This window comes from Peromyscus californicus, unplaced genomic scaffold, assembly GCF_007827085.1.
Source record: "Peromyscus californicus insignis strain IS unplaced genomic scaffold, ASM782708v3 Scaffold_11__1_contigs__length_118956290, whole genome shotgun sequence".
Classification (NCBI taxonomy): domain Eukaryota; kingdom Metazoa; phylum Chordata; class Mammalia; order Rodentia; family Cricetidae; genus Peromyscus; species Peromyscus californicus.
Window position 1 is genome coordinate 49007133 of NW_026294402.1, and position 141789 is coordinate 49148921.

General features: G+C 48.2%; 4 protein-coding genes and 1 long non-coding RNA gene across 10 annotated transcripts in view; 2 read left to right on the forward strand and 3 right to left on the reverse strand.

The window, feature by feature from the left end:
• The first annotated feature begins 213 nt into the window (after window positions 1-213).
• Idh3a (isocitrate dehydrogenase (NAD(+)) 3 catalytic subunit alpha) lies at window positions 214-20581 on the forward strand. Of its 3 annotated transcripts, none has more exons than XM_052760668.1 (11): window positions 214-292; window positions 5308-5370; window positions 8441-8524; window positions 11096-11210; window positions 12094-12281; window positions 12982-13115; window positions 14566-14668; window positions 14770-14834; window positions 15776-15860; window positions 17356-17508; window positions 19148-20581. In XM_052760668.1, exons 1-11 carry the CDS (start codon window positions 218-220, stop codon window positions 19229-19231), a joined length of 1149 nt encoding a protein of 382 aa, XP_052616628.1. In that variant the 5' UTR covers window positions 214-217; the 3' UTR covers window positions 19232-20581. The 3 variants fall into 3 exon arrangements, with proteins under 3 accessions (XP_052616628.1, XP_052616635.1, XP_052616641.1); XM_052760675.1 differs by having other exon boundaries at window positions 218-292; window positions 5308-5346; XM_052760681.1 differs by lacking the exon at window positions 5308-5370 and having other exon boundaries at window positions 251-292.
• Window positions 20582-20820: 239 nt separating this feature from the next.
• Acsbg1 (acyl-CoA synthetase bubblegum family member 1) lies at window positions 20821-83824 on the reverse strand. Of its 2 annotated transcripts, none has more exons than XM_052760656.1 (14): window positions 83580-83824; window positions 67192-67286; window positions 52914-53134; window positions 52419-52507; window positions 52036-52156; window positions 38806-38886; window positions 38566-38715; window positions 38098-38274; window positions 33235-33416; window positions 31825-32055; window positions 30260-30477; window positions 25395-25516; window positions 24675-24921; window positions 20821-21392 (listed from the first exon to the last, which is right to left on the reverse strand). In XM_052760656.1, exons 1-14 carry the CDS (start codon window positions 83822-83824, stop codon window positions 21307-21309), a joined length of 2265 nt encoding a protein of 754 aa, XP_052616616.1. In that variant the 3' UTR covers window positions 20821-21306. The 2 variants fall into 2 exon arrangements, with proteins under 2 accessions (XP_052616616.1, XP_052616605.1); XM_052760645.1 differs by having other exon boundaries at window positions 25395-25534; window positions 83580-83821.
• A 30385-nt stretch (window positions 83825-114209) lies between these two features.
• LOC128124448 (uncharacterized) lies at window positions 114210-118361 on the reverse strand. The gene is made up of 2 exons (XR_008222860.1): window positions 117928-118361; window positions 114210-117419 (listed from the first exon to the last, which is right to left on the reverse strand). It is a non-coding gene; the product is annotated as an uncharacterized LOC128124448 (long non-coding RNA).
• On the forward strand, window positions 117395-136774 carry Dnaja4 (DnaJ heat shock protein family (Hsp40) member A4). Its single transcript, XM_052760696.1, has 8 exons — window positions 117395-118008; window positions 118356-118494; window positions 126122-126302; window positions 128927-129031; window positions 129729-129956; window positions 130885-131115; window positions 134686-134786; window positions 134879-136774. The coding sequence occupies exons 1-8, from the start codon at window positions 117512-117514 to the stop codon at window positions 135092-135094; spliced, it is 1698 nt and encodes a 565-aa protein (XP_052616656.1). The 5' UTR covers window positions 117395-117511; the 3' UTR covers window positions 135095-136774.
• An 828-nt stretch (window positions 136775-137602) lies between these two features.
• The window catches only part of Skic8 (SKI8 subunit of superkiller complex), a 15912-nt gene continuing 11725 nt past the window's right edge, over window positions 137603-141789 (reverse strand). For all 3 annotated transcript variants that reach the window (XM_052760707.1, XM_052760714.1, XM_052760720.1), the window contains exons 9-11: window positions 140644-140736; window positions 139557-139635; window positions 137603-137886 (exon numbers count right to left, since the gene is read on the reverse strand). In XM_052760707.1, the coding sequence (XP_052616667.1) occupies window positions 137797-137886; window positions 139557-139635; window positions 140644-140736 (262 nt within the window). In that variant the 3' untranslated portion in view covers window positions 137603-137796. The remainder of the gene's footprint in view (window positions 137887-139556; window positions 139636-140643; window positions 140737-141789) is intronic.

A 141789-nucleotide genomic window follows, 5' to 3' on the forward strand; every position in this document is an offset into this window, starting at 1 on the left:
AGCAGGGGGTGGGGGGGAGGCTTCCGGGTCGCAGCTGGGCCCGCTCCGCGCGTCATCGACCGATGAAGGCAGTGATTGGCCAGCTGGTGGCAGCGGTGCAGAGAAGGGTCGGGGTTGTAGGGGAGAGCGACGCGAGGATCCGAGCTAGGGGCGGGGCCTCGCGGGGCCTCGGGGTGGGGCCGTGCGGGGCGGGCTTCGGGGGCGCCGGCTTACGCGCATGCGCCCTGGCGTTGCCGCTGTCGCCGCGGTGAGGGAAGTGGACGCGATGGCTGGGTCCGCGTGGGTGTCCAAGGTGAGCGCCACAGGGCAGCAAACACGCGGGCGGGCCGCGGGGGCAGACTGTGATCCCTCCTCATGCCTGGCGGAGGCGAGCGCCCGGGGCTGGTGGAGGCGGCGCACGGCCCGCGGGCAGAGTTTCGGGGAGTGTGGCCAGCACGCCGAGCCTGGCTAGCCCCGAGCCGGGACAGCCGCGCCCTCGGCGGGGACGGCGTCAAGGTCAAGGCGGCCGGCTCTGCTCCGGGTGTCCCTACCAGACTCCTCCAGGACTGGAGCACAGGTCTCGCGCGGAGCCCCGGAAGGTCACGGAGTGGCCGCCCAGGCCCGGCGGCCCTGTTACCTGCCGGTCTCAGGGCAGCCCTGCGGCACGGCCCAGGTCGCCCCTCCCGGGTCCCTCAGCCTTTGCCCCGGTAGCTATTTCCCCTTCAGAGGACACCGGGCATCGTGCTCTTTGGAATTACACTCTGAACACTCAAAGAGAGGGAGACCGCGGCATCGTCCACTCACGTCCCGATGTTGGGAACCCTGCGATCTGGCGCTCTAGCTCGCTTTGATAGCCCAGGTACCAGAGGGGAAGGCACTTGAGGTTACATATGCAATCTTTTGGTTTCCCGGTGGAGCTGACCTGTCCCCAAAGACAAACTTACTCAAGGTCATACAGGATGTCATTGTCATCTGGGAGAGAAACCCAAGTATTTTGATTTTCATTTCCCTTCTGCCTGTCCAGTGGCCAAGGTCACTTATGGATATAGTACTGACCAGGCCTTAGGTCAGCTGGTGCTATAGTGAGTGGTTTCCTAGAAATCTGCTATAAGCAGTGCAAATTTTTTTCTATAAAACTTGGTATTGCTCCCCCCTTTCTTGTAAGTTTAAAGAGAAGTTCAGAGATACACTATTATTGACTGATAATTCAAGTTAGGGGTCTTAGTTTTAAATCCTGACAATGCCATTGACCAGCTGTGTGCCCTGAGTAAATTAGTTAATGTCGGTGAACCCACTTGTAAGATGTCTTGTGTCACAGAGTTGTGTGTGCATGAGAGCACCTAGCCCATGCAGGACAGGAAACCCTGGGGCTTTCTTAGCTATCAATGTAGCTATCTTGGCAATTGTCAAGCAGACAGTGCTTCTTGGACATCAGTAACTAGTCTACCTTGTCATTTTCCTCAGACCCCCATTTGCTTGAGATGCTATTTGGTCACATTTCCTTTTAAAGGTGTAGCAGCAAGTCCATCCTTTAAAGTCCGGGCTTCCACTCAGTCCCCGACCCACCGTTAGTAGGTACAGTCAGCCATCAGGAGAAGGATAAAGAAAGCTACCCTGCTGAAGAGTGTGCTGGAAATTGGTTTTGCCTTTAGCTCTGCAAAACAAACTCAGAAGAGCTCAGAAGTTATTGACTGTAGGGTCAGAAGATGTTCCCTCGGGACATGATTTTCCTGTGTGACCTTTGGCAGAGTGGCCCAGCCTTTGGGTCAGTCTCTCTCTAGGGATTAGGGCCTCGGAAGGGGCTACTGAGGCTAACGCAGGGGCATCTGGGGTTTCCATCAGGATGGCTCCTTTACTGGATTTCCATTTAAGGCTTCTGTTTTGGTCTCAACTAGTCCAGCTGAGACTGTAGCTAAGGCTGACCTTGAACTCCTGATCTTCCTCCTACCTCCCAAGGGTTGGGATTCTAGGTGTGAGCCACCACACCCATTTTCCATTTAAGGTTTTATTTCTTAGGTCATTGGCAGATCGAAGATTTCCCACGAAGAAAATGAGGGTTTTAAAGGCTTTTCAGGCTCCAAAGACTATGAAGAGCCAGTTTCTCACCCTACTTCCCACGCGATATCTCTTGTTTTTAGGTTGGAATATGAAGGTAAAAAGGAAGTGAGGAGCCACAGGCAGGGTTCAGGTGGTATAGGGCCTGAAATCAAGTTCAGGAAGCCAAGGCTAGCCCTCTCACCTGAAAACTCATCTCCTTAGGTTTTATAGAGGAAAATGACACCCAAGTATATTATAAAGTAAAGGACAGTGTGTGTGCTAAAAATTTATGTAAAGTTCTATTTGAATGGACTTTGTCAATGTGTTATTCTGTCCAAGATCATAGAGGAGCGATGGAAACATGGGAAATACTGCTTGTTAGAAGGAAGTCATTACAGGCATGGAAGCTGGGCCGGGAACCCTCAGCTACACATAGGATTGAGAGTGGCCGGGCTTGTTTGAGAAGGGATTTACTGAGTATAACTGTGAGGCAGGAAGTGTACCAGGCAGTGTAGATACAGGAGCAGATAAAGCCTAATGTGGCCTGCATGTCTGGGCATATTTGTTTGTTTATTGCTGTGGTGTTGGGGGCTTAGCCTGGTGCCAGGGAGGCACTCTACCACTGAGCCACAGCCTCAGCACCTTTCTTTCCCTCCGTTTTTAATTTTACAGTCAGGTCTCAGTAAATTACCCAGGCTGTCCTTAAACTCACTCTGTAGCCCAGCCCAGGCTGGCAGGCCTTGAACCTTCAGTCCTCCTGAGTACCTGGGCTTACAAACTCCAGCCATGAGGCCTGGTAAAAATAAGACAGGGTGTAACAAATGTCTCTTTGCTCATGTATCTAACCTGAAAAAGTTACATTAAATTTTTTTAGCAGATTTGAGTGACTTTGGTCTGTGTACTCAATTATTGGTGTTGATTTTATTGTAATAAAGCTTTGTACCATTTCTGAAGGAGTGAGCTATTCATTAGTGTATCATTTGAAAGCTTTTTCTCTTCCTTTTTTTGGTTTTTCGAGACAGGGTTTCTCTGTGTAGCTTTGGAGCCTGTCCTGGGACTCACTCTGTAGCCCAGGCTGGCCTCGAACTCACAGAGATCCACCTGCCTCTGCCTCCCAAGAGCTGGGATTAAAGGTGTGCGCCACCAACGCCCGGCTCTTGAAAGCTTTTTCTTTGAGACAGGGTCTCACTATGTGGCCTAGCACTTACTGTCTAGACCAGGCTAACCTCCAAACTCAGAGAAATCCACCTACCTCTGCTCCCCAAGTGCTAGCATTAAAGGTATACACCATGACACTTGGCTAGAGTTTGAAATATCTTTTAAAATGTGTACATATGCTATTGGTTATTAGAAAAAATGTATTAATATTAATGTCTTAGAGTAGTAGGATTGTTAGAATGACTTTTGTTTTCCTTTTTTAAAATATCTTTCTGTAGTCTCAGAAAAATTAACAAACAACACAAGTAGAAGTTATTGCCTGGACTACTAGAAGATCTAAATAATTACAATCTGCTGCTGTGTGGCCTTGACATCAAATAGTGCTGAGTCAACTAGCTTAGGTTTAGCACAAGCTGTTATGATATTCTCAGAAGTGTTGGTCTATGACTGACACAGAAGACCTGCTTGCTTTAGTTCCCCTTTGGGCAGTACTGGGGCTGGTACATGCTAGGCAGGTGTTTCTGCCTCTGAACTATGTTCCCAGCCCTCCTTATTTTTTGAGAGAGGGTCTTGCTGAGTTCTCTTTGCTGGTCTTGAGGAGTCCCTGGAGTCCAGACAGGTTTTGAGCTTGGAACCTCCTGCCTCAGTTTACTGAGTAGCTGGGATCACAAAGTCTGTTCCATGAGGCCAGGCAAGATTGTTCCTAATTTGCTGATTGGATATTCGCGAGATGGCTCAGTGGTTAAGAGCACTGGTTGCTTTTCCAGAGGACCTGGGTTCCATTTCCAACGTGGTGGCTCACAACCATCTATAACTCTAGTTCCAGAAGATCTAACTCCCTCTCTGGCCTCCCTGGGCACCAGGTACACATGTGCAGACAAAATACCCATATACATAAAATTCTATAATAATACTTTTTAATAAGAACTCAGTAATTTGCTGATTGGTCACTTTGATCTTAGACAAATCCCTGGTCTCTGCCCCTCTATTCTACAGAATAAGTTCAGAGAGGAGTCATGCTCTGGGTTTCTTAAGGACCCTGCTGGCTTTAAATCTGGTGGTAATTTTCTTAGAGCATATGGCATCCTCTGGTGGTCAAGAGCATTAACCAAACTAACCACAACATTAGAGAGAAACTAAGGTTTGAGGCAAAAAAGTATAGTTCCATTCTGTCTTCAAAACCTTTTGACAATTTACACTTAAAATCTCAGACCTCCAAAAAGTTCAATGCTGAGACATGTGTGTGTGTGTCTGTGTCTCAGTCTGTAAAGTGCTTTGTGTGTGTGTGTGTGTGTGTGTGTGTGTGTGTGTGTGTCTCAGTCTGTAAAGTGCTTTGTGTGTGTGTGTGTGTGTGTGTGTGTGTGTGTGTGTGTGTGTGTGTGAGAGAGAGAGAGAGAGAGAGAGAGAGAGAGAGAGAGAGAGAGAGAGAGAGAGAGAGAGAGAGTCTGTAAAGTGCTCGTCCTGCAAGCATGATGACTGAGTTCAGATTTCCTGCACCTACATTAAAAAGACTGGGTGGTGACAGGCCATGTTTTGTAGATACTCATGGGAAACCTGCCCTTTCGTGAACAGAAATGGAGGAGGAGTGGATGGGGGGGGGATGAGGAGGAGGGGTTTGGATAGAGGAGGGAGGGAGGGAGAACTTATGGCAAGGATGTAAAATAAATAAATTAAAAAAAAAAGGCTGAGTGGTGGCACGTGACTGTAATTCTAGCATTAAGGAGGCTGAGACAGGAGGATCCCTGTAGCTCACTGGCCAGTTCTTCCTGAATTGGTGAGCTACAGGTTTGGTGAGCTCACTCTTCTCAAAAACTAAGAGAAGGACACTTGTGGGCCTCTGACTTTCACATGCATGCACACACGTGCACATACACACTGATATATCACACATGCACGCACAAACCCCCCAAAGAAAGAAAAAGTACAGACTTCAGTTCTACAGTTTTAAGTCAGCCACATTGAGCTAATGGTAGTTGAGAAAAATATTCCTGAAAAGTCTCCAAGTTTAAAGTAATAATAAAAAGAAAAAGAATCAAGTTCTTCCAGCTCCCCCAAAGAAAACTATCAGAAATGACTTGTCTCATGTGTTTGTGTTTTAATTCTGTGCATGACATTTCTGTTGTGTTAATGTAGGTCTCTCGGCTGCTGGGTGCATTCCACAATACAAAACAGGTGACGAGAGGCTTTGCTGGTGGTGTGAGTATAATTATGTCTTTTTATTTTTCCTTTTAGAAGTTTCTCAAGAAAGATGCTCAAATATGTTTATTATTTAGCATTCCATCCTCATTTATTTAACACTAAAGGGAATTGGCCACACTTCTAATGTATATTGAAATTATTGGCTGATAATTACACAAATCTCTTGTCATTTTCCTATTTAGTCTGTTACATCTGGCTATGTAAGCCTGTCCCATTAATATCTTCAAGGAGCCATGATAAAAATAGATGTTACCCCGAGGCTGTCACTCTATTTTGTAATCTCATTAGTGTCTTAAGACACTTAGGGTTTTGTTTTTTCAGAAACAAGTGCAAGTTGAGAGAGAATTGTTGAGAAGCTTCAAAAATCTGCTTTGCATTTTTGTTTTCTGTGCTTCCCTGAAAACAGTGGATTGGTCACCAACTGTGGGTGCCTTGTGCGTCTGTGGGCCTACAGGCCTTCACTTCCGTATGCAGTCTGTAGACCCCTGCTAGTGGGTCACCTAGTGCCCATTAAATCTGCTGCTTTTGGAACTCCTGGCTTTAGAGTTCTGTGCTTGAAAAGCTGATGCCACATTTTTGGAGCATTCCAAGACTGTGTATCAGTGACTTCCTATTTATTCTTTTTTTCCCCTTTCGTAGACTCTGATTTGAATTTTGTAATCCCTTCATTCCTGTACTCCCACATTTTATGCCGTAAGGAATTGAGGAGACTGTTTGTATCTGTACTGGAGAGGAAAAGTAGCTTCTCGGATGACGTCACGTGTGGGAGAACAGGAATAAGGAGTCTTTGACCCTGCTTATGCCCGAAATGCAGATAGGAGCTAGAACAGCTGAATGCATGCACAAGGCCAGTGCAAAGCCCAAACTAGAGCAAATCCTAGCATGGAAGGGGTGTTGGGCACAAAACCTACCTCTAGCTGTGGAGTGATTGGCAGTTATTAGCTGCTGGGAGACAGAGAGTCAGTCTTCTCTGATTAGATTATAGGCCCTGGTCAGATGACCATGCTCACTGAAGTCCACGAATCCTAGAATATTCGAGCAATACAAATTGGCCTTGATGGGTGAAAAAGAAGACAAAGGACACAAAGTTGGATGGGTGGGGAAGGCAGGGGTAGATCTGGGAGATTGGGGGAGGGAGATGAATATGATCAAAACACATTGTATGGAATTCTCAAAGGACCGGTACAAATTTTTAAAAATATAGAATAAGGCTTTCATTTCAAGTTCAAGAATAACCAAGCCAACATTTCAAAGCCATTCTGAAACTGGACTTGATGGTATGGGTCTGTGATCTCAGCCACTCAGGAGGCTGAGGCAGGAGGGTCAAAAAAAGTGCAGGGCCTGCTGGGCTCCAGAGAGAGTGGAAAGCCGGCTGGGGAAACACGAAACCTGTCTCAGAATACAAAACAAGAAGGGCTGGGGAGGTAGCTGTGCGGAGCGTTTGCCTAGCATACACATGACCCTGAATTCCACCCTCAACACCAAAGTGAACAGAAGAAGAAAGAAACCAGCACACCTGGAAATGGGTGAGACGATTACGGTTCTCTGCTGTTATTTAGTCTTTAGGCTACTGATTTTTAAAAATATATTAGCCTGGTTGATGAGGTTATTTTCAAAAGATTAAGAGGATATATTAATTAAAAAAAAAAGATTGATTCAGCTGTATGTAAAACTGGAGAAATAATTAGTCAACCTGTCCAGATATCATTGTAAGGCAGAGGACAAGGGAAAGTTGAATTAGTGATTAAAAAATGAATTTATGATTTAAAACATACATAATATTTTCATTAATTCTTTGAGAATGTCATACACGTGTACAGTGTATTTTATCATATTTGTCTCAGTCTTCCCCCTTAATTAGTGATTTTTTATAAAAATATGTGGTTGAAGCAAGTACAGCATGTAGCTAGAGTTTTCCTGCCTGGCCCACAATCAGGACAAATCTCTGACACCCGCCAGTCCCACAGCCATTCAGACCCGACCAAGTAAACATAGAGACTTATATTGGTTACAAACTGTATGGCCGTGGCAGGCTTCTTGCTAACTTTTCTTACAGCTTAAATTAATCCATTTCCATTAATCTATACCTTGACACATGGCTCGTGGCTTACCGGCATCTTCACATGCTGTTTGTCATCATGGCGGCTGGCAGTGTCTCTCTGACTCAGCCTTCCACTTCCCAGCTCTATTCTCCTCCTTGTCCCGCCTATACTTCCTGCCTGGCCACGGGCCAATCAGTGATTTATTTATTGACCAATCAGCAACACATTTGACATACAGACCATCCCACAGCAACAGCAAGTAAAATGCAGTTCCCAGTGAGGGTCTGAATGGGTGTCTAACCCTCTCATCTCTCCTGACACGTCTCACTCACTGTTCGAGATGCCCGCTCACTGTTGTCCAGAGCATTTTGATGAATGTAACCGATGTTACCCCGAAGACACCCTCACTGTCATTCTAACTGGGCCTTGCGGGTCCAATCATGGTCTTGGTTGCTGATGACATCCCAAGCTCACTTAGACCACATGAAGGAGCCAGTTTTATCGAGGAACTAAGAAGAGTGGAAGCCCTCTAGAGATGGAGTCTGATTTTCTTGTGGGGTTCACACAGACGTCTGAAATTCTGTTGGCGTTTCCCGAGGCCCTCCCAGGAGTCCACTGGCCGGACAGCTGGGGCTTTCGTGCAGACCCCACGGCAGTGAGGGAGCAATGCCGAAATGTTTTGCTCTCTTGGGATTTACAGACTTGAGTTAGTTAGAGTTGAAGTTTGTCTGAAAAGCAATACAAGTCAGGAAGAGTACTTGGTGGTTTCTTGTTGTCTGATTGAAGAGCATCGTTTGCGTTGCTGTTTAAGTTGCAAGCTCTGGAGAGCAGAGACATGGAGCATCGTGGAGCCGGTTTCTCTCCACTGTGGTGATCGCAGCGGGAGGTCTGTCTGTTTCTTTCGAGCATTTAGGTCTTTCCAACATACCCGGGAAAGTGAGTTTCTCTGTGAGTGATACTCTCTTTAAAAAAAAATTTGAAAATCAATTCTTACTGTTTTCTTCGATGATTTTTTTCCTACTCAGGTTCAGACCGTAACTTTAATTCCAGGAGATGGAATTGGCCCAGAAATCTCGGCCTCAGTTATGAAGATTTTTGATGCTGCAAAAGTAAGTGTTTTTAAAAATCCTCTTAAAGATACTCCACAGAGACCATTTCAGCCGAGGTGAATTGTTCTAAGTTTCTATATGGTTTGTGGGGTTTGTTGTTAATAATCTCCACAGATTTTCTACTTGAAAAAAAAATCAGGGCTGGTGAGATGGCTCAGCCTGATGCCCTGTGTTCAGTCACCAGCTCCACGTGGGGAGAGAGAAAAACCTACTCTCTAAGATTGTCCTCTGACTGCCACCTCTACTGTGGCACGCACCCCCCACACACATAGGAACATACATATGTGCACCCAAATGAATGAATGAATGAATAACATTTTAAACATGAGTGTGGTTGTCCAGGCCTTAATCCCAGCATTTGGGAGGCAGAGACAGCAAATCTCTTAGTTCAAGGCCAGCCAGTGCTACCTAGTGAAACCATCTCCAAAAAGCCAAGGTGGTTGTTTTATTTACTTACCTTTTTTAAGATTTATTCTGTTTTGTACATAAGAGTGTTTTGTCTGCATGTATGTATGTGTACCACATGCATGCCTGGTGTGTGTGGAGGCCAGGAGAGGATGCCGGGTCCCCAGAATTGAAGTTACAGATGGTTGTGAGCCATCATGTGACTATAGGAAGTTAACTCTGGGTCCTCTGCAAGAGCAACAAGTGATCTAAGCCCCGAACCATCTATCCAGCCCTGGTTACCTTGGAGACAGAGTCTTGCTCTGAAGCCTAGACTGGTTTAGAACTCAGTGTGCAGCCCAGGCTGGCCTTGAGTCTGCAGTGGTCCTCTTGGCTCTGCCTCCTGAGAGCTGGATGATTGTCGCTTTGATGATACATGTCTCAGCACTGTCTGCTGCTGCCATTATGGATGGCTAAAACTACCACACTGGCATCCATTATTTATTATGTAATCATTTTTTGAAAGAAGCTTTTTCATGTATTACAGTTTTGGTGTGTTAGAGATTAAACTTGGCTCTGCACATGCTAAGTGTTCATCCTTATCACTGAGTTATGCCCCTAGCTCCTTGAGAGAATTAATTTTTTTTCTGTTGTGGTATTGTCATCAAGAATGGGATATTATTATTCCTGCAGCCCAGCTTTCAATTCAGGGAGGTATCTTAAAACATTTTTGTTTGGGGGATTTAGGACATTTGGACTGTAACATCGGTTTTTATTGTTTTTACAACTGCCGAGTGTAAAACAACAGCGATGAGTTAGAAAATGAAACAGTCATTGAAATTTTAGGAACTCTTTTTTTCCTATGTGAGTTTCTAATGGAAATTCCTGAGATGAGATAACACTTGTACGCACTCTCCTTGCGAACAGGGTCCACATCTTTTTCTGTACTTGTCTGTCCAGTTCTATGCAGACAGTGTGTGTGCTGGCTGTCAGATGTCAGTTCTCATCTGACGGGTGGAGGGAGAAAGAAAGGAACATGAGCCGGGTGGTGGTGGTGCACGCCTTTAATCCCAGCACTCGGGAGGCAGAGGCAGGTGGATCTCTGTGAGTTCGAGGCCAGCCTGGTTTACAGAGCTAGTCCAGGACAGATTCCAAAGCTACAGAGAAACCCTATCTCAAAAAACCAAAAAAAAAAAAAAAAAAGAAAAGAAAGAAAGAAACATGAGTTTATGCTTTAAACAGCACCTTCCTAGGGATTTCTTGTTCTTTAGACAGCTTTACTAAGGTATAATCATATACTATTCAAATCACTCATTAAAACTGTACAGTCCAGGGCTGGGGAGGTGTCTCTGGAGAAAGTGCTGTTCAAGTATGAGGACCTGAGTTCAAATCCCCAGCTCCCATGTAAAGCTGGATGCGGTAGCATTTGTCTGTAATCCCAACGCTCCTACTGTAAGATGGGAGGCAGAGATCGGGTCCCCGGGGGCTGGCAGGCTGGTTAGCCTGGCATGTGCAGCAGCAAACAGCAAGAGACCCTGTCTCTAACAAGGTAGAAGGTGAGAACCAACACCAGAGTTGACCTCTGACCTCCACACATTCATGGTGACAGTAAAAAAGTATCTACAAATAACCGTACAATACAGTCCAGTGATTTTTAGTATATTCAGAGTTATGTAGCCACCCACACTGTCTAATTTAGAACAATTTTATCACTAAAAAAGATATCCCATAATGCATAGCAGTCACTCTTGGGTCTGCTCCACACCCGGCCCCAGGCAGTCATTTGCTTTCTCTTTATAGATTTAATAACCTATTCATATCAACAGACTTACATGATCTTTTCTGGTAGACTTTTTGCTCTTAGCATTATGTTTTCAAGGCTCATCCACATATCTGTGGTATGAATCATTCTATGAACCTTATATCTACTTCTTATGCTGATCTAATTATAGCCCCCTCAAGAGTCCTTGTGAAAAAATAAATGAGCAGTTGGCAGCTGGATGTGTGACTGGGCCAGGGAAGTGCAGAGAGTCCCTTGGGCACACTAGTGAATATCACTTACAGCATGTCAGGGACTTTCAGACCTTATGGTACATGTTTTTACTAGCTGCATCCAGTCTTGATGAACCATCATTGCCAGAGTCATTCAAGTATGTCCAGTTCATTGTGCTATTGTGTGGCTTCTAGGCCCCTATTCAGTGGGAGGAGCGGAATGTCACTGCCATTCAAGGACCAGGAGGGAAGTGGATGATCCCTCCAGAAGCCAAAGAATCCATGGATAAGAACAAGATGGGCTTGAAAGGTACAGTGGAGAGGAGGTTATGGTTGCTCCCAGGCATTCTGATTGAGAGTTCGTGCATGTCAGCCAAATCCAGCCTGACAGTCTATCAAAAGTAAAGACTTCCTTTTGTGAAGTATTACCTGTGGTAAGGTACTTTATTTATCTATTGAATGTTTTGTGTTTGGGAGACTGGGTCTCACAGTATAGCCAGCTGGCCTAGAACTTGCTTTGTGCCCAAGGTTAGCTTTAAACTTGAGATCCTTCATGCCTCAGCCTTCGGAGTGCTGGAATTAGAGGCAAGCATCTCTAGATGCTTTCTTTATTTGCTCTACCATGGAACTGTATTCTTGGCCTGAGATGGTTATTTCTTATTTGGGACATTTATTCTAAAACTCTAGTAAAAACATTAAAGTATTGCTGGCCAATACCAACTTTACTGTGTCTGTTATTTTAACTCCATTTACATCTAGTCAGATTTTTAATGTTTTTGTTATTTTTATACATGCTTAAGGCCATGATTCAGAATAATTAGCATGTGACAGATTGAAATTTGGAGCAGGCTTTTAACCATGTTCACATCTATGCTTTGTGAGCCACTGGCTGGTAAGCTTAGGCCAAGTTCTTTCCCTGGGATTGTTTGGGTTTTTTCTTTCCTTTGTGTCCCTTATGGGCAGTGAGGCTTAGTGGGTGCTAAGCACCCAATGCAGTGATTGATCCTCAGAAGGTCTCAAGACAGGAAATGCAGGTCATGTCCCAGAAACCTCCCTCGAGGATGTGTTCCTCCTCTTGGGTCTGAGGGAGGGGTGCAGTTGAAGGCAAATACGTTTTACAGGAGCCAGGTGGGTTAGTGGTTCCCTGTGAGACCAAGTGTGTGCTGCTGTCGGCTGACTGTTCTTTCCTACAGGCCCACTCAAGACCCCAATAGCAGCTGGCCATCCGTCTATGAACCTATTGCTCCGTAAGACATTTGACCTTTATGCCAATGTCCGGCCATGCGTCTCGATCGAAGGTTATAAAACCCCTTACACGGATGTAAATATTGTCACCATCCGAGAGAACACAGAAGGAGAATACAGTGGAATTGAGCATGTGGTACGTTCATCTCAGAGTTTTTTGTTTTGTTTTTGTTTGTTTGTTTGGGGGGAAGGTTCGTTGTTGTTGATGTTTTGGGAGGTGCTTTTGTGTGTGTGTGTGTGTGTGTGTGTGTGTGTGTGTGTGTGTGTGTGTGTGTGTGTGTGTATTTTGACACAGGGTCTCTACATAGTCTAGGCTGTCCTGGAACTCACTGTGTAGACCAGGCTGGCCTCCAACTCTCTGAGATCTTTAATCCCAGCACCAGAAAAGCCTTTGCCTTTCTGGTGCTGGGATTAAAGGTGTGTACCACCACACCTGGCTCAGAGAGTTGTATTCCCTGTGGGATTTCCTTCTGTGCAATTGAGGCAGTTGTTCAAATTCTCAGTTGGAAATACCTCTGAAAGACAGATCAGTGTCACCTCTAGGGGTAGCCGGAGTTGGTGGGTGTTTGATGCTGTGGGTCTCTGGCTGAATAGGTGAGAGGAAGAACCTGGCCTGGTATAGTTTGGGTGTAAGTATATAGGAATCCCACTCCACAGGTATGTCTGTGGCTGCTAGCCATCTCTGTATAGCAAAGCTGTGATGCTGTCTTGTGGGGCTGGAGTTAACACTGACTGCGCAGCCTGACACAATAACGTGGCCTATACTCTGAAGCTGGCTGGTACCAAACTGTTCCCATACCACCTCTTCCATTGAAGCAGGGCTTCCTCTCTTTCAGATCGTTGATGGAGTTGTACAGAGCATCAAGCTCATCACGGAAGAGGCGAGCAAGCGCATTGCTGAGTTTGCCTTCGAGTATGCTCGGAACAACCACCGCAGCAACGTCACGGCTGTGCACAAAGCCAACATCATGTGAGTCCCGAGAGGCCCGGGTGGACTGGCTTTGCCTGGAAGATGGAGCTTCCAGGACTCAATCTCCAGCTTGCCCTCTGAGCCCCAGAGTTTAGAAAAGAACATTGTACTAAGCAGAGTGGCGTTTTCTCCTTTGGTGTTAAGAGGGGCTGAGGTATCGGAAGGAAGCTAACTGGAGAAGACATTAGGTCGCAGAGGCCACACAGTTCATGTTTCCCAAGTGGGAGAGCAGGGGTGTTCTGAAGTGCTGTGTGCTCAGGGCTTAAAATAGAGCAGATCCTGTCAGAGTGTTTCTCTGACAGTTCAGTTCTTGAGCCCCGTCTATTAAAGGCTCCTCTGACTGGACAGACATGACTTTCCAAACCTAAGAAAGGACTGAACCTGCACAGTAGGAAGCCATTTAACTAACAGTTACCCTCCTAAAGCAATGTTCATATGAGCTGGGGACTGGGTCATGTGTATCTGTAATCCCAGCACTTGGCATTTAAGGCCAGTGTCAGCTACACACCCTGTTCAAGGCCATCCTGAACTGCACGAGACCCTGTCTTTAAAAAATAAAAGGTCCGCCAGGCGGTGGTGGCGCACGCCTTTAATCCCAGCACTCGGGAGGCAGAGGCCGGCGGATCTCTGTGAGTTCGAGGCCAGCCTGGGCTACCAAGTGAGTTCCAGGAAAGGCGCAAAGCAACACAGAGAAACCCTGTCTCGAAAAACCAAAAAAAAAAAAAAAATAATAAAATAAAAGGTCCAACCAAACAAAAATAATTTAATTATTTCTTAGTTCTTGGTGGATAATACTACACAAATCTAGTCTTCTCTATGGTGAGCCAAATGTCCTGTTTTTACATTTTGTGCACCTGTAAGGATCTGAAAACTTTCCAACTCTCAATTTATTAACTGCCCAAGAAATAGTTATACTGTAATTGAAATCAGATATTTTGGATTCTGGAACTTAACTTATTTGTTTATTTTATTTGGTTTTTGAGGCCAGGTCATACTCTATAACCCTATCTGGCTTGGAACTCACAGATATTCACCACCTCTGCCTCCTAGTGCTGCCATTAAAGGCACGTGCCACCACACTGGGCTTTTCTTTCAGGTGTGGGTGAGCGTGCGTGCGTGCATGTGTGCGTGCGTGCGTGTGTGCATGCATGTGTGTGTTAGTGGACATGTGTGTGGTCTCTAGGAACCATGTCTCTCATTGGCCTGGAGCTCACTGCTTGGCCAGACTATCTGTCCTGTGGGTTCTGGGGCGCCTCTTGTCTGCATCCCCAGCACGGTATTGCAGCGTTTCTGTGGGTGCTAGGGATCCGAACCCCGGCCTTTGAGCACTTCACTGACTTCATCTTCCAGCCACTTTGGAACTTAACTTTCTTGAACTTTTCCTTGATTTGATTCTTCGCTTGCTGCACGTCATTTTAAACTATTTACCTACGTGTTTTATTAAATACAGGCGGATGTCAGATGGGCTTTTTCTGCAGAAATGCAGGGAAGTTGCAGAGAACTGTAAAGATATTAAGTTTAATGAGATGTACCTTGATACCGTATGTTTAAATGTAAGTATACATTGACGCTTACTGGTTGCTTTTCATGGTGCATACTGTGTATCTATGGTGTGCAGATATGGTTGCTAAATGCACAACTGTATTCCTTGTAGATGGTACAAGACCCATCCCAATTTGATGTTCTCGTCATGCCAAATTTATATGGAGACATCCTTAGGTAAGTCTGACTGTGCCCTTTTTACTTTTGAGCTATAGTTTTTACTTAAACATCCTAAAGTGAATCATGGCTTTATGTTTTCAGTAATGTAGTATAAATTATTGTATCTTTTTGTATTTGTAAGCAGAAGATGAAGTGAATTCAGTGTCACTTTCGTGTGTTTGGTTACATGCACAGCTGGTAGATGGGTGTCATTATCACAGTGTCCCCTCTCTTCTTCTTGCCCCTTTGTGCTGAGCTGTCATGGAGCTTCACCCCAGCCCAGGCACTGTTGACATAAAGAGTGACAAACGTCTCACAGTAATGGTACAAGGAAGCCCCTGTGCTGAGACCCTCAGTCCTCACATGGTGGCATGGTGCAAGCTCTTCCTCTAGCATTCTTCCGCTCTTTGGAGTCTTCCCTCCTCCCCCACGGGATGTTGGGCAGTGTTGACTTTCGGAGCCCATTCTTCTACATTTCGTACGTGGTGTTCTGTTGGGAAGTTTTCCTACAGCTCTCCTTCTCAGAGTCTGCACATAGACTTTTAACTCTGGAGCTCTGCACGTTATCAGGAAATTGTGCTGTTTTTTAAATGTCACTCTTTTGAATCTTTGAGGAGGGTCTCGGCTGTGTGGCCAGTTGTCTGCATCAGCGTGTGTACTCCTGCTTTCTCTTTTAGTCACTGGTGAGCTCCTCACTGGCTCAGGCTGTCCTGACTGGGCTCGGCGCCTCCATTCCATGGCTCCTGTGTCCTGGGCTGGGCCTGCTCTTTGCCTTTCGAGCCTTGCCTTACTCTGGCACAGTAAGCTGCTCCAGGCTCATATGCGTTTCTGACCCTGAGGCCCAGAATGAGCCACTTTTCCAAGGAACTCTGCTTTCCTCTAGTGGAGCATCATACTTAAACACTGAGGAGTGCTAGGTGAATTGCTTTCTTTTTCACAATGTCCTTTCCTGTCCTCAGTGATCTGTGTGCAGGTCTGATTGGAGGTCTTGGTGTGACTCCAAGTGGCAATATTGGAGCCAACGGTGTCGCCATCTTTGAATCGGTAAGGACCCTGACACCTACACAGAATTCATGTCTCATTGTAGAGCCCAGGCTGGCATCAAACTCATGATCCTCCTGCCGCAGCCCCTGGAGTTGGAATTATAGGTGTGCGCCATCACTCCTGGCTTTCAGTTTTCCAAAACTCCCACCTCAGACTGCCATTTCCTGTCAGTCTAGCTTGTCTCTCTAGAAGCCTGAGTCCTAGAGTTGATGGCCAGCTAGAACCTTCATCCACTTGGTCCTGCCCCCTGTTCTCTGTCTGCACCCCCTCCTCTCCTCAGCCAGTTTGTGCCTGCTCTGGAAAGCCCTTGGCGTCACGGAGCACTCTGCCCACGTCTGTACCTGTGCAGCTGAGGGTAGCACTCAGCCCATTGCTGGGTGCACTGTAGTCCACACACAGGCTCTCAACCGCAGTTTTCAACGTTGTCTGGGAAATTAGACTTGGTTTTTTATTGTATTTGTTTTAATTTTTGTGACAGGGTCTCAAACATGCCTGACACAGAATTTGCTATGTAGACTAGGCTGGCTTCAAATTCAGAGATCCATCTACCTCCGTTTCCCTGAGTGCTGACATTAAAGTCATGTGTCACCGTGCCCAGCTTTTTCTATCTGTCTGTCTATCTATAAATGATTTATTTATTTTTACTTTTTTCTGTGCATTGTTGTGTTTGTGTGAGGGTGTCTGATCCCATGGAACTGGAGTTATAGACAGTTGTGAGCTGCCATGTGGGTACTGGGAATTGAACTCAGGACCTCTGGAAAAGCAGCCAGTGCTCTTAATCTCTGAGCCATCTCTCCAGCCTGGAAAATATTATTGACCCACAATTTTTTGTGTGTATGTGTATGCTGAATGTATATGGTATATGTATGACAGACAGACAGACACACACACACACACACACTCTGTAGGCATGTGTGTGCCAATGCTTATGTATGTGGAGGTCAGTGTTGGTTCTTTGCACCTTTTTTGAGACAGGGTCTCTTGTTTTTCTGCTGCAAACACCAGGCTTGCTAGTCCATGTACTCCCTGGGGTTCCACTGTCTCCACTCTGGTCTCTCCATTGGAGATTGGGATTGTAGCTGCTTCTCTACATGCTCATCTTTTCCGTGGGTTCTGGAGATGTGAACTCATGCGGCGAGTGCTTTTCCTCACCCAACCATCTCCCTAGCTTGGGCCCCTATTTTTGCACTCAAAAATTAGCTTTTCATTGCTTTCCAGCTTCAATTTATTTCTAAGATCTGTGTCAATGAATGGCACACAGCAGCTTTCAATAAATATTTTTTGTTGTTGGCAAAGAAAGAGGAGGATGGAGACCTCAGCTTCTCTGGAAGGCTGCGTTGTCTTTTTGTTTTTGTTGGTGTTGTGGATTGAGCCTAGAACTTGGTGCATGCTGGGTGCATGCTAAGATCAGGGAGGGCTGGGCTGCCTGTTCCTATTCCCCACCCCCCCACCCCCACCCCATCCCAGCTGATGCTGTCTTCTTATGCCATCATAGGTTCATGGAACAGCCCCGGACATTGCGGGCAAGGACATGGCCAATCCCACTGCCCTCCTGCTTAGTGCTGTGATGATGCTGCGCCACATGGGACTTTTTGACCATGCAGCCAAAATCGAGGCTGCATGTTTTGCTACAATTAAGGATGGAAAGGTATCTCTAATCTAGACCACTGTAAACTGAGCAGATTGTGTTTCTTCTGTGGGATGAAAACAGCCTTAAAAAGATTTGATGTTAAATGGAGGTTCTTAATGTGGACTCCCTGATTGAACTTAAGGAAGACATGTGCACATGTATGCATTTTTCTGGGGGAAGATCCAGATATTTCCCCTGAAAGAATTAAGAGGCACTGATGGGGTATGCAGTGGAAAGAACATGAGAACCAGAGAAAGGCACAGATGCACCCCGCTGGACTGGTGTTGGTGTGTGACCTGGTCAGGTATTCTTAACATAGTGCCTCAAAGCTGGCCCTTCTGAAAGTTACAGTTTGGGATTACTTATGGCCAACATACAATGACTGCAGACGTATTTTTAACAGCCTGACATCGCTTTAGCAGGCACGTGATCTTGTTGTTTATACCTCGCCTGTGTTTGGGAAGTAATAGTCTAGAGCCGAGCAGAAAGATGCCTGACTTACGCAGGGTCTCATAGTTCTGCAGCATATAGCTACAGGAGAATTCTAAATACTGACTCCTGTTTGCAGTAAAGAGGAAATGAGTCGGTAGAAACAGACTGGTCACACTAGAGACTTCTAAAGAGGAGAGTTAGGAGTTGGCTGTGTAAATATTTTCATGCTGTTTGCCTCCAAATACCAAAATTGATCAGAACATGTCTTAGAATTTTTTTGAGCTTTAAAATTTCCCCAAAGACTTTATGCTCAGATTTGCTTTCATTTAACTATCCATAACCAACCAGTATCTTCTCGGTCAATAGTTTGAACAAAGAATAAATTCTGGAGAACTTCCCTGCTCCTTAGAAAGGCCTTATCCTTGAGAGGCGTCTGTTAGGTCTCCGGCAGTCTGTCTATCTGGAAATGAGCTATAGAAGGACTTGGGTGGTTAGATAAAACCCAGCATCCCTTGGGAACTTGTGAAACTTTTTCTCCCCAGAGTCACCTCCCTTGCCTCTGGCAGGAAGGACCTGTGGCTCTTCACTGACATGCTCCTGTGGTTACCTATCAAAGCCCTCCCATAGCATCCTGGCCCTTCTCGCCTCCCCAGGCTTCCCCCCTCCCAGACACCATTTTGTCCCTGCCTCCGCCCTCCAGTCACACTGCTCACTCTTCTCTCCTGCTCTCACTTCTCTCGAAGATAGCCCTGGCCATGTCCAGTATGTTTCTTTTTTCTCAGCTCTGGAATCTTCCAGATTCCTCGGGATACCTTTTCTTATTCACAATAAAGACGTTCCCTTACTGGAGTGGCCATTGCCATGGTTTCTGTACGCAGTGTTGTTTTGAGACAGGGTCTTGCTATCTAGTCCTCAGTGGCCTGGAACTTGATGTATAGACCAGGCTGGCTCTGAACTTGAAAGAATCTTCCTGCCTCAGCCTCTTAGTGCTGGGATTGTAGCAGTGTGCCATCTCGCCTGACTTGGGAGTGTTTGGGGCACACAGCTCATGGGGTTTCCCCAAGCCTCCTATGGTAGGTAGATAGTGTGTAATGGGACCTCCCTTTGAAGTCAATAGGCAGGTACCTTGCTCAGTTCCTATTCCACTGAGTGCTTTAAGTAAAAATATCCTCGCTTTGATTTAGTGTGGTGATGGATGTTTATTTTTGCCTTTTCCTTTTCTCAGAGCTTAACAAAAGACCTGGGAGGCAACGCAAAGTGCTCTGACTTCACAGAAGAAATCTGTCGCCGAGTAAAGGACTTGGATTAGTACTCCTGCAGGGGGTTTGCTGCTCTTAGTCACTCCAGAAGGATACCCTGTAATCCTCCTTGAGAATGCCCGCCATTGGTTTGCTTGCTTCTTGACAGAGTACATTTTCAAATCTGGCCTTTTCTTAACCAGACCTTGCAACAGACGCACATGATGGCCCTAGGCCTTCATTCAGAGGGTTTTCCCAAGTGCTTGTTGTATTTATTGTCTATCTGGTAAACCTTTTTTTGTAAACTGTAAGTGAACTGTATCATTTACCATTGTTACCCATTTTACACTTCAGGCCAAATAATTTTCCCTCAACTGTAAATATTCTGATACAGAATTAATAAGAGAAAATATTTAACTTTTTAACAAAAGCCCTGGTTTTGGTTTATGAAAAACATACTGGGAATAAAACAGGGTTTTAACACTCGCACAAGATAACATTCTAAGACTAAATGGGCACAAAAGAAATGTCTTGGGAAAGTTCACAGCAAAAACGGTATATTTCTTAGCAATATGGAAAATAGAGATATTTGTCCTGTACATGAATTACTATTAATAAAAATGTAAACTCCAAGAAATATATAATGAACGATGTAATTTTGTTAATAACGTATAGGTAATCCTGAGTCAGAGCCCCAGATGCCATGTGTATTCAATTATTTTGTTACCTTGAGATTGACTATTTTTTTGGGAGAACTCTTAATTAAGAGAGGTCATTCCTCTTCACTAGACACATTGTAAGTAAGCTCAGTCAATGAGCTGTCTGAACCCCTGAACTGACCTCAGTCAGGGAGCCAGCCCCTGAAGAGTCACTCCTGTGTGGCCCTGGGAAGGGGCCACACTCTAGCCGGTGCTGCAGTTGACCCTGGAAAGTCCTGGCCACCTGTCATGGCTGCAGTCGAGGAACCTGGATTTATATTTCATCGCTGCCCCTTCACTTCCCCAGAGCCCCAGTCACTGCCTTCTGCTCCAGTAGCACCCACAAAAGACCCCAGTGCAGAGGCAGAGCTGACTCAGCCCAAACTGGGGCCCCTGTTGCCAGCTTCTGACCATCAGGTTCCTATCCCTGTCCCTCCCCATAGCCTCTGCACCACAGCATGAAGCCACCCTCTGGCCCACACCAAAGTCAAGCTGTCTCCCCTCAGCCCTTGTACCAGTTTGCAAACCCGTGGCTTTGCATAATGTACCCGGGTGACAAAGAGGATTTCCTAACAACAGATGTCCCCATCTGGGTCGTTTTTAAAGCTTTTATTCAGATTTACAATCTGTATTTTACTTTTAACTGCTGCTGTCTCTGTCTTACTGGATTGTTCTAGTTATCAGTGGCTTTGGGTTCACAGTAATAAAGAATTTGAAAACTGACTGAGATGTTTGCATTCTCTGCCTCTTTCCTGGTCCAGGTGCCTTAGGACATTTTGGCTTAGCTTGTTGTAATAGGTGGTCATAGACTTGGCTGCTTTAACTAGAATGTTCCACCTGACCCTGCACCTTTGTTTATTGTAGACTACTAATGATGTACTAATGGTTACTCACACTCCTGTGGGTTAACTGTTCATGCTCTGTTCCACCCGCCCAATTGACAAAAAACACCAGGTACTTGCTGAGGTCTGTTAAAAGGTTTAATACTCAAAATGACACATTAAATACAGTCACGTAGGCGGCAGCAGTTTGTTAAGCATCAAGCATGTTGTGTGTGAGGTGGGAGAGCATCTGGTACTAGTGTCCAAGAAGGTGCCGGAGTTAAGTCAGGCCCGTGCTATCTCTGCAGCACACATTAGTAATGGGACTGTCATCCTTTTCCCTCCTCCAACAGCCAGCCCTGGGAGACCTGTTCCGAGAACTAGAACCTCGTAAGTCTGCCTGGACTGAGGCCAAAATGAACAGTCTTCCTTTCGGAAGGAGAATGATCTCGTCTGACACCGGAACAGGAGCTGTGGTTAAGGTATTGGAGATGTCAGTGCTGTGCCCTGAACTAGGGGTGAAAGCAGCTTGTCAGAGTTCCTGTGTCCAGGGGAGACGCCTGGAGCTCAGGAAGGTGCCCGACAGCCTGTCCTCCCTCCAGTGGGCACCATGAGCATGGCCCTTGACTACTGTTTGTGCTCTTGATAAAAGGAATCGATGATGTCTTTGTACTTCTCTAGAACTGTGAGCCGTTTCAGTTTCATGGTGGGACCTGAAAGGAAAAATTGGAAGGAACGAGTGAAGCCTAGGTTTGGTGTCTTGAGAAAGTAAGGTGGTTTGAATGAGAGTGGCCTCTGAAGGCTCCTTATGTTTGAGTACTTGGTTTCCGGTTGGTGGAACTGTTTGGGAAGGACTAGGAGATCAGCCTCGGGGGAGGTGTGTCACTGGGGGTGGGCTTGAGGTTTCAAAAGGCTTGTGCTATTTTCAAGTTCTCTCAACTGTTCTTGCAGCCAGGCCTTTGCTCTGCTATTGTGGACTCTGGCCCTCTGGAACTATAAGCCCATTGAATACTTTCTTGTATAAGTTGCCTTGGTCGTGGTGTTTTATCACAGCAGTAGAAAAGTAAAACAGACCTCACATGAGACCTAGAAGACAGGAAGTAAGCCAGAGAAGCAGGGTGTGCTGTGCAGCCAGCCTCTGAGGCAAGAGTCCCTCAGCATCATCCCCTGAGCCTCCCTGTATCAACGTGAACTGAGGTTGGTCTGCAGCCAGTAGGATACAGAGGAGGTGATAGAGACTTGTCTTCCATTACATAATAAAGTAGTGCTCACTTTCTCCTTGACCTGTCTGTCCCCATCATGATCCTCAACTGATTCTCCCTTGAATGAACATACCCTGGCTGTCAGAATACAGGGGGTATGGGTCCAGAAACCTTTTCAGATACCTAAGCTAGAAAATCCTTTCATAAAACTGTGTAGTATTTGCACAAAGCCCATGAAAATCCATATACTTCAAGCCATTTCTAGACTACTGAGCATATCAAATACAGTACAAATGGTATGTAAATAAACTAGTGTTTATATAATGGGAAAAAAATGTCTGGTTAGTCAGGCCTCTATGGCCTGTAATCCAAGCTACCCAGGAGGCTGAGACAGGAGAATCACAAGCCCTTAACAGTGAGTTAAGGGCTGCCAGCCTGGGCAATTCAAAAAGACTTGAGCCTGGGCAGTTTAGAAAGACTTTGTCTCAAACTTTAAAAAGTAAAGGGAACCAGGGAGATAGCTCAGTGGCAGAGCTCTTGCCTGGCATGTTGAAGGTCCTAGAGTCAATCCCAGAACTGGGGGGGCGGGGGGGGGGGGGGGGAATCAGGGAGGGGGTCTACATAGTCACATGAATTATCTGTTCAAAGTTTTTGATCTGATGTTGATTAGATCCATAGATGTGGGACCTGTACATGCAGAGTATCGACTGCAAATGATTGTCACAATCCCACCCTGCCTGTCTCGGGCGCTCTCTCAGATCATTCCTTCTAGGGTAAGCCAGCTGCCATGCTAGGATATGCAAGCAGCTGTGGGGAGGTCTGCAGACCAAGAACTGAAGCCTGTTGCCCCGCTGAGCCAGTTTGAGGGATCAGTTATAATATGAGTGGGTAATAAGTGCCCCCTGGGCTCCTGGTGTCTGCCACCCAGCCCCCTCTGACGAGTGTCATGAAAAATCCCCAGTCTGGCCACTCAGATCAGCCGCTCCTGATTCTTGGCCCACCAAAATGAAGATAATGCTTATTTGTTTATTTATTTGAGACGGGGTCTTGTGTAGTCTAGGTTGGCCCTGGACTCATGGTGTAGCAGAGGCTAGCCTTAAACTCCTGACTGCTATGGGATGGTCTGTATGTCAAGTGTGTTGCTGATTGGTCAATAAATAAAACACTGATTGGCCATTGGCTAGGCAGGAAGTGTAGGTGGGACAAGAAGGAGAATAAAGCTGGGAAGTGGAAGGCTGAGTCAGAGACACTGCCAGCCGCCATGATGAGAAACAGCATGTGAAGATGCCGGTAAGCCACGAGCCATGTGGCAAGGTATAGATTTATGGAAATGGATTAATTTAAGATATAAGAACAGTTAGCAAGAAGCCTGCCACGGCCATACAGTTTGTAACCAATATAAGTCTCTGTGTTTACTTGGTCGGGTCTGAGCGGCTGTGGGACTGGCGGGTGACAGAGATTTGTCCTGACTGTGGGCCAGGCAGGAAAACTCCAGCTACACCTGACCATCTTGCCTTCACCTCCTGAGTGCTTGGGATGACAAGCACATCCTACCACACTAGGCTCCATGTCTCTTGTTGAAGCTCCTCCATGTAGGAGCTGCTGTCTCACAGCAATAGCTTATACGCAAAACCTCCCTGTGTCTCAGGGACAGTTCAGAACGATGGACTTAGCTTTGATGGGTTGGGATGCGGGACGCTCCCAACATCTTAATGTCTAAAATGGCTTCCTCAAATTGGTTTTCTTAGCCTTTGTTTCTCCCATTTAATACAAGGTTGAAAGGGCCCCAGCTTAAAGTACTGGGTGACTTAAAGTTCTTTTTGTACATAACTCAACCCCCAACTAGAAACATCAAGGTCAGGGTCTTTATAAGCTGCCTGGAGAAGACGCCTTCCATTCAGTTAGTGGTCCTTGCATTTAGTTTGAACACACCTGGTTCTATATTCCCAGCATCTCTGATACAGCAGAGCATTGATGCAGACAGGGGGTCTACTCTCAGTGTGTGTGGATCTGAGGGTCTCACCAAGGAGCCGTGTTCAGTGTTCTGTGCCATCAGCACCCCAAGATGCCCAACAGCTAGGAGAGACTCCTCTAGCCAGGTGGGGCTGCACCTCAAGCTCTTCTGGGCTTGGACTATGGTCCAGATAGTTCTATCCTCTTAACAGCCATGTTGTTAATGTCAAAGACTATAGTGGTCTCCCTGCAGTCCCAATGCCAGCAGGCCTATGGTGTGTACCAGATGGGTGCACTATAACTCAACAGAATAGAGTCTCATGGTTAAGGCAAAGCTAAATATTTCATGTTCATATTGGTAAGTTCTGGCACATGTGTAATACAGGCATCCCTGTGTTCACAGGTTTCAGGAGCTCTCTACCCCAATACCAGATTCCAGTGTTCTGGCCTTGTATGTGAAATGGCAGGTATTTGCCAATGACCAACATGTCTTCCTTTATGCTTATAAGTTGTCTCTAGATGGCTTTTGATACCTAAGACACTGTAAATGTTTTGTGAGGAGTTGTACTCTATTATTTAAGAGATTTAAAAAAGCTGTGTATGTTCAGGACAGATACAATTTTTCCTCTTAGTATTTCTAATTCAAGGTGGTTGCATCCAGTGGATTTGGAAGTGACTGTTTTTCAGGCTGAATGCAGTCAGGGGCACCCAGCTCAGATGCTGTCCAAAGCCCTATCTGACACCTTCTGCTATGGCTACTTCCTAATAGGCTCCTCCCTGCCACTGGCCCGGGCTTTGCCCTCCCATACAGCCCCAGGCACGGTGAAAAGAAAAACTTACCCAGTTCTCCCCCTGAAATGGAGAAGTCACGTTTGAGAATGGCCCACTTCTGGATGTGGTAGGGCCGGGCTGCCGCATTCGCATTCACCCTCTGGATCCCTTCCTGGATGGCCTGATACACAGCCTCATCTCTCTGCCCCACAATCTCGGATACAGTGCTGGCCCTGCTGCCCACCCTCTGGCAGAACTCCACAGCTTGCTCAGTCAGGTTGTCTGTTGGCTCAGATGTTTCTGGGTCCAGCGTGCACTGAAAAGGGGAAAGATGAGGACCCATCCCTCTCCGCAGAACCAAGCTCTGGTTTAGGAGGATGTCACAGACAGCAAGGTGGGAATTCCTGCGGACTCCGTTTCAGAGTGATGCTTCTAGGGTGGGTAAGATGCTGTGCTGAGCCCAGAGAAGTGGAAGGACAGTGGGCTGAGGGTTAATCCTCTGTTGGTGATGTCAGCACCTGTTCAACAGGGGCCATACCCCTACCTGGCTGGGATGCTGGGGCCCTGAGCAAATGGAAGGGCATCCAGACCTTTGCAAAGCAGAATGAACTGGAAAGTGGAAAGGATCACCTCGGTATCCCAATGGGGCAAAGGAATTTCCACCCACCCTCACAGTGCACAGCATTGGCTGAGTGATGCTAGGATCAAACTGTAAATGCCAGGCTTGCCTCAGGCTACACCTCAGGCCACCCCCCTGCTGCACCTCCAGAGCCAGAGCCCTCAACATACCTTCAGGGTTAGCAGCATGGACAGGAACTTCCTCTGGTCCCCGATCAGCATGGCACTACTGATGATAGGCAGCTCCGTCTTCACAGCTTCCTCGATGGGCACTGGGGGCACATTCTCCCCACCTGCGGTGATGATTAATTCTGTGGAGGCAAGTCAGGTCCAGGCTGAACCACATTCCTAGGCCACAGCTGGAGGCCTGAGCAGCAGGCACAGTGCTGGAGATGCCCTTGTGAGAGCCAAGGAGCAGGGGCCCTCTGGCAGCTCTTGAGGACAACTGCTTCCTATGGCTCCCATTCCTCAGCCTATTGTCTGAGTCCCTCTCTGCTCAGCCAGCTCATCCCGTGGTACTCACTAGCCTCTTACTCTGCCCCTGCTCAGCCAGCAACATTTCCCCTCCCTCCCTCCTTCTGCCTGCTAACTGCCAGTTAATTATAAGACAGTCATGCCCAGGTGCATGGTTTGGGAGGCACAGGCCAGAGCTTTACACACACAGGTTTATTCAGTGCCCACAGTCAGCTTCTAATGAAGGGCTCTCTCATTACCATTTACAGAGAGGAAACTGAGGCCGGAAGTTTAGTAACTCGTCCACTGCCTCCTGGGGCTGAATAACAAACCTAAGGTTTACACCCAGTTCAGTTCTGAGACCCAGCGCTTAACATCCTCCCTCCCCCCTGCCATGGGGCCCCTCATTGCCCCGAGCCATTCCCTCTGGACAGACCTCCTTTCCACATGGCCAGCTTCTACCTGTTTTCTTCCAGGTGCTGCTCGGCATCCTCCATCAACAAGCTTTCCTCCGCGCCCCCAGCCGTTCTGACGGCTTCCTTCTGGGAGCTGTTCTCATACATCTACCCACCCAGGGCACATGTTTCATTTAGTATTTATGGTGTCTCTGTGGGAAAGGTCAAGGCCACAGCACACCATTCACGGTTACAGTCTTCTGTTCTGAGTGATGATAGATTTCCAGGCTAGATAGCAAGAAACTCAATGGAACCAAACACTGAAAATCTTTCCAGTGAATCCCGTACTGGATGTGAGAGCAGCTGGAAACTCTGCCAGAGGAAGAGCCATCTCCCAGGACAAGATTCTGACATTTTCTTTCCTTATACGCATGCCCATACTTCCTACATTTCCATAAACTGTAGCAGTATGCTGTGGGCAAGGCCAAGAGGAGCTGAGAAGTTCCTCTCTCCCCTTGGTCCAGCCAAAGTGTAACCAAACCCATTGCCTTTTAGAAAAAAAATAAGATAAAATTACATAAAGTAAATGCATTAAATGCACTTTGGTTTGTGAGATTGTCTCCTGTCCTCCTATGTTATCTAATTCAAAAACGGTCACTGGCCACATTCTGTGCACAGGTCCAGCCTGACCTTAGGCACAGAACAAGACAGTGCCTGGCAGTGAGGCGTTCATAGGACGGTGGGTCTGACAGGAACACTGGAGTTACAGGGGACAGGAAGCATGTGGCCCCACAGATGGGAAGCATAGAGAGGTTTGACCGGCAGAGCCCAGAGAAGCGCATAGCCTCTGGGGGCTGAGGTGGGTGAGCCAGGGTGAAGAGGGCTCAGGACCAATCGTCACGAGGGGGAAGTCTTCCCTACAGATGGGAAGCACTGTAGAATATTCCAGTGATTGTGCCAGTGACTGAGAGGCTGGGAGTTCTTGAGGGGAGGAGCTTGCCAGACAAAGATCCACGTGAGTTCAAATGATCAGGGTTTGCTGGAGTAGCAGATGGCAGAGAAAACAAACTCTGGAACCATGGAGAGACAGCTCTGGCCTCACTCATAGCTACCCTCGTGAGCCTCCCTCACTCCTCTGTCACTCCCACCCTCCCCACTCCTTATCTTCAATTAAGGGACTAAAACCCTTTAGAAAACTGACATGGAATGGAATTTCCTAAATCTAATGGAGAGTATCTTCAGCAAGTCTGTAGCAAGCACACTTAGCAACAAACTCCAGAGGAGAGGTCCTGTGATAGGTACGGCAGGTGGAAGTACTAGCTGAGGCAAGCCTGATGACCCAAGTTCGATTCCCCTGAACCCATGAAAAACCAGGCATGGTAGTGTACACTTGTGATCCCAAGTGCTCCCACAGGAAGGTGGGAGGTAGAGATAAGAGAATTACCCAGACGCCCGTGGGTAGCTAGCCTAGAGTACGCAGTGAAGAAAAACAAGAGAGGCCCCTCTTCAATAAGGTAAAACTGACTCCTGAAAGTTGTCCTCAGACGTCACACATGAGCCATGGCATGTGTGTGCCCATGCACATGCAAGCAAAATGTGAAAATTAAAAAATGTTCTTTGCTTTTAAACGTTGACGCTGTTCTGCTGAAACTGGGAACAAAACAGGAATTTCCTCTCTCACACAGTTTCTTCTGTTCTTTATGCAGTCGGTGCTTGGGTCAAACCCAGCCCAACTACTGCCATTTCTGTTCAACACCGTGAAAGAATAGGTTTGCCTAACCTGAGTGAGAATGCATAAATAATAATAGTAATACTAATGACGGTGGATGAATGAAAAGGAAGGAATAAAATTGTTACTATGTATAGATGGCGTGATTTGTCCAAAGGAAATTCAAAAGGACAGACATGCTAGAACTAGCATGGGGTTGGAGAGGCAGCTCGGTGGTAGAGTACTTGCCTGCTGTGGGCAATGTCCTGCTTTCATTCCACAGAACTTCAAAAAAATCAATAGCAGTCATGCATGTGGCACAAAACCTGTGATCCCTGCAGCCAGGAGGCTGAGGCAGAAGGATTGCTATGAGTTCTAGGCCAGCTTGGACTACCTAGCAAAACCCTGTTTAATAAATCAACAAGCAAACAAACACAAGCATCCGAAATAACTGCCCTGAACTTGCTACGGGCCTTTGCAGCGGGGCCTGATGGTGCTTGTCATCTCAGCTACTTGGCAAGCTTAAGGCACAAGGATTAAAAGTTCGAGGGCAGAGCCAGGCAGATCTCTGTGAGTTCGAGGCTAGCCTGGTCTACAGAGCGAGATCCAGGACAGGCACCAAAACTACACAGAGAAACCCTGTCTCAAAAAACCAAAAAAAAAAAAAAAAAAGTTCGAGGGCAGCCTAGGCAATGTAGCATGACCCTGTCCTCAGGCAAAAAAGAAAGAGTCTGAGCAGTAGGTCAATGGTAGACAGCCTGCTCAAGAACCTACATTTAATCCCTAGAATAAGAAAAAGGTCATTTGGCCCAAGACCAATATATTAAAAAACAATTAATTGCATTCTATATCTCAGCAACAAACAAATCAAAACTAAAAAATTTTAAATGCTGTTATTTACAATAAGCATACAAATAAAATTCTCCAAGTGGATATTAGTAAAGGGATGCAAAAACTCTATACTGAACACTAGACTACACCGTTGGGAGAAAAGTCAAAAGATGTTAGCTAACAGAGGGGGAGAGACACACACTCAGGGACCGGCAGAGTCAACTCTGAGAGACGCACAACCTCACAAAAGTAATCTACCAACTCAACGAGATGAAAATCATTTAAGTCACCCTACTGAATACATCTGCACAGTGAGTCTAACATCCAAATGGAAATGCAAATGTCCAAGGTCACTGCGGAGAGGAAGATCATGGCTGTAGAACCCACTGAACCAGACACCAGTCGTGTCCCGTCCCCGTCCCCGCCCCCGCCCCCCAACTCAACGTTGACTCACAGACAGTCACTTGGCAGATGAGAAAGGTGGTACTGAGGGACAATGGGGAAAGGGCATCTTTTGGTGGACAGTACTGGTCTAACTGTATGTTTTTGGGAGAAAAAGGATCTGGATTCTTACCTTTCACCATGCTATCTAAAAGCATGGCTATTTCTCCCAGGGCTGGAATGCAGGTTTCCTCATTTGTCATTACAAAAGTGAACACTAGGTGGTGGAAGTGAGCACAGTTCCCATAGCAGCCACCTGTTGCTCCCAGAGTCAGGGTTTTACCCCTGGGCTCACTGGCCAATACAGCCCTGTCAGTGCGACCTCCTGCACCCCCAAAGGACCAGAGCCTCCTTCAGTTAGAACCTAGGTTGAACTGCACTCCTGCTGAAGCCCACTAGATTTCCTAGTGGCTGTACCCAGCAGGACTGCATAAGAGGTTGATTGGACCAGGGGCCTGGGTACCAGGTGACTGTAACTAGCAAGGGGGAGGTCTTTTGCTCCACCCCTTGGCATTGTTATAAATAGACCTTTGGAATAAAGTTCTGGGTCGGTGGATAAGGATCCAGGCCTACCCGAGTCTATCCTGTATTTTCTCTCTGTTCTTTCTCCTCACTATTTCCCGCTTAGTCTCTTATCCCTCATTCCTCAAGAGTTTCTGGGGTAAATAAGTGTGGGGCCTGGTCTTCCACACACCCCTACCTGTGTGAGTTCCAGGAAGGAACCTAGGTTGAGCTGCACCCCTGCCTGGGTAAGTTCCAGAAAGAGTGTGGGATTGCCACCTGGGGGCTCTGGTACCACACAAACATCTTTCCACAGAGGAGTTCCTATACTTCCCTTTCTCTGCAGAAAACGCCTTTGAAGTTTCATGTTATTTTAAACTTTGTTTCCACTCTGCTCCACTCTCTACCATGTCTGTGTTTCTACATAAAAATGCCTAATATTTATGCCTCAGAGTCTCCTGTAGTCTTGTCTTGTTTTTTCTAGGGAAGTAAATTCCAGGTCTCCCATTCACTATCTAGGTGACCCTGAAGTAGTTACATAACTTCTCTGGACATCCTTATTTATTTGTGAAAGTACTTGCCCCACAGCTGATGCTGATAGAGGCGCAGAACACTCATCGAGGGCTCAAGGCTAAATGACCAGTGTTGGAGTGGACTGCACTTATTGCACCTCCAATCCCCATCTGCCCCAGGGCAGGGGTGCTCACCTTTGAGGCGCCCCGTGATGTAGAGGAAGCCGTCAGCATCCAGACGGCCCATGTCCCCCGTGTGCAGCCAGCCTTCGGAATCAATGGCCTCACATGTTTTGTCCTCCATGTTTAGATAGCCCATGAAGATGGTGCGGCCCCACAGGCAGATCTCACCGATGCCATCGGCGTCCTGATTCACCAGCTTCACCCGGCAGCCAGGTACTACCCTGCCGGAGCTGGTGGTAAAAGAAACAAGGACAGAGAAAGTCCTGGGTCAGCCTCTGCTGGGGTGCTCTGGGATCACCAACCTCTCAGTCTTCACTGGCAGCAAGGGTCCCCTCTCAGGATTGCTTTTTAAGACTTAAAAATAATGTGTGTGTGTGTGTGTGTGTGTGTGTGTGTGTGTGTGTGTGTGTGTGTGTGTGTAGGCCAGAGGTCAATGTTGGGTGTCTTCCCCTATCACAGTTGACTTGATTGATTTTTTTTTGACAGACTCTCTAATTGAAACTGGGACTCACCAAGCTAGCCAGTGAGCTCCAGAGTTCTCGCTGTCTCCATATCCTCAGCACTGGGGTTAGGCATGAGCCGTGACACTCACGACAGGTTCTCACTATGTATTTCTCCCTTACCTGAAACTTATTGTATAGACCAGGCTGGCCTTGAACTCACAGTGGACTACCTGCTTCTGTCTCCCACCTGGCTTTCTACATGGGGGCAGGGGATGTGAACTCGGATTCTCATGCTTGTGTGCCAAATGGTTTACCATTTGAGCCATCTTAAAAGCAGAGGGGTTTTGTATTTTAATTAACACATTAGCGGTATAAGGTAGACCCACTTGAAAGATCTTCATCAAATGAATAAGTGAATGAATGAATGAATGAATGGCCAAAAGGCTAACAGTAGAAACTGGAGCACTATCATACCAGACACAGAGGGAGTGCCAATGCACAGCAGACCACTCTTAAGTCACTCCCCAGAAATGACTGCCCTCCCTGCCTTCCAGAAGCCTGGCCCTGACCCTCAGTCCCACCCCAGTGGGAACCTGTCCATCAGCTCTCCTGGAACACACTCTAGCATTTTCCACCCTACTGCAAGAAATGGAAGAAGAAAGTTTCTTTTTTAAAAAATTTATTTATTTATTTACGTATTTTATGTATATGGGTGTTATGCCTGCATATGCCACTATACACCAGAAGAGAGCATCAGATCCCATGGTATTACAGTTATAGGTGGGTGTGAGCTGTCATGTGGTGCAGGGAATTGAACTCAGGACCTTTGGAAGATCAGCCAGTGCTCTTAACCTCTAAGCCATCTCTCCAGCCCCAGAAGAAAGTTTCTTTACCAGGGACTCCTGGCCTTGGCAGCTAAGGTGTCTTCAGCCACAGGACACATGTCACAGTGGCAAAGACTGCCAGTCTAGATGAAGGAGGGCAAGCCAGGGGCTTGGCCCAAGATGGCACTGTTGACACTTGAGGCCAAGGCTCCAGTGTAGAAAGGAGAGTAAGAGGAACAGTTCCCTAAGGCACCCAAGGGTGTCAGCAAGGACATCTGAGCTCCCGCTGTGTCCCAACTTCAGACCTCACCTGTAAAGCCGGTAGTTGTAGGGGCTGGACATGAAGTGGGGGCCTGTGCTCTCGCTGAGGCCATAGCCTGCGTACAGGCGGATGTTCAGACCCAGAAAAAAGCGCTGTGTCTCTGCAGTCATGGGGGCCGCTCCGTAGAAGTTCTTCTGACACTTGGCAAAGCCCAGAGCCTGACGGACCCTGGCTAATACTAGGTAATCGGCCAGTCTGCTTGTGAAGGGCTTCAGGTCACTGTGGGAGGGTTGAGGGAAAGAAGGGTCCACAGAAAGAAAAGGAAAGACACTCACGTGAGCACACACCAGCGTGGCCCTTGACGTCTGCTTTGATGAATTGTAAATAGTCTGGACACTGGCCTTGTATGCAACGTGAATTTGTGTGAAATTGTAAAGTGCTCCTGCTGCATGCAGACATGTCACGAAGTCAAACAAGCTGCCATCTCTCCAGCCCCTTCTTTTTCATTTTTTTTTTCTTTTGAGACAGTCTCATGAATTTACTCAGGCATTGAACTTACTCTGAGGCAGAGGCATACCTTAACTGCCAATCCTCCAGCCTCAGCCTCCTGAGTGCTGGGGTGACAGACCTGTCCACCTCCCCACAGGCCCAGCTGCATAGTCACCTTTCGTGTGTGTTAATGAAGCCATAGGGAACAGATGTGTCCACATCTCTGCCACAAAGCTGACACTGCTTCCGAAGGCACACTAATAATGGAAGCCCCACCCCCCCACCTCCCACCCCCCCCCACCCCCGCCACACCCCTCCCTCTTGCAGGTCAAAGGACCTGAGCCCAGAGCTTTGGGCTTCCTAGGTCAGCACTCTACACTTAGTTAACACCAGTGTTAACTAAGCTGGAGCCTCAACTTGAAAAGCATTTTTGTATTGAAACAAGGCCAGATGTTTACTATGGGTATCCCCAAAGCACCCTGTGGGAATTTAAAAAGCAGTCACGAGACAGATGTGATGGTCTACACCTATGACCCCAACACTTGGAAGGCCAAGGAAGGAGAATCCTGAACTTTAGGCTAGCCTGGGCTACATGGTAAGACTTTGTCTCAATAAACAAAAAGTAATAATAATAAGCAATCAGAAGGGATTTGGGAGAGATCTGAATAGTCAAACGGGCAGTTGGGAAAACTGGAATGGCTAAGCCTGTATCGCTGAAACCAACTACGGCGGGCAAGAGGCTGGCAAGAGCTACCTATCCCTAGGAGCTTCAGAAAGAAGCCCTCACAGCCAAAGCCCCCCGTCAGGTCTGCGATGGTATCAGAGTGCAAGTCGAGATGCAGACAGACTATATATAGTACGTTTCCCCAAACTGAAGTCCCCTGGAACCAGGACAACCTCTTAGATGCTTGCTTGTTATTGTGTGTGAGCCATCCCTGTACCTCCCCAGGCCTCCCACCTCTAACTTACCCGCTAGGGCAGGTGAGGTTCTGCTCCAGCGTCACTGACATAGCCCACAGCAGCATCTTGCGCCGGATGAAGCCAGACTGAGCCGCCACCTCCTGGATCCGTTCCATGATCTTCTCCCATACACGGGGCACCCCCATGTGGGATGTGGGCTCCACTTCCCGCAGTGTGTTCACCAGGCTCCCCTGCTCAAGGCCAGAGAGAAGCAGAGGTGGTACCGGGCCTGCAGACACAAGTCTCACAGGATAAATGCTATCCACAGGCGCCCCGTGGATGTGCACATACTTGTACCCAGTTTGTGTACATGCCAGTGGCTGTGGTTCATGGTATCTCCATGTCTGCTAACAGAACTTTGGTGTCCTTTGCCAACCACTGTATCCAGATGCTTGGGCAGCGCCTTGATCCCTCAGATCTTTCTGCATCTGTCTAACTCAAACATGATAACCTCCTTTTGCCCCATAGAGTGGTATATGCTTGTAATCCCAGCACTTAGGAGGCTGAAGCAGGAGGCCACAAGGAATCATACTACTAACTATTCATCTAAAAAGCAAAAACCCACAATACACAATTCCACGTATAAATAAACATATATAGTTTTAATGAACTTTTCTCATTTGGACTGACAGTGCTCCCTCTAAGAGCTAAAGCCCACACAACAAAAATCCAAATACCAGACATGAGAAGCTGTCTTTCCAGTTCTTGGCCTGGGCTAAGAGACTCCCCAAATACAGTCTATTGTTGCCCTTGGCTGCCCACTCAGAGATGGAAAGTAAATCCTTATCGCTGAAGACACCACATACTTCAGCAACAGGGCTCAGAAAGCCCTGAGTTAGAACTGACCTGAATGTCCCCTCCCTGAGGACTAGCTTTCATGGTATCAGAAGGTACCACGCAAGCTTCCAAAGGAGATAAGAGACCAACAGTCCTATCTGCTATGGGATGCCTTTCTGTACGCTGTGAATATGTGTGACTCCCACTGGCTAATAAATAAAGCTGCATTGGCCTATGGTAGAGCAGGATGGAGCGAGGCAGGAAAATCCAAGAGAGATAGTGAGAGGAGAGAGGAGAGTGTGGAGAGACAACAAACCACTGTCCAAGGAGCAACACATAACGGGACGCCAGTAAAGCCACGGAACACGTGGTGATACATAGATTAGTAGTTATGCGTTGAGATAAGTTATAAGAGCTAGCTAGCAAGAAGCCTGAGCCATAGGTCATGTATTTTGCAATTAATATTAAGCCTCCGAATGATTATTTTATAGGCGGCTAAGGGACTGTGGGGCTGGGCGGGACCGGAGAAACTTAGGGCTACACCTACCCAATGACAATACCTATGAAACACATCAGCAAACAGCATGGCCTCATAACCCTAAGAGTGAGTAGCGGCATGCATACTTTGATAGTAACCAACAGTTCTCTAATTGTACTTAAGACCCACTCCACAAGAGAGATGCCATGCCTGGTATCCCAGTTAACTGAAACCTAGTTACGTCATGCTTATTGGAGGAGATTCTGCAAGGCCTAATTGACTAAACCAGCATAATCCCTAACAACAATCTGTAAATATTCATCCTTATACCCACAGAGAAGTATTGTTAAATATAAGGAGAGAAGTATTGTCTTCACTCCTTATCAAGGAGGCATCTCTTTGCAATAGACAGAACCACAACAGAAGATCACGACTAACCAAAATGCTGAATTATGGAGCCCAGTCCCAACAGATCCATCTACAAAGCATTTTCACAGCCAAGGCTCAGGAAATATTGCAGAAGGGGGCGGAGGGGATGGCAGGAGCCAGAAGGTCAGAGTTTTCTGTGAGACTGTGTCCTCCAGATGTGTCAAAAGCTACACCCATAGAGTCTCACCAACACGACCAACACGTGGGACCTGTGAGCTGAACAAGAACACCCACAGATTTACCAAAGTGGACAGGGAAAAGCCCACAAGGACACAACCCTACACAAAGAACTGTAGGCAACCGAGGAAAGCTGGAGGGGGGAGAAGCAGTCTTCCCCAGGGAAGAGCACACCAATTGTTGCCAGGACCAAATGGTCAGCCCTGAAGACACACATGCAAGTAACATTATATGGACTGAGCAGGTTATATGTAGGAATACGTTTATGTGTGTGCAGTAACAATGAGTGAAAAAATCATGAATGTGAAAGAGAGCAGGAGGGGTATATAGAGGAATTTGGAGGGAGGAAAAGGAAGGGAGAAATGTTACAATTATATTATAATCTCAAAATTAAAAAATAAGCCAGGTTTAATGACTCATGCCTTTAATCCCAGATCTTAGGAGGCAGAGGCAGGCAGATCTCTGTGAATACGAGGCCAGCCTGGTCTACGTAGTTAGCCCTTATTGCTCTTGCAAAGGGCCAGGTTCAATTCTCAGCAGCCACATGATGCCTCACAAGCATCCAGAACTCCAGGTCTAGAGGATCCAATGCCCTGTTCTGTCTTCTGACCTCTGAGGGTACCAGGGACATACAGGCAAAGCATTCACACACATAAAATAAAATAAATATTTTAAAAAATACATCAATTGTAGGTTAAAGTTCCTTATCTGTCGGGTTGAATTTAACATTATCAAAACTAATTTCACTTGCTTTATTACAGAGAGGGGGAGAGCCTATCTCAAAAAAATAAGGTAGATGTGGTAGGAGAGATGGCTCAGCAGTTAAGAGTGCTTGCTGCTCTTCCAGAGGACCAGAGTTCAGTTCCCAGCACCCACACCAGCAGCTCACAACTGCTTGAAACTCAAGCTCCAGGGGAGCTTATGCCTTCTTTTGGTCTCCATGTATGTGACACACATACATAAATTAAACCATTTAAAAATACCTTAATTTTTTTAATTTTAAAGATGGAGAATTATAGAAGAAACCAGCCCATGTTGACAAGCCTTGGTGAGCACAGGAGCTCATATGACATACATACACAGGTGAGCACGGGAGCTCATATGACACACACACACAGGTGAGCACAGGAGCATGTATGACATGCATACACAGGTGAGCACAGGAACATGTATGACATACATACATACACAGGAGAGCACAGGAGCTCATATGACACACATACACAGATGAGCACAGGAGCTCATATGACACACATACACAGGGGAGCACAGGAGCATGTATGACATACATACACAGGTGAGCACAGGAGCTCATATGACATACATACACAGGTGATCACAGGAGCTCATATGACATACACACACACAGGTGATCACAGGAGCTCATATGACACACATACACAGGTGAGCACAGGAGCTCATATGACACACACACAGGTGAGCACAGGAGCTCATATGACATACACACACAGGTGAGTACAGGAGCATGTATGACATACATACACAGGTGAGCACAGGAGCTCATATGACATACACACACACAGGTGAGCACAGGAGCTCATATGACATACACACACACAGGTGATCACAGGAGCTCATATGACACACATACACAGGTGAGTACAGGAGCATGTATGACACACATACACAGGTGAGCACAGGAGCTCATATGATATACACACACAGGGGAGCACAGGAGCTCATATGACACACATACACAGGTGAGCACAGGAGCATGTATGACACACATACACAGGTGAGCACAGGAGCTCATATGATATACACACACAGGGGAGCACAGGAGCTCATATGACACACATACACAGGTGAGTACAGGAGCATGTATGACACACATACACAGGTGAGCACAGGAGCTCATATGATATACACACACAGGGGAGCACAGGAGCTCATATGACACACATACACAGGTGAGTACAGGAGCATGTATGACACACATACACAGGTGAGCATAGGAGCTCATATGATATACACACACAGGGGAGCACAGGAGCTCATATGACACACATACACAGGTGAGCACAGGAGCATGTATGACACACATACACAGGTGAGCACAGGAACTCATATGACACACATACACAGGTGAGTACAGGAGCATGTATGACATACATACACAGGTGAGCACAGGAGCTCATATGACATACATACACAGGTGAGCACAGGAGCTCATATGACACACATACACAGGTGAGCACAGGAGCATGTATGACATGCACACACAGGTGATCACAGGAGCTCATATGACACACATACACAGATGAGCACAGGAGCATGTATGACACACACACACAGGTGAGCACAGGAGCATGTATGACATGCACACACAGGTGAGCACAGGAGCATGTATGACATACACACACAGGTGAGCACAGGAGCATGTATGACATACACACACAGGTGAGCACAGGAGCTCATATGACACACATACACAGGTGAGTACAGGAGCATGTATGTCATACATACACACAGGTGAGAACAGGAGCACGTATGACACACACACACCACCACTACCAACAACAACAACAGCCAAACAAGGACCTGCTGCCTCCTTCCCCCAGCAGGGTTTGTTTTAGGACTAAATATGTGACGCTGCCCAAGCTACCAAGACACCAGGTCAGGGAGCTGGCTAGGGCGTCTCTGGGAACTCTTCTTAGTGGTTAAAGTAAAGATAAAGGTATATGTTATAAGACTGAGGTGCAGGAAGCTGTGGCCATCCTCTAATCATCTTGTGGTCACACTCTGGGGAAACTGTGGCTTGATGGTATTGAAACCAAAGGGGGCAGTTTATAGGACTTAACAATGTCATCAGCTTCCCTATTTGTTTGGTCATTTGAGTCAGCTGCTGAAAGAATTCTGAGTGCTATGTGCACCGAGAACCAGCCACCTATGGATGCACACAGGGGAGATAGATTCGAGCACAGAGCTGGGTGTGCCCTGGCTCACACACAGCACACACACGAGGCCAGAAGTCAGGAAGAGAGACTGACCTTTAGGGCATCAGGCTCTGCAAAGCAGACCTGGGCCCCCCACTGGATGCCGGTCCACAGGTCGTAGATCTGGGCAGCAATGTGACTGAGGGGCAAGTAGCTGACCACCACCTCCTGCTGGACTTCTGCTGGCTGGATGTCCCCAGCCTGACTGCCGTACCGAGCTGTCCACGTGATCTGAGGGGAAGGAAGCCATGGGGGCTTGGGCTACCTCTGTAGATTCCCAGAGCACGTAGGTGCTCTCTCAGGCTTTTCTACAGGTTCTGGAGACCTCTAGGGACAGCCCCCAACATGCTCTCTTCCCTTTCTCCTCTGCAGGGCTCTGTCTACACCACAAATGGGTGGGCATTCCTACTCATCTAGCTCCTTAAGCTGAGCTGTCAAAGAGGCTTCCCCAGAGGCTGTTGAGGCAGGACCATGACCCAGCGTCACCCCCATCCCACCCACCCATCTGGGCATCTGTCCTACATTGTCTTGACTCAGCATCACGCCCTTGGGGTTTCCAGTGGTGCCTGACGTGTAGACCAGCACGCAGCACTGGTTGGGCTGCTGGGTATCAATGATGGCATCTAGAGCCTCTTCGGGCACTTCTTGTCCCAGTTCTATGAGTTCTTCCATCTGTGGCAACAGAGGGCAGAGGCGTTGGTCTGGGTCAGCTGTGTGGGCCGAGACAGGCCTGCCCATCCCCCAGGGCCTGTCTATTCATACCGTGTACACATTGGCCATCTTCTTTGGTGGTGGTTCTTGGTATATCACCACTGCCTTTAGATGTGGCAAGTCTTTCCAGATCTGCATGGACAAGAAAACAAATTGGGTTTCAGCAAGAAAATGGTCACATCTCAGAAAGAGCATCATCTGCATGTGTTGGTCTGTGGCAAAAGTCTCCTATTTCTGATCCTTGGTTCCGATGGGACTTCTCTGTCCATAGCTCCCCATTACGGGAACTTCGGTGCAGGGACAGTGGGGACCGAGGGCCTGATTGAACAAGTCACACAACAGAATGTTAGGTTAGTGCAGATGACAGAGACAGAGGCACAAAGGGAGCACCGTCCTCAACAATGCTAAGTGTCTCTCTCCTAGGTTACTAAGTGAGAAAGATGTATGTCTGCAGCCTGACATCTTCCCCGAGGAAGGAATGCAGTGTGGACACATGAATAGCGTACATACATACAAGCAAGAGGCATTTGTTTCTGTTTGCCACAAGGGACCCGGAAAGGTTAAAACTAATTACCCTGACCCTCTACAGGCAAAGAGAGGGAACAAGTGGGAGAAGGAGGGGGCAGGGAGAGAAGTTCCTCAGTATAACATATCATTTTGACTTTGGGATCATGTAAATATTATAATTATTTGACAAATACATTCATGTGTAAAAGAGAAAGGATGATTCTCCAGTACTTGAGAGCAACCTGAAAGACCTGAATCCAAGAGCCAAGTGTGGCAGCATGTGCCTGGAATCTCAGCCCTGGGGAGGCTGAGGCAGGAGGATCACAAGCCTCAAGCAAATACAAATGAAAACCACACTTCAAGATGGTGAAACACACACAAACATAAACACACACACATAAACAACACAGACATAATTGCATCAGAGGTTTTTTGTTTTAATTCTTGTTTGTGTGTTTTGTTTTTTCCCTAAGATAAGGTCTCACTATGTAGTTCTGGCTGTCCTGGAACTGGCTCTATGGACCAGGCTGGCCTCACACTCACAGAGCTCTGCCTGCCTCTGCCTCCCGAGTGCTGGGATTGAAGTGTGTGGTGCTGGCCTCATCAGGGATTTCATACCTGCATTTTGATTCTTCACTCTTAGGGGAGAGTTGAAGGAAATTCCGAACTTCATCGAGCAGTCCTTTTACTTAACCTGTGTGTGTTCATGCGCACGCACACTTTGCCGTGCCCAGCGTTTGTAAGGTCTGGGGGCACTCAAGTCCCCATGATTGTACAGCAAGCTCCTCACTGGCTGAGTCACTTCCCTCGCTCTCTCCCACTTTATTTTGCCTTTAAATGGTTTTTATTTATTATTATTGTGTGTATATGATGGCTATAATCTCATACACATGTCATGGCACACGTGTGTGAAGGTCAGAGAACCTTGTAGAATTGGCTCCACATTTATGTGAGTTCTAGGGATTGAACTCAGGTCATCAGACTTATGCATCTAGCCAGCCCAATCTCCCGTGTGTGTGTGTGTGTGTGTGTGTGTGTGTGTGTGTGTGTGTGTGTGTGTGTGTTGCTTTTTGAGGCAGGGCCTCATGTAATTCAGGCTGGCTTCAAACTTGTAGCCTAGGCTGACCTTGAACTTCTAAACCTTCTCCTTCCACTTCCTAAGTGTCAGGCTTACATGTGTGTGCCACCATGTCTGGCTTCACCAGTCTTATTTTGGCAATAAATCTATACTGTTATTTTGAAATTATTTGATATGTATTATAGGATTAGATCAATGTTATTAGCTGCTACAGTTTTCAAGGCTAGATAAGAGAAATTCAAGAATAAAATCAAAGTTAAATCCCCATCATGTAGGGTTTGATTCAGAGCTATCACTGTGAATTATGACTGAACTGGACACAGACAGACACACACACACACACACACACACACACACACACACACACACACACACTCCTGAGAGAAATGAGTGAGGTGAGTTTCTACAGACTCAGTGTTCTGTCTGAAGATGTGAGAGGAGAAAAAGAGCAGAGGGTGAAAAGTAAGGGAGAAAGGGAGGGGTGAGGAGGGTGAGAATAAGGGGGGGTGAGAGGGTGAGATGGAGGGAGAGCAGGAGGAGGGAGAAGGAGAGGGAGGAAGGGGGAGGCATGTAGGATGTAGTGCTTATTGGACTGAGGTGAGAGAGCCGGGTCAGGAAGGCAAGGTAGCTCAGATGCGTGGGCCAGAGAACTACGGAAGGGTGAGCCCCAGACAGTCTCCTCGGGCCGGGGACTCACTGGCCGAACATCCAGGCTGACAGACATCTATCTCATTGGTGAAAGCTCTTGAAAGGAGACAGAGCAATGGCTGAGCTGGAGGAAACAGGCCTCACACAGGTGTCCTGGAGGCCATGAAACAGAGACCCAGAAAAGTCATGTCTTAAAGGGGTTGAATTTGAACTTGCCCTCAAAAGAAGTTTAGAGCAGAAAAAAATTAGTTGTGGCATAATATAAAGAAATTCAATATATGTATAATTGAAATCCCTAAGCATGCCTTAAAAATTAAGTTGGAGAATTGTCTAAATTAGATTAAGACTATAAATCCACCAAACCTAGAATCTCAGTGAATAAACACACACACACACACACACACACACACACACACACACACAAATAAATGAATGAATTGACTAAAAAGAAAAAATTCTCCAAGATACAGCTGAGTGAAGTCCTAAAATCAGCAATACAGAAAGCATCTTGAGTCAGGCATGATAATGCAGTGCCTGGACAGGATAGGCAGAAGGATTAGGTGTTCAAGGCTAGCCTCAAAAGAGCAAACAAAACAAGTCTTAAAAGCAGCCAGAGAATCCAGGGTGGTGCACATCTTAACCCCAGTACTCAGAAGGCAGAGGCAGGTGGATCTACATGAGTTCAAGGCCAGCCTGGTCTACAAAGTGAGTTCCAGGACAGCCAGGACTACGCAGAGAAATTCTGTCTTGAGAAACAAACAAACAAACAAACAAACAAACAAAGGCAGCCAGAGAAATAAATATATTGTAATGCAGAACAAAGAGAGATCACAGACTTCTACCAGGAACCACACACAAAGAAAACATTGATGAATCTTTAATGAGAAAGGAAGGGTCAACCAAGAATTCAAAATCAGACGAAATTAATCTTTCAACAAATGAAGTCAAAAGTAACATTTTTTTTTCAGGAAAAGAGGAGCTGAAAGAATGTGTTGCTATAGAAACCTAAGGAATGAATGTTGAGGAATGAGCCAGCAAGATGACTTCAAGGGTATACCCCTGCCCTGAAGCTGACAATTGGAGTTTAATTCCCAGGACCTCCTTGGTGGGAGGAGGGAACCAACTCCTGAAAGTTGTCCTTTGACTTTCCTCTGATAGGTTTCAAACCTGGGACAAATGGCTGAAGTGTCCACTAATGTATCAAAGCCGACTCCTCCCTGTGTTCCCAGTCCCCACCTGTTACAGGGTCCTCCAGGCTGGCACCCCACACCCTACCCTAAACTTCTCCAGCCCAGGGACTGGGCTACCCTTCCCTGTACAACCCAACCATTTTGGTTATCTGCTCTTTTTTGTCTACTCTCCTTTGGGCCTCCTGGCTGCTGGACCTGGTTCCCCTCTCTCCCCTTCTCCCCGCTCCCCTCCTCACATGGCTCAGGGTCATGTCCACTCAGGACTCTCCCAGATGTCCCTGACTCTGGCTATGCTCTCCCACATGTCTATAATAAACTTTCTCCTCCATCATAACTAGGAGCAGCCATGTCCTTTCCTTTTACATCTTTTTTTCATTCACTCAGTATGCATGTGCCACCCCCTCCCCCACACGTATATGTTCAGCATGAATGCAAAGCCCTCACTATTTTCCTCTGAAGTTAGTTGGTTTACTTCTGTGAAACTCACTGTGAGGTTTGTAGGTCTGCCTGTGTGCTGCTGTGGGCTCCCATCACACGTGAAGCAGTATGCTGTCTGAAGGTGCACTGTGATATGTTCAAGTTGCATGTTATAAGGTCTAGAGCAAACCCTGAGCAAAATGGCGGTCAAGAGAGAATGGAGTGCCAAACACAACACAGCCCCATGTAGAAGTCAGACAGGAGCAAAGAACAAGTAGCCACACGGTTGATTAGTGACAATTCTGTTGTCAGATGGGATAAAAAGGTAAGACCCCAATACACGCTGGGTGCGAAAGACTCATTGAAATTTAAAGACACAAAGTTCTATTTATTTGTTTCTGTCTGTCTGTATGTGCATGGTTGTGTATGCGTGTGGAGGTCAGAGGATGATGGCTCCCTCCTTTCACCACATGGATTCTGGAGATCAAATTTAGGTCACCAGGCTTGGCAGCGAGCATCTACCTGCTGAACCATGTTAGCAGCTGTTTTTCCCTTTATCTTTTTCTTTGAGACAGGGTCTCATGTACCCCAGGCTGGCCTCTAACTTTCTGTGTAACGAGAGAATGGTTTTGAGCTTCTGATCTGCCAGCCTCCACCTTCTGGGTGCTGAGACTACAGTGACATACCCACACGTCCAGTGACATACGCTAGGGTATGTGGCGCTGGGAATGGGACCAAGGCTTCGTGCAAGCATTCTATTAATTGAGCACCCCCAGCCCTCGTTACCTGAGATTATTTAAGAAAGACTTCACAGCTGATAGAGATGCATAGGGAAGTACTTGGGGAATGAAATAACATGATGTCAGAATGTTTGCCCTTTAATTTAGCCAAAAGACAAAGAAGTGTGTGAGAGCACACTGGTAAGTATGCAACCTGATGACGCAGGGACTTGTCTCTGCTTTTATTTGTTTGAGAATTTTGACAATACAAATTCTGTTTCAAGCCTAAGTAAGGCGTGAGGAAACAGGAACTAAAGCAGTTCAGCTGAGACCCTTTCCGGTGAGGACTCAGAGGCTTTCAGTCTGAGGATTCATGGAAACAGGACTGGCTGAGGAGTTGGCGAGGTGAGGTGGTAGCTGTGGCTTGTTCTGCTTCTCTGATCTTTCAGCTTTTACCCTGATATCTGGCTCTGTTTATTATTATTTATTATTATTATTATTATTATTATTATTATTATTATTATTATTATTATAAGACCATCTAAGATTCAAGCAACATCTGATGCCAAACTTGTGGGCATGAATTCACAAAAAAAGCCATCTTCCTGGGACCTTGCAGGCCCCGGCTCAGGCCTGAGCTGCATGTGGCCAGGGTCTCCACCCCATGTGGGCTGGAGTCCCTAACCCACTGGCTAAGTTTCTGTTGCAGCCTCTCTGCAGCAAACCCCCCAGGCTCAAGCTCCAAACACCCCAGAATTGGCTGCCTTTGCATGTTCCCTGGTGCAGACAGCTGGCTTTTTGGCTTCTTTCCTCTCCTGGTGGGTCCTGGCTTTCCTTGGACCCCTTCCTCGGGCTGCTACCACACCATGATCTGAATCGTCATTATCAACAGATTTGGTGAGTCAATTAAGATTTCTTAAAAGGAGAAATTAGTTAAAAGAAAGTTTTTTCCCCCACATTAAAAAACGGGAAACATTTTTACAATGGAGAGTGTTTGGTCTCTGTTTGATAATACAATTGACATTCTGAAAATGGAACAATTAAATGTGAGGATAATTAATGTTGATGAGATAGATGTAATGTCAATTATAAATATTGTTTCATCATTAAAAAAGTTGGTTAATATGAGTGCCAAGACAAAAGTTTTAGAAAAACTTGTTAAAAAAGATCATAGAGATGTTCAGACTCAGAAGAATTTAAAGGTGAACCTTTCTCAGCATTGCATTATAAGGTTACAGAGAAACAGCCCAAGGCTTTCAAATAGCCAACCATAATCTATCGTGTCACCTTACAGGAACTGCCAAATGCTCAAGGCTGTGTACAAGCTGACTGGAATCCTGTGCAAATGTTAGATTTGAGGAGACTCAAAAGAAGTTATAGTGTCATATGGTATGCGTTCCCCATTTGTGAAGCAGATGTTAAACTCATGGTCAATTTGTAATAGAATTATCCCTCAAGACTGGAGAGATTTGGTTACAGCTGTCTTAGGGGCAGGTCCACAGTTACAATGAAGGACCTGGTGGAAGAATGAGGCCAAGACCACTGAACAAGAAAGTAGGGCTAGAGGAATAGAAATCTCCCAAATTCAGCTTCTTGGAGAGGGAGATTATGCTAATGTAGAAAGGCAATCTCTATATGATGACCACACCCTGGCTTTATGCTGAATGGCAGCCTTGAATGCTTGGAACAGAATTGAAGAAGTAGGAAAGAAAATTGAGTCATTTACGAAAGTTATACAGGGTCCAAAAGAAGCCTTCACGGATTTCTTACAAAGGCTGTCTTCAACAGTAAATAGAATGATACCAAATTCAGAAGCTAGAAAGATAATAATTGAATCTCTGGCTTTTGAAAATGCTAATGCACAATGAAAAAGGGTAATTAGGCCATTAAAGGCAAGATCAGCACCCTTGGAGGAATGGATTCAACCATGATGATACTTGGATAGGAGAGGTGATTTCCAGAGGTTTGAAGAAAAATAGTAATATCAGATGTTTCAAATGTGGTAAACAAGGTCATCTAAAAAGGGACTGTAAGAAGGGTGTTCCTAGAAACAATGTTTTTTCAAGGAACAATCCTAACAGAATGCCCCTCCCTTCTGGATTATGCAGAAGGTGTGGCAAAGGCAAACAGTGGACTAATGAATGTAGATCAACAAGGGACAGACAAGGCAATCCTTTGCCTTTGCCATGAGGAAATGCCCTGAGGAACCTCTTGCAGGCCCCCATGTCAAATTCTGTTCAGTCCTTTCCTGTCATCGGGGAAGAAACTCTTTTCCATAGCAATTAAAGAACCTAATGCCTATTGTAAAAAACCATACTACTAGATAGAACCGCTATAGAAGAGAACAAAAAATTCAGAAAAAAAAATAAATCAAAAATGATAAATATTAGATTTGGAAACTCCCTAAAGTTAGGGTTGGGGAAGGTTTTTGTCTTCCAGAAAAATAAAAACAACCAACTTAAAAATTTAAAGACCTTTGAACAGATAAGCATCCAAAGAATAAGAGAGAACTATCTGGAAAAAATTACCAAGAAAAGGAAAGTCTGACACAATGTGATCTTTGAAATCTCCAAAAAGATGATGGGGCCCCACAATGATGATTCCATCAGGATTATCCATTGTGATAGTATCACTAAGTTGACAAACACCACCCAAAGATCAGCTTTGGACAATTTCGAGATGGCTAGCTGAAATGATCTGGCCTCACAGACTACTCGAGCAAGGACTTGAGACAAGCCCTGCACTTTCCCATTATGCAGAGACTGGACAAATGATACAGCTAACTCTCCCAGGACTTGACAATTAACCTAAAATTTTTCTTTTTGGGGTTCCCTAAAGATGCCTTTGCCCCCAAACAGCAGGAAATAATTTTAAGAACATGATGCCCATATTCCCAAGGTGGGGTGGGTGGTTTTTGGTCTTTCAGTGAATTATGGATGTTTGTCTTTGTTTAGGGGTTGGTTAAAAATTGTTGCCAGGCATGGTGGCGCACGCCTTTAATCCCAGCACTCGGGAGGCAGAGCCAGGCGGATCTCTGTGAGTTCGAGGCCAGCCTGGGCTACCAAGTAAGTTCCAGGAAAGGCGCAAAGCTACACAGAGAAACCCTGTCTCGAAAAACCAAAAAAAAAAAATTGTTATTGGTCATAGTCAATCTCTTTCTAAAAGAAGGAAGGGAGATATGATACAGAAATGATAGGATAAAAGGTTAGATTATTGAATCTACTCTGAAAAGAAAAAAGAGAGGCTATAGATATGATAAGATAAAAAGGTAGATTATTGAATCTACTTTTAGAAAGCAACTACTAGTTTTAAATATTTTACATTGGATTGGATTTTTGTATATTGTATACAAATTACATATATTGATACAAATTCAAGATTGATTTTGTTAGAAAATACATATATTTCTAATCTTGTTCAAGGTATTGTACTTATACAGTTCAATTAAAAATGTAATACAAATTACTAGTCCTTGAAAGTTTTTATTACCAACTAATTAGGATATAAAGAAATGCAAGTTAGTATTTAGTCACCTATTACAAATGAACTTGTAGTCATATTAGGTATGTTTTCAAGGTCAAACAGAGATATATTTTAGATATACAGATCATCTTCAAACACTTCAGAGACCTACAGAATATGGCATTTAAGATATTTTAATAACATAGATTCTTGGGGTTTTTTTTATGACAATGAGACATGTCTGCTTCTGGCAACACCAAAATACTTCAGAGAAGATTATGGACATTGAAGAAACTCCTCACGGAGTTTATTTTCTTTGTGGCCCTTGCCTCAACTGCTGACACTATGCTGTCCAAAATGGATAAGCAGGACACATAAAAAAAGGACTGCTAAACCTTGCCTAGACAAGGTAGGAAGGTCCTTTAGAAAATCCTGCTTCACAGATGAATCTGTCAGATATGCTAAGCCTGTAGGCTGAAGATGGATGCTCCAATGTCGCAGAGAAACCTTGGGTAACTGTTCAGGCAGTCAGCTGTTTCTGTCATTTCTCACATTTTTGGAAGTCACTTGTTTGCACTTCCTGCTTACTTAGGTAATATTATTTCCTTCTTGGGTCTCTGAGGGAATTGAAGATTAGATAGTTATAGTTGTAGTTTTCCTTGTTAACAAATTCAGAAAAGAAATTCACTGAATAGGTATAAAATGTGTAAGTTTGAAAGACATCAAAAGATAGTTTTCGGTTGGTAGTACAAGTTAGGATAGAAAGTGAATTAGGTACAACATTTTGGACTCACCAAAATAGGATAAATAATGGAGTATTTTCTCTGAATTTGTCAAATGTTAATGGACTGGATATTATTAATGTAATTCTTGACTGTATATATTGTATATACTTATTGTATATAGTTTTTCTTATATTAGTTATAACCTTTTATTATTTTAGACAAAAAAGGGAAATGTGGTGATATACTGTGTACCCCAAAAGCTTGCCTGAGAATCAGGGGACAGAGCCAGCCACTATATTAGACATAGAGGCCAGACAATGGTGGCCACACTCTTACTCCTATCACTCTGTCTGGATCTCTGTGAGTTCAAGGCCATACTGGAAACAGAGCCAGGCAGTGGTGGCACACACCTTTAATCCCAGGAAGTGATGGCAGTGGAAGAAAGGTATATAAGGCATGAGGAAACAGGAACTAAAGCAGTTCAGCTGAGACCCTTTTGGGTGAGGACTCAAGAGGCTTTCAGTCTGAGGATTCATGGAAACAGGATTGGCTGAGGAGTTGGTGAGGTAAGGTTGCTGTGGCTTGCTCTACTTCTCTGACCTTTCACCTTTCACCCCAATATCTGGCTCTGAGTTTTTTGTTTTGTTTTTAAGATTTATTTATTTATTATGCATACAGTGTTCTGTCTTCATGTATGCCTGTTGGCCAGAAGATGGCGCCAGATCTCATTGCAGATGGCTGTGAGTCACCATGTGGTTGCTGGGAATTGAACTCAGGACCTTTAGGAAGAGCAGCCAGTGCGCTTAACCACTGAGCTATCTCTCCAGCCCAAAGATTTTTATTATTTATTTATGTATATGAGTGCTTTATCTGCATGTACAACTTTATGCCAGAAGAGGGCATCAGATCCCACTAGAGATGGTTGTGAGCCACCATGTGGTTGCTGGGAATTGAACTCAGGACCTCTGGAAGAATAGTCAGTGCTCTTAATCACTGAGCCATCTCTTCAGCCCATCAGTTTTTTATTAAAAGACCATCTAAGATTCGAACAACACCTAAGTCAGTCTTAACCGAGGCCCTGGGTCTGGACCTCATCTTCTTCAGCTATATGCTAGGAATGGTTTTTTCTCCCTGGCAGAAAATAGTAGGCAGCTTTTTAAGCTGTCCAGCCCTCCCCAACTCAGCATGGGAGGGTTCAAAAGAGGGCGTATCATTGGCTACAGGGCCTGCCAAGTTGGTTTTCCTTCTTCTAAGTGAGGGCTCAGTGAAACCACTGAACTAGGCCATTCCACGGGTGGGAAGGAGGTTTACTGTAGATATGAAACTGCTTCATGGCTATCAGGTGGTAGAGAGAGAGTAGTCAGAGGCACTCGGGGAGTCCAAAGCTGCCATGGCTACCTGGGGTGGGGGTGGGGGGTGGGGTGAGAGAGGTAGAGGGGCAGGTGTTCTTGCCAGTGTTAAAGAGAACAGGGCAGCTGTGGAAGGGACGGGGCAGAATCTGAACTAGCCTGGAAGTTCAGAGTGGAGGAGAAGAGGAAGTGTGCAGGCCAGAAGGCCCCGAGGCTTTCACGTGCATTACAGGTAAATGTTAATAAGGAGAAAAGAGCCTGGAGGTTAGTTTGGAGCTTTGATATGTATTACATGTATGTGCTAATAGGAAACTAGATATCTCTATTGATTACCAGAAGTAGGGGAAGTGGCTCTTGCTGGCAGGCAGAGACCTATCTCACAGGTTCCTGAGGAATGAGTCTATCATGAGTAGGTGTCTATCATTCTGCCAGCCATCCTCTGAGCCAGCCTGAGCTGAGGCCAGACTGTCATTTAGGACATTGTCAGCGGCACTGCCTTTTTAAGGGTTGGAACCTAACAGTCCCCCGCCCACCACCACCACATGTATGGTATGTTGTGTACATGTGCAGTGTGTGTGGCCACAGGTTGACAGCAGATGTCTTTCCTCAATCAAACTCAACCATATTTTCTGAGGTCTTTTGGTGAGCTTAGCCAATGGGCTTCAGGAATCTACTCACCTCCTCCACCTGTGCCTGTGCATCCGGGCACTTGCTACAATGCCTGACTTTTCATGTATGTGCTGCTGATCCACACTCAGGTTCTCATGCATGCTTGGATGGCGCTTTACTGAGCCATTTCTCCAGTCCAGCTACATTGGTTCCTTTAAAAAAAATCTCTCTCTCTTCTCTCTTTCTTTTCTTTCTTTCTTTCTTCCTTCCTTTCTTCCTTCCTTCCTTCCTTTTTCTCTTTTTTGAGATTATAATATAATTACATCATTTACCCGTCCCAATTTCCTCCCATCAAGCCCTCCCATAGACCCTTCCTTGCTCTCTTTCAAATTCATGGCCTCAGCCAGGCGGCAGTGGTGCATACCTTTAATCCCAGCACTCGGGAGGCAGAGCCAGGTGGATCTCTGTGAGTTTGAGGCCAGCCTGGTCTACAGAGTGAGATCCAGGACAGGCACCAAAACTACACAGAGAAACCCTGTCTCGAAAAACCAAAATAAATAAATAAACAAGCAAACAAATAAGTAGATAAATAAATATAAAAAAACAAACTCATGGTTTCTTTTTTCATTAATTGTTGTTTTACACACACACACACACACACACACACACACACACACACACACACACACTCCTAAATACATAAATACAGCCTATTTAGTCTGTATAATGTCACTTGTGTGTATATGTTTTCAGAGCTGACCATCTGGTATTGGATAACCAGTCGGTGTGCTCCACCCTGGGGAGGATTATTTCCCCTGCTCCCAATACTCGCTAGTTGCCTGTAGTTCTTTGTGCTGGAAAGGGCCAGAGGATCAGGGAGTTTACTGTGAGATTGTACCTCATAGTAATGTCAGAAGCTATACCAATAAAGTCTCACCAACATGACTGCCTAAACATGAGCTGAACAAGGACAACCCCAATAGCCATGCTAATATGGATGGTGATAAGAGGTCACGAGGCCTCAACCCTATGCTAGATTGGTTCCTAAACCATCAAGGCTTCAGACCTAAGTGGGCCTGGGGGAAGTTGGTTCTGTTCTAGGTTAGGCTGTGATGAGCGAGGCTCAGAAAATGACCTATGACCTAGGTGCCTCTGAGGCCACTTGGCTATCTGAGGACTTCTGGGTCATACTAAGTCCAGAGGTGCTTTGGAAAGGCCAGTAACAGATATATAACCCTGATGACTACTCCAACAGAGACAAAGGAAAGCATTTTTCATGGCCTCTCTGGAAACCCATGGTTCCAGAAGGTTGACCAGTTGGCCCTCAGACCAAGAGTTTGGAGAAGGGGAGAAGGCTGCCTGAAGATAGCTTAGGACTCCTAGCTCAGAGTAGGGTGGGGCCACACAATCCGTACCTTTCTGTCCGCTCCCAATCCTACACATTTATCCAAGCTGGACAAATGGAGATGCTCAGAGTGATATCCTAAAAGCAGGGCTCAGAAGAAGGGCCCCGTAAGGAGGCAGAACAATCCCTCACTAGTCAAAGTACCACTGGAGAGACCCCACACAGTAAAACAGAAGCCATGAAATGGAGTTTTCATAATCACTCTGAACTGGTATAAAAGGCTGTGATCACGTCTTAGATTAGAGCAAAACTCCATGGAGTCTGAATCTAGCACAGGGTAGCTCAACACAATATGCAAAGGTGGGTACCTTATCCAGCCTCACTGACAAGTTTAAGAGGGCTTGTGTAGCTACACCGGCCAAGGCCAACTCTGCTGTTTGAGGAGTTGTCTATTAGGTTGATGATTCAGGTCCCTGCTCAGATCTTGTTGGGGAGTCCGGGTCCCCCTCCCACAGCTTTCCTGGCCCAAAGCTCTGCAATTCCCCCTGGCCCCTCTCAGGGAGGAGTGATGCTCAGCTTTTCTTGTTGCTCTAGTATTCCCTGAGCAGACCTGGACTCTGGAGGCTTCCTTGGGGGGTCTCCTCACTTGACTGTGAGCTAGTGAGTCTCAAGTCAGGGCTGCTCACAGCCTCACCTGAGGGAGCTATATAAAGTCATGAGGGAACCCTCTTCAGGAGCTGGGCCTGCCCCGGGGAAGGTCTCCACAGACAAGTAAGAACTACAACTTCCGGCTTCTTCTTGGCTTAAAAGACTTCTTCAGCAGAGATGAAGAGAGACAGGCACCTACTGCGGTCTCTCTAGAGACCCGGGTTCCATGTCCTAGAAGGTTGACCACTTGACCCTCAGGAGTAGATGAGTGGCTAAGGCCCAAGGACCATCTCCAGAGTACAAACTAAGCCACAGAGGGACCCAATGTCCACAGCTCTCCCTTTAGATAAGACCCTGTCCAGAGGGAAAGCCATGGGAGACAATGGGCTGGCCAGGGGTGTGAGTAAAAGGTGCTATTACTCCTGCCACATGTGTGTATGTGTGTGTGTGTGTGTGTGTGTGTGTGTGTTGCATGTGCACATAAGCTGTAGGAGATAAGAACTCTCGATGGGCAAATAAAAGCATCCTTCACACACTAGAGCAGATGTCCAGCCTCTACCCACACCCCCACTGCCCCCCCAAACCTTCAGTATCTTTTCCAGCTGCTTCTGTGTGTCAACCACGACGATATTGGCACGGCAGTCATGGGCGATGTACTGGCAGGCTTCTGGGGAGCTGGTGGTGTAGATGCCAGTGACAATGCCCCTGGAGGAGGCACAGGAAGACTCTTATCAGGTGCAGAGGAACCATCCCCTCCCCACAGCCTCACAGCCTCCATCCCCAGGGAGCTCCAATGCTGTTAGTCATCTCGGCAGGCAGGGATGGGAAAAGGCAGGCCCGGAAGGGCCTAGGGGAGATATGGGATGCTGGGGAGTGGTAGAGGGCTCTCTAAAGAGATAATAGCCCTCTCTGTACTTTCTGCCCACCACCAACCCACAGGAGACCTTATCCCTGCCCAGCCACTCACCCGGCAAACACGGTGCCCACTGCAGAGAAGAACCACTCTGGGGAGTTGAAGCCGAGGATCGCCACGCTGTGGGCTCGCTCCAGGCCGAGCTCCAGGCCAAAGGCAGATAGGCAGGTCAGTCACACAGAGATGACCTTTCCCTCCCCTGCTGCCTCCCAGTAGACTGCAGAGACCCCTCCAGGCCCATCTCAGAGTCTACTCAGCCAGAAAAACCTCCTAGGGAATCAGTTTCTGGCAGCCCTGTTGACCCTTCCTATGGCTCTCTGGGGAGCCCAGTCTGCTCGGTTTCCCAGCCTTCCTTGAAGGTGGCCTGCGGTAGAGGCTCCCTAAATGTAAAATTCTTAGCGCAGGGCCCAGGATATAGTGTTAGCCCAACAGATGGTGTCAGGTTTCACAAGGGTGGTTTCTAGGGACCTTGCCCGGTGGAGAGTTGGGGAGAGCTCAAGCTGGAGAGCAGGTCTGGGGAAAGAAGGGTGTGCAGTGAGGGGCTCCTACCTTCAGGAAGCCTTTGGCGACTTTGCGGGCAATCAGGTAGTACTGGTAGTACGAAATGTGCTCCCACTTGTTTTTGCACTTGAAGCCCAGAGCACTGAGGTCCCCGTACTTATCCAAGGCCTCATAGAACATCCGGTGCACGGTATAGGGCAGCTGCGTGCAGAGGGGTTCCAGGCGCAGGCGCACTTTCCCGTCCGCCCGCGTCGTCCACAGTGCGTCCTCTGCAAAGGGGAAGAGGATGACCACAGTCTGATCGAACCTACCTGGGTTGTCTGTAGGGAATCCAGTTCTGGGCAGAGCCTCCATGTCTGCTACTGCCGACAGTCCCCTCAGGACAGGATCTGGAGAGCTGGCAGGAGAGCTAGGCCTGTGGTGGCCTGGAAGGTGGCTTGGAAGAGGCAGCCTGGCTTGGCCTTGGAAGGTGAGCAAAGCTTAGGGATACATCACGGAAGAGGAGAAGAGACAGGGGGAGGGAAGCCCCAGAGATGGAGACTTCTGGGCCTTCCTCTGCTTTTATCCAGCCGGAGTTTGCCGGCCAAGGTTGGACAAAACCAAAGCTCATGACCACTCACAAGAGTAAGACTGTCCCTGGGCTCAGAGCTTCTCAGGCTCCTGGAAGCAGGTGAGCACAGATCCAGCTGGACAGAAAGTCAAGGCTTTAGAGAGAAAGTGGAGTGGGGAGGTGGGCTGAGAACCGACAGGCCTAGATCCCTAGCCAGCAGAGCCTGCAGCAGAAGTCTAGACAGGCAGTCATGCCTGGATCTTCTCATCCCACCCTCACGGTGTGACCGTGACTGAGACAGCCTTAAGGCACACGCGGGCAGCTGTGGCCCAGACAGGCTCACTCACTTTCCCCACAGCACACAGCAAGGAAGTGGCAGAGTCAAGACTTGAACTCACATGTGCCTGATGTCTCATCCCACAGTTTACGACACTGTGTGGGTGAGAACAGAGCCCAGGAGAAGGCGGTGGCTGAACTACTGAACATGTTGGGTTAGGGCAAACAGTACCGCCTGAGTCTGCCTCCTCAGAGGGAAGGAGGGGCATTTGTCATCGAGTGTGGGGATCGGAAGAAGTGATGTGTATGAAGGAGACTCAGGTGCTCAATAAACACACATTCCCTCCATTCTCCTGTTTGTAAAGGAAGTTTGCGTGGGTACTCTGAACCCCTTTAGACCCTTTAGGCTCATTAACTTGTTTGTTTTCAGGTTCTTAAAGGCTAGCCTCGAATTTATAATCTTCCTGCCTCTGCCTTCCAAGTACTAGGATTATAGGTATGTGCCACCGTATCTGGCTGGGCCTCCCTTCCCTGGGATAAGGATGGTCATTCTAAAAAGTGAGCACAATGTGGGTAGAGAGTGAGCTGTCCAGGACCCTCAAGAGGCCTCACTCCTGCTGCCCAGACACATCTCATCAATTGTTCACTCCCCTGAGAAGCCAACTCCTTCACAATGCTTGCCTCAAGGCCGGCACCATCAGGACATCTTGCCTCTGGTCCTGCCTGAATTAGACAGACAGACCAGATGCCCTCGTCCTTCATAGCTACATTCTTAGACTGCAAATAGACTGTGACATTGGCACAAAGAGATAAAACTTGTGGCGTTGAGACAGGAGAACACGTCCAGGCCCAGTCGAAAGGAAATGTGAAGAAGGGGGCATGGCAGCCTGTGAGACATACAGGCTGGGCCAGGGGAGGGCACCAGAGAGAACGTTTTATTGTGACCTGTTTGGGCTGAAGCCAGAACAAGTTGGCTGGCAACCCCCTCTTTCCCAGACCAAGTCCTTGTTGCCACTGCTGCTGGAGCCCATTGCTCTTAGGGTGGAGGTGTAAGAACTGTCCCAAAGCCCTGGCCCGGCATCCCCAGTCCCCTACCCTGCCCTTTGCAGACTCCATCCACTAACCCATAAACTGAAAAAGAGTCAGGGTAACTTGGGTTCCACACCTTGGCCCTGTCATTCCCTGCTGTGACCCTAATTAGTGATCTTCCTCTTGGCTGCGCTGTAATCGCGGAAGGTAAAGAGGGGTTAGTGAGGACTGAGAAGCCGGATGCTCTCAGGCAGTGCTGGTTGGTGGGAAAGGCAGCTGTGGTACAGCCCTTTCGGGAGACAGCTTAGCAATTTCTCGGAGAGTTACTACACTGCCTGGCATTGTGGCCCCTAGGTATCTACTCAAGAAAAACAGAAACGTGTCCCCACAAACACTTGTATGTGGATGTTCATACCAATATAATTTATCAGCCCAAGAGGGGAAAGAACTCAGATGTCCACAGACAGGTGACTAAAGGCACAATGTGAATGATCCATAGGATGGGATCCATTTCTACTCTAAGAAGGAACACAGCACCGATTCTGACTCGAACATGGAGACAGCTTAAACCACGTTCAGTGAAAGAAGGCAGATTCAAAAGACCGTGTACCACATGACTCCAGCCATAAGAAGGACCCAGAAAAAGAGCAGCTTGTTGCCTAAGGCTAGGGGTAGGAATGGGAATGACCACAAGAAGAGTACAAGGAATCTTTTGGGGTTGATGAAAATATTCTAAAAGTGGTGATGATTACAGAACTCTGTAAATTCCTGAAAATCATTGAATTGGGCCTGGCAAGGTGGCTCAGTAGGTAAAGGCACTTGCCTAATGATCTGAGTTCAGCTCCTAGGACCTACATGCTGGAAGGAAAGAGCTAACTCCCACATGTTACCTGAGTACCATCGTACTGCCACATCCCCAACCCAACCCACATACATATAATAAGTAAATAAAAAAACCTTTGGATTGCACACATACAACAGGCAGATTAAATGGTGTATAAACTATACCTTAGTGAAGCTGCTTCTAAGAGAACAGGAGGAGGAAAATGAGTAGCAGAAGGCCTGTGGATACAGAAAAGCAGGCAGATGCTCATGTAGCAGGCACGAAGCCCTGGATTCAACCTCCGGCACCACATAAACCAAGTGTGGCAGTGCACACCTATAAAACCAGCACTTAAGAAGTGGAGAAAGCATAGTCAGAAGTTCAAGATCGTTTCTAGCTACACAGCAAATTTGAAGACAGCTTGGGCTGCATGAGATTCTGTCTCAAAAAAAAAGAATGTTGATCTTCCAAACAGAGCGAGGACCCGGAAGCTGGTGTGTTTAGTGTGTGTGGAGCTGGGCGCCCAGGTGCTGTCTTCTCGGCAATCCTTTTCCCTCCCAAGGGAAACAGAAACTTCTGACTGCTTGGACCAGAAAAAGTGGTGTCCTTCCTCCTGTGATGGCTTCCAAAAACCCATGCCCCACTGCACCTGTTCCCCTAGCTGCCAAGACAAGCAGAGGTTAAGTGTCAGTCTTGAGATCATTGCTAAAGCCTCCCTCAAGCCAAGAATTTCCTTCCTTCTGTTTCTACACGAACTGGAGATTGAAGCCAGGGCCCTGTGCATGCTAGGGCAGGTGCTCCATGGCTGTATTGCATCCCCAGTCCTAACCAAGAGGCTTAACGTTAAGCAGTTATAATCTCGTTTTAATGATGAAAAATGGAATACATCCTCTAAGAAATATGAAATGGCTCAGAGGCCTGTGCTGTGCAAAAGTGGGTGGCCTCCTTATCCAAACAGCGAAAAGGAGCTGGTTTTTCTTCGGCTGTTGTTGCGGTTGGGTTGGTTCTGGTTGTGTGTGCTGCTGGGGATATGCCCTATACGCTAGCCTACCACTGAGTTACAGACACAGCTCAGCAGTGCAGTTAGCAGTTATTCACAACAAAGCGAGGTGGGCCGGGAAAGATCGTGCCATCCGAGTCAGAACCAAGGAGGAAAAACTCAAAATGCCCCTGAGACTTCTGTGGCTCGTGTGTCAGCATCAGAATAAATAATGCATGACAATAAATAATGAATGAGTGAGCGCACCGGCAACAGGACGTGCCGTGGAACCCACAGCACGGTCTTCATCTCCACAAAGGGAGGAACCCCCTTGCTTTCTTTGAGACTCGGGGTCTCCACTTCCACCTTCAGCTTCTTTCCTTTTGACGGAGGCCCCGAACACCGTGGCATGTCTCTAGTCTGAGAAAAGCCACACAATTTGAGAGAGTACACTTAATAACAACATGTATTTTTGAAAATGGTTAAGTAGATTCTGTGTTCTCAGTACAAAAAAAATGTAGTCTGTGATGTAGTGTATATGTTAACAGTCTCAATTTATCCATTCCACACTATATATGGTTTTTAATTTGTCAATTTGAAAATGTAAGGGGGAAATTTATAATGCAAGGACGATATTTGTGTCCCCAAGCCTCTGTTTCAGAGAGGTAACAGGGATTGGTAGGGGCTACTACAGAAATGGAAGAGGGTGTGTCGCATTAAAAGAGGGCCCTGCTCCTCAGTGGTGGGATTGGGTGCCCAGTAGGAATGGTGTGGTTGTTTGACTGAGAATGGCCCCCTTAGGCTCATATGTTTAAAAACTTGGTCCCCAGTTGGTGGAACTGTGTGGGAAGGAGTAGGAGGTGTGGCCTTGTTGGAGGGGTGTGGCCTTGTTGGAGGGGCATGGCCTTGTTGGAGGGGGCGTGTCACTGAGGGTGGGTTTGGAGGATTCAATAAGGCCTCACCATTTCCAGTTAGAGCTCTCTCTCCCTTGTGCTTGTGGATTGAGATGTGAGCTCTCAGCTGCTGCTCCAGCACCCAGCCTGCCTGCCTCCCACCGTACCCCCTGCCATGATGATCATGAACTCTAACCCTCTGGAACCATGAGCCCCAAATTAGACACTCTCTTTCATAAGTTACTTTGGATGTCTTATCACAGCAATAGAAAAGTAACTAAGGCAAATGGAGACCAAGAGTTACAAGAAATCTGAGTGTGTGTGTGTGTATTTGAACATTTAAATATTTAAAAAAGTATGTGGGTCAGATCAAATATAGTCATTAACTATTAACCATCTAGAGGACAGATATCTAGAGGTAGGATTAATGGATCAGAAAAAAGAAGCGTTTTTTAACTTCTGTTTTGGTACTAGGGAATTTGATGCTCGGGACTGAACACAAGCATATTCTAAGCCTGCGCTCCTGCCCCTGGTCTCCAGCACCAGCCATGTTTACAGTTTTGGACAGAGTTCCTCATCCCATTTCTTCTGTCTTGTTCCTGCTTTAGCTCCTGGAGTCTGTGCTTTTGTGCACTCAGCTTACCCACTGCTTGAAAGGAAGAAAGCCAGAGTGGGAAGAGAGGAGAAGCTGGTTGGCCTGTACTTCAGCTCCCTCTTAGTCTAGCTGTTTCATGAAACAGGCCAGAGCCCTGGCCTTGGGGAACCATGTCACAAAGAACGGGGCTTCCTAGCTAGCAGCATGAATCTTGCTGGCCCCCTTTGTCCAAAGGCCCAGTTAGGCCAATAGGCCCTTCACATTAGCCAGAAGAGAAAACCTAGGGGGGAAGGGCCTGCCCCTCCCCTCGCTGAGGACCAGTTATCCTTTTTCCAGGAACAGGTTCACCATGGTCACATGAGTTGAGTGTGGGCTTACATGCCTACAACCTCCCATCACCTAGCTAAAGCTACAGATCTCAGGGCGGCTGAGTGGTAGCAGAGCTGGGTGGCAGAACTGTGGTTCAGAGCCACACTGCCAGACACTTATTCCTCATGCTGGTGTGCTGTCCCTCGTAGTGGGCTGCGCTGTAAACTGGGTTTCCATATCTCCTCTGGGAGGAGATGGAGACTCCTGCCCACATCCTGTCTTCGTAACCTTGGACTTCTAGCTGATAACTTGTCCCACATTTCTCAGGCTTCCAAAGTGTCCCTTCTACACCCAAATGAGATCTGCTCAAAAGTCTTTGGGTGAGCTCATGGGCCAGCCACAGGGTGCTGGCCACCCCCTTGTTCTCGGACGGGCCGTCTCTCACAGGGTTCCCTTAGCAATCCTAGCCTCAGTACCCCCTTCCTTACATCCTGAGATGTTCGCAAGCCCTTGGCCTCCTTCCTCTGTACCTTTGTGCATGTTGTGACTCTAGCTGGAAGACCCTTCACTCTGCTACAGGGATACATTCTGTGTCGGTTCAATACCTAACGGCCTCTACTCTGTGCCAGGCTGCTAATACTCAGGATCCAAAGAGGAGGCCGCCTGTACGGCAAGCAGGAGAGGCAGGTGCAGCTATGGCTCAGCACCCAGCTAGCTTGGGCACGGTGATTTTCGGTGTTTATAGAAGAACAAGCTGGTCTCCTTTCCTCCTAGCCACTGGCCTGAGTGACTGTGTGTCAAAGAGATTCAAGACCTTATCTTTCGCTTCACCTGGTCCCACAGGCTGGTGGGATGACAGGGCAGGGCATGGTGCTATCCAAATGCAGGCAGGGGGGACCCACAAACCCATAGAACAGTAAATACTAGACTAAGCCCCAAACGATAGGGTCTGGTGGAACTTCTATTGGCCAGTATCCCGCTGGCTTGAGTCTACCACAGGTCTCTGGCCCCTGGGTTTCTGATGCCAGCTGAGAAGCCTGCCCTTGGACTTGGGAACTGAAAGAAGGGCAAACAGAGGTCTGGGGTACCTCCTTCCTGATTCCTCCTATCTGTACTTCCTGCTCCCAAGTCCACGCTGACACTGCCTTCCTCCAACCTCCACCCTGTAGCCAAGAGAACACGTTTGGACAACAGGTTAAAAGGTCTGAGCCTGGGTTTTAGCTCTTGGTGTGGTGTGCTAAACGCAGGGCCGAGCAGTCAGAAGGATCTCTGCCCACAGGTGCTGGGCCTTGGACAGCAAGTAGTCCTGCTACCTTGGCCACAAGAGTGAAAAAGAGCTTCAAGCTTGGCCATGTGTCCATGTGTCAGTGTGCAGGCAGGCAGTCCAGCTGGACTACTCCAAGTAGGTAAGGATGGACACAATCAGAGCTCTTCCCCTCTCCCCTCTTTCCCAGAAGTGACTGACAAGATTAGGGGATAGACAAGCTGAGATCAGGCAGGCAAGCTGAGATGGTGAGGCACTGGAAGCCGCTTCATAGGAGGTGAAACATGGAGAAAGAAGCAGCAGGCCGAGGCGGCGGGGCAGAGGGAAGCTGGAGCCTTTCCCCCGGGGACCCCAGAAGTCAGTTCCTTCTCATTTCCCATTAGCCTCTTTTTATACCACTTCTCTTCCATTGTCCTCTAGATAAACAGCATTTCATCCCCTGAAGCGTCTCACGCCCCTGCTACCTCCCACTCCTGATTCTCCCAGAGGGAAAGAAGCCACAGTAGCAAAGACCCAGCCGGGCTCCACTGTTGGGAAGGACGCCATACAACGTGGGACCCAAACTGATGGTTTCCCCGGGTGGCTCACAGTGCTGCCTCACAGAAGGGGTGTTCCTGGAGCCAGCAATGACGCTCTTAAGAGACTGCTCAAGTCAAACAGTGAGACAGGTACGGCAAGCCTATGGCAATGGGCAGCAACCTTGTGTTCTGTTGGGAACAGCCTCGGTGTCTAAGAGGGACTAATGAGATGCATGACGGGAACCAGGAATTCCCAGACAGTCATTAAAATAATATGTTAAAATGCTTAATGACACAAAGAAGTGCTCACATGCTACGGACCTCAGGAATATATTATAAGAACTCAGCTGGTTATGGCAAAGCCACCACCTGAAGGAATCAAGGAATTCCTTTAGGGAAGCCAAATTCCAAGGAGCTTTTGGTGTTATTTGGCTTGTTATATATCAGCTGTCTTCTGTTATGAAAATCATGTGTGCCTTCATAGTTTTCCCAATTGATTTTCCCCGAAGAATTGCTAACAGTGAGGACTGATCACTCTTTGGACATACATATATATTCCAGGTATTTGGAGAACAGCTTCAGGAAAGGCTTCCTTCCCCCCAGCCCATCCGTTTCTCTCCTTTCAGCACTGGAATCAGATATCTCCCTTAGCCACATTCAAGGACTAACAGAAATAACAGTCCAGACCACCACATGGTAGTCTCCTGATGTAAGGTAAATTCCACATGGAGACACTGCCTAGATCAGGTGGACCTTAAGCAATAGTTTTGCACAATTCAGCTCAGACCCTCCTTTTCTTACAGCCTTACTAACTTTATGGACCTCTAACTCCTTACCCAACCACTTCTAGGAATATTTAGATAACTTTTCGCACTGACAGCTATGCACAGCCCCAACCCCAGTTCAAGCCTCCCTGTAATTATCGTCATTGGCAGCATCCAGCCAGGTCCATCCCCAGACGGAGGAAAGTACCTTACCAGAGATACCTCTGTACTCTCTAAGAACAGACTTAAGTGTCCAGACTACCCATTTGAGAAGGCCAGGCGCAGTGGTGCACGCCTGTAATCCCAGCTACTTGGGAGGCTGAGACAGGAGGATCGCTTGAGTCCCTGAGTTCTGGGCTGTAGTGTGCTATGCCAAACTTACTCACAGTTCTAGCATCAAGCTAGAAAAAAGAAGCAAATGGGGGTTGGGAAGATACCATCCAAGCATGAGGACCTGAGTTCAAGTCCCCAGCACCCATGTAAAAAAGCCAGATGCGGTGGGAGCTATCTATAACTCTGGAACTGTGGGGTGGAGTCAGGTGGCTTTTCCAAACTTACTGGCAAGGCAGTGTATCCATCCAATCTGTGTCGTGTGAGTTCAGTTAGAGACCTTGTCTCAGAAAAGTAAGGTAGAGAGAGACAGCGAAAGACACTCAATGTGGACACTGGCTTACACACACACACACACACACACACACACACACATGTACTCACATGTGTGCCTGCATAAACATTACACATATACAATATAAACATACACAATTTTTTTAATTTATGGGAGGGAGGGATGGAGGAGAGAGAGAGAGAGAGAGAGAGAGAGAGAGAGAGAGAGAGAGAGAGAGAGTCTGCTTCTGAGGAGGAAATTGAATCCCAGGGAGGTATGGATGAGTCAAAGTCATAGCAAGTCAAAGGCAGGGTTGGGACACTATCTCCATTGGTCCTGGCATTTGTCTTGTATCCAATAGCTAGAAAGATTGTCCAGTGAATGGAGGGTGGGAAGATCTGAGTCTGTGAGCTATGGTAGGCTGCTCAGAGTCATGCAGGAGGGAAAGATCATGCTTGCTGTGCGTACCTCTGTCTCTCTGTCTGGGGTGGTCTGCTAGGGACTGGAAAGACTTAGGGAATCAGGTGGAGCTGCCGATACCCCTCAGAATTTAACAGGGCTCTTTGCTGTGCTTAAGTTAAGGTTAGTGCTGGGATAATACCCACACTCCGCAGCTAGAAGCCAACTGAAATCTCCATCACCCAGCAAGGTGCCAGGATCCCCACAGAAGACTCTGGACATGGCTCAACCTGCCATGCAAATGGAACCAGGCTGCTAGGAAGCTTGCGCTAGAACCACAGTCTATCAGCCAGCTGGGTACCACCCACCCCAGAGCCAGGCCGCTGGGCATGAGGGGTGGGCTTTTCCTGCCCCACTCACACTATCTGTCACCTCCCTTCTCTTCCAGTACCTTTCCTGTTGCCTCTCCTCTTGACCTGACCCTGGCAGGGTGCTTTTACAATCCACCCATTGTGCTAAAGGGTGCTGGGCAGGCAGGGAGGTGTGTGCTCTGGATTTTTGGAACAAAGGCTTCTGAACAGCAGAGAAAAATCACCACATTTTCTGGGAAGGAGAAAAACTCCAGCACAGGGGTAGAGGGTGAGGGGTGGAGAACAGGGGACAGAGGTGTTTCCTGTAGCCTGTGGGAATAGCCAACTTCAGAAACCAAGTATATTTGTGGGGCATAGGGGTGGGATGACATACACTGGGCCTGAGGACAAGGGGCTCTCAGGCCAGTGACAGAATTCTCTCCAAGACCACATGAATGATATCAGAACAGCTTCACAGCATGGTACGGCACCCACAACCCCTCCCCCAATGACCTAGGGAGAACCAACCCTAGGGGGTCTTCTCACACAGAGATCCCATGATGAGGGCCTCTAGGTGGGCACCTAGGGGGGCACTTTTAGGGATGTAGAAGGTGCAGAGGTCACATTGGCCTCAGGACATGAGGAGGGATAAGGACAAGGCACATAGGTCTGAGTGGCCTGTCAAGACCTTGGTGGTGTGGTGTAGACTATTCTGCTGAAAGTCCAATGATTTTGTTTCTCTGTGCTTGGTAGGAGAGGCCCTGAAGCTGGTGGCTCTTGTTAGGCTTCCCTGTGATGGGTCAAGAGAAGAGTGACCCTAGGCAGATGCCTGTTCTTCCTGAGCCTCAGTTTCCCTGTCTGAATGATAACAAGGAAAAACATACCTGCTATTAGTCCCTCTCAGTTACTGCTCTAGGGTTTTAGCCAGCTTGGAAGACACATAGGAGACTCTGGGCTGAGACCATCTCTGTAGAAGAATGAAGTCTGGAATTCTCCTACCTGCCTTGAAAGCAAAGTCCCCAGGAGAGGGCAGAGAGTTGGACCATCAAGCAGTGTCTGAAGAATGTATAGAAGAAGCCATGTACCTTGTCCCCTGGAAAGGGCTTTCCAAGGACACCTCAGACGTGTCTTTGGCTGACAGGGCTGTGATCACCTCCTGTTTCCACTTTATAGATGAAGAAGCACCCCCACCATTTCTCCAGATCTCGAGGAAGCCCTTCCCACTTCCCCGAATCCTGTTCCCACAAAGGCTAGAATAAGAGCTGCACCCCTTCCTGGTCCCCAGCTTCAGGGTATGAGCTTCTAGACACAGGGGTAGGAACCTGTTCCCTTCTGTTTCTACAGCTTGGTGCTCCAGCCTAGGCCCTCACACGTGCCCCTGGGATAAGAGTAAGGGACAATGAAATGGTATAAATCCTTTGGGCCCTAAGGTCTTCTCTAGCCCAGGGACCAAGTTAGGCTGAGTAACCCACTTCCCAATCCTCAGCTTAGAGTTTCCTGGGGATGGGGGGTGGGTGGGGGGAGAGCTAGCCCCAGTCAGCACCCCTATTAGCTTTGTCCCTGGTAGCTGCTCTCCCTGGGCCACTCACCCTCTTCAGCTGGGGTTCATGTTCAACCTTGAAAGGGCTAGAAAGAAATGTGTCTCAGGCCCTGGCACAAGGCTGCCTTTGTGTGGAGGTCAGATTCCAGCATGGCTTGGCACCACTGCTCCCTGGGAGTCCAGCCTGAGGACTGGACTGTAGGACCCTCAACCCTCTTGGGAACTTAAGGAGACCAAGGCGCCTCTGAGGGGCCCACACTGAACCCTGACTCCTGCAGGCAAGAATCCAGGAGCTCTGTAGCTAGGTGGTGGGGAAGCTGGGGCTGGCCTGACTCCTCTGTGCAACAGAGTCGAGGGCCCAAAGAGACCAAATGGGCCATTGGGAGGTCTCTCTCTAGAAAGCTGTTTGGCTCAGAGAGAATCATTTCTGTCTGTGGAGACCTACATCTTTCACCCCAGTACTCAGGAGGCTGAGACAGAAGGATAGCAAGTTCAAGGACAGCTGGGCTACAGGGTGAGATGAGAGAGACAGAGGTACACAGAGAGAAACAAAGAGAGACAGACAGACACTCACAGAGAGAAGAAAAGTAGAAAATTTCTAAACCTCTGTGTGGGTTTCTTTTCTCAGTTGAAAGTGACATATGCACCTTCACCCTCTGCTACCAGGGGGAAGGAAATGAAAACATGCCTTCTGAGCCTGGCCAGAGTAACTGCTCAACAAAGGGCAGCTGCATGCATGTGTTGCTGGGGAGGATCAGGGGCTTTCCGTCCTGTCTGAATCCCACAAATGCCCCTCCTAGGCCGTTGGAATAGACCACTGCCTGCTTTCAATCTTCTGAAAAGCACTGTCCACAGGGAGGCTTCACAACCCACCCACTCAACCTGTGACCCTTCCCCGCCTCTTCCTTCAATGACCACCCAGCCTCCCCGCAACTCCCAGGAGCTTCCTCACCCAGGGAGACAAAGGATGCCAGGCCTAAACTCGGGGTCAAGCATGCTGATGGTAGACACTCATTCCAGTTACATCTGGCACTCCGGGCTGTCCCACCAACATCCTCCCCACCCCAGAGACATGGCTTATGTGAGTGGGGCCTGGAGGAGCCCATGCATCCTCTGTTCTGGGTGCCTGCTGACAGCCATGGGGATAAGAGGCCCATTAGCCCTCCGGCCGCCACCCCTAGCCTATTGGAGCAAGAGGGTCTGAGGCTAGCAAAAGGTCCTCCACATCTGGGATGCCCACACGAGCCCCAGCCCTCCAGGAGCAGGCCTACCTTCCTCTGTCCATGCTGTCCCTCAGAGTGTGTCTGCGTCCAGGCTGGGAGTCCACGGAGGACAGCTCACAGTCCTGGCAAACTAGTTGTGGTGGTCTCGTACCCTTCCTGTAACCCCACCCTACATTAACTTCAGTGTCCTCTCCTCATCCTGCCTGTCCCCGCTGCACACGGCACTTTCACTGGGCACCTTCCATACCCAGACTGTTCAGACCTGCTCTTTCCCGTGCCTGCAGCTGCTGAGCAACTGAGGCCCCTAGGCTAATGTCACTCGCTCCTCGCTCCTCTCGAGGAAGCCAGATGCCCTTCTGAGCTCTCCCACATCAGCTCTCTGCCTTCTCTTTCAACTGCAAGGATGTCAATGCTACCACCCGCCCCCAGGACCTCTGAGCCCCAGGGCTCCCCTGGCCTAAGCCCTGGTTCTGGCACTTGCCCTTCAAGTGCCTCAGGAAGCAATTAAACGTCTGAACAAACAAGCTGGGTTCATGCAGGGAGGGGATACTGTCGTGGAGGACATTGCCCTGGGAAACCGACAGGTCAGTGATGTGCCTGGGCTCCCAGGAGCATGCCAGCGAAGCCCGCCTGGGCCTCATGTTGGCTCAGCTTTGGCCTCCTTTGGAGCCTAGCAAACCATTCTCTGAAACCAGGGAATGGCCTGGCTCCTTCTTCTTTACCTCTGACAGGAGGATGTGTTAAAGATCTCTAGAAGGCACTCTCCGCCCTCAGGCCACACACTTGCCAAGGCCACCAGAGGCAGCCTGTCAAGTGGCAGCAGCAGCCCACTCAGTGAAGGGACTGGAGAATGGAGTAGCCAGAGTCCTCGTCCAGGGCCTCTCAGCATTCTACCTCTTTGATGGTTGTTTTCGGATATTTTATTTTGTATTTATTTAGAGACGTGGCTGGCTAGGAACTGGCTATGTCTCCCTGGCTGGTATTAGACATACAGCAATTATCCTGCCTCATCCTAAGTGCTGAGACCACAGGTGTGTGCTACTATGCCTGAAATAGATACTTCTTCATGCCTCAGTTTCCCTGCTGAAAATGCGCATAGTGACTTCCTTCTAGCTGATGACAATACCTGTGACACAGCAGAGAAACCTGGCTGTTGTTGTCTTTTAGCCACTCTGGGGCCCCAGAAAGGTCCAGTCATCAGAAATACGAGGAAAGAACGTTTGGGACAGAGGCCATGGGCCTCCTCCTCTTTCTCTGGTCCCTGGTTCTAACATCACTCCATGGTCCAGGGACTTAGGAATGGCCCCTTCTTCGCTGCCTTGCCTCATTTCATACACTGCTACCCATGCTCCCAAACTCGTAGACACTCTAAGCATGAGGAAAACACAGGCATACCCAAATGGAAGGCCATACACCAAAATACACCACCACTTCAAACGTAGCCACTTAACAGTATCTTGCCTTCAACCTCAACCAGCTCCTACATAAATGGCCACTGGGCTGTCTGCCTGTCTTCTGGAGGAGCCTACAGTAGCAAACTTCCTGCTGGGAAGAGCAGCAACACAATGCTCAGCCTTGAAAGGTGACCCATGCCAGGGACAGTTAGATCTCAAGGACAGCACAGAGAGGGGGAAGCTGGGAACCCCTGAGCCGGGTGCCTAGTGTTTCTTTTTTTTTTTTATTTTTGAAATGCTGCTTTTGTTACAATACTGTTCTTCACACAAAAGTGAACAAATGCTGTAATGATATGATTATCGTCCAGATAAATTTTCAGGGTGAATGATATCTGCCTTCCTTGAGGCACACTTATCGGAGGGGAAAGCCACAGAGAACATGTGATGAGCCAGCTTCCAAAACAAACTGTGCTAGCTTGCACCCCTCTGCCTGCCCCGTGCCCCAGTTAACTAGGTCCAAACTCCTGAGGTGTTGCTAGGCCCCTTCCTGTTCACCGGCAGCCTAAGCACGCAGGCTCTGTCTGCTAGGTTCTCCCCATCATTGACCTCCTTCCCAACCTTACCGAGGAAGGAATCAGCCCCTTGTTATTTTCCATCACGCCTGGCCCTGATGGCAGCTTGGCAGCCATGAGTGAAGAGTCAGCTGGGGTCCCTGGGATGTGGACCTAGCAAGATTTCCATGGACTCTTCCAAAATTCTCCCCGTGGCTCCCAGCAGCCCCCACAACTCCCTCCAGAAATACTCATGCAAACTCACCCGCGGCATCTGACGGCGAGGCCTTCTCTGGAGCTGAGAGCGCCAGGCCATGACTTGGGGACTCTTTGGAGAGTGTCCGCCCATCAGTTAGGGAGCTGGTGGGGGGAGATGGGTAACGAAGGTTAGAAGATCCTGTGTTCTGTCTCACTTCCTCCAGTCCCCTCCCTTTCCCTCTGTAGGAGAAATCAAGTCTGGCTGGGCTCTGATTTGTTGTGTCTCCGTACAAGATCATGTTTCCCTCTGAGTTTCAGTGGAAACCCATCCAGACAAGAAAAGGGTTGGGCTTTGGGGGACTCTGAACCTCCCTTCTAAGAGGGTATAGGCTTTACGGTTTGGGCAAGACCCCCATCCCATCATTATTCATACTCACTAGTCCTGGAACTCGCTGAGAGGCTCGGAGTGGAGCTGGGGCCGTTCCTAGAACTCTCGGACTTCTAAGGGGCTCCCCCCTCCATGGAGTCTGCCTGTAGTCTCTACTGTCCCATGGAGAGGGCATGGGCCTGAGAGAGCTGGGGCTTTGCCTGTCTTAGCTCTGTCTGGCCTCCCAGGCTGGATGGCTCTGAGTAAGGGTCTCCCCTCTCCGCCGGAAGAGGCTGGCTCCTGGATTTCTGTTACCATCTCAGCCCCAGTGTCCCTCGGCACCATCTTTCCCAGGGTTTACCTGGCCACACCTCACCTTCCTGGGTAGATAGATGAGCAGAGGGATTTCAATACACACCCTCAAGACTACACAGGGCTGCAAGATTGTACAATACCAGAGACACATCATCGTCATAGCTATGTAAACAGAACCTACTGGAATTGTGTAGTGGGTAACCTGTATAGCTGGTCACAGATGCCCTAAGGGTCTGACCCTGGCTCCAGGGAGTCCCATCTGTTTGTCAGGGTGGGGTTATCCCCATCCCTGCCCAGTTTCCAGGAAGCCAGGCCAATTACCTGCTTCGTACACTCGGCCTTATTCCTTGCTGGTACTGCAGGTTCAAACTAAGTTTTCGAACACACCCAGGCCCACCTGGCAGCAGTCTGCTTAAGAACCTGAGATACGTGTTAAAGCAAAAGACACAGGGAGTTATGAAGGGAGAAGGGCCGGAAGGGGGAGAAGGAAAGGACTGAGTTGGTCCTTTCTATGTGCACACTGTGGGTAGGGCATGGTCCACAGGGCTGGAGCATCCCTTCCGTTGCTATGACAACCTGGCACAGAAGGGAAGGACTGAGTTGGCTCCTTCTTATGCACACTGTGGGCAAGGCCTGGGCCACAAGGTTGGAGCATCCCCTCTGTTGCTATGGCGACCTGCTCCAGAGAGGACGAAAGGATGACAAAGCTGAGGTTTCTGAGCATTCTGGATTCACTGACTTGGGAGCATCTCTTACACCACTGTTCTGTAGGGATGCTGGATGGAAGCTGCCCCACATGGGGATAAAGACGGTAATGTTACCCAACGAGGCTGTGAGCTCCCTTAGTGAGGTGTGCCCTCAAAAGATGGGGCCTGGACCACAAGGCCAAACCCTGTGCTCAGAGCTGATCCACCTTTGAAATCACAGACTGGAGAGCCACCAGAAAACTAGTTGTAATCACCCACCATCTCAGCAGCCTCCTCTAAAAAGGTCTGTTTCTAAGTCCCCACCATTGAAGAACAGGTGTACTTCCACTCCTAACTAAATTTGGGCAAACTGGTTCTGGCTTTCACAAATCTACACAGAGGAAGTGAAAAGACAGCCACCCTGGGGAAGGCAGAGGCTAAGCTACTTCTTCTGGTGAGAGCCTTCTGGTTACAGAGTGAGGGAAGCCTGTCTTCCCAGAACAGGCCTTTTCTGAGGTCTGGTACCCAGTGCAGGAGAACTCTCCATCCTTATCTGGTAACCCTATTCTTCTCCCTCCCTTCAGGTGGGCCCTGCTCTTCCACCAGGCCTTGGTGGGAGGGGAGACCTCACTTACCCTTACAGCTGGCCCACAGAGGGTCATATTCAACCCTCGTGTCCTGGGCTTAAAGAATTTGGGGTACCTGGGTTAAGAAAAAAGATCAAAAAGGAATTTTCCAGACAAATTGAGCTGCTCTCCCCTTGCAAGGGCCTTGGAAACTGAGGCCCTCCAAGGGGCTATCACCTGAGTCAGAACATGTGTCATGCCCTTCCCCCTCACTCGGGGTTCTAGCTAGTGGCAGAAGTGGGTTCAGCTGCATTATGGCCGAGAGCCACCCATACGAATCACCAGCATGGCACTGCCATGCATGCGCAGCTTGTGGGTTTTTAACTCTCTCCTTCATCAGTTTTTGCCACTGTCGATGTTGACTTCTAGCAGGGCATCATTTTTATGGCAGGACAGGAAAGAAGAGGGCTGAGTATTACATCAGAAGAGAGACCTCAAAATGGGATGCCTTGTGCTCTCCTCAAAACCCTGCTCTTCCCAGACCCTCTAGAGGAAAGCAGTGGGAAGTCCCGGGTGGTAGAGCATTCACCTAGCGTGTGTGAGGCCCCCTGTTCAATCCCCAGTGCTAAAGAGGAAAATCTAGGGGCTCTCTGTTCTTTCCAGAAGGACAGGTGACCAGTGAATGATCCCCCAGCAGGCGACCAGACACCAGGGATAGTAACGAGCCTGTTGACAGAAACCAACATTTTATACCTGTCATTCTGGAAAATTAGACTCCTCCTGAATCAGTGCTCTGGAAGCTGGCGGCTTTCCAGGAGGAAGTCAGCTTAAGTCATAAAATGACAGTGTTGGTGGGAGAAGGGCCTGAGCTGACTTGTGTCTGTCTGTGTTTTGAATTCCGAGGAGGAGAATCCCAAGATGGCAAGAGGCCGGCTCCCTTTCACCCAGTGTTCTCCTCACACAAGCACGCTGTTTGCTTTTCACAGAAACAAACCAACAAAACCCGGGGTTGTTTGCCACCTTCCTGGGTGTGCAGGGAAAAAGAAAACCAAAGGTATTGTTTGAGCAACTCAGTGTGGTGCGAACAGAGCAGAGGCGTGTGGCGGGGCCTGCTCACCACCTCTCTTAACCGTCGTTCTACTTCACCTAGCCACCCAGGCTTGCCAGATGAACTAATGGGAACCATCTGGGTACAGAGCCTCCCTAGCTTCCTTAACCCTTCCTTCAGGAAGCCCTCCTAGATTCCCTCAACACCCTCCAGCGTGGTCTTTGAAGGGCACACACAGGAAGTTCCTGGAAAGTCAGAGTCATTCCCAATTCAATCAATGTTCTCTGGCTGTGAGTAATCACTGCGGCAGCCCAGTAAATGTTGGTTGGGTCGACCCATCATCTCATCACTGTGTGACACGGAAGTTAGGGAGAGCCCTTGCTTTCCTCCGGACTCCCTCACAGCGACCCATTTCCTACATACTCTTGGCAGCCATTCTTCCCAATTATCCCCGAGCAGTAATGCAGCTGGTGGCAGATGGACATTTTTCTTGAAACAGCCTAGCATCAAGTCTGTCTGTCTGTTAGGGCTCAACTAACTTTTCAAGCTGTAAAGCTATGGTCCAATCCCCATGTGTCTCTGAGCTGTTCTACGCTATCGTGAGAAGATGATGTAGGAAAAGTGCTCGGTACAGGGTCATCTCTCATCTTGCCTAGTGAGCTGCCACGCACATCTCTTGAGAAGTAAGATCAGACAGTGAGATGGGGGGAGGGTGAGAGGGCAGGGTGAAAAGTCTTAAACTCCGGTCTGGGACTCGGGTACTGTGCTCAGTACTCCGCCTTGGGAGGTGGTGATGGGCAGGAGGCAGGAGGATGGTGGGAGCCTGGTTCCTTACACAGTCCTCAGGACGGAGCTGGCAAACCTGAGAAGCAGCACCTCTGGCATGGTCCCTGTGGGGTGGCTGCACCCCTCGAGCTCACCCGGGAGAGAGCCTCAGAGGGCGTGTCACAGCGTCCCCGGGGGAAAGCCACCGAAGCCCCAGAGAGGCCCAACTCGACCAGACCGCCCTGCAACAGAGACACAGCGTGAGTCACTGCCCGGGCCTGGCGGGGCAGGGGCAGGTGCCCTCCTCCTTCGAGGCATGACTCACCACTCCTGGGGCTGGCACCTGACTGCAATTTACTGCCTCCTAAACCCACACGTTCCTTCAATCTGGGAACGACACAAGCTCACAGGAGGTGGCTTCATTGAGGCTCTGGGCTCAATATTCCCTAGAGCCAATCGCCCACTTGCAAGAGCAAATCAATCAGATTTCCAGGACTCCTGCTTTGCAAAAATTTCCGACCACTTCCACTAGCCTCTCTGGTGCTTGAAGTGAGCCTCTCTCTGCTCAGAAGCAAAGGGAAAACCAACTTCCAGAAATCCGGAGAAAGTTCTTAATGGAGGTGTTACCTCAGTGCCACCCTGCACCCTAAAAACCCCAAAGACATGCTGGGGTTCCCTAAAGAAGGCTGAGTCCACGCTTTGCTGTCCTGCTACCTCGTTCACCAGACCTCATATCCCAGCTTCCTTTTGGTCTGTATGGACTGCCTGGTCTCAAAGAGGACCCCTCTGATAGCTCTCTGAAGTCCTTATCCCCACCCTCCAGACCCCCACAGAAGACTCACAGCAGAAGCTTGGCCTCGCAGGCTCTGCCCCAAACTCCCCTCTCACCTTCCTCTTCCTTGTGGCAGCAGACTCAGGGCTATATACCCCCTGCTCCTGCAGCTAAGGCATGGTGAGTCTGAGAACTGGCTGCCGAAGTGGCCCAGGTTCCGGGTGATGAGCCATAAGGGCTGGGCATGAGTGGGGACCCGCCCCAGCCCGCCTTGGGGCTCCTGGCAAGGTGTGGCCCCAGATACCTCTGACCTACATGGCACAGGACCCAGCTGCCCACCTATGTGGCTCTTACATAAGCAGGGCGGGAAGCAGGACAGGGACCTGTCAGAGCAGTACTGGAGACAGCTTGTTGGCTGTGATCCCTCCCAGAGCCTTGGAGAAATTACTCCTGCTACTGGGCCATATACCTGGGAGAGCCCACCCTGGAGCCTCTGGGGCTGGGCCAGAAGATTGACTGGTTTGTTCGGTTTGGTTTGGGGAGGGGGGTGTCCATTTTTATGGCTCCTAAGTACACATATCTTGTCAAATGGGCTGGGCTGGGCTTCCTGTATCCTCTGTTCTACCTTGTAATGTCAGTGTTAATAGCCCCATTTTCCAGATGAGTGACTGAGTCCAGGGAGCGCTAGGCTTGCTCCTTGTTACACAGCCAGCAAGAGGCAGAGCGAGCGGGTTGGAGCTGGCTCGTCACAGCTGGCCCTGAAGCCAGGATGCCAGGACACAGGTTTCCCCGGCACTTGCATCACCAACTCAGCCATTCTCTCCACCCTACCTCGGAGAGCCCTCGCCCGTGGACCTTGCCCTCGGCGTTCTAGTGCCCCCACTGCCCACAACCCTGGCAAGTTTGCGGCTCCTTTAGTACCCTCTACCACAAGGGTCCTGCGGCTGGGGGAGCCTCTGCCCACCTTCCTTCCGGCTTCTCCTCAGACTTCTCTGTTTCTCGTCCCCTTTGGGAAATCCACCCCCTATCTCCATCTTTAATTATCAAACTCCTCCCAGGCAGAGGCGAGAGGCTAGAGGCACCCCAGCCAGCCCGAGGGGAGATTTCAAACCCTAATTAAACCCACAAGCAGGGCACAGAGACAGCAAGGAGGGCAGGGGATTGTGGGGAGGTCCTCTGCCCGTTTGGGTGACAGATAACTACCAGCACCCCATCTTCAAGATAATCTGACCTTCCTCCTGTTTTAAGTCCTTAACAGCTTTGTTCCCAAGCGGCCCCTGTCCGCTGTTCCACCTGGTGACATCCAGGGCATTTCACTCTTCATTCTGAAGCCTGGTGATGAGCCGTTTTGAGAACCTTCCAGAAACTCACTGCCCTAGGCTTCCATCCATAGGCTTCCACACTCAGAAGCACTCTTCCTATTTGAGAAACCTGTGGGACCCCAGGAGTCCAGGCCCAGCCATATGAAAGGCCTTCAGACTTTCCTCCCACCTGGAGAGCTAGTGATGGAGTTCTCCTCCTTCCCCAGGGTTGGCTGAGTAGTGGTGTATGGCTTGGGATCAGCACTGCGCCTTGCTGTCGGGGAGGGGTGGTAACCTCTCCACTCGAAGGCAAAGGTAGCCTCAGATCTAAGTTTTCAGGCCCCCTGGATGGCTGGGTATAGTTTCTAAATTGATGGGGTTTAGGGAGCTTGGGAAATATGTAAGCCCCTTTCCAATCCTTTGAAAAACCCCTCAGCCGGCCTCCACCAGCTGAGTCCTATCTCTCCAAGTCCCACTTGCTCCAAGAAGCATTCTGAGAGGGACCCCCAGCTGTCATGTCTCTTCCCAGAGCTGGCTAGCTAGTCCAAGGCAGTTAGTTAGCATTTAAGGACTAGCAATCACTAGGAAACTAGAATATTAACTCAGCCCTTATTCCCAGAGTTGCAAATAACCTCTCCCTGTCCCAGAGATTGACAGCTTTCTAGGGGTCCTCTCTCCTACCCTGGGAGTTGATTTAATGCCTTCTATGTGCCAGATGAGATGTGGGCTGTGTGGGCAGAGGTGAGCAAACTGGATGTGGCTTAGAGATCGTGCTTGATGGTCAATGAAATTATGTGTTCAGGGCTACTGGGGAGTGGGAGGTGTTGTCAGTGGCAACCTTGGGGAGGGCAGACACAGAACGTTGAGTGGGGCTGAAGATAGGATTATTTCATGTGAAGCAATGGGGGTAGGGTAGGGGAAGCTAGTATGGGTAAAGACTTGGGCTGTGGACCATCCAGTCTTAGTTCTCAGCTCATGGGTGGGGCATTGGGCCAAAGTAAAGATCTGCTGGGTATGTGTAGTCTTTGGAAAAAGGTTAGGGCAAGGCATACACTATCTAACATATGCTCAGAGCCACCAGAAGGAACAGATTGGAGCAGGGATCCCAGGGCCCTTGACTGACTGAGTCCCAGCAGGAGTGTGTTGTTTACTGAGGGACCTCACCCTCCAACAATCCATCCTAAGCCTTGGCTCCCATCTTGATGGGTGGGGCAGCCATCTAGCCAGTTCACTTTTAACCCAGCTGGCAGTACCTAGTCTGAGTGCTCAACTTCGTCAAGCCAAATCCCATTGTCTGTGCATGGAAATAAATACACCAATCATTAAGTTCTACTATAATCACTCAAAGGAGTTGGCTAGCAAATTGGTCAAACCCGAGGCAGAGTTCTCTGGACACTAATCTTTGGATTCTTGCCCAGGCTTTGCCTTAATCACGTGACTTCAGACAACTCCTGGTTCCCTTCTGGTACTCCATATTCTGAGATGTCAGATAAAGGGCCTCCCAGTCTCATGATTATTATTGACAATTAAGGGTCTGGGAGAGAATTCTGCTGTTCTAAGAAGAGATAAGGCATTTGCGTGTTGCCAGGATCCCACACCTGAGAGTGCAGAGGAGGCACACGGGAATAAGAATGGTATGTGCTCTCAGCGCTCCTATACTGAGAGCTTATGGGGTGTTGTGCAATGCTCTCCATGTTTTACATCTGTGTGGAAACATCCATCCTCACAACAGCCCAATGAAACACTCCTGCCACCCAGAATCTTACAGATGAAGAAACACACTCAGATACAGACTTCGGAGAGGTGGGCTCCAGAGCTCATGTATCCTGGAAGTCTTGCCCCCTCCCCTGCCCCCAGGTGATTGGAGTGGGACAGGGCAGGGACAAGAAGGCCAGTAGAGAACGGAGCATTTCACCCTCTTCTGCACCTGTTCCTGACTGTGATCAAATATCCAGTGTTGTGACAAATGTTACGGAGAGTAAGAAAGGTCAGAACTCAAGTTTTGAAATCCTAATGAAGGCGTCTTCTCTTTTCCAAATCCAAAATTGTATGTATGTATGTATGTATGTATGTGTGTGTGTGTATTATGTGTGTGTGTGTGTGTGTGTGTGTGTGTGTGTGTGTCTATGTGTGTACATGGGCATGTGTGCACACATATGGAGGTCAGAGAACAGGGGTTGGCTTGAACATTGCAGGAGTTGGTTCTCTTGTTCTGTGTGGGGTCAAGGGATCAAACTTGGGTTTTTAGGCTTGGCTGCCAATGCCTCACCCCCTGAGCCATCTCTTACATGGCGTTAATGACAGATACGACTGGTGGGCTTGATGACCGTAGTGGGGGGCAGTGTGAAGCTCAAAGTTGGCAGGATTCTAGCCCCAAAATGATTTGAAAGCCACTGACTGCCATTTCTATTTGAAGTGCCGCACGTGTGTCTCTGTGTTCGTTTGTTCCTGGGGCCTTGGCTACCCCATCTACGGAATAGGACTGGAGTAGTGGGTGGGCTGTAAATCCCAGCTTCTCTCCCAGGGAGACGGAAGGAGGGAAGCCGTCCATCAGTCTGCCCAGCTGAGTGCTGATGCCGGTCCCTGTCCTGGGGGACACACCAGCCAAAGAAGAGAGAGAAGTGATGTGCAACCACAATCTGTACTTCTTAGACCTTGGCAGGCAGGGGGCTCTGCTGAGGGTGGCTGGAGTGTCACTGAGCAGCAGAAGGGAATTAATGCTAGCATTTCTGAGGCACTAAACTATGCCAGGTAATGTCCCAGTTACTTTACAGGACTTGCTTGTTTAGCTGTCTTGACTGACATTCTTGCACAACTGTGGCCCCCGTTTTATGAGGAAATGGAAGTACAGTAAGATGAAGTAAATCGCTGAAGGCCATGAAGCAATGATGGGGACAGCTGGGACCCAGGTGAGCAGACTCCAGAGTTCATTTTTTTTTTTAAATTTTGTTTTCTGGTGTTGGGAATAGAATAAAGTTGAATAATTCACTTGTGCATGCTGGGTAATCTCTGCCTTGAGCTATACTCCAGCCCCAGCTCTATGAAGCTCCCAGCTCCATTCTGTGTCTTAGCAACATGGAATTTCCTGGAAACAACTGACCCAGAACGGCAGACATGGCGACTGAGGAACTGGCTTAATATGTCTGTATTTGCAAATCCTTCAAACTAACTAGTCTCTTTCCTTTCATCACCCAATTCATAATATCGACCATCCAGCAAAGAATGACTAGACATCTGGGGATGTGCAGTCAAGGGGGGAGGCAGCAACAGAAACAAACCCTGATATGACAGATGTGGAAATGAACACACCAGGACTTGATAGCAGTGATTAAGACAAACCGGAGAATTAAAGGGAGAAAAGGTATCACCTGTGTGTGTCTGTCTGTCAGTCGGTCAGTCTGTCTGGGTGTATGCATGCTATGTATATGTTTTGTCCTATTCAATGGGTATCTGTATGTGTGTGCTGGGATGTATGTGGGTACATGCTTGTGTGGGTGCATATGGAGGTCAGAGATCGATGTTGGGTGTTTTCTCCCACCACACTCTACCTTAGTCATGGAGTCAGGGTCTCTCACATGAACCCAGAGCTCACCAATTTGGTGAGTCTAGTTAGCTGGCTTATCTCAGGACTCCCTCTTTCTACCTCTTGGACTCTAGGATGAGAACATCCACCCAGATTTACATGGGTGCTGGAGATCAATGTTGGTCCACTCACTCACATGGCAAGCTCTTCACTGATGGAGGCTTCCCCCTAGCTCCCAGGGAGGAAGTCTCCACAAAACAAGAAAACATAAGACAAGTCCAACCTCTGAAGTGAAAAGTTCACCGGATGACTACAGGGTCAGTTGAAAAGAGATGCTAGTGAACTTGAAGACAAAATAATAGAAAGTCTTCAATCCAAGGAGTAGAGAGGAAAGACATTTTAAATTGGATAGGACAAAACATTACTGAGAGAAGTTGAAGAACTGACTAAGTAGATGCCTTAGGAGAGAGAAAACACTGTTGGAACCTTCATGATGGTGTGGACCTGTAGTCCAGCACTCGGACTTCGGCAGGATGGAGACACCAACCTGAGCTACACAGCGAGACCCTGGCTCCAAACAAATTAAAGGAAACAGAGGGGGCACGGGGAAGGGGAAAGAAGAGAGAGAGAGAGAGATTGATTTAATATTGGCCAAAGATCAATATAATCTCATAAAAATCTCAGGTGATATCCTTGCAAAAGTTGAAAAGACCCAGGCAGGAGCTAGAGACATGGCTCAGCAGTTAAGAGAACTAGCTGCTCTTCCAGAGGACCACAGTCCAATTCCCAGCACCCAATGGCAGCTCACAACTGTAATTCCAGTTCCAGGAGATCCAATCCTGTCTTCTGACCTCCACGGCCACCAGACACACACCTGGTGCACAGACATACATGCAGTCAAGATGTCCCCCTTCACAAACTAATAATAATAATAATAATAATAATAATAATAATAATAATAATAATAATAATAATGTTTTCAAAGTGAAAATTCAAGACCCGGAACAGAACAAAGTTGGAACCTTCACATTCCCTGATTGCAAAGCATGTTGAACACCTGCTGTGATCAAAACACACTAGCACAAGGTAGACACGTGGACGAGTGCAGTGGCGTGAAACTCAGAAGTTAGCTCAAGTTCTTGTGAGTTTACAGTGGACTGACTTGCACCAAGATGAGAAGACATCCCAACAGAGAAATGAGGGTCTTTCCGCCAAGTGGAGCAACCGAGAGAGGATGGAGGCAAAGCTCTCCCCTGCCAGCCACAAAACAGTGACTCAAAATGGAGCAAACTAATCAAAATTACTTGATCTAATTCAATGTGACTCCAATTAGTGCAAAAGCTAAAGCTGTAAAAACTTTGGAAGATGTACATCTTATAACCGTGAATTAGGCAAAGATTTTTCATATACGACATCAAAAATATAAACAATAAACAAAAACAGGTAAGCCGGATTTCATCAGAATTAAAACTGTCTGAGCTTCAAGGGATAGGATCAAGAATCTGGAAAGTTAACCCACAAAATTAGAGGAAATATTTCCAAATCAGACATATGGTCAAGAGATTTGTGTTTAGAATATGTAAACGCCCCTCACCAGTCAATAATGAACAATAGACAAAGGAGATTTGAAAAGACGTCTCTCTGAAGGAGATAAAGGGCTCTTTGGAGGTTACTCAACGTCTTCAGCCATCAGGACACACAAATCAAAGCCATATGAAGCAACAGCTTGCACCTGCCAGGGCTGTGGTAATCAAAAAGGTTAAGGGAGCTGGCAGAGGCATGGAAATGCTGGCGCCCTTACAACTACTCAGAGGCCGGCGTCTTTCGGCTTCCAAATGGTTATGTGTTGAGTGTGGGGTGTACTCCTTTAACCCCCAAACCTGGGGGGCTGAGGCAGGCAGATCTCTGAGATCTTCGAGGACAGCCTAGTCTACACAGAAAGTTCTAGGCTAGCCAAGGCTGCGTAGTGACACCCTGTCTGAAACAGGAAAAAAAAAATTTTAAAAGGTTATGTATTGAATTTCATCTGACCTAGCAACTCCCTCATAGATCTATATCCAGGAGAAATGAAACTAGATGTTGACACCCAAACTTGGACATGAATATTCATAGTAGCCTGATAATTATAACACCCAAGTGCCCATCAATGGATGAAGGGGTAGACAAGTTGTGACATACAAAGGGATTTTATTTAGGCATAAAAGAAATGAAAAACTGCCAAACATTTAATCTGGCACGTGGGAGGCTGTGGCAAGAGAATTGCTTTGAGTTCAAGGCCAGCCTGGGGAGCACAGTGAGACCCTGTCACCCTGACACCCCACATGCACATACGTACAAATGGAAGGAGACAATGAGACGTGCTACATCATGACTGAATCATGAAAACATTTATGCTAGGTGAAAGAGGTCAGCCGCAGGGCTGGAGAGATGGCTCAGAGGTTAAGAGCATTGGCTGCTCTTCCAGAGGTCCTGAGTTCAATTCCCAGCAACCACATGGTGGCTCACAACCATCTGTAATGAGATCTGGCACCCTCTTCTGGCATGCAGGCAGAACACTGTATACATAATAAATAAATAAAGGAATGAATGAATAAATAAATAAATCTTTTAAAAAAAGAGGTCAGTTGCAATAGGTCATACATATATCAGCTATCATTTTTTAAAGGTTATGTTTATTATTTTTAATTATGTGCTTGTTGGGGTGGGGTACATATGTGCCAGTGCCTGTGGTGGTTAGAAACTGGAGTTACACTGGGTGTGGGGAACTCAGCTTAGAACCTCTGCAAGAGCAGCATGTGCTCTTAACCACTGAGCCATCTCTCCATCCCATATTATCATGAATTTTGTTTCATGACCCACTGAGTTTAGGCAGGGCTGCATACATGGACATGGTCAGCATAGACAACTCACCAGTGGCTGTACCCCTAAAGACAATGGCTTCTCCTCCCACCATAGCCATCAGCTGCCAATTAATACCTGGGGGAGGGGCCAGGCCCCATGAGCCCCTCCCTCATGTATGACTGAATGTTGATGGGTCCAATCTTGTGCAGGTAATCCCAGCTGCTTTGAGCTCATGAGTTTGACAGTCGCTTAATGCCTAGAAGATAGCCTTCCACAGCTCCACAGCCTCATTGTCTGGCCCTTCCATCCTTTCTGCCCCACAGGGGTCTCTTGAAGGACCAGATGTGAAACAGAACTCCCTCCTACCACCCCTGTCCTTTATAAGGATGATGAAATCAAGCAGCAAATTCTCTTTCCCTGGAGGTATTCAAGTTCGAGTCGATTGATTCTGTGTGGGTGAAGTAACAGAATGGGTAAGACTATGGAGGGTGTCTGTCATTTAAAAGGGCTTGCCTGGGGATGCGGTGATTAACTTTGGTCCCAGCTCCTGACTTTGAGCCTGCTTGGCCTCTGCTGCTCCTGGTTAACAACCGAGAATCCTGCACGGACCCAGAGTTGGCCTGGATTAGTCTGAAGACATCCAGATTGGATTTCACATATCTAGGACCAGGCCTAGTTTGCCTCAGGGACTCTGACTTCCCAGGCAGGCACTGTTTTCTGCAAGACTCTTGATACCGACATCTTGACTTCCTGTGGCCATTATCGTTCTCACTGGCCTTGAACACCAAGGTCCTTCCCAACTTTTCTATAGAGCTCTTCTTCCTAATGGAACTCCGCTGACCTTTCAGGGCTCAGATTTAAAGTCTCCTTCAGTCCCCAAGACAAAGTTGGATCTCTATGACATCACCTCTGTTTCTTTTTTTAATTTTAAAAACCATTTTTATTATGGTAAAATAAATATAGCATAACAATTGACTTTTTTTTTTTTTTTTTTTTTTACCATTTAAAGTGTATCATTCTCGGGCCCTGAATAGTTTTCCCTTTTTTTTTCTTTTACTACATTAAAAAAAATTATTTGTGTGTTGGGGGAATGTGTGTGTGGAGGTCAGAGGACAACTTGCAGCAGTTGGTTCTCTTGGTTTCTGGGGATTGAACTCAAATTGTTCGGCTTGGCGGCAGGCAACTTTTCTGACTGTGCCATCTCACCAGCGTACCCCCCACCACACACACACACACACACACACACACACACACACACACACACACTGGGAACAGAACCCGTGTCCTCACAAAATCCAAAGTAGTACCTACCACACACACACACACACACACACACACACACACACACACACACACACACACACACCAGCACTTTCTTTGCATTTTAAAATTCCTTTTTGGTGCCTATCATTAAACTTATAGTTTAATGACTCATGGCATAATTATTTATTAATGCTTGTCTTCTTGGTTGGTATGTAAACTCCTTACGACAGAGGCTTGCTTTGTAGTCTATGATATTCTCTAGTGTTCAGTGCAATTCCTGAAGACTCAACAAGAAGTAGTTTTGGGTGAGTGGAATAAATAAAATAAATAAATAAAACGGAGGAGAACAATAGAGATATCAAAACGTGAAGAAAAGAAAGGCCAGCTGCACTTCTGTACTCCGCAGAGTGGGCAGTGGAAGTTGGGAGAGACCTCAGAACTGGAAGGCTCTGTGTGTTCCCAATGCCAAGGACACTTGTACCTTTGGTAACATTCCAATCTGGTTGTTCCTCTTAGGCTAGCATGCCCCTGAGATGGAGTGATCCCTCCCTGCCATCCTTGGCAAGCTTTATCTGTGAGGACGGCCTTTCTTGCCTAGCTTGCTGTGGCCTCCTGGACCATCTTCCATCTTGGGCTCTTGAGGGTGGGGGGTCCTCTCCACACCTGGCTTCTGCCAGGCAGAGCTAAGAGAGTAGCAGGCAGCTTAGGGTGAGTGTGGGCAGTTCGGAGCTAGCAATCCTATGGGTCAATCTTCTGCCTCGATTCCCCCAGCTACCTCATATCCAGCCCCTTTGTGGCCACCACCAGATTCATTCCTTACTTCCCACAGACTGCCACCCACTGTGAGAGGCTCTGGAACCTTCAAAGGATGAGGGGATACAGCTATCTGCTTCCTCCTCCTCTCTGGCTGGCTGCCCTAGGTCTGTCCATCACAAGTAGAGTACCTCAGACTCTCTAGACCCATGAGTTAACCTGGCCCCTGCCTGGTGGTCTGATGGCCACTTCTGCCCAAGCATACTGCCCCTGCTACCACCCTGGGACCCAGAGCCTTTCAAACCTGAGACCAACTGTCCCCTTCTCAGGTTCCTCTGAGGACTTCTTCCATTAGGGTGTTTCTCCTGGACCTGGGACTTAACATGACCAGGACCTAACGGCTCAGGGCATGCTCAGTAAAGCCTCTGGTAGATGTCAGGGTCTATAGCCTCAGTCTCAAGAGGTACACCAGTTCTAGGTACCCCAATGCCTGTTCTTCCACCACCAGCAACCCCTCTACACATGAGGGAGGAAAGAGGAAGCAAGGGTCTCTCCACCTATGGAAGGTTTCTGGAACCATCCCTACCCCAGGAGCAGCTGCCCTGGTCAGAGCTGTGGCACTTCGGTGACTCCAATAAGGGCTTGATGCTCTTTCCTTGCAGCTATCTGCTAGGCTGCTGGGGTACATTGACCTGACCTGCCAGACAGATGGGGAAACTGAGGCTCAGAGCGAGTATGTCTCGCCTTGAGTCACGGGGTAAGTCAGGAGTAGAGCCTGACCAGAGCCCAAGCCATGAGCTTTGCACTCTGCTGCCAAGATGCCCTGGGGTGGGTTTGCTCTGAGGTTTCTGTGCCTGTGGTGTGTGAACCTGCAGCCCTGGAGACATCGTCATACATGATCAAGGTCAAGGGAGGTCAGGCCATTCATCTTCAATTGCGCAGAGGGAGACACGGAAACTCAGAGAGGTTCTCAACAACTTACCCAGTGGCTCAGTAAGAAAGTGGTGGAGCTGGCACTCCAACCCTGGCTTCCAGTCCTTGTCTGTCCCGCTGGGCCCTGAGCCTTTGCTCCATCCCATAACAGAGTCCTTTCCTGCCCAGGCTGGAGATGGCCCCCAGGTTTAGCCACCTCAGTATTATCAGCAAAGCAGACCCAGGGCCTATCAACTCAGATGCTCAGCTCCCTCCCTAGTGGCTAAGTCCTTGTCAACAGGGACCTGACATGTGGACTTCAGCAAACCCTGGGGCTACTGACCCAACTCAGACCCCTCACTTAGTGAAACAGGGGACTTTGAAACCCAGCAGATGTTCTTCATTTTCAAGGTCTGAGCTTCTCAGACATCTATGAGCATCAGCTAGGATGGCCTGCTAGCCCCTGCTCTCTGAGCTCGTGAGAGATGGTACCCAGAGCCTCTAGGGCCCAGGCCTTTCTGTGCCTAGAGCCCATGTCCAGGGCCACAGCTGTTCCCCTATACTTGCATCCCCTCCAGGGGGAAGGGATACTGCTTCTGGGTGAACAGCAGCCCACTCTGGCTTAGCGAGTTTGTCCAGAGGACCTCATGGGGCAGATTAGCATGTCCTCCCATCCGCCCCACCTTTCTTTCTGCACAGCCCTTATGAGGACAGTGGCCATGTTCTTGTTGCTCAAACCCTTGCAGGTTCTGCACATTATCACCAAGGGCTCAGACCTTGGCACTTAGCCTTGAACTACCCTGTATACAATCTAGCCACTTAGCACACTGCCGTCCCTGAGCCCCTCTGTCTTCCACTATTCTGTGTTCTGCCTATTTCTTACTCCTTCGTGAGGCACAGATGCAGTTCCCCCAAATCAGTGGCTCTGGACAACTTCAACCGCTGCTCATGTACTGACAGAGAGGACCGGGGACTTGTCAAGGTCATACAGCAGGCTGGAGCTGGGATCGTGGGCACTTCCCTGAACTTATCCGTCATCGACCCCATATGCCATGTGCCACTCCACCCCCAACCCTAGGGACACAGAGGAACATGCCGGTGGACTGAAACCTTCTTTCTTAACAACAGTGTGGCTCGTTCCTCAATTGAACCTCTTATGGTCACTACAGGAACAGGCACATTAAATGGTACTCCAAAGATTAAGTGTCCCGAACCCATTCCTTTTCCATCACAGAAATCAGGTAAAGAAACTAAGGCTCAGAAAGACAAGTCACTTGCTGGGGTCCTAGGGCAGAATGAACTGGGCCCTCAGCTCCATGTGCTAAGACCTGACTCGGACTCACCTGGTTTGGGAGTTGTCTTGGGTGGTCCCCACGTCGGTACCCTGCGGCTGGGCATCTCTGCTGTTGGGCATGTTGGAGTCCCTGGACAGGCAGCAGTATCCTGCTTCAGAACTGCGTGGCATCTGCTGTGGGCATTCACCGAAGACAGCGCAGTCTCCCACAGTGAGAGGCTGGCCTTGAGTGGGCAGCGGGGGCGGGCATGGGGCAGAGGTAGGCGGTGCCTGGAGTGACCCTGAGGGCCCCATTTCCTCTCTATTTTCAGAAGCTCAGAATGTTCCTAGGCAGTGAAGTTGCTCCGGATGAAAACTTTCCTTTTCTTCCTGGTTTTGCTGTACTCAAGATGAGGAGAATTTCAATGAAGCCAGCCTTCATTTTTATGCAAATCGACCCGGGTTCTCCCAGAAGGTCTAGCCAATGGGCTCAGGACTTCTAGGCCCCCAGAAAACCTCCTCACTGTCTTTAAAGGGACACTTTGGAGCAAAGGGGGTTCCCACCACAAATCCAGACCCTGAACCGGATATGGCTGCTAGTCCCAATGCTCAGTCTGCCACCTCAGCTTAAACAGATGGATGCAACCCAAGAGGGCTTGCCCGGAGGCCCCTGGCTCCAGATCCTGTACTGGACACTTCAGGAGAGCCCTCAGCTCCTGCTGTCAAGGAGTCCAGTATTGGGGGAGGACAAGAAAGCGGACTGCCAATGGGGGGGGGGGGACTACTATATTGCTCATAGAAGCCTCTGCACTAAAGTAGGCATGACAGGGAACCCCAAAATGGGGCCATTCAGGGACGCCTAAACACAAGCAAGGATTTGCCTCTTTAGTTAAAGGAGGAAAGGCTAGTTGGCAGGCAGCCAAGAACAGAGACCAGAAATGTGCGGGGCAGGCATGTCTCTGAATACCAGAAAGCCCCTCTAAGGTGAACTATATATTCATTCCTACAGCTGCCATAACAAAAAACTACAATCCAGATGGCTTAGAGCAATGGAAAGGCATTCTCTCCTAGTTCGAAGGCCAGGGGCCTGAAATCCAGGTGTGAAAGGACCGCACCCCCTCCACAGCTCACAGGAAGACTGCTCGCTCGCCTAGTTTCTGCAGGCCGGCCGCTCCTGCTCGTCTGTCTTCCTTGGCTTTGAGGTGCAGTGTCTGTACCCCTCTGCTTCCCCGTGGCTGTCTTCCCCTCAGTCTCTGTTTTCCGTATAAAAGCACCAAGTATCAGATGACGGCCCATCACAATCCTGTACGAGTTTATCTTAGCTGATTACACCTGCATAAACCCCATTTCCAAATAAGGCCCCTCTCTGAAGCTCTGTTTGGACATTAATAAGAGAATTTAGAAATAGACACAGAAAGAAGCCTGAGAATGATTATAATTTGAGAGAGAAACAGCATGGCAAGTGGTAAAAAGAAAAAAAAAAAAAAAAAGCCTCGACATCTGCCAGAGGAAGGAGATGGAAAGTCAGGTATGAGAGTCAGAGAAATGGTGAGTGATTAAAGAAAAAAAAAAAGCAAGCATATTTAGGCTAAAACACAGACAAGGAGAAGGAAAAAGAAACACGGGTTTAGTACTAGGCTATGGATCTGAATCCATAGCATACTGTGGAGGGCCCTACAAACTCTGCTGTGGCAGATAAATGAACCAGGAGAGGTAAGTGAGACCTGAGGGTGGAGGGACCCCGGGAAGTGATAAGGCACCCCTAGAGTGTCACGCCAAGGCCACAGAGGAACATCAGAGGCAACAGGGCCAGGCAGCCCTATGTCCCAGAGCAGGCAGTAGCCTGCATCTCAGCCCCTGTGAGAGAGGCCAACAGGGGCTGATGAGAACTGACCCTCAGAGTCACCTGGGGACAGAGGATAAATGTGTCCACAGAAAGTCGGTGCTGGACACGGTAACTAAACACCAAGGAGTGGGAGAGGCTGCTCTAGCCACATTTGAAAATGGCAATTTAGTTTCCTCTTGCAAAATAAATACAGCCCCATGGTGGTTCTTCTGTCTGCCAGAGTCCCTTTGTCCACTTTCCAGACTGCTGCCCAGGAGGAGGAGGGCTAACCCTGGGAGTCTCCACCCATGGACTTCCTGGTCTCTGGGCTCTGGGTAAATTAGGCCAATCACCCATGGACTTCCTGGTCTCTGGGCTCTGGGTAAATTAGGCCAATTCCGGGTGGCGGCAGGAGACCAGAAGGTGGTTAGGAAGAGCGTGTGTCATGAGTGGTCCATGAACCTGTGCTTGGGATATGCGTGCAGGGGTGTAGGAGTTTGAGAGGGCCAGGGGGTATCTGGTGCCTTCCGTTCCTTTCGGCCGTATTCCCTTGAGACCTAAAGCTCACTGGTTCAACTAGGCTGGCTGGCCAGCAAGTCCCACCCGCCCTCTCCTTTCTGCCCTGCCCCCCACGTTGCTGGGGTTACAGGACAGGCTTTTTCATGAGCTCTGGGGATCTGAACTCAGGTCCTCGTGCTTGTTCGGCAAGCACCCTCACCCACTTAGTTGTTTCCTCAGCCCTGAGCTTGGAATTTTGATGTGTCTCCCTCCCACCCTCCCACCCTCCCGTGGCGACTCCTTTGGCAGCAGAGAAGTCCTTGTCCTTGTTGCTAGCGACATCTCTTACTGTGCGGCTCCTCCCTGGCTCCGGGTAGGAGAGAGCTCCCCCAACCACTGGCCTTCACAGAGACCTGTATCTGACTGTGGGGAACCATGGAGACAGTGAAAGTTTGATACTCTTCAGACCTGAGCTCAACTCGTGGTTTTTCCACTTGGGAGCTGAGTGATCCTGACCAAGATGCTCCATCTCTCCTAACCTAAGCTGTCACTGCGAAGGTGGGTTAACACCGCCATGTCATGAAATTGTAGGTGAGGAATGAGTTGAATGGTTGGGAAGGCATCAGTGGGAAAGATGCTCTGAGGTCCTGTGACACACATAAAATAAAATAAATATTAAATGGCACAAAAAGAAACCTAAAAAATATGCTTATTAAGCCGAGTTCTCATTTTTAGTTTAAAAATCTTCAGTTTGAGTTCATTGGTTGTCCTTCTAAGGGGAGCGTCGGTGGACAGCAGCCTGCAGGCCCCTCGTCCGTTAGCCCGTGGGGCTCTACATCTATCTCTCTTTTAAAATATTAATTTTATTATGTGTATGAGTCTTTGTCTGCATGTTAGAAGTATATCAGTCTCCTGAATGCAGTGTCTGCAGAGGCCAGAAGAGGGCATCAGATTTCCTAGAACCGGAGTTACAGATGGTTGTGAGCTGCCATGTGGGTGCTAGCAGCTGAACCTGGGACCTCTGTAAGAGCAGCCAGTGCTCTTAGCTGCTGGGCCATTGAAATGACTTCTGCAAGTGACATGTGCTGTCTGGCTACAGTTCATGGGGTGTACAAGTCAACTCCAAAAGCATCTAAGTAAAAAAAAAGCAAAGCAAAAGCTCCCTTCTACAACCCAGTTTCTGTAAATGAGTTCTCTGTGCTTCACACCACCTGCTTTTTTGGTTCAGTTACCCTCCGTACTGGATCACGTGTTAGGTTAGTTTACCTGTGAAGGGTTTTCTAAATGTTGCCGTGCTTGTGTGTCTTGAATTCTCCCCCCCCCACCCCCGAGACAGGGTTTCTCTGTGTAGCTTTGTGCCTTTCCTGGAACTCGCTTTGGAGACCAGGATGGCCTCGAACTCACAGAGATCCGCCTGGCTCTGCCTCCCGAGTGCTGGGATTAAAGGCGTGCGCCACCACTGCCCGGCGTGTCTTGAATTCTTACTCAGTGTGTGTACAATTTAAGATTCCAGTAGAGATCACAAGGCAACTGAGCAGTTTCACAAGTTTTCCTTTGACAAACTGTATGAAGATGGTCACTTAATGAAAACCATCACCTGGCTAGTGAAAGTAGAAGGAAGTTCCTAAAAATAAACAAAAAACATTTTGGTCTTTGCAAATATTCTTAAATGCTTGCAGGTTAAAAGTTGAGCATAATTCACCCTTTCAAAAATTTAGAATGTAAGTAGTGGGTGCCCAGAATGCATTTTTAAATTTTTTAACTTGTGTGTGTGTATTCAAGTGCATATGCACACGTTGTGGCTGGAATGAGAATGGCCCCCATAGGCTCATATCTTTGAATGTGCTGTTTTCTAGTTGGTGGAACTGTTTTGAAATGGTTAGGAGGTGTGGCCTTCTTGGAGGAGGTGTGTCATTGCGGGGGGGGGGGGGTGAGGTGGCTTTGAGTTTCAAAAGCCCATACCAGACATCTTAAATGGAATCACCAAATAAAAAGGAGACAAAGCCCCAACTAGACATCGTGGAAACCCCTAGACAACCCAGGCTATTGCCAAGGCTATTGGTTACTCTCTATAAACTGATAGCAAGGTCCTATTGATGAAGACATAACTCACTGAACATGGAGAAGTCAAGCAGAAGCCTACCTAGAGCCTTTACCCCTACTGACTAGTATTCGTGATACTGGTGTTGTGCCCATGTCTCGAGCCCCCCAAGCAAGACCACCACAGAGCCAAAAGCCGATGCAAGTACAAAGGGGTTTATTAACAGTAAGCAAGCCCGGGCTTGGTCTGCGTCCAACACTCTGGCTATGCGGGTGAAGGAGGACAGCCCTGAGCTCTCAGAGTGAGGGGTCAACATACTTCAGTTAACAAGAACAGTTACCAGTAGCAGAACTATGGAAGACAAAATACGTTTGGAGACTCTCCCAGAACTATAGACTTCGATGGATTGAGCCTTTGTTTTAGTTTCAAAACTATTTCTTGGCCAGCATCCTACCCACCCTGGAGGGGTCGCCTTGACCAGGGGTCCTATCTGGTTATTTATGTCTCTGGAACTTGGTTCAGCTTTTACCTTAGTACTGTTAGAAATAAAAGTTTTTAAATGGAGTTTGTCTTACTCTCTCACTGGAAGGTGCGCTGCACACTACCAGCGGAGAAAGGTAAGCGCCAATCCAGCTACAAACCCTGTGAGCTTCAGTGGTGACCGGCCTGTGAGACACACTGGTGCAACAGTGGTGCAAAAGTCCTGGGAGCCACCAACCACTGTCTGATTGGCACGAAGGCCCACTCCATGAGATGGAACCCACCCATGCTCGATGCTGCTCCGGTGGCCATGAACCTGAGACTATGAGACTAGAAGAAAAACAAAGACATTTTATTTAACCCTCCAGTTGTTCTGCTAAAGGAATGTAGCAGCGAAATGACCGCTAATGACTTTCTGCTACACTCCGATCTGTGTCTTGCTCAGCCAGCGTCATTGGAGCTTTCTTCTGCAGAAAATGGAAACTCATACAAAGACCCACAACGGGACAGTGTGCAGAGTGAGAGACCTTGGAACACTCAGTCCCAAATGGGGTTCTCCATCAAAGCCCTCCCCTCAGGGCTCAGAGGACTCTGTAGAAGAGGAAGTAGGAAGATTGTAAGAGCCAGAAGGGATGGAGGACACCAAGGAAATGAGGTCTTCTAGCCACAACGGGACCGAGGCACTCGCAGACTCACAGACGCTGGCAGCGGGCACCGGGCCTGCACAGGTCCCGATAGCATTTTTGGAGGTTTTTGGTTCATAAAGCTTTGTCAGGCATTTTATTTAACCCTACAGATCTTTTGCTTTTATATTATGGTTTCCAGTTTTGTTTTTATAGGTTTCCTGTGTGTGCAAATGTGTGTGTATCTGAGTCTGTGTTTCTTGTACTTTTTCTTTGGCTCTTTTTTTCTCTGTTTGTTTGTTTTGCCCTATTCTGGCTTGTTTGTTTTTATTTTATCTTCTCTTATTTAATTCCTCTTTGTTTTCTAATGAGAGAGAGAAAAAAAGGGTGTGGATTTGGGTGGGCGGGGGAGCAAAGAGGATCTAGGAGGAGCTGGGGGAGGGGAAACCATGATCAAAATATAGTGTATGAAAAAAGTATTTCAATTAGCCAGGCGGTGGTGGTGCACACCTTTAATCTCAGCACTCGGAAGGCAGAGGCAGGAGGATCTCTGTGAGTTCGAGGCCAGCCTGGGCTACAGAGTGAGTTCCAGGAAAGGTGCAAAGCTATACAGAGAAACCCCATCTCAAAAAACCAAAAAAAAAAAAAAAAAATTCAATTAAGAAAAAACCCATTCCAGTCTTGCTTTCTCTGCCTCCATCTTGCAGATAAAATGAGATAAAATGTAAGCTCTCAGCTACTCCTCCAGCCCCATTCCTGCCTGCTGGCTGCCTCCAGGTTCCAAGGCCATGGTGATAATGGACTAACCCTCTGAAACCATAAGCAAGCCTCCCAACTTAACGTTTTCTTTTTTTTTTTCCTTTGGTTTTTCGAGACAAGGTTTCTCTGTGTAGCTTTGCGCCTTTCCTGGGTCTCGCTCTGTAGCCTAGGCTGGCCTCGAACTCACAGAGGTCCACCTGCCTCGGCCTCCCGAGTGCTGGGATTAAAGGCATGCGCCACCACCGCCCGGCCAATGCTTTCTTTTGTAAGTTGCCATGGTCAAGGTGTCTTGTCATGGCAACAGATCAGTAAGTAAGACGTGCCGAATGTGTGTGGAGACCAGAGGACAACTTTTCCGGAACGGGCACTCTCTTCTATCATACACACATCCCAGGGATCTGACTCAGGTTGTCTGGCTTGGCAGCAAGCATGTTTACCTGCTGAACCATCTTGCCAGCCCACAGATTGCATTTTAAAATTAGGCTTTTCCTTCTCAACCATCCATTATCTATTTCATAAACTGTGGAGAACTGTGCAGAGGCCGAGGAAGAACTCCACAGATGCTTGGCTTTTGAAACATCTAGGAGGTGGATAGAGTTGGCTGCTTGACAAATAGCTGTGTACTTTATACCCCTGTAGGAGAAGGGGAACAATACAAGGCAGTCTGTGTCTGTGAATAGCTGCCTGTAGTGTTCGGACATTTTGAAACAAATATATCATGTAATGGATACTATTGGGTCATTCTGTCCTTATTCGGAGAATTGGGCCTGTCTCAACCACAAATCTAGACTAAGGCAGAGACACGTACAACAGAGAAACTGATATCCTCCCTGTCAAAAACAAACAGTAAAAGCCCACAGTGTGACAGCTGATCAAATAAGATTCATATGTTTAAAGAAATGTCTATGTCTAATGCAAAGGTACCAGTGTTCAACTAGAGCCTAATTCTTGTGTCTAAAGCAACAAAGCTTTCTTAAGGATAATGGCTTTTACATGTTTTTATTTATCATTACTACGAGGGGATGGATCGAGCATGTGGAGGTCAGAGGACAACTTTGTGGAGTTGGTTCTTCTTGTCCACCTTACTCAGACTGCCAGCTTTGCATGGCAGGGTTTGCATGGCGATCTCTCTAGCCCAGTGGTTCTCCACCTTCCTAATGCTCCAACCCTCTAATACAGTTCCTCGGGTTGTGGTGATCCTCAACTATAAAATTATGGTTATTGCTACTTTATAACTCTAATTTTGCTACTGTTATGAATCAGAATGTAAATATGTGTGTTTTCCCATGGTCTTAGGTGACCCTTGTGAAAAGGTCAGTTGACCCAAAAGGGTCACGACCCACAGGTTGAGAACCACTGCTGTAGCCCAAAGATATTATTTTGTTCTAAGCAACATCTACATGAAGGAATTAACTTGAAAGATGAGATTTTTATATTTCGTTGTTTAAAAGTTTATGTCTTCTGGTGATTTTTTCAGGCTTTTGACTACTTAAAATTTTATCTTGGTGCTAGAGAGAAGGCTCAGCTATTAAAAGCAGATGCTCTTCTTGCAAAGGACTGGAGTTAAATTCCTATAACTCACACTGAAGAGCTTATAACTGCTTGTAACTCTAGCTCCAGGAGATCCCATGCCCTCTTCTAGCCTCCTTGGACACCATATGCATGCGTACATATACAAAGGCACACGCACATATAAATAAAAGTAAGGCAAATCTTTAAAAATTATATTGTAGTACCTATTTTTTTATGCTTTATATTTTTCAATACAAGATCTCACTATGTAGCTTTAATTGTCCTGGTTGATACCACTCTGTAGACCAGGCTGGCCTTGAACTCACAGAGATCTGCCTGCTTCTGCCTCCTGACAGATTAAAGTCGTGCACCACCATGCCTGCACTGTAGTATCTATTTAAAAGTTACATTATCATACTCAGTACAACACCTCTCTGTGACTATAAACACACAGAACAATTGTCTGAACTTTATATATTTTGTAAAAGTTTACAGAATTAATGCAAGTTTAATATACACAAAGCAAGCAGAAAATGCTTTTTTTTTTTTCTTTCTCTCGAGACGGGGTTTCTCTGTATAGCCCTGGCTGTCCTGGAACTCGCTTTGTAGACCAGGCTGGCTTCAAACTCACAGAGATTCACCTGCCTCTGTCTTCCCAGTGCTGGGAATAAAGGCGTTCGCCACCACCACCCAATTTACTGGCTATTTTATATGTAATGCATATTGTATATAAAAAAAAAGCATTTTCTAGCCATTTTGGGCAATCCTGCTATTTGAAAGCCTGGCATATACCTTAAGTAAGTAAGTATTTTGTTATTGTGTGAGAAGCACTTTCACACCAGAAAGTGAGTGTGTGTCTCGTCCCTAGCCCTGTTCCCTAAATTTGTCAGGTCTAAACTGTTTTATTTTTGTCCTGTTATAGCCCAATTATCCTACTGAGCCCCAAACTCCACATTTCAATCCTCAGGAGAAACTGAGTGATGAGCAGAGGACTTCTGTGTGTTCTGTGTAGAACTGGCTGGTGGTTGCCGTGGATGTAAAAGCTAAGGTGCAAAGCTTAGGGGAACATGTCACCGGTGTCCTACAAACCTCAAAGATGCTAACCTTCTCATAGTTTGTGTTGTTCCTAAATGTATCACGGCTATTTTCTTTCTGCAATGATAATCAAACACGCCCTAAGACTATGCACTCCAAGCCATGCCTCCTGGTAGTTAAAAGGGACATTGGTCACCAGAGAGGTACATCTGTAAACAAGTATTTAATTTTCAAACTAGTTTTTAAAAAAAAGTTGCTCTTGTTAGTTGTGTTCAGTACAACTTTATAAACGTTGTCTTTTAATGCTCTCTAGAAGTATTTGCTGTTGATAGTTGTATTTGTGTGTGGGTGTATGTGGGTGTCTGTATATGGTATGTATATATGTGTTTGTACAGGTGTGTGTGGAGGCCAGAGGCTAACATCTGGTGTCTTTCTCTGTCATTGCTCTCCGTTTTATTTTTCAAGATAGGGTCTCACCAATTTGGCTAGACCGGCTGACCAATGAACTCCAGGGTTCTGCCTGTCTTTGCTCCGCCCAGTGCTGGGACTGCAGACATGCACCCCTGCACCTGGCTTTTATGTGGGTGCTGGGGATATGAACTCTGGTCCTCACGCCTGGGCAGCAAGGACTTTAATGACTGAGTCATCTCCCTAGCCTAGTAGTTGTGTTTTCATGAAGTTTTACAACTACGTATTGTCTATTAATGTTCTGTAGAAGTACTGTTTTTACATTAAAAAATGATTACGAGTATGTGTGTGGTGTGTGTGTGTGTGTTTAGAGGTTAGAGGACAGTTTGTAAGAGTTGGCTCTCTCCTTCTACCACGGACAGAACTCGAGTTATCAGCCTTGACAGAAAGAGCCTTTACCCACTGGGCCATCTTACTGGCCCCTATCTTGTCTCTTGACCTGGCCTCTTAAGGCCATCTGGCTGAGCCTTCCCTCTTAGGGCTCCCACGGTCCAGACTCTGACCTTAACTTTTAACTCCTGTAACAGGTCAAACCAAGGCAGAAACCGTGATGTCCAGAAAGTACTGGCTAAGCTTGGGTGGTGAAAATAAGCCTGAAGCCTGTTCCTCTCTCAGGTTAGAAGGCTTTGGGGATGAGGGAGGCAGGAGAAGGAAGGGAGAATGAGCCACATAGGTTTCGGGAGGAGTCCTGGAGATGGCAGGGAGAGGATTGGAATATGTGTTGAGGGGAGAGGGCCTGCCTGCCCTCCGCTGTGGACAGCTGGCCTTGATCCTCGTGAGTCTCTATGAACTCTCCACAGACTGGAGTCATGACCTCTGTGTGGCTGGAAGGCCAGAAGGATCCGTCAGAACTCAGGTCTGACAGTACACTGCTCCTTTGCCAGAAGCTTCCAGAAGCTTCCAGAGGCTTCCCTCCTCACAATAAAAGCTGAAGTTCTTACTTGGGACAGCCTTCTGTTCTCTGACCTTGGCTTCTACAGCTCAGTTCTGGCAACAGTCACACTGGCCCCTTGCCGCTCTGAAAAGCTACAGGCACACTCCTCCCTCCGGACCTTTCCACCCCTCCTCTGCCTGGAACAGTTTCCCTCTGTGCTTACCAACTCACCCATTCACCTCTAATCCCTCCTTCAGTGTCGCCTTCCAAGTAAGGCCTTCCCTGACCATCCAGACTGAAACCCCTTCCCCCAGCGGCTCCTACCCTCATTATTTTCCTCCTTCGTCCTGGCCAACAGCATTGCAACATACCGTGTCTTTTATTAGCTCTTTTGGATGCAGGTGTTTCTGTGATTCCTACTCCAGCCTTGGCAGCTTTACCCTATCCTAGATTTGCCTTTCCATAGTCTGAGTTAGCCGCCATCAAGCACAGCCCAAATGTATGAAATGGAAAATTCTAGAGTGAAAGAATTCACACGTTTTGATTTGTCTTCTGTTCTGAATGTAAGCATTGCAGTGTGATGTCACTTGATCTAACACTGAGATGGCTAATGATAATTGGGCCGGACGTAGGGATGATGCTCATGTGGGACAGAAGGGAGAGGGATGGTAATAGGATTCCAACACACTGTTCAGAACATCTTCCCCAGGACTGACGGAGGAAGACAGTAGCAACCGAATCCAACACGTGATACCTGCATAACTAACCTCACTCCATTGCACAGGCACCACATCACCTCAAATCTTCCCAGAAGCCGTGCAGACATGTGAGATCGTTTGAGAGCGGTGGACTGTATTTGTATACTATTATGATATACTACTCTAGGCATTCTACTTTGCTATCATTAGCTGTTAATCTTTTACTGTACCTAATTCATGAATTAGATTCAATCGGGGGGGGGGGGGATGCATAGGGTATCTGTAAGGTTGATCTAAGCCATCTACTTGGGACCTGCTCTGGCTAGCTTCATGTCAACGTCACACACAAGCTAGAGATTTTTGGATAAAGGACTCTCCATTGAGAAAATGTCCCTACTTGATTGGCCTGTAGGCAAGGATGTGGTACATTTTCTTGACTGATGATTGATATGGGAGGGCCCAGTTAACTGTGAGCAATCTACCCCTGGACTGATTGTCCTGGGTCTTGTATGATGTTCCTGGGTTCTACAAGAAAACAAGGGGAGCAAGCCAGTAAGCAGCACCCCTCCATGGCCTCTGCATCAGCTCCTGCCTCCAGGTTCCAGCTTGAGTTCCTACTTTGGCATCCCTCAGTGGACTGTGATTCAGGATATGTACACCAAATAAACCCTTCCCTCCCCAAGTTGCTTTTGGTCATGATGTTTTATCACAGCAATGGAAACCCTAATGAAGACAGGGCCTAGGTTTATCTTCAGTGGATCAGGGAGGCAGGTTACCACACTTTGAAAGAGCGCCTGGTGTAGAACAGGTGCTATGCCAACATTTGCCAAATGAAGGAACTGTGCCCCATGAGTGGCAAAGTGATGCGCTGTGGACCCCTGCCTACTGTGGCATGATAAACTGCTCCTTTTAGAAATACTGGGTGTCTCTGGGTAAAATGGGGAGGCCTCCGTCAAAAGTGGAATAACTGAGATGCAACCTCAATCTGAAGTGTGATCACAAGTGAGGAAAACGAGATGATTGGAATTATCAAGGAAAACAACTTGTAAAACTAAGCCATGAAAACTCGAAGGCAATGGAGTCCGTCTGTCTTCAGTGTCCGGCACAGGGTTGCTTGGGTAGCCCAGGATGGCCAGTGCTGGCCTCTGCTACCTCCTCGACTTTTCCTCTGCCACTGTACGCCACTGAGAATTTTTGTGTGTATATATATATTCGTGTGGCATGAAAGCACGTGTGTGTGTGTGTGTGTGTGTGTGTGTTCCCATGTATATGCGCATGTGTGTGCAGTTGAATGTGCAAGCATGTGGAAGCTAGAGGTTAAGTTCGGCTGTCTTCCTTGATTGCTTCCTGCCTCTGTATTGTGGCAGGATCTCTCACTGATCTGGCTAGTCTCGCTAGGCAGCTTGCTCCTGGGATCTGTCATTTCCTGTTCTTGAGTGCCAGGCTCACAGGCCTATAGTCACGCCTACTCGGTATTTACATAGGTGCAAGCCATCTTCATTCCAAGCCATCTCCCCATCATCTAGTCCTTTTATTCACCTCAACTCATTTTTAAAACTTAAAAATGGGCTTTAGTTTTACCCTAAGGAATTATATCTGTGAAATCACAAACTGAAGGATATACATCTATATGCACATACATGTATTTTCTAATATATTGAAATTAATATGAAACAAATTTTCAAATGCTTGTCTACCTATTGTGTAGTTTATTATAGGGTGCTTTTGGAATCTTCTATAGGAAAAGGTGGGGAAATAAATTTTTAAAGAATTTTTTTATGTATTCTTTCATAATTTCATACATATATGGATCTCTCCAGCCACACACACACATACGCCTTTGTAATGATCCATACCATTAGTGATGTCCACATGCAGACAGTATGGGGACATCAACTGAGCATGGGCACCCTACCCGTGGCCAATCCCCAATGAAAAATGACTCCCCCACCCCAGCAGCCATCAACTGCCAGCAGCTCCTCAGCTAGGGGTGGGGACTCATGAGTCCCTCCTCACCCATGTTGGACTGTTGCCCGGCTTGATCTTGTGCAGGTAACCACAGCTGTAATGAGTCCCTGAGTTCACTGCCCATGTCATGCCCAGGAGTCAGCATTTCACGGCACTCCTCCCCATCCTCTGGCTCTGTCATTCTTTACACCCTTTTCCTTGCTGTGGGAAAACTTTTTTTCCCTCTTTAATGAAAGAGTATGTTGGGCTGGAGAGATGGCTCAGAGGTTAAGAGCACTGGCTGCTCTTCCAGAGGACCTGAGTTCAATTCTAAGCAACCACATGGTGGCTCACAACCATCTGTAATGAGATCTGGTGCCCTCTTCTGGTCGGCAGGCATACATGCAGGCAGAACACTGTATACATAATAAATAAATAAGTAAATAAATAAATAAATAAATAATCTTAAAAAAATAGGAAGAGTGTGTTATTTCAGCAATGACAGAGTAAAGGAATGGTTGAGGGGAAGAGGAGGTAGAGGACAGAGGGGATGCCCAGATGCTCATTGTGCAGGAATGCTTTTCAGAAACCGGGTCAAATACCAGGGTGAAAACAGCACATTAAATTATTAAGTATTAGCCAGGCGGTGGTGTGCACACCTTTAATCCCAGTACTCGGGAGGCAGAGTCAGGTGGATCTCTGTGAGTTCGAGGCCAGCCTGGTCTACAGAGAGAGATCCAGGACAGGCACCAAAGCTACACAGAGAAACCCTATCTCGATAAACAAAAAACAAAATAAGTGGGAAGGGTGCTGAGTATAACGACCTAAGTCATTGGGGCAAATGTAGTAGGTGACTAGCTCTTTAGATTTTTAAGTAAATAAGCCCAGGCTCTGTAGCTCAGGATGGCCCTGAACTTCATAGATCCCCCTCCCTCTGTCCCGTATCAGGATCCCAGGCTTGTGCCACTAGCCCCGTTTATGTGGTGCTGGAAACCAAACCCAGGGAATCCAGCACCTCAAGCACTCTACCAACTGAACTACATCCTTAGTCTTTTGTCGGTGCTTTTCAAAGGTGCCTCTAAGACGTGAGTAGGAAGGCCATTGCTGTGGACCAGCTTTCAAGAAGACACCTCCACCCCTGCGTGTGCGCGCGCTCTCCAGCACCCCCACACACACACACACACATGCGCATACCCCAAGCAACATTCCTCCCCCTCCTCTTTTTTTCCCCTTTCTTTTTATTTACTTATTTTTTAATTTTCAAATACTTCGCATGGGGCTCCGATTGGAGGCCTCGACTTTGTCACGCAGAAGAAGCGTGGGCATTTTGGGTCTCTGCTGACCTCTGCTGGCTACAGCTCCTTTGAGCTCCAGCCATCATCTCACCAGCAATACCTGCCTTCAATGCCTGCATGGACACCTCTGTCTGGAGTACGCCCGGTTTCCGCTGTCCTCCAGAACCGCGCAGCCCTGGGCGGCCTTTGTGTTCTCTGGGCCTAGTCGCCATGGACTGAGTGGACACGGGTTCCAGGTCAAAAAGCCAGTCTCCTCCAGCTCTGGATGAACCTGGAGTTTGCGGAAGCCCAAGGCCCTGGGGGTGGATGGGTGGCAAGCGTCTCCATCTGGATAGGGCTGTGCCCAGAGCAGGAGCCAAAGATTGTACAGTGGAGATTCCCGCTGCTAGGGCGGAACTGGTCCGCTGAGGTCTGCTTTGGAGGAAGAAATCAGGGCAGAAGACGAAAGGAAGCAAACACAGATACCTGCCTGACCTCGGCAGAGGGGACAGCTGCTTCCCTCACCTAGAAGGACCTCGATGGAGGGCCACGGGAACATGGGTGATTGGCTTTGTTACATGACCTGGGGCCAAGTCACCTACCTTCCCGGCTGCTCTGTCTTGGTCTGTAACATGGGGACTCTCTTGGTTGCGAGATGCAGAAATCCTATCAGAAACCAGCTTCGGCAGAAAGGAAGACTTGGCTCATGGATTCCAGACAGCGAGAGCAGTTAAACAGGGTGGGTGAGATCTTTCGTCCTCTACCAGACGCCCACCCTTCACTTGGACTGCTGTTCTTCCCATCACCTGCTCTGCACTTCAACACGGGGAATGGGGAGGAGACCCAGGAAATTCATGTTCATTCATAGTCTCTGCCCACCCATCCACTCCCTTCTCTCAAAAGAGTGGGCCAAGAGGCACCAAACTACACAGAGAAACCCTGTCTCAAAAAAAAAAAGAAAGAAAGAAAGAAAGAAAGAAAGAAAGAAAGAAAGAAAGAAAGAAAGAAAGAAAGAAAGAAAGAAAGAAAGAAAACAAAACAAAGGAATGGGCCAAGGTGCAGCGCCAGGACCTGTCTAGATGTCCTACAGGGCAGAGAGCTATCTATGGATTTTTTGGGGCAATGCCAGAGAACTCGGAGCACAGCTCACTGCCACCTGTGCTGTCTTGTCTTTTCTTCCCCACAGCCTTTCCTCAGTGGGTCCTGCACCTTCCCCCTCAGTCTCTGGTCATAAGCTTTGCCTTGGCCCTGTTTTCTAGGGAACCTAAGCCAGCTGTGTGGGATGGAGTCCTGAGGTCACCCAAGTTAAATACACAGGGAACCCTGAGAGCATCCTGCTGTGTTTCAACAAAGGTGAGTGTTGCTGGGCCCAGTGGTATACCCTAGCCACTCCTGAGGTCGAGATGAGTGAGCAGCTTGAGCTTGGGAGTTCCAGGGCAGCCTGAGCCACATAGAGAGAACTTGTCCAAAAAATTAAAATAGATTTAAAAAAAGTGGGGGGCGGGGGATGTTGGAAAGATGGCTCAGCAGTTTAAAAAAAAAAAAATGGCTGCTCTTGCAGAGGACCTGGGTTCAGTTCCCAGTATCCACATGGTGGCTCACAACTGTCTACAACTCCAGTTCCAGAGGATCTGGTCTTCTCTGGCACTAGGCGTTCAAGTGGTACACAGACATACATATAGGCAGAACATACATTTAAAAAATCGAGTAAAAATACATTTTTTTTTCGAGACAGGGTTTCTCTGTGTAGCTTTGTGCCTTTCCTGGATCTCGCTCTGGAGACCAGGCTAGCCTCGAACTCACAAAGATCCGCCTGCCTCTGCCTCCCGAGTGCTGGGATTAAAGGCATACGCCACCACCACCCGGCTACATTTGTTTTTTTGTTTTTTTTGGGGGGGGGGGGGTTTCGAGACAGGGTTTCTCTGTGTAGCTTTGCGCCTTTTCCTGGAACTCACTTGGTAGCCCAGGCTGGCCTCGAACTCACAGAGATCCACCTGGCTCTGCCTCCCGAGTGCTGGGATTAAAGGCGTGCGCCACCACCGCCCGGCTACATTTGTGTTTTTTAAAAAGAGTGTTTACTGCTCTTGTAAAAGACCTGGGTTCAATTCCTAGCACCCACGTGGCAGCTCAGCTCACAACTGCCTCTAGCTCCAGTTCAAGGGGATCTGACCCCTCTTTCTAGCCTTCAAAGGCTCATGTACACGTGTGGTACATCTATACTTATGCAGGATCACACGTGCATATTTAAAAATCAAAAGAAGTAGAGTTACTATTTGTTCATGGCACTCTGTAGCCTGAGATAGCTTTAGACAGCTGGGATTGAGGCAGGTCATCAAGAGGAGCATGGAGGTAGAGAGGACTTTCTCCAGAGCCCGGCAATCATAGTCTTGGGGCTCAGGGTGCTCCCATAGGCTGTACCCCACTTGGCTAGTTGTGTCTAGAATTGAAAGAGTGTCCTGAGGGTGAGGAAGGCATGTACCAACAGAGGAGGGGACTGGGGTCCAGCCCACATGATCCTGGGAGAGACTTCCATATCTCAGAACTGTTTTCTCCTCAGTAGCTACACTGACTGAACAGAAACCCAGGGGTCACTTACCTGTGGGGTCTGAGAGTGTCAGATGTGGAAAAATTCAAAGAGAGTTCTTCCAACCCCATGCATTCATTAACAGATGAGGGAACAGAGGGAGCAGGGAGGAGGGAGGGAGAGAGGAGAGAAGGGGCAGAATAAAGGGATGGGGGAAGAAGGGGAGAAAGGACAGAGAGAGGGAACGAGAATACCACCTCTGCTGCAGGCTCTGCAGATCTTGGAAGGGCATGTCCACCCTAAGTCTATGACTCACTAGTCCCTGCCCAGGCTGTGGCTGAGAACCAGAGAAGGGGTGTGTAGCAGGACTCCAGGGTCCTGGCAAGTGGCCTGGGAGCCAGGGACCAGGGCCAAGGCTGGCAGAGCAATGTCGCTTACCCAGGGCCTAGGCGCCTAAGCACGGAGAATTTACTTCCTCCCTCAAATCTCATGTCCCACCTAATGACACACTTCTGAAAGAAGCAAGACGAGGCAGAGTGGGGGAGGGGGTGTCAGGGTCCCAGGTGTGCTACCCCACATTGAGGGGGGAAGAGAGCAGTTCAGACCCCACCCCTCAGGACTGGCTGTTGCTTCTTGGTCTTCTCAAGGGAGGTAGAGGAGGACAGTGGTCACACTGGGGGCAGCATGCTCAGATTCACACTAGACACCCACAGCCAAGGCTTCATGTGTGCCTTCGACCATCCTGGCAGGAAGCCTTATAGTGAGGCCATCACACCAGTGGGGACACCCTGAGAGGCTCGGCCCCTGCTGCAGTTCCACACAGCCCAGGCCTCGGTCTCTGAGATCGAGACCTCTGCGTCGAGTGGTGGTGGTGTTCAACTCTGCAGTCGGCTATAGATAAGCCGTTGTGGTGACAGTGACCCAGCATGAAACCTCAAGAAGCCCTGTGGAGCTTAAGGTACAGGGTCACAGATGAGTGACCTGTTCTTTTCTCTAATGTTACCCAAGAGTCTAAAGGTCATTTTCTTTTCTTTTTTCCAAGTAGAATATGATCCTTGTTGGAGATCCTTTCTTTATGGGGACTCTCCAAGGCAAATCCAGACAGACTCTGCCCACTCTCTGAGACATCAGAGTGCCTGCCTTGGCTGGGTCAGGTGGAACCAGCCTTGATCGGCCTATTCTGAGGAACCCTGGGACATAGAAAATCCACCTCATCCCTAGGAACCTTCCCAACATCTAGGAGTGACTTTACCACCATTTATAAAGAAAGCCCACATTTGAGGTTGTTGAAGAAGATGATATAGAAGGTCAGAGGGGTGGGGAGAGCCTAGGAGCTGTCATCTTTGAGGAACGGGCCCAGGTAGACAGGGCAGGTACCCCTACTGCACCTTCTCACACTTACCTCCTCTAGCAAGCTTTTCTGGAAGACCCTGCTTTAGCCAACCCCCACATATGCCCTCTGGAAACACTTCCAAACTGACATTTCTGGTACTGCTTGGCCTGGATCACAGGAGACAGGACTTGTTGCTGACTCCATGGTGTGCAATCAGATGGAACCATGCCTGTGTCTCCCCAATTAAAAACTAATGGTCACCTATGATTCCAACATGATTCCTCCTCCTTGGAGGCCCAGGAATGAGTGACATCTTCCACTTGAAATGAGTTATGTGTCAGCTGGGGAGCCTGTAGGGATCAGATCTGAGTGAGTGGAGTCCTTGCATGGATGTGTATTGTTGACATGAATGAAGCCACGTCGAGGACTCACCCCACAGGAATGGCAAAGCCTTACCTGGGTAAAGCTCCAGAGGAATGACGAAGCTTTCCTCCCCAGTCTGAGTGTGAATGAGTGGCCAGTGTGTGCACGGACCACTAGCAACTAGAGCGTCTTCATCCTTCGGGATCTTTACAGATGGACATTGTCGGCCTACAGAGACTTCCTATGGACACTAGAGAGCCCCTCCCCCTGTGCTGTCCCTAATAAACATGATGAAGTTCCAGGTTGCCTGTAGTAGTGAGTGCCCTGCCTCAGAGCCTGCATCCCCCACTTGCATCCCCCACTTGCATCCCCCCCCCCCCCGTTGCTGTTGTTGTTTAAATTGTATCCAAATGTCTCAGTTGTTTTTCTATCACTGTGACAAAACACCATGACCAAGGCAAGTTACAAAAGAACGTGTTTCATTAGGCTTATGGCTTCAGAGGGTTTGAGTCCGTGATGGTGGAGCATTAGTCCAAAAGACAGAGGAGGAGTAAAACCTAAGATGCTATGAAAAGATGCTATGAAGGGGAAATGGCCTGTTGTCCCCCGTCCGTCCCCGTCCCCCCGTCCCCCGTCCCTGTCCCCACCCCCACCCCCGTTCCCCCCATCCCCCCGTTCCCCGTCCCCCCCACCCCCCCACTAATGTCGGGGCGAGAGTATGCTCGTGCCTTCCCTGAAGGAGGAAGAGCCACTTTAGGTTCAGCTAAGAGCCTGGCTTAAGGTTTGAGGAAGCCTGAGAGCAGGGAAGAACCCAGCAGCTGCATTTCTGACATGTCTGCATCATATCTGTGCAGGTTAAGTCTTGTCGGATGAAAGCCTACTTGACTTATGTACTTTTTGTCCAGTGGCTTGGTCACATTCTTTAATACCTGTTTATACTGACTCCCTCCATTTGTGTGTGTCGGGGGGTGGGGGCAGGTACTGTTTTAATCACCTGGAGACCCAGTGGGCACTGTTCAAGTAGTCAGGGCAGGCTATAGCCTTTTGATTTAGACAAGATTTAATTTGTCATATGAATTACCAACACACATGTGTGGTGGCAGCTCCTGAGAATTAGAACAGATATAATTGGGAATTAATTGGGGCCCACCTCTTTGGTGTTTGGACACACAATAATGATACGAAGGACGTGGCTCAATTATGTCAACACATCCTAGAAATGCAAAAGGTTTATGATCAGACTGTTTCTCCTGCTAATATTGCACAAAATGCTCCGCAGTGTGCTTCAAGCCTGTAATCCCTTTAATCTGTTGAAACGTCCTTTTGTTTTTCCTGGGCAGAGCGGCTGTTTTGCTCTTCCCTCTTCTCATGATTACAGTCTGATGTGGAGCATTGCAGGGAATCACCCCTAGACTAAGCATGGAGACTCATTCTGAACATCTAAGAAATAAAGGGGGCATTGTAGGGAGTGGAGGAAGGCCTGAGTGAATGTGTATTGTTGACATGGGCACAGTCATGACAAAGACCAGGGTTGCAGCTCTATGGGAAGTTAACAGAGCCTTTTCCCTATATAGGCCAGGCTCAAGAGGGATAGCAAAGCTTTCCTCCCAGATCAGAGTGGGTGGATGTGGTCAATATGTGTGGGAGTGGCCAGTGTGTGCAAAACCTATCAACTGCAGCTTCCTCCTCCTCCCAGACATTTACAGCCTAAGAATGCTCACCTACAGAGACCTTCTACTGAAACTAGTGAGCCCCTACCCCTATGCTGTACCTAATAAACATGATGTTCAGGGTTGCTGGGCCATAGTAGGAGCCCTCCATCCTCTCCATCAGAGTGAGCACACCTCCGCCTGATTCTAGCTTTCTTGTATATGTGTCTGTGTGTCTGTCCTTTCTTCATTTTCTTACTGCCTCTAGTCAGGGTTCCAGGACCAAACTGCAAGACACAAGGCAGAAGCCTCTGATACAACAATGGGATCAGTGTGTGTGTGTGTGTGTGTGTGTGTGTGTGTGTGTGTGTGTGTGTGTGTGGTAATGGGGATGAACCAAGCGTCTCCTGCATTCTGGGCAGCCATTTTATCATTGAGCTATAGCCCCAGCCCCAGACAGTACTCTTTTAAAATCATGCTTTTACTATACACAGGGCTCTGTGCTATATCATTTAAAAATTATTTTTATTTTATATGTTATGCATGTTTTGCATCCATGTCTATCTGTGCACTGAGTACCTGCCAGCAGAGGCCAGAAGAAGGTATCGGATTCCTTGGAATTGGAGTTACAGATGGTGGTAAGTTGTCTTATGGGTGTTGGGAATTGAACCCTGGTCCTCTGCAAAAGCAGTATGCACTCTTTTTTTTTTTTTTTTTTTTTTTTTTTTTTTTTTTTTTTTTTTTTTGGTTTTTCGAGACAGGGTTTCTCTGTGTAGCTTTGCGCCTCTCCTGGAACTCACTTGGTAGCCCAGACTGGCCTCGAACTCACAGAGATCCGCCTGGCTCTGCCTCCCGAGTGCTGGGATTAAAGGCGTGCGCCACCACCGCCCGGCGCAGTATGCACTCTTAACCACTGAGCCTAACACATACCCATGTGGCCTTACACAATTTTATCAGATCACTGTTGGGTTTTTTTTTGTTTTTTTGGCTTTTCGAGACAGGGTTTCTCTGTGTAGCTTTGCACCTTTCCTGAAACTCACGCTGTAGCCCAGGCTGGCCTCGAACTCACAGAGATCCGGCTGCCTCTGCCTCCCAAGTGCTGGGATTAAAGGCATGCGCCACCACCGCCCGGCCCAGATCACTATTATTACTGCTGTTTAGAGGAAGAGAGTACAACACAGGCCCTGGTTTGTCCACGTTTGTTTACATGGGCTGTGGCGCACAACAGATTCAGACAGCCAAGCAGGGCTCCCTGTCACAGCCACCAGGCATGTGTGAGACGAGAGAGGAAGCCACTTTCATGTGGGGGCAGGAGTGGTTTCCGGGTACAGGTGACTTTTCAGTGGAAATTTGAAGGAAGGACTTGATTGAAGGCACTGAATGTGGGGACATGGAAACTCTAAAAACAAGGTATGACAGTCCAAGGGTGGCCACGAAGCCATGTGCTGGTTGGGGGAAGGGTGGCCACGAAGCCATGTGCTGGTTGGGGGGAGGGTGGCCAAGAAGCCATGTGCTGGTTGGGGGAAGGCTATGGGCTGACAAGAGCAAGGGACAGATTCATAAATGTCTTAGTTACTTTATCATCACTGTGAGAAAATACCATGGCCAAAGCAGCTTATCAAAGGAAGGGTTTGTTTTGTGCGTATGGTTCCAGAGGGATGGGAGTCTCTCACTATCATGGCAGGGAGCAGGCGGCAGGCTGGCGGCATGGCACTGGAGCAGCAGCCGAGAGCTCCCCATCCTGATCCACAAACAGGAAGAGAGGACACACCGTGGATGGCCGGAGGCTTTTGAAAACTTAAACTTTCCTTCAGAGGGATGCCTCCTCCAACAAGGCTACACTTCCTAATCCTTCCCAAAAGCTGCCAGCTGGAGATGAAGTCTTCACGTGCCAGAGACTTAGAGAGGACAGATGTCTCATTCAAGCCACTACTATACGTTCGAAGCCTTTCAGTCTAAGGCTTCCAGGTGGTGTAGACGTAGCCTGTAAAGATGTCCCAAAGTGTCTGGACATGTGTTTGTCAAAGTGGACTTTGCACGCGGTGTTAGTTAAGGATTCTAATCACAGTGACACTGTAAGGCAGGAGGGTCAGAATGAGAGGTGACATGGTGACAGACTAGATTTGAGAGACTTAAAGGTGTGACTCTGCCAGTTCTGCATACGGAGGCGGGACCCTGAGTCATGAGGGCAAACGCAGGAGGCTTCTGGAAGCTGAAAAAGGCAAAGACACAGTTTCCATCATCCTTGCAACCTCCAGAAGGGGACAGGCTGTGAACACCTTGATTTAGACTCCCGTCAGACTCAGTTTGGGTTACTTTTTCTTTCCTTTTTTACATCTATTTATTCAGTCTCCATCCCCAGAGTTGCCCACCCCTCTGTGTGTGTGTGTGTGTGTGTGTGTGTGTGTGTGTGTGTGTGTGTGAGAGAGAGAGAGAGAGAGAGAGAGAGAGAGAGAGAGAGAGAGAGAGAGAGAGGGAGAGAGCTTGGGGAGGCATGCCACAGAATTCATATGAAGGTCAGAGGACAATTTGCAGGAGTTGGTTCTCTCCTACCAAGTGGGTCTTGGGGATTGAACTCAGGTCACCAGGCTTGGGAAGCACCTTTACCCCCGAGCTATCTCACCAGCCCTTAGCTTAGGTTTCTGACATCCAGAACTGTGTGACAACCAGCACACACCAGTTTGTGTATGTGTGGCTGTTCATTACCACAACCACAAGAAACTGATATAGGTTCCTTGCCAGCATCAGGTAGGCACTGAGGCTTCAAGCAGCATTCTCCAAGTGGCATTTTAGGATGTTATGTTCATTGCACAAATATTTACCAAGCACCTTCTACATATCAGGCTCCAGGCTAAGCCAGGGGAATATGTGGCAAAAAAAGAAAAAAAAAAAAAAAGATGCAGCTCCTCCTCTGGGAGGGACCCACAGTGTCACTGTGGGCATTCCAACTGCCACACAGGACTGGAAGTGTGTGTAAGCTGGGAGATTAGCAGTGACAAGCAGCCTGAACAGAGCCTGTGCTTTCCTGGCAGCTACAGGGCCTTCTGTAGGGGGCTTATCTGATACAAACAGAGGGGAACACTTTACAGATGTGACAGAGACTGTTGGCAGCCATTGACTGTGGCAAATTTGTGCCCTGGCTATCATCTGCCCTTTCTCAACTGGGGCAGGCATCCAGGAAAAGACATACAAGCATTGGCTGCTCTTCCAGAGGATCCAGGTTCAATTTCCAGCTCATCTCCATCTGTAACTCCAGTCCTGGAGAATCGGACACCCTCTGGGCACTGGGCATGCATGTAGTGCACAGACATACATGCAGGCAAAACACTCATGCACATGAAATAAAGTTTAAATCCCCAGTGTCACACACACAGAAAAGAGTCAGGACCCAAGTCCCTTAGCGATGAGTGAGTGAACAATGACCAGGAGAAGGCACAGGGGATCTGTGGCACTGGCAGTGTCTTTTCATTTGGGGGTGGAGTTAAATACGAGTAGCCATTCGTGATGGTTTGCTGCAATGTGTGTTTACAATCTGTGTGTTTTCTTTGCGTTCAGTGTATCACAATACATCTATTGAGAAATTCACATTTTCTCTTTTTGCAGTGGGAAAGGTTGAACCTAGGGCTTGGACATGCTTAGTAAGTGCTCTACTGCTCCCAGGATCCCCATATCCCCACAAAGTGCTAATGAATGTATCTGGACATGTTTAGGTGCCTGTGTGATGTGAGTGATATTGTCGTGGAGTCAGAAAGCCCAGGTTTGTAACGTTAATCTGCCTGGGCTAAGATTCTGAGTGACACTGGGCACACTCTGGTTCCTCTTTAGGTCCCTGTTTCCTCCATCCCAAAATGGGAAGGGTGTGCATAATGAGAATGAATGTTCTTGAAGAGACTGTGTCTGAGGGTCTTGGGGTGTAGTTCAGTGGTAGAATGCTTACCTGGCATGCCCCAAATCCTGGGTTTGACCCCCAGCAGTGAAGGTAAACGGAGAAGAACTTCATCTGTATCAAAGATTCTTCGAGCTGCTGACCCTTGACCGACTAAGACCTTGTGTTTCCAAGAGAGAGGAAATGCTCTAGATGCAGAACCAAAACTATCTGGGGCTGTTTAACAGCTGTTACCGTAACTTTTGTGTCTGACCTAACACCACGGCTACTAGGTAAATGTCCCAGAATGCATCACAAAAGCAGCGGCTGGCCTCTACCTATCCTAAAACTGCATGGTGGCAGCTGAAACATGGGAAAAGCTTTGCCCACCTTGCCGTATCCACTCCCCAGCCCCCACCCCAACCCAACATCAACGCAATTGATAGGTGGATTGATCTGTCTTTTGTTCTGCTGCTATGGAAATTCATGTGACCTCTCCCACAGCGAGATATGCTATTCAGGGTAATCTGAACACGTGTTTCCAGGCCATGGTTACTCATGTTTGGCTGAAAATAAACGGCTTTTAAATTTTCCTTTGAAAACAGAATGAGAGGCTGGTGAGGTGGATCAGGGGGTAAAGGTGTCGGCCACCGAGCCTGATGATCTAAGTTTAACCACTGGGACCCAACTCCTGACAACAGTTCTGCTCTGACTTCCATGAGAGTATCATCTGTGTTACCTGTGCAAGCACACACACACACACACACACACACACACACACACACACGCACGCACGCACTTACAAATGTAATGAAATACTTCTTAAAGAAGAAGTAAACACAATACCTTTATTTTATGCTGCATATGGATTGTGGGATTTTTGCAGATGCTCAACAAAATGCTGCTGCTACAGCTAACTTAACTAAAGGGGAGGGATGGAGGGAGGGATGGAGGGAGGGATGGAGGGAGGGATGGAGGGAGGGATGGAGGGAGGGATGGGCTCTGTTGGAGCTGGAGCTGCTTTCCTGTTTCCCTGTTAAAGGGGGTCACAGGACAAATTGGCTCCATTACTGTCGGCTAGATTCCTGGCCCTTGGCCATGGAGACAGGTGTGTGGCGAACTGGAAAGAACATGATGGGCTTCAGGATCCTTTTGTCTGGGTTAGAAGTCTGCCAGGGTCCCATTTTAACTGTGTGTAAACTTGGGCATGTTTTTGTCTCCTCACTAATAACTCAACGCTCGTGACCATGGCCACAGTACTGGCAGGCATGCTAGTTACCGGAAAAGTGCCCAACAACCTTCATGGTGAGGCCTGGCTAAGTGGCTTCCCTGCTGGGAGAGGGGCAAGGAACACATTTGATCTCAGTCCAAACTAAACATAGACACTGCCTACTGCCTCCTCTAAGGCTGGAGGACCTCCAGTGAGCAGATGTCTCCTTTACAGTCACAGAGACTTTGTTCCAAGAGCCCAATCCCACTCTACTGTGGGGGACTCGGGCCTGCCACGGCTGCCAGTCTCTGGGAGGCAGGGACACAGAAGCCTCCCAGGGTGAAATGCTGCTCTGAGAACTGGGAAGGGCATGGGCTAGTGCTCTGGGACCTGTCTTCCAGTTCAGTGTCTGGAGAAAGCACCCACAGCAGGTGCCTGCCTAGGGAGTCTCGCTGAGCTGGAGGCAGAGCTCAGCTCTGGGTCTCACACCCTGAGCAGGTGGGTTGTGGGTGGGTGCATCCAGGATAGGAAATGGGGAAGAGTCTTTTCACATGAGAGACAGCTGGAAAGTCTGAGTGGGAGCAGGGAGCTCAGAGAAGACACAGGAATCCTGGAGACACTGCTTTTCACAAATCTAAGGGATTCTGAGTTTCTTGGCCTTTTATATAGCAACTAGTGTTTTTCTGACCCTGACTCTCAGAAAATTCAATCTGTCTATTGTTAATAATTTGTCCCTAATTGTGCAGTATATACATGTTCATGCAAAAAAAATAAATTGAAGCACATGAAAAAACAAAATCAAAATATTCAATGCATCATTCATCATTTGAAAATAACTACTGCTAATGTTTCTGTGTGTCCTTCAGATCCATGCTCACTGGTCACCATGCATATTTGATCCTTCAGTTCTTGGCTGAAGGCAGCATAAACTGGCTCTAGCTAATTGTATCACTTAAGGCTGCTCTACTGAAAAAGTCCCCACATAATGACAGCTTTACTCCACACAAATTTATTTCTTGCTCACTGGATGCTCACAACAGCCATCATTGCTGGGAAGACAGATGAGCTATGGTTTGTATGTGTCCCCCAAAAGTTCACTTGTTGGAAACTCTATCCTCCATTCCCATGTTAGTAGTTTGTGGAGGTGGGCCTTGGGACATACTTAGCATTAGATGAAGTTGTCAGAGTAGTCCCCCAAGATGACAGACCTACTGTAGGAACCCTCAGAGGCTTCCTAGTGAGAAATTACCCAGGGTCAGAGAATCAGAGCTTGATTTACCCAGCAGGGCTGCAGAATGGGATGATTCGACCATGGGCGTGTTTACCAGGTGTTTGGAAGGGTCTACACTTGGCTGTACGGTGTGCTTTGATCTTTCAAGAGGGAGGTCTTTTGCCTCTCCCCTTGGCATATCACAAGAAGCCCTCTTGAATAAATGAAGGGGCTGTTGGGTTTTGACCCAGGCCTTCCCGAAGCTCTCCTGTGTTTCTGTCTTTCTTCTCATCATCTAGGTCTCTCTTTCTATCTGATATTTCCTCATTCCTATCTCCTCCACCTAAGAACCCTTCAAAAGGTGGGAGCTGGACTCCCACACCCCACCCACCTGATTGCCAGGAAAAGATCTAAAGGCAAGTTCATTGCCAGTGATGAATCAATACTACCCACTTATCAGAGCCTCCATGAGAACTAAGAACAGGTTTCTGAGTATTCCTGGAGAGCCAAGCCTGTGAAGGACCTGGAAAGGGACACACTCTGAGAAAGCACATCAGCTTGTTGCCCTTTCCCAGATGAGCCCAACAAGTCCCTCCCATCTGTCCATTCAGCTGTGTCCTTTGTACTGTCTTATTGAACTGAACTCTATGAACTGCTCTCACAAATCCTTCAAACCTAAGGAAGGTGGGCATCAGGCAACCTGTTTAGAGCCAGTGGGTCAGAGGCACTGGTCACAACCCATGCCTGCAGGCCACCTGAAGTGAAGGACAGTCTCCTGGGACTGAGTCCCTCCCCTGTAGAGTCTTCCCTGTCTCCAAGTGGACAGGGTCAGAACAGCATGAAACAGAGGACACTCAGCAGCAGAACTGCTTGCTAGGCTGTTGGTAGGGAGAACACCCCCACCTACCCACCCACACCCATACACCACCACCATCACAGTAACAGTTGTAAGTACTCAGCCTACAAATCATTAAGATCACTGTCAAGTGGGGGATCTGATAACTCAGGACTATCCCAGTTACTCCAGAGGCTGAGTCTGGGGGATCAAACTGTCAAGACCAGCCTGGACAATGCAGTGAGACTGTCTCTGGGAAAAAAAAAAAAAAGAAGTGTTGTTTAGTGGTAGACTGCTTGCCTAGCAGACAAGAAGCCCTGGGTTTGATCCTAACATCAGGGGGAAAAAGTATGCTGAGCAAAAGCTGGCAAGCTAAAATAGCATTGCATTTAAATTTAAATGGAGGTCAAGAGTAGACCAACTCTGAGTTGCTAGAATTCAGAACAGTGGGCAAATTTACAGGGCAACAGAATTGTCCCATATCCGATTCATCTGACTCAGGTGGCCATGTGAGTGTGTCCATGTGCAAAAACACACCGAGTTTTGTGTGTTTTGCTATTATGCTATAATCGAGCGCTGAGAAATTTCAAAGTTAAAAATCATGCTCCCCCAGTCAGGTGAGCTACACTAAGTACTCGGGTGATGCTCACCTTCTCCATGTCAGTCCCAGCTTCTAGGGATGTGGGAGAATTTACTCCTCCTCCTTGGATGCTGGACCTACTGCGCCTGCTGCCCAGTGTGCTCGAACCCCATTGGCATCTTCTGTGAGAACTGGGGTGGGTAGGCATTCTCTGTACTTCATAGGGACTTACTGACCTAGCCCCTCACTGTTCCTCACTGGCAAAAAACCAAAACCAAACAGAAAACCCCCCAGCATCCCATCACTGAACTTGTATTTTTCTAGTTGATGGTGAGACTGCCTTTTTTTTTCCTTTGAGACAGGGTTTCTCTGTGTAGCTTTGTGCCTTTCCTGGAACTCGCTTTGGAGACCAGGCTGGCCTCGAACTCACAGAGATCTGCCTGGCTCTTAAAGGTGTGCACTGCCACGGCCCGGCTCCTTTTCGACTTCTTTGTTCAGAGCCTGGCATTCTCTAGGGCTGTGCCAGCCGCTCAGCAGGGAAGAGGTGACTTGTGTCATTGCTAGGACAAGAGGCAACTTCAGGGGGAAGGGCTTATTTTGGCTCATGAGTTGAAGGTCCAGGTCCAGCATGGACTGGGAAAGCATGTCAGCAGGAACAAGGCAGTTGCTCACAGGGCCCCTGCCGGGGAGCAGAAGAGAGGAAGACGAAGGTGCACAACTGGATTTCCCTTTTTATTCAGCCCGGGATTCCAGTTCACGGGACGGTGTCATACCCAGGATAGTCTTCCCCGTCTGGATGCACCTCTCTGGAAACACCCTCACAGACCTGTGCAGAGGTGTCTCAGGGACTCCCAACCCAGTCAAGCGGACAATGAAGACAATCCATCACACGGTCTTTTTCATTTTATTTTGAGAGTGTCTTGCTATATAGCCCTGGCTGGCTTATTTTTATATAGCACAGGATGGCCTCACACTTTTGGCCATCCTCCTGCCTCAGCCTCCTGAGTGCCGGGATTATAGGAGTATGCCATCACACTCAGCTCTGTTTCTTCAGGCCTGGCCTTTAGGATCTCAAATTTCTCTCTAAATTGCTTATCTGTTTGTTTTTCCAGTTAGAGTTTCTAAAGAATTCAAAGCCAGTTATTTGGACTCACATTTTTTTTCATTACATTTTTATTTGTGTGCATGTGCTTGTATGTGTAGGAGGGGCACATGCCACAGTGTAAACGTAGAGGCAGAGGACAACTTTGCAGATGTCAGTTTTCTGCACGTTTGTCCTGGGGCTCGAACTCAGGCCATTCAGCTTGACAGCAGGCCTCCTTTGCGGACTGAGCCATCTTGCCAGCCCCACATTTGAAAATGTTCCCTCACCTCCAGGCTAGCGGGACTGCGATGTGTCTGTTTCTTAGTGAACTCTAGCCCTCTCCTCCCAGCCTCCTGGGCTGACAGCACTGTACTGTTCTGACAGTTGAGACTGCTCAGAGTGGGTCTTGGGGTTTAAAGCACAGGAAACCTGCATGCTTGGAACACATTTTGCTACTGGATCTGGCTAACAGCTGCAATAGGAGAATTCGTGGAGGGTGCGAGGGACTAAGGGGCCAAGACTAAAGAGAGCTTGCTTTAGAGACCACGGATGGGAGGCTTTGGCAAAGGAAAAACTGCGGAAGGGAAATGAAGCTGTGAGGGCTGAGCCCATGTGTTGGAGGATGAGGTCAACCCCACACTCTGGTCTGGAGTACTATGCAGCTTGCTGGCACTCTGCTAATCATGAACCAGCACCAGTGATTGCAGGACTGACCAAAGCTGTGGGAAGATCTGGACGTACACATTTAGCATCCCAGAACAGTGGTATAATGGAGGTGAATGAATGAGTCAGCTGATTCCCCGGAGAAGGGAGTGATTTTTCCAAACTACTGTCCTCTTTGGCTTTGTGTGAGTGTACATGTATGTGTGTGCACACACATTTCTGTGGGTAAATGTGGGTATGCACGTCACAGCATGTGTGTGGAGGTCAGCAGACAACCTTGTGTCTTGGTTCTTAACTTCTACTTTTTTGGTTTGTTTCGAGACAGGGTTTCTCTATATAGCCCTTGGCTGTAGACCAGGCTGGCCTCGAACTCAGAGATCCACCTGCCTCTGCCTAGTGCTGCGACTCAAGGCATGAGCTACCATACCCAGCCTTACCTTCCACCTCTTTGTTGTTTTCCTTTCTTCCTCCAGGCTGGCCAGTGTTTGAGCTTCCAGCCAGACTCCGGTGTTTGTCCCTCATCTTCCCGTGGGAGTGCAGGCATTGCAAATGCTCCCGCCACATCTCGGGCTTTGACAAGGATTCTGGGGGATTTGAACTAGGGGGCTTACACTAACTAGTGCAGCAAACACTAACCAACTGAACCACCTCTCACCCCCACCCACCATGTAGCTTTTTTACATCCAGGCAGAGTACTTTGTAGCGAATAACAATAACAACGGCCCACATTGACTGCTTTCTCTGTCAAGCACTACCTAGGGATTTTTATTATGTATCAACATTCCTTACAGGCCTGTGAGGCAGATACTTTTTTACAGATCAAAACAAAACAAGTGAAGCAATGAAGTAACTCGGTTACACAGCTAGGGACCTGCAGAGTCAATCCCACACCCCAGCTACTGATGGGTTAATTCTGCAAAGAATAAACCAGGGTGTGGTTCCAACTCAGCTGCTGACTGCTACAAGCTTGGGCAAGCCATCCTGAAATCACTCAGGAGGAGATTCTGGAAGCTGTGACTATGTTCACTATCTCAATTAAAGGGATGGCTTAATGGGGGTATATAAGGATAGCCAAATGTATCAAATGGTACACTTTATGTGCAATTTGTTGGGTGCCAATTATTCCTCAATAATAGCATTTTAAAAAACAGATCACAAGTGCATAACGGAAGAAAAATATTTGTAGTTTTCTATAGTGGCCATCATTGGTTCTATGTGGTTCCATTACAATGTTCAAGTCTGATGCATCAAATTCATTGTCATTTTGAATCTAACATTGCTTTGACAATTGAGACTCTCGCTATGCTTCAGAAGAACAAACTGTCTCCAAATTAAAACTAAAAGACACAATGACTCAAGAAATGTTTTAGAATTCCACATTACTAAAATTAGAACAAAGAATGAAAAGATGTTGCTTATGACAACATGGTGAGTTTGCTGAAGTTAAAAATAAATTTAACTTAAAAGTAAAAAGTGGCACCCACCTTTAATCTCAGCACTTACGGAGACAGAAGCAGGCAGATCTCTGAGGCCAGCCTGGTTCTGCACAGTGAGTTCCAGGACAACCAGAGCTACATAGTAAGATCCTATCTCTAAAAAAACAAACAAAAAAGTAAATTTTATGAACTAAATATGAAACAATCTCACCCTTAAAGCCTTCTAGAGGCATCTCAGTCCCCCAAAAAGTTTGACCCCCAACAAAGGTCCATCTCTCCATTTCATTCTCTGCTCCAGAGGCAATGGTCCCTTTGCATTCCTTCGAAGCCAAGGTCTTCCCACTTGGCCTTCACTCTTCTCTGGCACTTTCCTCCTCAGCCCTGTAGGATCCACCATGAGGTTCACCAATGCCAGGACACCTCTTGACCACAGAGAACACCCAAGAAAACTCTTCCTTCCCTACCCTTATCACAGCACACAGTAGGGGCTTTATCTCCAACTTATTGTCCTCTGCGGTGGTGAGAATCGTGCCCGATTCTGTGTCCTATACCTTCTTCAGCTAGGCCACAAAATGTGTCACAAACACTTGGATGTCACATCGTCACTCCCATAGCTCTGTATCCCCAAATAAAGGTGACATCAACTCTGGGTGAAGGCCAGCTCCCAGAAGGAAGTGGCCTCTCAGAGACCAGAGTCCATAACCCACAGAAACACCAGAGGACACTTGGGCTATGCCTACTCAAGCAAGATGACAGTGGGTGAGGAGCTCTTTCAGTGAGTTCTTTACAACTCCCATGGTGTGGGTCACTCAGATACTCAGGGACTGCTAGCTAGTCTGTGAGCAACTCAAGGACCCAGGTGTCACCATAGAGCAGGCACACACAAACCATGGCATGATCACGTGCTCCATTTTCTGTGTATGCTGAGCCCTTGACACACTCCCCATTCAATTAAAGTAGCTATGGAGACAGTTGCTCCTGGGCTGGCCGCCCCTCCACCCTTCAGTCTTCCTTCTCTTTGCCCTCCTCCTCTCTCTTCTATTCCTTCCCTCCCTTCCTCCCACAGTTAATGCTGAGGATTAACCTAGGGCATCAGGAATGCTAGCCAAACACTTCCCCACCCTTTCGGCTCTTTTTATGTTTGGTGGTGGCGGTACACTTGTGTGCCAGAGGTTGACATAAAATGTCTTCCTCAATCACTCTCCATCTGATTTTTTGAGACAAGGTCTCTTTTGAACCCGGAGGCTCCCTGATTAGACTGTCTGGCCAGCACGCCCCAGGGATCCTCCTCTCTCTGCCTCCCTAGTGCTAGGATTACTGGCTGGGGTTGTTGCTATGCCCAGCTTTTATGTGAGCGCTGGGGGTCAAACTCGGGTCCTCATGCTCGCACAGAAGGATGCTACGACCCAAGCCCTCCTCTTACTTTTGGAGATATGGAGGGACTAAGTTGTCCAGGTTGGCCTTGGATATACTCTGTAGAGCAGAAGGCAGGATTCTCAGCCCCCGGAGTAGCTGGGATTCTGCCACCAGGCCTGGCTGGACTAGGCGCTCCTCTCATTTTGTAGAGAATGGAGTGGCGCAGAGAGAGATTTAATTACTTGCCCAGAGTCACACAGCCAGTGAGAGGCCGAGCTTCTCCAAGCAGAAGTTCCATGTGATAGTGAAACAAGAATTTGGATGGCAACTGTTCTGTAGGCCAGTAAGTATCCCTTCATTGGAAAGCCCCATTTCTTCCCCTGCCAAGTACCAGCCCTGCCATCCTAGGCTCTGGAGGTCCCGAGCGGTCCTCTCTCCCCTTCTCACTGTTCTGATCCTCTGTGGCTTCAGCTCCTTTCCATTTTAGGGGTGGGGGGTCAGGGATTATCTCTGCCTCACTAATGGCTGTTCTGCTTTCCATCTCCTCCAGGCAAGTGCTCCCCACTGCCTCTCCTTGACCCTCTCTCCCTCCCCACACTCTTTCTCTGGGCCAGCCACTCAAACCTGTTTGTCAAGCTCAGCCCTCTCCATGAGAGGGCACACCCAGCTCTCATGGTCACCGCTTGTTGTCACCACCCAGAATGTGAGGCTGTCTGTGTTCTCAGCTCTAGCTCCAACACTGGGCCCACCTGAGGGCTACCTGCCCTCCACCTGGGAGCTCTGCAATGTTTGGGATGCAGGCTGGAGTTTTAGAAGTTTTCAGATCAGCCAATGTAATGCCTCATGTCTATAATCCCAGCATTTGGGAGCCTGAGGTTGGGGGATCCTGAGTTTAAGGGTGGTCTAGGCTATGTTGCAAGACCTTGTCTCAAAAGCCAACAGTATACCAAAACCAGGAAAAGAATAAAAAGTTCCAAGTGATCCCTTTGAGCAAGCCAGGTTCTTGCTGGCTCTATAGCCATCATGCTGTTTGGTCCTTATAGATGTCCTGTGAGAAATATGGGTACTTGACAATGACCTGTCCCGGTAGTGGAGAAATAAGCCCAGAGGCAGAGGTTCATGAAGGTGGAGATATGGGAATGAGATCCCAAATTCCTGACCAGTTCTGGATCTGCCCAAAGGTGATTGTTCTACAGGGGTAAGATCCAGAGGGAGAAAATCCATGTTCCTGGGAACAGACGCTAGAGGCCTGGCTTGATTTCTCACGGGTATTGAGTCGTTTGTATCCCTATGGCACGCATGAAAGAGGAGCTTCAGCCACCGGATCAAAACCCAGGTCAGAGGATCCCACGGACCTGGGCAGGGCGGCTTCTTCTTCCAGGTAAAGGGCTGCACCAACAGAAGCCTAGGTAGCCTAGGCCAGAGGGGCCTGCAATATTCTGATAGCGCTGCAATGGCCGTTCCACACCCACAGTCATGATGACACCCGTTGAGAGCAGCCTAGAGAAGTTGAAGATTGGACCAGCTGGCCTTGTCTGCTTCGGCACCCGTGAGATCTGCAATACTGGACCCACTAAGGATGGTTCTGCCTCGGCTGTTTTGTGCACTGACATGTTGGGGGTGGGGTACCCACTTCTGAGAAAAGAAGGATCACTATCCATCCTTGAGAGACTTGGGAGACGTCACTGCTCACATGTGACCGACGTCATCACTGCTCACAGCTGGGAGACGTCACTCCTCACCCTTGGGGCACTTATGAGGTTTCCAGCTGTGGACAGTAGAGAGGCCAGTGTCCAAACTCAGGCCACCTGAACACCACTGTTCACACCTGCAAAGGCTAAGGGTCATCCAGCCTTCAAGATGCCCAAGGGGAACCAGCAACCTCAAGATCTCGACACCACCACCCAGGGCAGCCACCCACCCCAACTCGCTCAAAAATGCAACAATCTGAGGCAGGCCCCAGAGCACACCCCTGCAGTGACCGAACAGAAGGCGACCACACCCCGAGGGAGAGGCCGGGTGGGGTCGGCGACACGCACGCAGTCCTCCCAGTCCAAGCTCCCGGGCCAGGGTTCGCAAACACGAGGTCCTCCTGCAGGCCAGCGGAACCCAGAGCGGACCAACGCCGCGGACCCAAGCAAGGGCAAGGGGCCGGGCTCAGGGCGGCGTGACAATCGGCAGCGGGCGCCCTCCAACCCGAAACCGAAGCCCTCCACCACGAAGCCCGAACCCTCCACCCCGAAGCCCGAACCCTCCTCCACCCCTGATCCCCCCACCATGGCCCGCGGCGGCAGTCAGAACTGGAGCTCCGGGGAGTCGGATGGCCAGCCAGAGGAGCAGACGTCCGAGGAGAGCGGGTGAGCGAGCGCGCGCGCGCGCCCGGCTGGCCCGGGAGAACCGAGCCCGGGAGCCGCCGGAACCTCCGCGAAGGTTCTGGGCCTTTGTGGCGTCACGCCTCCTAGCGGAACCTTCCGCCGGCGCCGAATAAAAGCCCGCGGCGGAGGCGCCGGCGGCTCGAGTGCGGCTGTGCCGGGCGCGCAAGTGGGTCCCGGGCGCACGCTCGGGACGGAGCCCCGGCGAGCGGCCGCGACAGAGACGGTGACGCGCAGACCGGCGGCGGCGGCGGGGGCGCGGGCCGGGAGCCCCGGGGGGCGTCGGGGACGCGCTGACCCGCCTCGCCCGCCCGCCCCACCCCACCCCGCAGAGACAAGATGGTGAAGGAGACCCAGTACTATGACATCCTGGGGGTGAAGCCCAGCGCGTCCCCGGAGGAGATCAAGAAGGCCTATAGGAAGCTGGCGCTCAAGTACCACCCGGACAAGAACCCGGATGAGGGCGAGAAGGTGCGGGGATGCGCGGGGCGCCGGGGTCACGGGAGGACCCGGGCTGTGAATTATTGACGGCGGCGGCGCGGAGGCTGTCGCCAGGCGCCGCGCCAGCCGGAGGGAGGCCGCGGGGCGCGGTCAGTGGGGGACAGCAGCCCGGGTGCGACTGGTGCGGGGTGCGAGCCCCAGCAGCCGCCCGTGCCTGCATTCACTCTACAAGTGTTTGGGGAGCCCCTGCCTCCCGGCTGTGAGGACCCTGGTGGGCTCCAACACTGACCTGTGGGAGCGCAGCTCTCAGAGCTACTGCTGGCGTTCCTATGGGAGAGGACATCAGCAAATCAGGAACCCCCGGCACCGGGGTGTGCTTGGTGGGCTCCCCGGCAGGCAGCGAACTACTTTTGTGTTTATATTCCATTTGTTGCATAAGCCCTAGGGATGAGTTTCTGTGATCTCAGTTGTACCCTAGACAAACCCAGTGTCCCTTTTGAGAGGGACTGAGTGGATTTGATCTGTGAGGCCACCTCCTGCCTGGTACAGTTTTTCGTCACTTTTTTTGTTGTTGCTGTTAAAACAGGGATGCAGAAGTCTGTAACCTGACACGTCTGTTTATAGTGAGAACTCCGGGTTTCCTGTGACAAATGACCCACACTTGACCATAAGTACCGACAGATAATAGGCTGAAATGTGCTGCATATTAGTGACCTAAATTAAACCTTTTCATCCTGTTTACAGAAATAAAACATTCTTCATGTTGTTCCCAAAGAGGACATGCCCCACCTGAATAGGAGAGCTGGCTAGCTATCCCGTTTCCCCCTTCACGTCTTGCTGTTTACAAATGCCGGGCGGTGGTGGCGCACGCCTTTAATCCCAGCACTCGGGAGGCAGAGCCAGGCGGATCTCTGTGAGTTCGAGGCCAGCCTGGTCTACAGCGCGAGATCCAGGAAAGGCGCAAAGCTACACAGAGAAACCCTGTCTCGAAAAAACCAAAAAAAAAAAAAAAAAACAAACAAACAAAACAAAACAAAACTTTGGATGTCCCAGATGAGTTTGGGGAACCAGTGCCGTGGTAGAAGCCGATAGCAGTGGTGCCTGGACCACTCTTGGAGCCACTGTCACCCCCATCGAGCATTTAGACCCGTGGAAATGACACTGGGATCAAAACACCCGTCTGTGTTTGTAATTCCAAGCTGGAGCAGCCATGCTACTTAGGAAGGTTGGCTGGTGGTGGCAATGATAGAATATTTATATTTAGCCACATGTGCCGAATGTGGCTGTCACAAGTTTAAAATGCATCCCTGTAAGACCATTATACCCATTTGTGTTCTTTCTGATCTATATTTAGGTGGCTTACTGTAGCTGTTAAAGTCACCCACCGGCTTTCGGCATTCTGTCAGTGATTCACAGATGTGTTCCCTCAGTTCCCTCTTGTCTGTCGCTGACATTCTTTTGTTGATATTTTTGTGTGTATGGGTGTTTTGCCTGAATTTGTATTTGGGCACCACATGCCTGCCTGGTGTCCTTGGACGCGAGAAGATGTTGGGTCCTCTGCAACTGGAGTTACAGATGGTTGTTAGCCACAATATTGGTGCTGGGAATGGAACCCTGGTCCTCTGCAAGAGCAGCCAGTGCTCTTAACTCCCAAGCATCTCTCCAGCCCTCTGGCATTTTCCTTTAAGGAGAGCTTCTAGGCTTCTGACTTCATGTTCGACTTGGGGAAAAGCCTTCCACTCTGGTCTCCGGTCACATTACCGTCACCAAGAGGTAGTTGCCGCTGTTTGCTTACCATTTGAGATGAGAGTGCATTTGGTGTGGCCAAGCTTAAAAACAAATTACAATTGCCTTCTTTACATAGTGTGTAACTTTCACCCCCTACACACCTGCCTGGGCAAGTTATTTGCCCTTTGTTTTAAACTAATATTTATTTATAGCCAGGTACCCAAGTTAGTATTACATAAGTAATTCTTCCTACACAGTGAGATGTGACGGGTCCATCTTTTATTTTTCTGGGAGTGGAGCAGTGTGTACCCACTGTCGGAAGTACGGTTCCTTCTCCACTTTCCATGAAGGGGTGACCCGTTTCCTTTAGTCCTTCACTAAGATGTCTTGGCAGAGGTCACTCCTGACCACAGACTGGCCGGCCAGCCCTCATCCTTGTCCCACTGTGCTGGACCTTCTTAGTTGAATGCCTGTCCCACGTCAGTGGGTGGGTGAGTCTAGCTGTGCGTATGCATGGTGTTTGTTGGCGGGCCGAGTGAATAATGAGGTCAGAAGAAGAAAGACTTTAATTCTGTGACTCCACATGTAAGCAGGAGACCTTCCAGAAGCGGGAGGGAGAGCCACAGTGAAGAAGGACCGGGAGGAAATTCGGGTTGCAAATTGCTAGAGTGTCATCGTGCCCCACCTCCCCCCACTCCCCCGAAGGCACATTCATTCATTCACTCACCAGATAGCTTCTCTCATCCTGTGATGTGCTGGGCACACCATGCAGGCTTGTCCAGGTTTTTGTGAGGATTTGTGTGTAGTTTTGGACTACGTGACTTTTTTATGCTATGGGTGGGAGTTTGTCGTGTTTTGTCACCTAAGTTTGTCACTGTATTATTAATGTCATCTCCACAGCTAGACTGAGTCTGTGCCCTCCCACCTTGTCCTGGGACAGCTGGGAGGCCGTTTGGTGGCAGTCTTTGTTTTCTGCTCTGTTGTCCTGTGTTGCTAAGCAGTGGGCAGCCTGTGTGTGTCCTCAGCCACTCTGCCCTGCGTGGAGCCTAACTTGGTTTTCTGCAAGACACCAAGGGTGGCAGGTCAGCAAAAATAGTCCCTGCTGGGGATGATGGTAGGAGATCACGTACTGAGATGGCTGGTCCTCTGGCCAGGTTCGTTGTAAATTTTAGTTGAACAGGTTTTCAAGATAAAATCTTAGCACACAGCAACAGTGCAGAAAGTTTCAGAGTCTGAGCTGGGGCTGTCGCTCGGTCGGTACAGCGCTTACCCAGCATGCACAGTGCCCCCCTGGGTTTGGTCCGCAGAGCCACATAAGCCAGGTCTAACGGTTCGTGCCTGCAATTCTAGCACCTGGGAGATAAAAGCAAGTGGGGCTGAAGTTCAAGGCTATTTTTGGCTACATAGTAAGTTCGTGGGCAACCTGGGATTTGTTTAGACCCTGTCTCAAAAAAAAGGAAAAGCCGGAAAGTTCCAGAATATAGAGGAAAAGCCACCCGGAACATGCCTGGTCCGATGGTGTGTCTCCAGGCACCCCCACACCTACCCCCCACTTCCTTCCTTTTGTTTGTTTTTATTTCAGTTACATTCTCATCCAATAGTCCAGGCCAGCTTCATGGCAACCCTCCTGCCTCAGCCTCCTCGGGCTGCAGGGATTATAGGAGTGAGCTACTATACCTGTTTTTTTTTTCTTCACTTAATAATTTATCATAAGCTACGTGACTCTCAGAGCCATTTCTCAGCTGAATTCCATGAAAGGTCTGTGGGAAAGATCACAGAACCCTAATCCCAACTGGGAAGAAAGGAGGTCTCAGCAGCTGAGTTAGACCCTGGAGTGCTGGGTCCTCAGAGGCTGGAGGACCTGTCCCATCAGGTCCGGTCTACAGTTGTACCCTCCCAAGTGACAGGGCAGTTCTGTTCCATTCTTCAGTCCATCTGTTAGGTCCAAGCCTCTTTGGGGGCATCCAGGGTATTTGGCGAGTGTTTGAGTGGGCCCTCCCTCTCCTGGAGCATACTTACCTTCAAAGAGTCCCAGAAGCCCCTGGGGGCAGCCTAGCCTAATTACTTCCTGACCTTTCACACTGTGCCCTTAATCCCTGTGTCTCAGGTTGGTGTGTTTTTATGTTTTTGTTTTGCTGAAGAAGGGAATGCTCCACAAATCGGTGGTGGTGCATGCCTTTAATCCCAGCACTCAGGAGGCAGAGACAGGCGGATCTCTGTGAGTTCAAGGCCAGCCTGGGCTACCAAGTGAGTTCCAAGAAAGGCGCAAAGCTATACAGAGAAACCCTGTCTTGAAAAACCAAAAAAAAAAAAAAAGACAATGGTAGTACATGATACTCACTTCCTTGAAAAAAATATTATAGGAATTAATTCGTCAAAAGATCTAACTGCCATGTATAGGATACCGATGGCTTTGTGTGTGGTAGAGTGTGGGTGTGTGCATGCCTCCACTCTGTGTGGAGGTGAGACAACTTTGGGAATCAGTGCTTTCCTTGTGCCTTGTTTTTGAAGCAGTGTGTTCCTTGTTTCTGCTGCTGTGCGGTGCTGGCCTAGAGCTCCGAGGCAGCCCTCTGTGTTATGCCCAGATTGGGACCCCAAAGACAAACCACCACAGACCTTAGGTTCAGAATGCAATTAGCATGGTTTATTTCTATTTGTTTACAAGCCGCGGACAGGGAAGCTCGATCCAAAGCACTCACTCGTAGTCGTGAGGCCAGGAGGAACTTGCTTTTTCTTTGTGTGGCTAGCTTTTTAAAGGCAAAATCCACAAGCCTTTCAGGGGGGTTGGGGGAATTTTGCACGGGTGCAACTTGGATTGGTTTATTTTTATCTCTGTTCTCTTTTAATTGGGTGAGGGTATGTAACCTTTGAATTTACTGGTTGGTGGTTACAATTTATTACTTTGGGGGCAGTCCAGCACAAGTCCCAGGCTTTGTCCTTGAGCCACCATGGGGGCTGGCTGGTCAAGCACGTACTGCACATAACTCTAAGTTGGTGAGGGGCCCCAGAAAGTAAACATCTGGCTAAACTTTGAGCAGTCTTTTGTTCATGGCCCTCCCAGAAACTGCTTGCTCAAGCCTCAGGAAACTGAAATTGAGGCCTGATCTCTGAGAGAAGACTGAGCAGCCTGTTACGGCATCTGCTTGGTCCTTTCACTCTGTCTCTCCTCCCATCACACTGGAGGATTACAGATGCGCACACCACATCAGCTTTTGTGTGTCCTGGGGATCTGAACTCAGGTCATCAGGTCTGCATGGTAAGCATTTGTGCCCACAGAGTCATCTTCCCCAGGAAGGCTTTTTAAGACTCCTTCCTGGGGGCTGCAGAAATGGCTCAGAGATTAAGAGCACTTACCGCTCTTACAGAGGACCCAAGTTCAGTTCCTGGCACCCATGTCAGGTGGCTCACAACCCCCTGTAACCCCAGCTCCAGGGGGTCTTGCGCCCTCTTCTGGCCTCCATGGGTACCTACATGCACACGTGCACATAAACATAAAAAAAATTAATTAAAACTTTTTAATTTTTTGGATTGATGCTTATTAGCTGTTATTGCTTATTAGGTCTTGGTCAGGAAACTGTGGAACAAGGGGTGACTTAATGTCTCTGTCAATTTTTGTATCTGTGTCTCTGTGGCATTTACTTTCCCTGTAGGTTCCCAAGAGCAGGTAGGATAGTTATAGATACTTCTGTCCCTCAGAGTAAAGATCAACCTCCGGAGGGCCAAGAGTCCACCGCATCTATTTATATCTGAATGTCCGGAATTGAACTATTCATTTAGTAAGTATTTGCCAAATAGTCATCCACACGGCACACACGGTTGTAGGCTCAGGGATGCCCTTGGTACTCCAGGCTGACAGAACCCCTGCCTTCATGGGGCTTGTCTTGCAGTGGTCCATAGCATGAATTAATAGAGGGTAGAGCAAGGCTGTGTGGTGGTGGCGGTGGCGCACGCCTTTAATCCCAGCACTCGGGAGGAAGAGGTAGGTGGATCTCTTGCGAGTTTGAGGCCAGCCTGGGCTATAAAGTGAGTTCCAGGACATGCAGGGCTGTTACACAGAAAATCCTGCCCCCCAAAACCAAACCAAACCAAAAAATAGATGGTGCATGATAGGAAGTAACGCCTTGGAAGGGCTGAGAGACCTGTGGGTGGGTTTTGGGCTTGCAGTTTGAACTCTGGGACATGTCGGGTCAGGCTCCCTGGGAAAGGAGGCTTTAAGCAGAGGCTTGAAGACCTGTGCTTGTCATAGGGACCTCTGGGGCATATGTTGCAGTGTTCAGAAAGAGCAAGGAGGCTGCGGACTGGAGCACAATTGGGATCAGGAACTTGGAAGATGGAGGCAGGAAGATTGTTGTGAGTTTGAAGTCAACCTGGATGACATAGTGAGTTCTAGGCCAGCCTGTGCTACAAAGTGAGACCTTATACAAAAACAAAACAAAAATAACAGAGGCCAGAGAGGAGAGAAGGGCAGAGCTGGGTTGTAGATGGCAGCAAGGACGGTGGCTTGGGAGGGTCACAGGCTTGTGTGTGGAGCAGACTAAAGGAGTGAGGAGGTCACTGAAGTGAATCAGGCCACAGACAGCAAAGGACAGAATTGCATGTTTTAGTGTTCTGTTTTATTTTAGAGAGGTCCATGTTCTTAAGAGTATGACAGGAGCCGGGCGGTGGTGGCGCATGCCTTTAATCCCAGCACTTGGGAGGCAGAGGCAGGCGGATCTTTGTGAGTTCGAGGCCAGCCTGGTCTAGAGAGCGAGATCCAGGAAAGGCGCAAAGCTGCACAGAGAAACCCTGTCTCGAAAAACCTAAAAAAAAAAAATAAAAAAAAAAAAGAGTATGACAGGAAACCTATCCTTCACAACTACAAATAGTCACATAGTTATCCTATTTGCTAGAGCTTTTGTGAGTAATACGCAATTAAATACTATATGTAGCATGCTTTCCCTAGGAGCAAGGACATCATAGTAGTTAGCAAATGTATGACTTTCACATTGGAAACGTATTTAATATTTCCCTATTCGTTCCCATAGCATCTTTATAACCATTTCCCCTGTGCATACAACACTCCAGGGTCAGCCTCCATGTTTAGTTTCCCTGTTTCTTAGACCATAATTACAGGATGCCTCTCCATCAATTTGGGTTTTCTAGTTCTATTTTTCTTGAGTTTTTAAGACAGGGTTTTTCTGTGTAGCCCTGGTTGTCCTGGAATTCGCTCTGTAGTCCAGGCTGGCCTCAAAACTCAGAGATCTGCCTGCCTCTGCCTCCCGAGTGCTGGGATTAAAGACGTGTGCCACCACTGCCCGATCTCTAGTTCTTTCCTTACGATTGGATTCTGGTGACAAATTTTCGGCAGGCATGTCACACAGGGGTATTGTGTCTGTCACCAAGTTCAAGAGTTGCTGGTGGGAGAGTGGCACCACCAGGGCTTGTTGACAGGTGAGGCAGATGAGCATCTCCCCCGTACCTGAGATGAGGGAGATGCCAGGATCAGCAGGCAGGGCTGTGAAAGGAGTACAGGTCTACACGTAGTATCTGGCATGCCAGCAGGTGCTCACAGATGGCTATGGTTGAGTTTCACGCTTGTAAACTAGTGAAATGTTCCTGTAGTTGAAAACCCTGGAGCCCTGGGCTGCAGCTGTTTATAGATGAAGCCTTGCTGGGTCTCCTATCTCCAGGGGGGACTCCAGGTCTTCGGGCTGGTGTTGCCAGGGTGGAGACAAGCTTTTTCTCCCTCCCGATTTCTAGCCCTGTTCTTGGAACAAATTTCTTTCAGATGTTTGTCCCTTGTGTCCCACTTAGCAAGACAGCAGATATAGTGACTGACAGCTGGAGGGACTGGCTTTTCGGATTCTATTTGGAGGCAGGCTTGCTTATAGGAAAACATGAATCCTCTCTGGGACTCATCTCTCTCTCTCTCTCTCCTCTCTTTTCAAAGTTTAAACTTATATCCCAGGCATATGAAGTACTTTCAGATCCAAAGAAAAGAGACATCTATGACCAAGGTGGAGAGCAGGCGATTAAGGAAGGGGGCTCCGGTAGCCCCAGCTTCTCTTCACCCATGGATATCTTTGACATGTTCTTTGGTGGTGGAGGACGGATGGCTAGAGAGAGAAGAGGTAAATGGTTTTTAATTAATCTTTTCCGTGTGTGTGTGTGTGTGTGTGTGTGTGTGTGTGTGTGTGTGTGTGTAACACCAGTGTGTAGGACAGAAGATAACTTGCAAGAGTTGGTTCTCTCCTTCTGAACTCAGGTCATCAAGCTTGGCAATAAATGCCCTTACCCTCTGAGCCATCTTCTCAGCCTGTAATGTTTGTAAAAAATGTAAGCAAGCTTTATGTTGTACATGTTGCAGGAATCAAGATGGATCATGCTTTAAAAGGGGGTGGTGGTTGTATTTGGGGATCTTTAAATAGTTCTGAATTTTAGTATGCAGGGTGCTGGAAGCTCTTGTATACTTAATTATCTGACACCTTTCCATTGCCCCATATAAAAGGAGCGGATGGGATTATAGATAGAATAGAGGAACACACATAATACTAGCATCTGGAAGGCCAGGGTAGGAGTATTACTGAGTTCTCAGCCAGCCTGAGCTGCATAGCGATAACCTGTGGAAGGTCAAGTTCATCCTCTGTTGTGGGGTCAGGCACAAAAGTGTCCAAAGGGACATAATTGACACTTCAGTGCTTAGCAAATCTTCTACAAGAGTGCCCCTCTCCCTCCCCTCTCACCGACTCTTGGGCCCCATCTGGGTCAGGGCAGTAGGCTCCCTCATTATTGTGGTTGTCGGGACACTGCCCTGTTCAGGGTGGCCTCATCCCCAGCCAACATCAGATTTTCTGAGAGGCAGAGTTGACTTCTGTTTTAAAAATCTTTGTAAAATAAATGACCTTTTCAGAATCCACTCTGGTTAGCAGCTTCAATCCCAGGAGATAAATGAGGCCCCACCCCCACCCCCTACCTCCACTGCCTGGGGTTCACGTTCCCCTTACCCTCTTCCTACCCCACCTTCTGTTTTTGAGTCAGGGTTTCATGTGTCCTAGGATGCCCTCAAATTCCCTGTAGCTGAGGGATGATCTTGACCTTGTGATCCTCCTGTTTCTACCTCCCAGAGCTTCATGTATGATAGGTAAAGCACCCTGCCAACTGAGCTCCATCCTCAGCCTCATTTCTCATTTCTCACCTCCAGCCGGCAGAGTTGCTGGCTGGCTGCTGTATTATCGAATTGTCTCTGGCTGATAGCCCCGCCCCTTCCAGCTCACTGCTGATAATCCTATTTGGATCCTAAAACCATATAGACAGCCAAGCCGACTACACTGCTAGATAAAGTCAGGAGAAATATGTTCTTCATTAGTGTTAAGAAGTGTGGCTTTGGTTGGTGAGAAACCCTGCGTAAATGTACTTGTTCTCACATTATAATTGGCCTGGAGCTTTAAAAAGCATGGGTGTTGATTCTGTGCACACAGTGTACTGAAAATCACAGGGTTTATGAGGAAAAAATCCCTCCCCGCCTCTGGGTGTACTGCCTGCTCATGTAATTGACAGTGTGGATGTGATTAAAACCTCAGGCATTCTCTTGCCCAGCTCTCTAGCCATCCTGAAATAAAAAGCTTCACGCCCTTTAATTAAGTCATCTCTCAAAGTTGGCAGCCAATAAACCGGGACACCTTGTCCCAGTGACGCCTAGAACGCCTGGGCATCAGGGAAGGTGTTGCCGTGTTGGTCCCCAGGAGTAGGCATAGGGCCAGTGCAGCCAAGCTGCACCCTGAGGGCTAGCCCCCCACCCCCATCCTGAATGCAGGTCAGGGGAAAGCACTCCTGCTTGGCTGTATACTACAGAAGGGCTTGGAAAGGGCCTGGTGCCCATGCAAGATTTCAGTGATGGGGCTAGAGACTGTCACATTGTCCCTGAGGAAAGGGCTTGCATCCTGTGGAGGATTTAGTTTTGTTGTTTAACTGCCTTTCATCTCTCCCTGTCCTCAGATGTGCTCTCTGAAAATGAAGATGGACAGTCTTTTTTTTTTTTCCTCTAAATTATTGGATAATCAGCCCATAGCTGGACAGGTGGTAGTTCTCCACCTTGGTAGATCTGTAGGATGGGTTGGTTTGATGAAGCATTACTTCTCTGGAGGAGGAGGGCCTTGGCCCCAGCTCTGAATATTGGGAACTTTTTTTTTTTTTAACTTTTTTGGCTCTTTGGAGGCCTGCTGCCCAGCTCCCAAATAAATACACATGGAGACTTATTATTATTTATAAATGCCCGGCCTTAGCTTGGCTTGTTTCTAGCCAGCTTTTCTTAACTTTAAGCTATCACATCTACCTTTTGCCTCTGAGCTTTTACCTTTCTCTATTTCTGTATCTTTTCTTTCCTTATCTTGTGTCTGGCTGGCCCCTTCTTTTCTCACTCCTTGATCTCTCTTGCTTCCCTCCCTCCTCCCAGATTTCTCCTATTTATTCTGTCTGCCAGCCTCACCTGTCCCTCTCCTGCCTTGCTATTGGCTGTTCAGCTCTTTATTAGACCATCAGGTGTTTTAGACAGGCACAGTAACACAGCTTCACAGAGTTAAACAAATGCAACATAAAAGAATGCAACACATCTTTGCATCATTAAACAAATATTCCACAGCATAAACAAATGTAACACATCTTTAATATTCACAACAGGGACTCCATGAGGGTCATGTGGTATAGTATAAGGCAGTGGTCCAATTAGTCCAGTAAATGGCTCTTTCTCCCTCGGCAGGCAAGAATGTTGTACACCAGCTGTCAGTAACTCTGGAAGACTTATATAATGGAATCACTAAGAAATTGGCCCTCCAGAAGAATATAATTTGTGAGAAATGTGAAGGTAAAACCTAATTTTGGAGTGACTCTCATAGTTCAGGTCTCTTGTTTCTACTTGTTTCTAGCTCAGAGAAAAATAGTTGATCTTTTCAAAGCAGATCTTATCCCTTGTGGGGACCAAGCAGGGTTTGTAAACGGTGAACCCTGAAGTCACATCTGTTTGAATGTTTATATTTTTCTGGGTTGAACATCTATTCAGTATGTTGGCATTTATTCTAAGAGTTTCAAAATCTGGACAGTTCTAATGTAGGGGTTGACAGTTTTCCTGTGACGGGTGTGACAGCAAACATCTTAGGCTCTCTTCTGCCATTTCAGTGCAGAATGTGCCTGTGTCCCAGTAAAGCCTTATTCATATTAATATAATTCACGCAAATGTTTAAATTCCTAGTTTTCAAGAAAAGTCATATCTGGTGACCCTAAGAGCCATGTTGTCTCACGAGAGCTAGCCAAGCTGTGACAGCCTGCACTAACAAGGCTTGTGTCCGTAGTTCCTGCAGCCCCAGGTGCTGTGCACCTATGGTATGGGTGTTAGTACCCTGGAGGTTAGATGTTAACGTCTGGATAGGATCTGCTTGACTGTTCCCTTCCACACATCCCCAGTGTTTCTGTAACTAGAGAACTCTAAGCACAGTGCCCAGTGGGATAGGCAGCCCCCTTCTGAAAGGAACGCAGCTCTCCTGCGCCGTCTCCCACCTCCACAGGCATCGGTGGGAAGAAGGGATCCGTGGAGAAGTGCCCTCTGTGCAAGGGGCGGGGGATGCAGATCCATATCCAGCAGATCGGGCCGGGTATGGTGCAGCAGATCCAGACTGTGTGCATCGAGTGCAAGGGCCAGGGCGAGCGCATCAACCCCAAGGACCGTTGCGAGAGCTGCAATGGAGCCAAAGTTATCCGGGAGAAGAAGATTATCGAGGTACACGTGGAGAAAGGTGAGGCTGCGCAGTTAGCGCTGTAGGGCCCACTCCACCAATCATGGTGCACACTGGGTAGGTGTCAGGGATGCGGCTGTGTGGCGGCATGTTTACAAGACAAGGGCTGTCAGGAGTCCCTTTTCAGGTCATCCTCCTATGACCTTTCCTGGCCTGAGGAAGGACCAGTGAGGTCACAGAAAAAATTTTCAAAGTTTTCCCAAAGCTCTGAAAGCCTTGACTTCAGGTCTGGTCAACTGCCCTCACCTGTCCTTCCCAAAACATCCTTTAAGAATCTTCTGACATATAAGTCTTCTCAACAGCTTTTACTGCTGTTGGCTGCCAGAGCTTTTAAAGATTTTTGGACCTGTGTGTTTCCCCCGTCGCCTCCCCCACCCCCAATCTTCCCCTCTGCTGCTCCAGAGTCTCCCAAATTCAGTGCCTTTCTTTACTGTTTCATCTGGTACCATCATCTTAGGCCCATTTCAGTCCCTTCTGTTTTTCCAAAAATCCTGATTCTGTGACTTTCTGATCCAACAAATATGTTATATATCGGATGAGACCAAAAATCAAACCATCAGCTGCTAAAAGACCTTTCACCTGCCTTCACCTTGTGTCTGTGAACATTCTCTCGGCCTCAGGCTACAGAGCCTGAAGTGGGTGGTGGCCTCCCAGTGGGTGCCCCTAGCGTAGCGCCCCAGCACCTGGGGCTGAGGAGTGTGATGTGGTCAGATGGGGATCTTATTTGCCCTCCCCCTGCTTCACCTTTGACTCAGCCAGTGGTGGAAGTCAAGCCTTTGCTTGGCAGTTAGTTATTCCAGCTACTCCAACACTGTGCCCACGGGAGGGGAAGGGTTAGTGAGTTAAGAACACCAAAGATCTCTGTCCCTTCAGAAGCTCTGAGCTCCAGCTGTGAGAAGCGGCTAATCCGAAGGGTGATGTTCCATAGGTATGAAGGATGGGCAAAAGATACTGTTTCATGGAGAAGGAGATCAGGAGCCTGAGCTGGAGCCTGGTGATGTCATAATTGTGCTTGATCAGAAGGATCATAGTGTCTTTCAGAGACGAGGCCATGATTTGATCATGAAAATGAAAATTCAGCTTTCTGAAGCTCTTTGTGGCTTCAAGAAGACAATAAAAACGCTAGATGATCGAGTCCTCCTTATTACATCCAAGTCAGGTAAGGCCCACCCTCCCTGTTCTGCACGCTTGCTGCACAGTGGCCTGGCTTCACAGTCACAGCTCGATACTCTAAAGCTTTTTAAATAATGAAGTCATCTTATTCTTCTAAAGATATATTTTATTTTTAATTATGCATATGTGTATGTGTTCTTATATGGGTTATGTGCACTTGTATAAATGTTCCCGTGGAAGCAGAGGAGCTTCCTGGAGCTGGAGTTACAGGCAGTTGTGAGTCACATGACATGGGAACTGAACTCTGGTCCTGAACTATAAGAACATTACCTGTTCTTAATTGCTCAATCATGTTTCCAGCCTACAGTATGCTGTATTGTATGTATGTGTGTAGGTCAGAGGGTAACTTTAGGGAGTCGGTTCTGTCCTGTGCCATGGGTTCTGGGGATCCCACTCTGGTCGTCAGGTTGTGCAGTCAGGGCCTTTACCAGCTGCGCATCGCATGAGCCTCACGCTATGAAGTCCCCACCCATGACGGGAAAATATGATGAATTTCTTTAATATACTCTTAAGTAGGAAGAGGACCCTTAAGTAAGAATCTCCTGAGTCTGAAATTTTACTGGAATCTTCCAGTTAAGCTTAAAATGGACACATCTGGTAGCAGAACATGGCTGACAGCAGGTCTTTTCTATCAAGTGGGTCTGTGCTGATTCTTGTATGTTCCTCTGGTGTCTAAGCTGTTACATATGAGGACTTTTTCAAATAGCATTTTCCTGAAGAAAAAAAAAAAAGACATTAGCTGTGAGTGTCTCTTCAGAGGCTTCCACAGGAACTGACTGCACACAGCACCCCGGAGAGCTGTCTCTGGGCTGAAAAGGAGCCCCAGGACCCCAAGCTCAGCCTCTCAGTGCTTGTGTACAGACCAGGCCCTCAGCATCCAGGAAGGCTGATGTTTACACAAGTTATGGGCCCCTGCAGGCTCTAGAGCACCTGTGGAGAAGGGACTGGGGTTGAGGCTCGGCTAAAGGCAGCTGTGCACAGCCAAGATGTCCGCATAGCATGGAAGAAGCTAAGCAAGCGAGGTGCCTGGGGTCTCAGCACAGGCAGGGTTTACCAGTGTGTGTGGGGGTGCTGGGAGGGGTAAGTGACTGATGGGCCTGTAGCACAGGTGGTGGGGGCTCAAGCTAAAACTGAAGTCCTGTGGGGCAGGCGAGCACCTGCCTCTGTGGCCAGCCTCCAGGCCCACTCCTGCCTCTGCCCATTTCCCCTCCCTGTCTCCTCCTCTTCCTAGCCTTGTCTGTCCACCCCCTCCAATTCCTCCTTTGCTGGAGATGATAGGAATTGAGATTGCATTTCTAAACTGATCAATTTATGGTAATTTTTAAAAACTTGAGTTTCAAACTTACACCTATACATGATGGTGTGTACACATAATCCCAGTACTCAGTATGCTGGAGCCAGAGATTGCAAGATTGAAGCCAGCCGCCTGGGCCATATAGCAAGATGCTATTTCAATGGAGCCTGGGTGTGTGTGTGTGTGTGTGTGTGTGTGTGTATGTGTGTGTGTGCTGGGGATGTAGCTCAGTTAGTAGAGTGCTGGCTTAGTTTAGCACTCTCGAAACTCTAGGTTCAATCCCCAGTATCATATAAACCAGGTGTTTATATGGTGCAGGCCTGTAGCCCAGCATGTGGGCCTGAGCAAGAGGATCAAACTTAGAAAAAGCTGTAAGAATGAGACTGTCTCAAAAAATACACTTTTCAAACTTACGAAAAGTTGTAGAGATAAAAACACACAGGGTCCACCAATAAGCAATTTGCCACTGACCTTTGACCCCATTTGCTCTTCCCTCTGTGACATATACTTAGGATCAGTGGGAAGCACTGCCCTGTGAAGTTTCAAAGTCAGGCGCCTTTTTATGGGCTCCACACCACAGCCCTCCAGGTGCCCTGTCCTTCCTGTCACTTGAAGTATTACGTTGAGGGACTGTGGTCCACACAAGGCCTTGAGGTCACTTAACAGAACCAAGCCTGGTGGTGTATCTCAGACCCCAAACGTTGTCACAGCCCAGACTCCAGCCATTCTGAGAGCCAGGGCTGGTGGCATTTGTGTGACTTCTTTGGAAAAGTCCGTTCTTGGCCAAGGGTGGATAACAGGAGTTCAGGTCATCCTGGCATAACTCCCAGAGGCCGGGCCCTGTTTAGGGGGAGCACTCCCTCTACCTTTCCTGACCGCAGCCTGGGGAACGTGGGAGTCAAGGACAGAAGTGGGGGTTATGGAGAAGGAGCCCCAAAGGGAGGGAAACATTAGAAACCCATTTCCTTGCTAGGTGAGAGAAAGGGCGGAGCATCTAGAAAACCTGATGGGGTTGCTTTGGGGTATTTTGTGTGGGCGTGTGCATCCTGCTCTTTCCTTTTCTCCTTTTCTATTGGTTTCTCTTTCATCCCCCACCCCCTTTCACTGTTGACTTGAGAGGACTCATGTGATTAAAGCAGGGGTGCCTCTGGCAGAAGCGGCTTTTCCCTCTTCTCCCGGATGGTTTTCCACTCTTGGCCTCAAGGTCCCCATCTCCCAGCAAGTCCAGGCAGCTTTGGGGGCCGGGCTGGGGAAGGAACAGCACTAAGTGGCACCTGATGAAACAGGAACAGAAAGGGGTTTCCAGACCACCCCACTAACAGCACAGAAGCCCAGCAAACCATGCCTGTTCAGCTAAGCAGTCACCTGACCGCCCCACAGTGATGAGGGATGAGCCCTAGGATAGAGTGCGTTGGCACAGTGTGTGTTTCAAAACCTCTGATGAACTGGAAAAGTGGGAAAGAAATTCCACTTTCTGTAGAGTGCTGTCCCCTGGGGAGGAACAGGGAAGGAACTGCTGAGTAAGTTAGTCCTTAGCTCCCTTTATCCCTTCCCCACTTTCTCTGAACATTCCTTTTCTTGTCCATCATCATCTCTGTTTTGTGGTACTGCAGACTGAACACAGGACCCTTGTGCATACTAGAAAGCCTCTGGACTGGGGCGGCACCAGCCATTGTCCATTTTCATGACTGAAGGGCACATTTTCCAGACACCTTGTTGTCCCACGCCTCGTGGGAAGTAATCCTTTCAGTCTTAGGGGGAGTTTTAACTGCCCCAGGTTCTAACCTCCCATGATGCCTCTAGAGATCTTGCCAATATGGACAAGGCAGAGCATGTGGTGCAGGGAATATCCCAGCTCACCAGCCTTAAGTAGAGAAGTGCTTTGGGAGCAGGAAAGGGGCCACCTGGCACCCACCAGGGAGGCCCCACCTCCAGCGGGGAGCTGTTATTTGAGCAGGGAGCTGGGAGACCCCTGTGAATCCCTTTCTGAGCTCCGCCTGAATCTCTGAGCAGCACAGTCACCATGTCTGTTAGGAACATCCATAATCACTTGAAGAGACAGGCAGGCAGGTACTGGCCCCACTGGAGGCCAGGGGAGGGGTCCCGACTTTAAACCCTTCTGCATTATGGTAGAGGTTTCAGTGTGCTTGCTGCCTTCCAACAGGGGCTAGCCCGCCCTCCTGTGCGCTAGCTCTCCTTGGGAGGTTCACCTCTCCAGGCCCCCTGTCTTCCTTTTTCATAACGCAGCCTTCTCTGTGACAGGTGAGGTGATAAAGCATGGAGACCTGAAATGTGTGCGCAACGAGGGAATGCCCATCTACAAAGCCCCCCTGGAGAAAGGGATGCTGATCATACAGTTCTTAGTAAGTGCAGCATTTACTCCCATGAGACACACACCGTCACACCTTGATGGAAAGCCAAGAAAGCCCATGTCCCCGTGTGCTCACCCCTGCAGGTGGTCTTCCCTGAAAAACACTGGCTTTCTCAGGAGAAGCTCTCTCAGCTGGAGGCCCTGCTCCCCCCTCGGCAGAAGGTGAGGATCACAGAGGACATGGATCAGGTGGAGCTGAAGGAGTTCAATCCCAACGAGCAGAACTGGCGCCAGCACAGGGAAGCCTATGAGGAGGACGAGGACGGGCCCCGCGCTGGTGTGCAGTGCCAGACGGCATGAGGGCGGCGCGGTGTAGCGTGGCCTGGTCGGACTAGCACATGACGAATGTAAACCTGGCACAATGAAAATGGCATGGCTTTAATAGCCTCGTGTTTGGGGTGTCCTGTGTATGTGTTCAGCAGTCTCCATGCTGAGTTGTCTTTTGGGTTTGCTTGTTTCTCTTCTGGTTGTAACTTAAGTTATAGCTTGATTTGTATTTAAATGTTTTAAGTTCAATCATGTCTAGTCTGCATATGGAATCTGTTCATTTGTACTTTCAGGACATACTCTGGAGATGGTAGTACCACACTGACCCTTTGTGCTTTTAGTGGCTTCGCCATGGTTCAGCTCCACAGTAGGCACCCATGGCCACGCTTGGCCCTAACCAAGGCCGCGAAGGTGGGGTCGGGCCCATCTCTAATCTGTGGTTTCTCTTCCCTTCCTCCCTTGGCAGTCACCGAGGGTATGAGCTCAGGTCTGCTAGTATGTCTGGATCTACTCTAGAACTCCCAGACAGTAAAAGCACATGTATGGCTTGCACTTGGCCCAGCATGCCTGTTCACTGAGGAGGCTCCACTCAAAAGCTGCAGGGCCAGTCTAGCTCTACTCTTCTGTCCCTTGAATGGTTGAGGGGTTTGTCTAACCGTCTGTCCTGGAAGTTTTCTGAACTTTCCAGGCCTTGTGATGACAAACTCTTTTTAAGTAAGCCAATAAAGCCATTTGCCTGTGACCCACAACCTTGTTCTTTTTAATGATTATCTGTTGACAACCTTTGCAATGTTGTCCCACCAAAGTGCTTACCCCAAAGAAGGCTAAACCCTCCCATGTCCCTGGCAGCCTCTGTGCAGCTGCAGAAGCACCCAAGGGAGAATGCTGGTGGCTTAGCCCTCCCCCCCCCCCCCCCACATAGCCGCCTAGTGTCTCCTGATGACTTAAGGGTACGCAATGGCACAGAACCCCTCAGTATTTTCACCTTGTTCTCCAGACAGCTCCTTCCTAAAGGCCTGTTCCACTCACTGTACAGCCATACTACACAGGGCTTCCTGCTTGTGAGGTTTGGTGAGAACTGAACTAACCAAGTTCTTCTAGTTAGCTGCCATGAATACCACTGACAATGACAGCTGCCTGGGACGGGTACTAGTTACTACTTTAATCCTGGCAGGTACACTGCACTTTCAATAAAGGCTACCTCAGCCTCTAGCCATTATTACTCCTTTCTCTTTTACAAAGGAAGTTAAACCCCCGCTGCTTAAGCTACTCAACTAACCTGCCAGATCCACCCTTAGTTGTTTTTATGGTACCAGAGAGTTTACACAGACCAAGAACTTCCCCTAGGAAGGTTAAAGGGCAGAACAGACCCATGGCTGGTGGGGGAAGCCAGCAAGCGGGACCCCCAAAACTTGCTGGCTAGTGGAAGATAATTTGCTCAAAGCACAGCAAGTCCACCTATGCCCGTTCTGACCACTGGCCAGGACAGACTCAAAACTGATTCCTCAACTAACGCGATTTATAAACGGACCACAACTCCAGGGTGTTGTTTCTGTGCTGACGTCCTGATCACTGCTGGGGAGTACTGTTTAGCTTGTGATGGGACAAAACTATATTCAGCTCTTCCTTGTTACAAATCTGGGGGCATTGCTCAACCTTCCCACCTGTACACTTGTCACTATAAATTAAAACTGAGCTGGTACGAGAGACAAATGGCTTTGCTTTTTCTTTTCTTGGGCATGCACTAGTGTTAAATGCCAGACCTTCTCACACTGGTAGACAGAAGGAACGAACTTTCTCCTGGGGGATGGGATGAGTGCAGAGGTCAGGGGGTGAACTGCAATGGACAGCTAGAGCAGTGGGGAAGAGCAGAGGGAACGGGGACAAGGACTCCGAGAAGCTGCCATCTGAGGAGCCTCGGAACTGTGAGGGTGCAGACCTGTCTGAGGAGGAGACTGAGGCAGAGGAAACAGGACGGTGTAGCTGTAAGAAGGTGGGCAAGGTGGAGGTGGGAAAGAGTCCAGCGTGGACTGTTCTACCGAGCTGGGCTGAGGATGAGCACAGCATGGCCAGGCACACAGTTCTGGTAAGCAAGCAGCAGCAAGCACCAGGATGTTAGGTCTTAAACTTCCCCCACTACCATGAGACAGTCTGGAGGCGAAGGTGCTGGAACTCTAGCCTGAGGCAGGGTGTTCAGCCCCGTCTGCCAGTCTTGAGCCTGGGACGGTTAGGGCAGACCTCTCTGAAAGGGGGAAATGAGGGTGTGGAGAGGGGGCATTTTAAATATATCACACAGAAGGATCCCTAGGCGGGAAGAATGCCAGAATGTTCCTATGTATCCAGCCTGTTTCCTTCAGAACTCCATTCTGATAGAGGGTGGTGTGTTTAGGACGACCTGAGGGAGCTCAGGGCACATCATCACAAGTCACCCAGGAAAAGAGAGCTGACTTTCTAACCCAGTGAGCGCCTGGATCTCTGTTCCCTCAGGCATGTACTCCCCTTCACTAACAATGCCAAGAGAAAGCGCAGCATGTTCAAAAATGCAGGTGCTTGCATTAAGAATGCTTTATTTACAGTAAAATATGAGCAGCATCTCCAATGAAACAGGAAAAACTTTATACTGTTATCTACAAAATGTACTACACTATATGCTGTATTTTAAGTGTCCCAAGAAGGTAAGGAATGTCATGATCCACCCTGCACACTCTGTGGCCCTGGCCCCGAAGATGCTGTGTTTAAATTGGGCAGTCATAGACATGAATTTCCTGGTCATCTCCAACAGACACAATTTTTGATCCATTTCCATTATATTTTACTCCCCAAACCTGCAAAGAGAAACAAAAGGCATTCTAGTTCCTGTATTTGGGGTAAGGAATGCTTAAGGAATGAACACTGTTACTTACTTCTCCTGCATCTAGACTAGCGCGAGGCCAGTGAGGATGGGGCCTAGCTTCTAACTGGGCCACTTCCTCTGGCTTGTGGTACAGCACTCCCCTCTCTACAACAATCTACTATCCTTTCAAAGGTTGAGAATCCAGAGGTTACCTATGCCATGAGTGATTCCTGCCTGGGCCCAGCACTATGCTCCCAGAGGAGGAGGTGAGGCGAAACTGCAAACCAGTCCCCTCCCTCCTGTGTCCACTCCCACCCATCCACTGTCAGTCGTTAGCCCTTTCTCAAAGACCTGGGAACCAGACATCACGGTACTGAGCACCACTGACTTGTTTAGCTGTGCTTGAATTAGCAGCTTCACACTTCCTCTCAGGATGAATGTGGCTGAGTTAACCTTGTGATTACTAGGAATTCTGTGTGGTCAGACTGTCACCCTCACCTTGAGATTGAAGGCTAGCCTTGGTGTCAGGCCATAGAAGGGCCTCATTTCCATTCCAGACGTCTTTCTCTGAAACACCATCACAACAACCCCACACGATAAGCAGCAGGGCTAGGGTTTACTAAGAAAACTGCTTAAAGCCAGAAGTGGACCACCAAGATTCAACTCAACTTCACTGCCATAATTTAAGGTAAATACAAAGCAGCATGAATTGTTGGTTAACTGTAAGATGCGCTCAATAAAGAAAATGTGTGAGATCTCTAAAAGCATTCAAATACATTAAAAGGCCGGTTTGTTGCTCTGCGTACTTTCACTTTCATGCTGCCCAGTTCCTCGTTCCTTTGGAGTCTAAACCCTTGCTACTTGGAGCTGCCAGGAAGGCAATGATGGCAACATGCAGGAGAGAGTCAGTAGTCTCAGCCAGGCAGGGTGGTTCACACCTGTAATCCTGGCAGGAGGACTGCAGAAAGTTCAAGGCCAGTCTGGGCTAACATGTGAGATTGTTTTAAAAACCCCTTTTCCCTTGCTCAAGAAGGAAGAAAAAGGAAAGGAATCTCAGGTCCACATAGCACCGATGGAATCAGAATCCACTTCTTTTTGGAAGGTGGAGGCTGGGACCAGGCAAGTAAACTACCACTGCAGATCCTCCAGTCTCGGCCTCCAGAGTGCTGGATTACAGGCATTAATTACTGCCCTCAGCTCAGTTCCCTGAGGAGTCTTAGCACAGCAAGGACCAAGAAGGATGGACAACAATGTTACCATTTCCCATTCACCTTACAAAGATAAAGACGGTCTTCCTAAAACGGAAACCAGGCTTAGCACTATCATTACAAGTGAACAAGCTGTAACCTCTATATTTAAAAGAATTACATCCTTGGATAATTCCAAAAATGTAAATGATGACTATGTTAAGCAATGGAACCTCCCAAAGAGGGAGGCTCTTCTAGAAGTCCCCAGAAAAGGGTCCCAGGCTTAGGTGTATAATTTCAAAGAAGAAGGGAGTGTGGTCAGTTGTGTGTTTCGGCATGTGAGCGGACATGCCTCATGGTCACAAGGCTAACATGTCCCAGGGTTCTACCACTCTTAACTCCAACAGAAAGGCTAGTAAAGGGATGTGGCCAGCAAGCTAAACACAAAGGGATTTACATGCTTCTTATTCCGTACCTGATCCTGGTGATCAAAGAAGGTGTGCACACAGGTCCTTGTTCCAACATCCCAAACCTTTACACTTTTGTCAGATGAACTGTTTGGAAAGCAAACGTCAGAATCAGAACACTTGCTTATCCCACACTCCTTTGCAGACTTTCACACTTGGACCTGTAGAGGCCCTTGAGTCAGGTGTCACCAGATGACAATCTTCTCACAGGGCAGCCAAGATTCTCCTCACCGGCTTGGTCGGCCTGCCTGCCAAGTACCATCATCAGGAGCTTCAAGCCTAACTATCATTTTCTGGATGACAGGGAGGTCTGGGGACGTGTCAAAAGCTCCCAGAACCATCTGCAATGCCCTTCGGCTGCCCATCCCATGCTTCTGAAGCTCCTTGGCCTCCAGTGCCCTGGACATCACTGGCATCCATAAACACATTTTATAGGCAGATCTGCAGGTTCTAAGATCCTCTTGGAACACAAGGATATGTCAAGACAGGAAGTGGAAACCTAGACTTTTAAGAAAAAGCTAAGATTTCAATAGTTTAAAAGAACATCTTTGATCAAGCTAAGACTAACCAAGTTCACTATTTAAAAACAATGACGCCCTTTAAAAGCTAAAGTAAACAAAGGCAACTTGAATTTTTGGGGTTTTTGAACAGGGTCTCTCCACATAATTCTAGCTGGCTCTGAACTCACTAAGTAGACTAGTCTGGCCTTGAATTCACAGAGATCCACCTGCCTCTACCTCTCCAGGACTGGGATTAAGGATTGTGCTACCATGCCTGGCCTGGGCAACTTGAATTTTATTTTATTGCTTTAAAAAGTTTTCAATTTTATTTATGTGTCTGAGCATTTTGTCTGAATGTATGTTAGTAGGACAGAACAGGGTGTGGGGTCCCCTGGGACTGGAGTTTCAGATGGTTGTGGGCCGCCATGTGGGTGCTGGAAATCGAAGAGTGGCTGGCCAGCACTCTTAAACTGCTGAGCCATCTCTCCAGCCCCAGAATGGTAAAGTCAGGAAATGTACTATCTCAATTTTAAGGCACACTACCAGAAGACTGCTTCCCATGCCAAGCGTTTTAGAAACGAAGACTCCCACGTACCTGGAGACAAAGTGAGTGTCATCAGGACAGAACGCGACGTTCAGCACCCAGGACGCGTGGCCACTCAGCGTGCCAGCCAGGTTGGCGTGTTGTCTGGAAGGAGAAAGATCCAACAGAATGGCAATGCTAATGTGGGGAACTCTAATTGCTGAACTGGTTAGTGAACTATTAGCTCACATGGCTGGGTGTGATACCAGAATGACCATATGTCACAAATTCCATTTTCAGTGAAGTAGCATCAAACGCCAGACATTTTTATAGCAGCATTAAGTTAAAAATATCAACAGCCTGGAGACTGGAGAGATGGCTCAGCCAACTCCAAGATGAGGAGCCTGAGCAGCAGAGGTGAGCAGGCTAGCCAGACCCTCCTGCAAGAGGATCTTTCCCATGGTGACAGGAAGCAGCAAGACGTGCCTGATGTAATGTATGTGGCTCAACAGAACATTTGTGACCTAGTCAAGAACAAGGCAGACAGCTGGGCGTGGTGGCACATGCCTTTAATCCTAGCATTTGAGAGGCAGAAGAAGGTAGATCTCTGTGATTTTGAGGCCAGCCTGCTCTATATATCAAGTTCCAGGCCAGCTAGGGTTATATAGTAAGACCCTGTCAAAACCAAAAATAGCCGGGCGGTGGTGGCGCACGCCTTTAATCCCAGCACTCGGGAGGCAGAGCCAGGAGGATCTCTGTGAGTTCGAGGCCAGCCTGGACTACCAAGTGAGTTCCAGGAAAGGCGCAAAACTACACAGAGAAACCCTGTCTCGAAAAACCAAAAAAAAAAAAAAAAAAAAAAACCAAAAATAAAACAAAAAACCCCATCAAAACCATATCTTAAAAAGCCAAAAACAAAACAAAACCCCCAAGCTGGCCCAATTCCTACAACCATTTTCATGTTTCTTTATTTTGAAGAAGATTTTTATTTTATGTGCGTGTTCCATCTGTATGCAGGTGCCCATGATGTCTAAAAGGGGGCACCAAACCCCTGGAGCTGGAGTTATAGGTAACTGTGAGGGCCCAGTGTAGGTGCTGGGAACTAAACTCTGGAAGCCTGGCAAGCACTCTTAACTGCTAAGCGATCCATCTCTCCTGGGAAACCAAATGCCTATGACAGGAGTCGCACCCTGGGCCTGAGGTCAGCAATTTTGCCCC

Excerpts from the sequence above, each read along its gene's own strand:
- Dnaja4 (XM_052760696.1), top strand. The coding sequence starts at position 117,512 with ATGCCCAAGGGGAACCAGCAACCTCAAGATCTCGACACCACCACCCAG. Across the intron at positions 118,009-118,355 it reads CAGACGTCCGAGGAGAGCGG|AGACAAGATGGTGAAGGAGA; the intron begins GTGAGCGAGCGC and ends CCCACCCCGCAG. Across the intron at positions 134,787-134,878 it reads TGCTGATCATACAGTTCTTA|GTGGTCTTCCCTGAAAAACA; the intron begins GTAAGTGCAGCA and ends TCACCCCTGCAG.
- Acsbg1 (XM_052760656.1), bottom strand. The coding sequence starts at position 83,824 with ATGGGGCCCTCAGGGTCACTCCAGGCACCGCCTACCTCTGCCCCATGC. Across the intron at positions 52,157-52,418 it reads GTGGGCACCGTGTTTGCCGG|GGGCATTGTCACTGGCATCT; the intron begins GTGAGTGGCTGG and ends TGCCTCCTCCAG. Across the intron at positions 38,887-52,035 it reads AGCTGGAAAAGATACTGAAG|ATCTGGAAAGACTTGCCACA; the intron begins GTTTGGGGGGGC and ends TTGTCCATGCAG.
- Idh3a (XM_052760668.1), top strand. The coding sequence starts at position 218 with ATGCGCCCTGGCGTTGCCGCTGTCGCCGCGGTGAGGGAAGTGGACGCG. Across the intron at positions 8,525-11,095 it reads AGATTTTTGATGCTGCAAAA|GCCCCTATTCAGTGGGAGGA; the intron begins GTAAGTGTTTTT and ends TGTGGCTTCTAG. Across the intron at positions 17,509-19,147 it reads CTACAATTAAGGATGGAAAG|AGCTTAACAAAAGACCTGGG; the intron begins GTATCTCTAATC and ends TCCTTTTCTCAG.